The sequence below is a fragment of the Mixophyes fleayi genome, chromosome 4 (genome assembly GCF_038048845.1).
Source record: "Mixophyes fleayi isolate aMixFle1 chromosome 4, aMixFle1.hap1, whole genome shotgun sequence".
Classification (NCBI taxonomy): Eukaryota; Metazoa; Chordata; class Amphibia; order Anura; family Limnodynastidae; genus Mixophyes; species Mixophyes fleayi.
Genome location: NC_134405.1, coordinates 165,115,367 through 165,259,545, shown reverse-complemented (window position 1 = coordinate 165,259,545; position 144,179 = coordinate 165,115,367). Strand labels below are relative to the sequence as shown.

The window sequence follows — 144,179 nt, the reverse complement described above, 5'->3', positions numbered from 1 at the left end:
TTGTTGCAATGAAGGTAGTAAAAAGTGCTCAACACTACACGGAAACTGCTTTGGATGAAATAAAGCTGCTCAGATGTGTAAGTGAAATAAATCACAAAATTAATGGCTGTGAAATATATTATCTTAGGAAACAAATCACTCTATTTCTCATGATCTCCATCATTATAGCTTGCAGAGCTTCATTTGACTAAAGTTAACTTAAAGTGTAAATGGTTAAGGCAACCTATTGCTTCTCTGTATGATTCTAGTGGAGTGGGGTTGTTTTTGTAATTTAATCTTTTATACTAATGGCAACCCCTACTTATGATATTGGCATTTTAGCCAGTAGAAGACAAAACACAAAGTGGTTGTTTGTTACTTTAGTTGAGTTGAGTGGATAAAACCTAAAAAAATGATTGCATTAGTTTGAATGATGGTCCACACACACAATTGCATTTAAGTTGTTCAGCCTCTTTGCATAGTCATTTCCAGCTTTACATACATCAGTCCAAATACGTAGTATATTGGAATGCATTAATATGGACCTGTAGCCACGTGTTTTCCCCAAAAACACCAACTTCACCTAATTTATTGCATAGGCTGCTTAGACACCACTGCAGCAAATCAATCCTACCAACTAGTAAACTGCAAATAGAAATGTTACACATTTGCATGCTTCAAGCTTTAGTAAGGAAACATAGTGAGTTGTTTATTTTATACAGACTTTTTTTTTCTTTTTAATTGAAAATTTGGTAAAACAAAAACCCAATTTGAGTGCAAGTAATTAAACTTGCAATATATATAATCAATGCTAATGGCATAAGAAACTGGGAATATGAAGGAAAGCAGTTCATCCTATTGTGTGAAGACAAAAAAAGAAAGCTATAAAAAAATATATATATTCCTTCTGGCACTTGATAGAGATCGCTGATTGCAAGTGGTCTGCAATCCTCAAAGGTAAATAGTATTAAACAAAAAATATGCAATAATGAATCTATAACCACAAAAACAAGTGTGTACTATTGATCAATTTTCAAAATATTTATTTAAACCTTAAAAATTTCACATATGCTGTAATTTGTTGGCATGAGATGCCTAATCAAATAAGAGATTCCCGTTTCAATTCTCCAGCAGATCCAATTAGCTGGACTGTTAATTTAGATGTGCTAACGGATCCAAATCCACAAACCCAGCCACACAAATCCTTCACTGGGTAAATCGATAAAGTTATTGTGTTGTTACTTGGGCTGTTCAACTTATTTCCACTCACAAATACAGATTTTTTTTAGAATACCAGAATCCTCACAAGTTAAACCGCTATGACAGTATATAAATTGCTGGTAATTTACCAGATGCCTGGATAATTCTCCGTATGAAATTCCTCTGTGTGGCTGTGGAGCCGCACTAGCCGACCTTCCGTGTAACAGGTGGTGCAGCGCTCAACTGGCTCCCATCTGCATATAATTCCACAGGAGAAAAGATCCTACTCCTCTTAAGGTGTTTGTCTGTCTGAGTGATACCAGCCAGCCAAATTAATCAAAAATTGATCAATGTGATCATAATACCAGCTGTTTTGTCTCCAAAGGGTGATATAGTAATCTCCACACAGAATAAAATCTGACTGATGCGTTTAGTTGCCCAAAGTGACTTTTTCAAAGACCTTTTTAATACATTGATGTGAATTGCATGTGATGTTTTTAAGGTTTAAATAAATGATTTAAAAATTGATCCATAGTACACACTTGTTTTTGTGGTTATAGACTCATTATTGCATATTTTTTGTTTAAAAAAAGAAAAATGTATAATCAGTCAAGGGATCTAAACAGAAAATTTATCAGCTATGTTGCTATAGAATATTTGACATAAAAGCACACCGTTTTTTTTCTGCAGCTTTATCCTAGCAGAATCATGCCTTTCACACCTAATATTCATATTTCTATTTTAGCACTGTTTTTTTTCCATCAAATAGATGTGTTCTTTATTTATTTTTACTTTAGTATGAATGTTTTACAGTTTATTTGAACTGTCTGTTTAGCAGACTTCTAACCTCACCCTCAAAAAGTGTTTTTTTTGTTTTTGTTTTTCAGGTGCGTGAAAGTGATCCTGGAGATCCCAATAAAGACATGGTGGTGCAGTTAATTGATGATTTCAAAATCTCTGGAATGAACGGCATACGTATCCTTTGCCTAGTAGGCATATGGACTGTTTATGAAATATAGGAGATCAGAGGAGCAAAGTAGACAAGTGAATGTACTGATGACTTTTGTAATCCTGCGTGCCTACAAACCCTTAATGTTTGGCGAAAGTGAACATCTGGGAGGGACTTTACCTTTTTATAGCTTTTATTTTTTTTACGTGAGCTGACTGATTTACACCCCTTTCGCACGAAGTCAGCCCATGTGTTAGAACTTAATTTGTTGGTGAAACTTTCTTGATGCAGGTAGTTTTCTACAAAAGCCGATCCCTGCCAAATTGAGCTTGGGCAATCTCGCCAACCTTAAAATGATTAGGCTTGAAACAGATTCTACAGATTGGATCTGTTTGATCTAAAATTGAATCTATATGATCTCTGTATGAAAATCAGGAATACAATTTAGCTCTTCAAAAAGTGTGAAAATATAAACTGACATGCTGGGGGATAAAATCAAGCACTTCTCCGATTCAACATATTGGTTCTGCCATAATTTATAATGATGCATGAAGCTCACTTTTCTTTCTTGCCCTTCAATTGTATGTGCATTTTGTCTTTGTGTGTCCAATGTGGGGGCGGGGGCGTATTAACAGTTAAACATTTTACATTTTTTGCTTAGATGTAAGGCAAAATAACAAGATATGTCAAATGCATTGGGTCTGAACCATGGACGTGCAATACATTGTACAGTGGGTACCCTAACATTCCACTGCAGCTCTCATGAAAAGTAAGTTTACCTCCACACTCCATTAGTCAGCTGAAGCCCTTCCCACATGTTTAGTACATTGTAATGATGGGATCTGATTATGCAGGCATTTGAGTTACTGTGACATCGCTGGACCTGCCCCTGTTTATGAATCATCCAGTCCACACAGTGAATTTTTCCAAGGCAGGTCTCCAAACCTGTCACTTAAGCTCTGTCTGCTTAGTTAGAGAAGAACCTCTCTTTCAACATGGCAACCTGCTGCAGAGGAGGGAAAGAGAACATGATGGACTTATTTAGTGAAGTATAAACATTGTTGATATTTCATGTATATAATATTCAACCCCATAATGCACATACTCTGCTGTATATTAATTTCAAATAGTGGCTTTTACTCCATGTATCTTTCTACATAGGTAGAAAATGATTGATAAGATTTCTCTGTGTTTTGAATATCCTGAGATTTGTTTTTGTGTAATTTGGATTATCCCTTTGACCTTAATTTAATACCAGATGTCTGTATGGTGTTTGAAGTTCTTGGCCATCATCTATTAAAATGGATCATCAAGTCAAACTATCAGGGTCTTCCTATTCATTGTGTTAAAAGTATTATCTGCCAGGTAAGTTTTTTTTTTTTTTTTTTTGTTTTGTTTTGTTTTTTTCATATCTACAAGGAATTTCAAACGTGTCATACTATACGATTTTATCAATTTTTATAAAGAACATTGGGAGTAAGTCCTATGGCTGTTGTCTGCTGCCTCCTTTTAATAGTCTTGTTTTACTTGTGAAGTGATGCAGAGTATGCTGGAACTGTATGAATAAATGTTCATTTTAAGGCCCTCATATCTCCTCATTTTGTTGCTCTAAAAACTGTTATATACCCCTTCGGACAAAGGTATTTAGCTTGCTCTTAGAGGAGGGGATAACATTTTCCTGGTCTGTCTTCAGTCGAAGAGCATTTATAGGTGAGGGAGCATTGAGTTAAAAAGGTTTCAGTCATGATAGAGCGCAGTAGTAGTAAAGATGCAGAAAGGAGGCAACTGTGAAAAAAATAGAGAATATTGCTGGTTTTATGTCTAGAAATTAGTGAAGAAATATATGGAGAAGGAGAGGAATGGGGAGCTTTTTATTAAATAAATAACAAGTTAAGTACCGTTTTTAAGCATGCATTTTTCTAGCTATACTACAAATTGGCATAATCTTTTCAAAAGCTCTCTGGAAAAAAAAATGGCTGATAGGCATGTCATGTGATGGCAGAGGGGCAGCATGGTGGCTTATTTCGGGTCATGATTTCGATTCTTGACCATGGCCTTATCTGTGTCGAGTTGTGTATGTTCCCTTCGTGTTTGTGTGGGTTTCCTCCGCCTGCTCCGGTTTCCCCCACACTCCAAAAACATACTAGTAGGTTAAGTGGCTGATATTAAATTAACCTTAGTCTCTATCGGTCTGTGTGTGTGTCTGTGTGTATGTTGGGGAGTTTAGATTATAGCCTCCAATGGCACAGGGACTGATGTTATTTCTCTGTACAGCGCTGCAGAATTAGTGGGGCTATATGTGCCAGAGCTTTCGGAAATCATCTCATCATGCTTGCCGCTGTACGGTCAAATCACGATATTAATTTATTCCAGGTCACTAGGTCTGTATATTGTCATGAACATGGAGAGCTTGCAGTTATTTATAAGGGATAATTCATAACTGCAGTGTAAATAGGTTGTATCAATGAATCCATTGATAAGTTAAAGTGTAGAATTTAAAGACCGAGAATCTGATGTAACTGTGTTTGATGGCTTTGTACATCCCAGTGTGAGAAGATAAGCCTGCCACCTTTAGCAGCTTCCAGGATCTCTCAGTTAGCTTTAGACACTTGAATAGACTTTGGGGGGCCGATCACAGCTGGAGATCCTGGTAGGCAGCATGTGAAAGCCTATACAGACAGGTATATAGAAATATGACCTTCAAAGGACAATGTTGTCATAGTTCATATTTTGGGAAATCTGGGTGGTATTCCATACCGAGGAGCAGAAAACACACCAGGGTTGTGAATGACAGCTAAAATCACATATCTTTGGAAAAGCAATGTGACATTGTCATAATTCCGTCAAGTTTGGTATATAAATGTGCGGGAGATTATGACCAGTTTATTGAACGGGGAATTATTTCTCGGGGATAGATCTGTGAAGAATTACCCAAAAGTCAAGACTTTGGGAATATTTGTGAGCAAAGTATAGTGACACCCAGGGGACATCCCTGCCCCCTATTAGCATTAAACACTGCCCCTGTGAAGACCATCCCATGTCTTGTTGCTTAAAAACCTGTGTTCTGAAAGAACAAACTGTCAGACTTTTTGGAAAATCAATTCACATTGATAAGCTGTCCATCTTCTTCCAAGCCACATTTCCTTTGGTCAGAATGCAGTTCATGTAAGTGCAAATCTGAATGTAACCCCTTTTTATTTTAAACTGCTTTACTTGTTCTCAGTCTATTAATTGTTTATTCATTATTTTTCTTTATATCGGAATGCCCTGTATTTTTGTATATTAAATCTATAATTTAATAAGTTGCGTCCTTGATACTCTAACGAATCCATTAGCCTATTAGAAGAGATTGCTCGACCAAGTTAACCCTTGGAATGCCAGTGTGTGATCTGTTGATACATTTGATTAACAAGCTGTGTGTGCTTGCATTTACATTTGTGTAACAGTCTGGAGGTGTGAAGTTAACCCTGTGTGTGCTGGTGTGGGTCTTGTTAGTTTGTGGATAACTAGAAGCGTGTGGGACAGTGTATTGGGGTCCTATTGCCCGTACTCAATAGGTGGTGGCAAAACCTGAAGTGTCTGGGGGTGTGAGAGCGCTGTGTTTAGGGGTGATTCCGTAGGTCTATAACCTGTGTGATAGGTAGAGAGAGACTGCGGGCTGAAATCGTGTGTGACTTCATGCAACGAACACCCCAAAGTCACGGGAGCTGGGAGCGTGTTCGTGACTTATATTTATTTGTTTATTTTCATGAAGACACAAGAACTACTTAAAATGGGTCACCTAGTCTGGTAATGGTTGCTAAATGCAGATGTCTGGAAATAACTTCACTTAGAGTTTAAATATAGAATCTTTCCATATAGGCTGTTGATTGATTTCCTTCCTTTTGTAGGTCCTTCAGGGTTTGGATTATCTACATAGCAAATGTAAAATCATCCATACTGATATAAAGCCAGAAAATATCCTAATGTGTGTTGATGATGCCTATGTCCGTAGAATGGCTGCAGAAGCTACAGAATGGCAGAAGGCTGGTGCACCACCTCCATCTGGCTCCGCAGGTAATGAGTATGTGGTTTTCATTATACAAGTATAAAAAACTGAATTAAATGATGTCCAGAATGCCCTGCACTTAGGAAACAAATCTGGTATATAACAGCCATGGAAGATATTGCCTATTATCTCCATGACAGGGGCCACATATTCATTCAAGTATGGGCCCTCTGGCTCTTTGCAGAGAGCAGATCTCAACGCTTCCCACCTTCTGTCCTCACCTCTCGAAACATGCGCAGTGTGACTGCCCTTTTCACACATATCCTCCCTCTCCATCATTTACCTTCCAGTGCACACTCTTTATACCTTCACTAAAAAAACCAGTGTATATTATTTACTAGTCCTGTACCCCCCACCCAACCTTCCTTCTCCTACTCCTAAAATAATTGTTGTTTTATTGTTTTTGCATACTATTTATTTTGAAAATTATATTGGTCTGTAATTATTATTTCTCTTATCTCCACCTGGAAACCCTGCTTACCATGGGGTTGTATGAGGGAACACGGAGTAGGCACTCGAATAGCTAACTTTTTGCCGACAGGCTATATCCCCTCTCCAACCCCATGCAAACCTCAGTGTGTTTTCAGTGCCAGAAGAGTAGGACCTCTGATGTGCTGCTCTGCAGCTGCTCCTCTTGCAAGGAGTAGTTTATTTTTTCGTTTAAGAAGCTGAACAAACAGGTTTACCTTTAGTGGATGTTTGTGAATGCAGCACATACACAGAGTGTGTCTGGGCTGGCAGGATTCCCCGGAGCGCAGATAACAGCATCGGGCATGATGGAAAAGAAAGGCCTGGATCATACTAGGTTACAGCCGCTTAGCGAAGTCGGTGGTTATCCATGGCCCACCCCATCCTGAGTCCGGCGCTGCTTCAGACAGAGAGCGCCGCGTCTCAGCATATTTGGTGCCATTTTGGAATATACCAAGTCCTCTCCTAAATGGAGGGGAGGACTTGGAGGCAGCAGAGATAAGAGAAAAAAAAGCACCAGCAGATCGACGGCTTATTCGAGAGAAACCTGCATTCGGTCAGCATTCTCAGGCTGCCAAGGAGGAAAGAAGCAGTCTGGGGGAGAGAAAAAATAAATAAAAAAATCTTCCTGCTTTTCTGCAGCAGTTGGTGTGTTCCCAGGACGGAAATACAATCAAGGCAGCCAAGGTTGTAATTCAAACAGGACATTGCTGCACATGCTCCTCTCCAAATGGTATTGAGCTGATCCTTGACCATCTAGACGGGCTAAGTACCTTTTTCTATCATTATTTACACAGATATCCATGCTTCAGAGGTCTCCCTTTGAACCAACGGGTTCAACAGAGTTCAGAATCCTTTTCTTCAAGGTGGTATTTCTCCTGGCCATTGCTTTTGCATGGCGGGTGTCGGAGCTTGGGCTTGGGGTCCTTTCCTGTTGGTCCCCCTATCTCATCTTTTACCATGACAGGGTTGTGTTGAGAACAGTTCCATCCTTTCAGCCAAAGGTGAACCAGGAGATTGTGGTCCCAGTTTTACAGGAGGAGGCTGCCTCTGCAGACCCTTGCTCCTCGGTTTATTTGGATGTTGGTCGTGCCCTCCACATTCATGTGAAACTGACACCTTCACTAGGTTTTATCATTGTAAAGTTGTGCGTCCCTGGACGCCAGTTTTGGCCGTACGTTGTTGCAGGCCAGACTGTCAAAACAGTCCCTCCCTTAGGGAGGTAAGAGAAAAGAGGATTTTATACTCGCGTTAAGTCCATTTCTCTGAGTCCATCTGGGGAACACTACGTTCCCTCGTTTCTGGTCTTCTGCTGTTGTTCTTCTAAAAAAAATAAAAAAAAAAATAGCAATTTGTATATGAACTAGTCACTTAAAGCATTATGCCTTTTTGGTTAGGTTATTTGTGTGCCTTTAGCAAGCAAGCCTTAGGGGTAGATTTACTGAAAATCGTGTTTGCTGGTGTTTTTAAACCATCGCTGATGGTTTAGTGCTCCAAACAGCCGCATTTACTAGAGAGCGGTTTGAAACAGAGGTGTATAAGGTTTGAAACAGGTGTATACTGTCTGCCGATGTGTGTCAGATTGAAAACTGTTACACAGTTATATTATGAGGAAGTATGTAGTGACATGTGCATCATAAATAATTATGTCCCCCTTTAGCAATCATATAGTATTGCCCAGTTAATATAACTATATATATTCATATTTTCCGCCATAATTTATAGGCCGTTGATGCCGCCTCCTTATGTACAACATGCAGTTTGAGCTATCTAGCTTCACAACCACCTGTTTTCTTGCAGTTTTCCTGGTGGTTTGTCAAACAGCTTAGTAAATCTGGCTGTTACCGATTTTGATAATGTTAAAAATTGGGATGGCGATTTGTAAAGTGATGCTTTGAAACTGTTTTTTTTAGCTGTTTTATTGGCGTTTTGTAAATCCGGCATTATTGAAACCGCCGGGGGGAAACGCAGACAACCGCGCCGTTAGTAACTTTAGCCCTTAGAGTTTTAATCTGTCATTACTAACTTAATGCTTTACATTTTTCACCTCCATAATACGTTTTATTGTTGTAGTGTTCTCCCCAGAAATTTTTGGCAGCCTGGTGGCATAAAGTAGTAGCTGGGTGGGGGCAGTTGTAATACTTTGTAATATTAATTGAAAAATGTTGGAGGTTATTGCCCACACCTGCCAGGACTGTTTAGACTGATGGTCAGTGGTCTAACGCACACTGCTGGCTATAGTGCTCGCGTGCCTGTTCTAATAGTAGAAACAATGGTTTATTCTATTATAATACAAAACTGTTGGGCTTCAAGAGCCATGTGGTAAGTAAAAACAGCCGGAAAATAGGTGCTGGGGAGAATACTGCTGTTGTGATTAGGTTCTGGGCATCTGTTTTATCAAGCACACTGTGGTATGTAATCTGTCATGTAATTCCCTTGTGAAATGTCCCAAACACCTTTCTTTTCTTTTTCCAGCCTTGCTTTATGACTTTGGATTACAAGGCCCTAGATAAACCATCGTACTTTCAAGATCGTTCATTCAAACCTTCTAACCTATTGAAAGATGCTAGCATAAATAAAATTGTACACAATAATGGGATGAAATTATACACAGTGTACAAAATAGATTGTTGTATTTCAATGCATTTTAAAAGCTATATGTTTTCTTTCTATTTTATTAATTGTTGTTTTTCATTCTTTTCATTTCAGTGAGTACTGCTCCTCAACAGAAGCCAGTAAGTGTACTGGTAAATACCATTTTTATAGTGAATGTTTTACTAGTACAATGTATCAGATTGCAGAAAATAAAGATTGTTTTTGTGACCTATTTGTATATCGGCATCATTAATTTAAGTCTTGCTGTTACCGGCAAGCAGTCATAGAATTCCAATAGAATGATTTTATGACAGATTTTCAAAGAAATATTTAGTAATCACGTGCTATAATATTTGCCTGCATATAAAAAAGAGGTTGAAACCTTGGTAGCTGTCATGATAGAGATATAGTTTACTAAACTGAGGAAATCATATTTAGAAATGAGTGCAACCAGTTGCAATTGTTGTAGTTTGGATGGACAATTTCTTTCATGGACTCTGCCACTGAAGCTAAGAAGATATATGTAATATGCAACTTGACTTACAGAACCAACCACCAATTGATCTTATGGTCCATTCCTTTTTATGTGTATTTTGCTTATATTAATAAATATATTATTATGTAATGTCCCTTTAAACTTTAATCTGGATTATTATGCTAATTTGGTTTTCTTACTGTGTCTGATTATGTCAAAAGCTCTTGTAAATTCTTAGTTGCCACATTGTGTTTTGTTACTTCTACATTTAGCAATCTATTTCCTGCCACACAAGTCGCTGAAGAGAGTACAATAGGTCTCAAAAGTCAAAGGTGTATCACAAGAATACAATGTAAATGTTAGGCTATTCCATAGACATGAGTAATGTCAAAGTATTGAAAAATGATTTTTAATCACAGGTTAGTAGGGTTAGCAACCAATTACACCATTTTCTTTGGTGTGTGTGTGTTTTGCATACTGGAGATTTTGAAAAGAATATATTTTTGTTACTAAGAAAAATTACTAGCATGCAAGGAAATGCCTTGTGTTCTTTTTCTCAGAGCAGGGTATCAAGCTGCAGTGCACTGCTGTATAAAAGCATAACTTCCTGCTGTAGTAAAGTTTTGCACTCTCCCTTATATATATCCACCTCAAGACTAGAAGTATATTGTCAGGGGTTGTGAGTAAATGTCAGGATGCAATCCTATATTGTATTAACAGTTTGATGTGAGGTTCTAGTTTTACTAAATATATACCTCAACAAGTTATGTGCTCCTGGGTTTTGTCCAGTCTTGGTTTGGTGGATAGATTTATCAAAAGTATTCTAAGATGTATTGCAGGTATTGAATACTGTTTGACCAATTCTAATGTGTAATATGTGAAAGTTAAATATTTGTGTTGAATGAGATATTTATTTAAAACCTAAGCACAAATTTCTTCTTTTAGTGTTGTTGTTTAACAGAAAACAATAACAATACACAATTAAAGCAGCAATCCCATGAAAAAATTGATGTATGTTATGTTTTTTTTCTTTGTTTTTTACCGTAACGCACTGTGGCAGGCTATAAGAAGAATCTTGGTAATTACCATTTTCTTTGGTCTGTGTGTGTGTGTGTTTTGCATACTGGATGCCCATCCAGAGAGATTTTGAAAAGAATATATTTTTGTTGCTAAGAAAAATGACTATAGCATGCATGCTTAAAAGGTTCTTAACTTGCTATTTAACGAAGAAAAACACCTATGTGGGATTGCTGTTTTAAGATATAAGAGATTTTATTCAGTGTGTTTAAGGCGAATTGCCCTCTTGCTTTAAAAATATGCTTTTACTAACATCTCTGGCATCCAGTTGGGAGACCCCGCAACATTGGGATATATTTATTGCAGCCAAGAGCAAGGGCAATTTAAATCTTAGCATTTAAACCATAGCTCTTCCCTGTCCCCATCCATACCCATGCCTGCTGGAACACAGATCAGATTTTAAACTTCTCTTCAGTGCCCGGGGTCATGCTAAAAAAAAAGCAGTGTTTTTTTTATATTTTTTTATTAATCTGTTTTGGCCGCGTAGGCAGCTGTGGATTGCACTGCTGCTGTGGTTTTGAATGACAGCACATCGTACAGCACAGATGGCTGTGCGATGCTAGAGTGGGGAGTGGAGGTGCAAAGTCATTGCAACAATGCCACTCCTCTCCCAGCGTTGGATGGCTCTGGTAAACCAGTAATTGCTGTCATGGGTAGTGCCCACAGGTCCTGTGCAGTTACTGCAGGAAGGCAGTCGCTGCACGACTGCGAAGCAGAGAGAGGTCTAAGGTAGGTACAATCTCTCCCAGCATTGTGCTGGGAGGGAGATTTTCATTAAAGCCACGGTGAGGCTCCAGGGCTAGACACTTTTTGGTTTTGGGTTTTTTTTTTTTTTTTAGGGGGGGGGAGTTGAAGGAATAGTCTTTAGTTAGTCTAAAGCCAGGTGATACGCCTTTCCCAATGGGTTGGTCTCTTGTTCCTTTGGTGGCTGAGGGGTAACCTCTCTAAAGGTAGCCTGTTCGTCATTTGGTAATAGAATCTGGTGACTACGGACACCAGCTTTCAGGGTTGGGGGGCTGTCCTTCTTTAAGACATCTTTTAGGGTCTTCAGACTCCGGAGGAGTCACAGCTCTCAATGAACGTATTAGAATTGCGAGCAGTGAACTCTATTCAGCGCAGAACATTTGTTACAGAGAGCATCTATGAAGACAGTCGGCCAATGCCATGGCTGTGGCATACACTCAACCACCAAGAAGGAACGAGAAGTCATCGCGTCATGCGGGTGACCAGCAAGATTTTGCATTGGGCAGAACGGGAGCGTTCAGGCTATTGTGGCAGTCTTCATCCCCAGTGGTAGACAACTGGGAGACAGACTGTCTGAGCAGGCAGATGGTTCACCAAGGGGAATGATCTCTTCATCCAGAGGTCTTTCCCCAGATTGTGAACAGGTGAGGTCCTACGTTGATATGACGGCGTCTTGGTTCAACCAGAAAGTGGACCTGCTTTCTTCAAGGGCAAGACAGTCTTGGTAGACGCCATGTTGGTCCTATTTAGGTCAATGGTCGTTTCTGCACCAAGGCTTACAGCATTTCGCTTTACCGCATGGCTGCTGAAGCCTTGATTCTGAGAGTGAAGTTTTTAGCCGACTGTGTACTCAAACAATGCTTAGAACGAGGAAGGCAATTTCAGCTTATAATTACCACATTGTGCAGGAATTATATTGGCTGGTGCCAATTGACTGCCAAATAAAATAAGATTTTATAGTTATATTAAATCATTTTCAATTAATCTATTGGGGTACAATGGATGCCTACACCTCTACACTTTTGGTTCCCGTGTCCTTATTTTTGTTTGTCCTACTTGTCCTTATTTTTGTTTGTCCTACTTGTCCTGTGGGGCTTTGTTAAAAAGTATTTATAGATTCAACATTTCCTTTTGGGGCACAAATTATAAAGAATGTTTGGGGCAATTATGGGAGCACTGTTTATCAAGCAAATTTGGGGGCACTTAACTACACTTACACTTGCACCAATGTGTACACTGGCACCAATGTGTACACTGGCACTTGTGGTTCTACACTCAATATAATGTTGTGCAAAGTGGCACATGGCTAAGTAGGGTGAGCCCATGATAGCCACAGAAGGATTTTAGTGGAAGAGATGCACTTGAGGACATCTTCCCAATATAGTGGTTTTCATTGTGTCAACTTAGTATGATGTGGAGGGCTACAGATGTATTTATTTTAGTTTTTAAGGACACCTATTCAAAGGCATTGACAGTTGAAGTGTCGAGAGTAGCGACCATGAGCTTTCCTTAGCATATATGGCTACACCACTGCTTCTGATTGCATCATTCGCTCTAAATAACAGATAGTTGGATATATTGACCTCTTTGTCTCGAGTGGGTGTGTGAAGCCAGGATTTAAAAATGGCGAGTACATACAGCTCTGTATCTCTAGTAAGTGAGTTTCTTTAAAAGACTAATTATTATGCATAAAGCTAAAACCTTTTAGACTTTGACGTTGATTTGTGAAGAAATTGCTTGTGTAGGACCAAGGTTAAGTTTAAATTTTTTGGAGCATAGCAAAATGAGGAGTACAACTTTTCTCAAAGCAACACATGGTCATTTTAAGGAACTAAACCATCTTTGGCTAGTAGAAGTACTAATGTAGGAATGCAGGGGTCTATTCTATGTACTGTTCGGTTCTAATGATACATATGCTAAGATCCTTGCAATATTACACCAGTATATACAGATACAGGGTGAGCAAGTAAAAATCCTTGGGTAGATAACAAGATTATTATTCTTATAATGCTTTATTTATAAAGCACTGACATTTCAAGGGATCATGACACAAACAAATTACATACAGTGACCTACAAAGTAGCTCTACCCAAATGAGCTTTACAATCTATGAGGTGTGGGGAACACTTGATATATAAGGTAGCAGAATAACCATCATAGCTGTTGGGTGTACAAAGTGTGTGTGGCTACTGTAAGGCCATAAGCATTAACAGCTACCAGTATTGAAGCAGCCAATGGCGACTGGCATTTCTGTGCTTCCAGTGGTGTGGTACAGTTGGAGTGAGGAAAGTTGGTGGAGGCATGAAAGATTTTGGCACTGTAGAAATCTTAAGACGGTCAGCTGGTGGTAACCATCAATGTCCATCACCATTTATCATAACTGAACCTCCTTCCTTTTCTGGTTCTGGAGAAGGCTTTTTCTTTCATGCTGCACGGACAGTCTTGTGGTTATTGCCCAGCTCGGAATAGCTGTGTGCCCAGTGCCTTTCTTTAGCATTATGTTCGCTGCTGGATTCGGAGCCAGAACACTTGATCCCCATGTTTGGCAGAAAGTTCTCCCACCAAAGAGGCAGTGGATATCACCCAAGTAGGATCAGAAATGGCAGCAGAAATGACAGTTGAACACAGTGACTGTTATACTCGCTGGATCCAGTAGCTGAATGGAAATTGTATTTGGAAAACCTATCTTTGGTGTAATGACATGCTTTGGCACACCCATGTAATGTCCCACTGTCTTTGCAACTTTTAACCTGTTTTATATTGGTGGCAAGATGATTATGTGAAAGGTAGAGCGCAGTCATCTGTGCATGCTCAGAGATGTTGGTGACTGTCCAATAAAAAGACACAGCTGGGAGTAGATACAACAATTTGGTGACCTAGCATGAGTGGTATAGAGACTCCATAAAAAGACATTCTTGTGATATGAGATACGAGTCCTCTTTCTGGTGAAATCCATCTGGCATGTACCATCATAAGGATAGGGTGCTTATGCAATAAATAGGTAAAGCCAGACCAGAGCCCTTTTAGCAGTTTATAGGCAGGAGCTGATAGTACATCTGCAGCACAGTGCAGGGTCCATGCATGTGAATGCAGGAGAACTGCATAACTTGATTGTAACCACTGACCATATACTTTGATTACATGACACATACAATGGAAGTATCCAATGTCTCCCTGTGTTCCCTGTCTTGCACAATTTTAAGTAACAGTATGAATGTAAACCTCAAATAAACATCTAGATTTCATATAAATTGATGATAATTATGATAAGTACAGATATTCTCCTCTCAAGGTTAAATAAAAATCCAGTAATTACCTAATCATCAGGGCTGGAAATATATTTTTTTTAAAAAAAAACTATGATCTTTTGAACAAACTTATCCAAGTGGAGATATCCTATATGGAAAATACTGAATTTTACATTTGGCATACATATCAATCTTTGTCGGCTCTGGTGGTAAATCGAGCCTACTAAACATCCCAAGAGTTTATGCTTCTGATGACAAATCCCACACCTTTCTGGTTCCAACCTTCATCCCATAACTTCAGTGTATCTTCAATTGCCTCCTATTCTTAGAGTACCCAACAATTTTAGCAATGCATATTTCTTCAAAATTGTGGACTTCTCTAAAGAGTTTGTAAAACTCACGATATTGTTTCTGTAATTGTATCCAGTACAAATTCGTATTGAAAAGCATATGATCCAGAGAGTGGTGGGAATAACCGTTTAATCTTTAAAACATCCCCATACTACACTTTTTTTTTTTTTTTTTAATGTCATTCTTCAAGATAGCCTTCTGGTTTCAAATCCTTCTGGTATGTCAGTATCCTATCAGACCAGCAAAGGACCACATGGGCATTGGAAATTACTGATCCATTAAGTTATTATGGGTGCTTTTTTACAATGATTCCAGAGCAGGTGTGGTCATTTTAGACCATTACTAGTCTCCTTTCGTGGTTCTAGATGTCTTCCTCAATACCTTGTTTTTTTTCTTGTTTTTTTTCTTTTTTTTCTCCCGTATTTTTGCTTTGGACATTTAGGGGTAAATGTATCATACCCCGATTTGTGTAACGCGCCGATTTCCGGCGAGTTGTACTAATCGGGGTATGATACATTTACCCCTTAGTTGAAATTAATTTCAACTCATGTTTTGCATATGTGGGCATACACTTTACTAGCTCTAGCATCTGTTTATATAGGTCGAACTTGACAAGGTGGTCATCTAGCAAAATGGTTTGAATTGCTAAATATGAACATCCTCCCAAGATTATGGTATATGCTTATTTGATATACCAGACCGAGAATTAACATTCATGTACGAATGGTTTCCAAACACATACATTTTGTGGTTATAAGGTATAGACCAAACGTGTTATGCAGTACAATCCCAGTGCACTTTGTAAATGATGTCAACAATCAAACTATAAATCCAGTGCCTGGATCCTGCTCGTTTTGCAGCTTTATATGTTTCTATGTGAGACAATGGCAGTACAATCCAGCCTCATTGACCACACAGTGTAATATTTGTCAGGACATCTGTGTTGTCGATACAAATTTTTGTACGGTTGGAGCTTTTCAACTTGGCCATCTCCTGGCAATGGATTTCTGGGCATAAAATATGGACAACATTCTGTATGGGTTTGATAAAATTCAAACAGGAGAGTCTTCCAAGAACATAAAGTTTGGGGTTGTAAGACACAACACTGGAGTACCCCATTATCGTTGTAATATGCTGCCACAAGACCAGCTGGTAAAGTACCAGGAAATCTGTGACATCTAGGGCATAGGTTGATTTAGGTTTGAAATGTTAATCTCTGTACCTAGGTATATAATCGGTCATCTGTTGCAGAGGCTGCTGTTGACGTTTTAGGGCAAATCACTAAGAGTATGGACTCAAAGAATCCAGCATCAATCAATGATGCTCTGGACTGGTGGTCGGCCAACTACTGTAATCTTCCAAAGTTTAGTATGTGTTGCCAACATAATAGTGTGGTGAGATGATCCATTTTCTCTGCCTAAGAGTAAGTAGCCTACTGAGCACTAGACTGGATCTGTCAGTGTATGGGCAGCTTAAGGCTAAATATTTATGCAAACTTAATGAAAAGCAGGCGCATCAACTGAACTTCATGCATAGGACAGGGTGGATTAGGTAAAGAATTAACTTTTTTTTTTTGTTAACATATTTCTTTGTATATGTACAAAAGACTGCTTTTTACCTTTTCTAGCTTGCATGTAGTTTATCTATTTTATTTGCTTGTTATGTGATTGAACATTATTATAATAGGTTTTTTGTGAAATATTATATATTTCATATTTTTTTTTCCACCTTTTGAACATCAACATGGTTTTACAATTTTTGTTTGTCTTTCATGAATAGATTGGCAAAATTTCCAAAAACAAGAAGAAAAAACTTAAAAAAAAGCAAAAGCGGCAAGCAGAGCTACTTGAAAAGCGCCTTCAAGAAATTGAAGAGTTAGAGCGAGAGGCAGAGAAGAAAAATACAGAAGGAACCGAAAATGAGCAGGATGTTGAGAGCCAGCCAGAGGCCAAGTTAAAAACCGTGTGCTTGGAGGATGTGACTGATGAGGAGCCGGTCAATGAATATGGTGGGTACAACCACATTTGTTACGAGTAAATAAAGCATTGTTTTTTCTCTTCTTTAACTAATATTCTTGCCTTGTTGAGGAAAAATGTTATTGAACAAGTAATTCTGTTGTGCATTTAACATATGTAGTGATGGACTTAAAGGGGCACATTCAATTGCTGCGATATTCTTCAGAAGATCGCAGGCACGCCTCATTACAGTTACTACGGTAAAAAGCAACACAGTTTTTTGCTTGCACCTCTATGGGGCGCGAGCAGAAATCGGCATTACTTCTGTCAGAAAATATCCGTGTGAGATGTCTCGCGGCTGTTCCGGAGGCGCCTCATGCGGATAATTTCTGAATTGAATCTGCCACATAATCTACTAAAACACAAAGATAATGACTCAACCTGGCATTACCTGCACATATTACAAGGCACAGTGGTACCCAATTTTTTTCTCTTTGTGACACATCTGTGTTGACATAGTGATAAAATTGGAAGCATTTATAACTTTCAATTAACATATTTTAATTATCACACCTCCATCCTAGCACTGTGCCACTGAGATATTTACTGGCCCTGGTATGTCATCTAGTCCCCTGTGTCCACCACATACCTCCGCAGTTGGTGTTGTGCACCCTGAATTATCATCGTTTGGTAGTAGTGGCAGGACTAAAATCTCTGAAGGTTTAGGGTTTATACATGAATACAATATATATGGTCAGGGATCGTTTTCTGAGTTAAATTGCAGTGAAATGTGTAGCTTATTTATGTTAAAAAAAAAAAATGAAACATCTGTTTGCTTATCTTTGTGGTTTTAGCAGGTAATGTTTCCTCAGAAGGGGAAGATCACGATGAGAAGGAAGATACAGAAAAAGAAAATGTTGAGAAAGATGATGATGATGATGTTGAGCCAGAACTGGTTAACACAGATCAAACGTGGATTGAGTCTCCTAAAACAAACGGCCATTTGGAAAATGGTCCATTTTCACTGGAACAGCCATTAGATGATGAAGATGAAGATGATGAAGATTGCCCCAATGCAGATGACTTTAACTTAGATGAGTCAAATGCAGAAAGTGATTACACATACAGTAGCTCTTATGAACAGTTTAACAGTGAATTGCCAAATGGACAACATAAGAATACTGAATTACAGTTCTCTGAGTTTTCGGCTGCAATGTTTTCCGGGCCTTTGGAGTGTGTAGAATCAGGTTTGGCAGTTTCTGAGGATACTGTGATAGAGAGAGATGAAAGTAGCTCTTGCCAAGATAGGAGCAGGACCGTTTCTGCATCAAGTACCGGTGATATGCCAAAAAGTAAGTTGTTTTTTTTGCTATGCAAAATACCTTTAATTTTATTTTATGCATTATTTTTTTTTATCAATATTTTACTCTGTCACCGCCTCAAGGTAGTAAATCTATGGTGACGTCCTGTTATTTGTTCTAACCATTAAATGACTGTATTTGTGCCATTTGGACCACATGAATGGACACCGATAAAGACATTCTGCAATCTGGTTGAGCATGCAGATCTGTCTGTCTGGCATATGCAACAAAATTGTAAAAAGGCTGCCTCTTCCCCCAGTAATGCCCAATTTATTTTCAGTTCCATTAACGGGTGTTTTGGCCTAAGCCTCTCTTTCAGACCACTTACATTGTTTGTTTATTTGAATATTTGTTTTTAATTCTTTATTTGTCAATAAACAAATGTGTGCAACAACCATATAAGATGGTAAACAGACAATTCGTATCCCTTTTGGCTTTTGTAAATTTTTAAGGATATGGGGAAGGGAGGAGGGGAGGAAGGGCAGCTACAGGACTAGGGAAAACCAAAGCCAACGCAAGAATAACAATACAAAATCACGGATAGCGGCTGCTGTCATGGATGAACACATCAGAAGGTTCAAAAGCAACATTGTATGTAATATAAATAGAGGTTGAGTTATAACTTTCTGATAAGGAGGAGAGTTCCAACGTGGAGGACTCAGAGGCGGCTTGCCATGCGTCCAACCGAGGTGTCGCTCTAACATTTATTTTAATTTTTTAGCATCTTTTTTGCATCAACATGCTGATTTTACTTAAATGTGTAAGAAGGTAAATGTGAATTTTTAAAATTGTAAATTGTGTATTTTAACGTAAATTCATGGGCTGCATATGTGAATACATATATTAATTAAAATAAGAATATTCACATCAGCATTCCTGAATTTGCAGGTTATGTTATGAAATAATCATTGTTTATTTATAAGGCGACACAGATTCAGTAGCACATGACATTCTTTATACAATATTTATAAAAAAGCAAATAGCGTCATTTTGTCGCGGGGGGCGGGGCTAAAATGGCGTGATTCACCGCAAATCATGTCATTCTGCCCACTTCACTATGAATGTGTGGTGTACATGTGTCATTAGGTGAGTTTCTTTTTGTTTGTTTGTTTTTTGTTGATAAATAGCCGAATTGTATTTGCTGTGTTTTCTCAATTGAAGAGCCACCATGGATATGAACAAAGGGAAGAAGTGTAAATGTGTGCCATAATCTTCAGGGTTTAATAAAGAAAAACCTAATTTCTGGAGAAATAAATAAAATATTTGTAGTGTGATAAATACTTTCTATTTGTTGCCTACAGGGGATTATTATATACCCCAAACTTAAAAATTTCACATTGGGAACATATATCCCCCTCCCCACTGATGATTCAATTTTACTTAACAAGATATAATAATATTTTATGTGTTAATCATCTTTAGTTTATGCTTTGCTTCATGCACAATCTCAATACATTTGAGGCTTTGCTTAACTGATTAAACTATTCACTTAACTAGAAACAAAGAGCACATCAATTTAAAATGACAGTGAGATGTTTAATTCTCCTGTACATACTGGTGTGAATCACAAAGCAATCCATTTCTACGTTATTTCAGTTCACTGTTTTCTTTTCTTGATTTTGTTGTAAGGCACACATCCAGAGCCTTTGCAGTAATGTAAAAAAAAAACTGACAGCTATAAAATCTGATCTAACTAATTTTCATTTGTTTCACATTCTTACTATGAATTCATTTAGTGGGTTTAGTTCCCTCTTTGTTTCCATGGAAGCATTTTAATGAAAATACTTGTTTTTAACAGCTGGATATTTTCCATAGTTCTGAGGAGATAAATGGCTTTGTACACATCTAATAAAATTGAGATGGTGTCTCTGGGTCTTTTTTCGAAACCCTGTAAGGTAACCAAACTCAGAGAACCAAATGACACTTTCCATGCTCAGTCTGTTCCTGTTGAGATATTTAACATAGGTCTAGATTGTTTCATCAGGTTTGTAGACATTACTTTTAATTACAATATAGACACTATAGAATCTGTTGCAATGCTCCTCTAACAGGCAGTTACTCTGAGCTAGTTACTAAAGGACAAGTGTGTGTCCTCTGAGAGATTATAAAAGGTTGATTGTGGTGGTTCCTGGGGCCCAGATACAGTGGTGCAAGTGCTTCAGAAAGGGATAAAAGTGAACCTGGGGAGTGCTGTATATTCCATTGACCTTTGGAAGATGTACTTCATGGTCATTGGAAAATACCTGGAATATGTGATATGCTATATTTTTACATGCTTGGGGGGAGGAGCCTGCCACATGTCCAAAGGAAAATGTAACCTCAAAGCTTAAACTCAACTTTAAGATGCATTATTGCTCCTGACTGGTGGTGGTGGTCAATTCTAAGAAGACCTGGGACAACATACCTGGGTAGAGACCTGCTGGAAGACATAGTGTACCAGTGCTTTGAAGAAATTATGTAGCAGTCAGCATAATTTTTAAGAGCATAGTGCTAACTGAGTTAAAAAAAAAAAGAATACTGCCATTTATACTAAAATATATAAACTATGATAGTTTTGACCAAGACTAAATTGTTATGTAGGTACTACAATAACATGATTAGAAGATCATGTCAAAAGAAATCATACAATTTCAGTATCAAGCAAAACGGCTTAGGCTCAACATGTGTGAATGCAGTAAGTATGTACCTCCCTATCCCCACACTATACTTTTAAAATCGCACTTCAGGGATTTTATGGTCTATGAATAGGTCTGGGATGGTGACTATTCATTCTGCTTTTAAGTGTGGAGAGGTGAGTGACATTTTCAAAACTTATGCTAAAGATTCGCCTCGTTCTTCATTTAGCTACAAAAATGTATGTGTTTCGCCAGGTCGAACTTTGCTTTAAGTTTTTTCAGTGCTACCTCATCCACAACAAATAATACAATGAAATGACTATTGTCCCAGCTCTTGATTTGATTATTGTTTCTCTGGAATTTTGTATACTTGCAAAACAATCTGTTCCACAGCGAACCTTTTGTTTTGTGTAAATTATCCGACAACTTTGGTCATCTCTAGTGGTGTGATTGAGGTGGCAGTGGGAATACTTAAGGCCAAATTCTGTCTGGCAAAACATTTTGCAACGAAATGCAGCATGAGAATAATATTTTGCAGAATAAGGTTCAAAGTTTTGCACATCACTACTGTTCAGAAATAAGGAGATATTGTTCAGATAATGGGCCCAGAATGCATAAGCAGCTTATTTTACAATTACAGTAAAGTATATTGGCGCAATAACAACTTTTATACACACACATTGCTTGGGTTGTGATCGAGTAATGTGAAATTTGTTTTTACCTTTTTGATACATAGAGGTAGAACAATTTTATTGATAAAATATTGCTAAAGCACCTCGTTGAATAACAAGCAGTTTGGCGTAATATTTTTCTTATGTTTTTCCACTACAAATTATCCAGCTACTTTTCCAGTAGTCTGGACCTTCATTATTGAACTTTTACTTAACTCTGTGGAGTGACTGTGGAAATGCTTCACGTAAGGTATGTACTTAATAGATGAACCACTGAGGTGATGAAATAGTAGCTCATAATTCTGTCGGTAAGAAAATATAGTCACTACAAACTTGACTGTGGTTCAGCCAAGTACACTTCACAGTAAACACAACTTGAACAAACCTGAAATTTTTTAAATCATTGATCTCTATGGGAAGTGCGCTGTCGGTACACAGACATTCGTTTTGTACCTTGTCCTTGTCTGAACGCTTCTATTAGTATTTGGTCAAGCCAGTGCTTGACATAAATGTTGTGCACGGACAGAGTGCTTCCCATAGAGAACAAAGACCTCTAGCAGAAGCCTCATTCAAGTAGCAGTCACTGTGCACTAAGTGCCCTCTCCACTGTACCACATGGGAGATGCGCTCAGGTTTGTAGTGAATTTATAAAGGTATTTTTGAGAGGCACCTAAAAGTAGTGTGAGTGTAGGTATGTACCACAAAACGCTCACCCTGTCTATTTTCAAATGATATAATTGATTTGCTTTGTATGGCAGATTAGGCTTCTGGAGATGTTTTGACCTGTTTAAATTGCCAAAATCAACATGGAATAATATTTCTTTTGTATTTTAAATATTTGGCTTTTAAACCAGGTACAGTGTTGTTGTGATTTATATAGTGTGTAATAATAAATTAATTATTTTCTATTAATCTTTTGTTGCAGATAAAGCACGTGCTGCAGATCTACTGGTGAACCCACTAGACCCAAGAAATGCTGACAATATCAGAGTTAAAATTGCAGACCTTGGAAATGCTTGTTGGGTGGTATGTAATGTTTCCTGAATATAAATGTGCTTCCCCTACTAATAGATACCTCTTATTCATAAACAAATGTTTTCTTTGTGCAGCACAAACACTTCACTGAAGATATCCAAACCAGACAATACCGCTCCATAGAAGTACTCATAGGTGCTGGCTATAGTACCCCTGCTGATATCTGGAGCACAGCTTGTATGGTGAGAGCTGTCCTTGTGTTGTTGTATGCAACTGTTTTATGATTTCCCATAGGCAACATATGAATTCCACAAATACTTAGTGATTGCAGAGTAGAGCATTGAAATTAGGCTTTACTGCTAGGAGCATAGCCTGTTTGGCGGCTGACAGGATTGTAACTAACCCCTCACTTATCACTACGCCACAATTCAAAACGCCCTTTTACTCCACTTTCAACTTCCTGTCCATTACATCTACTGTATCCTGCTGAATGCATTTGCTGACCCACTTAAAAAGGGATACTAAAGGAGTTTCCTCTTTATACTCCATGACAGCCCTTTGTTAATGGGTTAGCTCTTATTCAGCGGAGTAGAGTCAGGAACAAGTTATATCAACCCCCTTCTTTGAAACTTTATAATGTGACTTCTCCTTCCATAGCTTGCCTTTTCCTGTCTCTTCATAGCTGAGTAGGGAGTGTTTATTTATTTTCTCTGTGGCAGGCTTACCGATGCTTTTCCAGTCAAGCCAGATCCGGTGTTGCACCATGGTTTGGCAGGACCACCCAGACATGGGGTGGCTCCTTGTACCACAATCTCGCCAAATGTAGAGTGGAAGTGGTAGATGGGTTCCAAGAACAAAAGTGCAGTGCTGCATCATCCAATGGCAGCAAGTCCCAAGTGGCTGACATCCCTTCCTGGGTCACTGGTCTTAGTAATGGCAGCAGTAGTGTTTGTGGAACTTCTTCAGTCCACTGATTCCTGGAAGCACAGAATCTCTGAGACAGTATACAGTCTGCAGCATGGATCTGGAATCCATTCCAAAGAAGTCTAAAGACACCCCTTCTAGGTAAGCCCCTCCTTACAGGTGTTTTCGGGTTGGTATCTACTGCACAAGAAGGCACCAGCTTCTACTCCCAAAATATTTTTTATCGAGAAACATTCAAGAGGCTTTTGAAGAGGGCTAGACTTAATGCTCAGTCACTTTGTAGAACCAAAACATTTTTGCATTGAGTCAGTCGACTAGATTACAATTACTATAAAAAAAAAAAAAAGGGGGACTTTCAATAGACCTACAAGATGCATATCTGCACATCCCTGTGGCTCAACATAATCATTGCTTCCTCACGTTCTTCTGCTTGGTACACCATTTCAAGTTACAGGCTAAACGTAGGCATATCAACAATTTCTAGGACCTTCACCAAGGTGTTTGTAGTATTGATAGTGTATCTCAGATAACAGGATTGCAGTATTCCCATATCTAGATGATATCTTGGTGGTAGGGATGTCAGAACACAGAACCCAAGTCAGCACAGATCTCCCTGTTACAGAAGCATGGATGGATAATAAACTGGGACAAAAGTCAATTGGTACCCGCGCAACAGTTAAAATTCTTTGGGGACAGGATCTCCGTATCAAAGGACAGACTCCACAAACTACAGTTGTGGACTTTTCAAATTCAGCAGCAACAGTCATCAATAAAAATTTGTCTTTCACTATTAGGGATGTTTTCATCAGCCATAAGTGTCCTGCCATGGACAAGATTGCACATGAGATATCTCCAGCTAGAAGTGCTCAACCAATGGGAATGACAATCCAAAATACCTGGATCAATTGATAAGAATAGCACACAAGACCAGTTTATCTCTTGGTGGTTAAGCCACTTAAAAACAAGGGAATTCCACATTCAGTACCTGAATGATAGTGATGACAGATTCAAGCTCCAGAGGAAGTTGAGCTCATCTACAAGCAGACGTGACGTAGTACATAAAGAAAAGAGGGTATATGCAAATCTCTTGGAAGCAAGAGCAGTATGTTGCAAACAATCCATCCGAAGCTGTGGAGCAAATATTAATGATGGAAGTGGTAGCAATAATTTCCTAATGGCAGTGGTTCACACAGACATGGGAAATGTGACTCTACACTTGTCCTCTGCCTCAATGTTCAGATCTTCTAAATCAAGGACCCAACTGTCATCCAAACCCAAATAGTTTAAGCTCAAGGTCTTCTTTTTGGTAGCAATTACATCTGCCAGAAAGTGGGAGAACTTCAAACCTTGTGATGTATTGTGGAACCATTCTTCAAAATATACAGTGACAAGGTAATGACAGAGACGTATAGGAAAACAGATCATCTGTTTGTAATCCTGCAAGGACACAGGCAAGGTCAAAAACCATCAAAAGAAGCATTAGCACAGTGGATCCGTCAACTGATTGTACAGATTATAAGAGGAAAGAGGTGGTGCTAAAGATATTGAGGACTTATTCAACAAGTGCATTGGAGACCTCATGGGTACATAGAGTTCAGACTTCGGTAAATGATTTGTGCAGAGCTGCAGGCTGGGCTTCGCTATTTAGTTTTTCCAGACATTATATCCTGGACGTGATGGCAATAGCACACACACACAATTTGGAGGATGGAGTCTCGAAGTTGTTGAACAATGAGTACTTTTATATGTAGGATTTCAATTGTTGGGACTGATTTATTCATTTTAGAACCTACCCCAGGGTATTGCTTTGTTACATCCCATCAGTAAACGCTGCCATGGAATATGAAGAGGAAATGAGCAATTTATAATCGCTTATAATTTAATTTCCTTGAAATACTCCATGGCAGCCCCTTCTCCATGTTGTTAATGGTTATGTTCTTTTGCAGGAGTGATATGCTATGGAAGGAGGGGTCACATACCTTCCAGGGTTTCAACTTTCTTTTTCCTGTTTCTTCTAAGTTGAATAAGGGATAACCCAGTAAGGGTCGTCATGAATTATTTCAGGGAAATTAAAATATCTGTGAATATAATTCAATTATCTTTCATTCAAATATATGTTTATAGGAAACCGTAACATGATGGACATTATAACTCCTTTATCGGGGTTAATCTATTTAAAAAAAAATAAAAAAATGGCAACCTAATAATGTCAGTGACTGATGATCAGTTTCCCCTGTTTGTTGGGAGCGCATGTCGAGATTACTCCCCAGTTTGAAATTTACTGTATAGTTGTGGAACAGTGAAGAGACAAACAGGGAATACTTAAAGGATGTACTGAGGCAGCTCCCTGTGAGGAGATGGATAGCTGAGAAGCTTCTCTGAACCTGACTGCCACAGAGTGCTCACCTTGGAATAAATGTATCATACTGCGCTTTTTACAAGTCGCCGGAAATCGGCGAGATGACAGCTTAAATTTAAAACGGCGCTGCCTTGTAAAGGGAAGTTTCTCTTGATTTACATAGGAAGAGCTAGTGCATCGAAAATGAATAGCCTAGCAATGCTGCTACATTTTTTAGGCTTTAACAAATGGCATTCCATCTAAAATACACAAGAATCACCAGTAACAGATCTCAAAATTAATTTGATTAGGTAGAAAGCCTGCAAAGGAGGGGTGGCCTGGGAATACCTCACTTAAAGCTGTACTCGATAGCAATTCATCTTGCACAGTGTGTTCTTTGTCACTCCCCCATATTACCCTATTATGGGACCAGTGGAAATTGCTATTCACATATAGCCCAGTCATCGCACTGACCATAGCTTTCTCACTGAGAATATGGAACATGAGCGCTGGAATATTTAAACTGTACTCCTTAGAACTGCCGCTACTCCCAGATTGGAACCCAGTTCTTTCTCGCCCTGGATAAAACAGGATCTGAAATTTTTCGTTGACCTGCACCTCTACATAGCTTTTCCTTTTTCTTAGATATCAAAGACAGATTTTGCAGTCTAGACTCTGGTTTATATTATTACTTACAACTAAAACATATATCACGTTCCATAAAGATTTTGCGTTCCTCCGGCTGACTGCATTAGAATCGGTTTGCCTGCACAGTTCAACTGCAATATCCACTATTTACCACCATTTTTTCTTTTTATGTATTCTTTACTTAAATTTGTTACAAACAGAATTAAGAACTGACAAAGAACCATTTACAGATCTATTATTTAGCCGGTACTATAAACACAAACACAACATTATGCTTGTGAGACAAAGGGGAGGGGGAAGAGAGGAAGGTGAGTGTGGCACAAAGATACAAGACAATATTCTTGAGTGGGAAAGGCATATATATTATGAATTTACCACCAAAGTTTGCCCAAAATTAAGTTGTGGGGCTACAATTAATTTACCCAACTCAGTGACTTACTCACTCCTGCCCTGCCCCATTCCCAGTACTAAACTTGCACCAAAATGAATGTGGCATTTCAGCATCTTCACCATTTATTTATATAGCGCCACTATTTCCGCAGCGCTGTACAGAGAACATTGGGGCTTACAGTCTAAATTTCCTGACACACACACACACACACACAGAGAGACTAAGGTCAATTTGATAGCAGCCAATTAACCTACTAGTATGTTTTTGGAGTGTGGGAGGAAACCGGAGCACCTGGAGGAAACCCATGCAAACACGGGGAGAACATACAAACTCCACATAGAAAAGGCCATGGTTGGGAATTGAACTCATGACCCCAGTGTTGTAAGACAGAAATGCTAACCACGCATATCCTCAGTGATGTGAAATGGCAGATGGCATCCTGCTGAAAGAATCCTGAGCCACCTTCATTTTCATTCTTTATAAGCAGAATCTGCCGGGTCCATCATCATCATCATCATCACCATTTACCATAAGATGTAGAACATTTCCTGTAATATTAACACTCCTAGTAGATTTACTGCAATTTGGATGCAACACTATAGAACCTCCCCCCCCCCCCCCCCCCACACTTAAATTTAACTCATTACACTTAACATCTCCTAGAGAAGATGTTTCTCCTTCCTTGGAGTGCCTGATGTGTTATTTTCAAAAAACCCTCTTCTATAAGCCACTAAGTACATTACCTGTACTACACTGAAACAACTGTATAACTGTAGTGTAAGTGTATGATTATGTTGCGCCCGTCCCACACCCTCGCCCTACATACCCTCAATTTTTTCTTTTACACCCTGATCCCACCTAACCTTTATGCAATATTTTAATAAAAAATATATTTAAACAAACAAATGTATTTTGTAGTTGCCACATAGAGAATTGGCCTAAATACCATGAGGCATGCAAGGAGATCAGTGGTGGTCCAATTTTTACTTTGCGGTAGATCCAGAATAATATGTTGTTTTTTTGTTGTTTTTTGTTTTGTTTTTTTTAAATAAATAATTACTAAATCTCTTAAACTGAGAGATGTGAATTATAACAGAAATGGGCAGAAAATTAAGTATTAAAAAATATAATCAACAGAAACAGGAATGACCGTTTTTATATGTATAAAAGCTGCTTCTCTTATTTTATGACAAATTATGAAGTGGAGAGGTTTTTATTTCAATTATGAGTGGTGGGATAGAACACATTTTTAAATATGACAAAAGCTCAGTTATTTTGTTACTTGTTGGTTTTGCATGAAGCATATCAAATTTTACTGAATGTATTGGCTTGAAGCTAATGGATTTTGACACTTATTTTGAACACTTAAGTATAAGACTACATGGAGAATCACAGCAATTTTGAAGGAAAACCGCTAGTTGCTGCCCTGGGGATGCACCAGTTTGGCATATCAGGCAATATTTTTATATCCTCATTTCTTATTTATTTTTCCCATCCAGGCATTTGAATTAGCAACTGGTGACTACTTGTTTGAACCACATTCTGGGGAGGACTATTCCAGAGATGAAGGTGCGTACTTCACTTACGGGCAAGAAATGATTAGGAATTCCCCGCATACAACTTTATCTGCATTGGTGATGGGAATTCTTGGTCTTTTAATAAAACTGAACTGTCAGTAATCTTGTTTTACTCTACGAAACTTGGAGCCACAGTCCTGATTTCAGTAATTGTAGAGTATGGCTGTTATGTGTGAGACGTTAGTCCATTTTTACAAACCTATGTTAAAGGCTCTTGATGTGAGCATTGACATTTTTTTAATGCATTTTACATGGAGGGATAGACTTCATAGGTGACAAAATAGCTGCCCGCAGGCTTCTTCACTTACCTGCAATACCTGCAGGTTCTCTTTAATGATAATTGTGATATGCAGTGGTGTTAATCTGCTGTTGTCTACCGATCAGATTACTAGTCACCTTTGTAGCCTAAACTTCTTTATATTTTACCAGTTACATATTATGCTATGCACAGTTTACAGGATCTCTTACTGACTAGAGCAGTTTTCAGCCGATTATTGAATTTAAGGTAGTTGGCACATATTGTCAGATCAGTGCTGCTCCTTTTGATATTTCTACTGCATTTTCAAAAATCGGAAGAATCTGAAGCATAAAAAGAAATATTCTATACATTGTTACACTGTAGTTTTCCTCTAGAAATTATCAAAATAATTCCTGTATGACCTGCATTACAAATAAATAAATAAGAAAAAATAAAAATAAAGTGATGAAGAGAAAAGGTTGCACTATGTACACATTGCAGGTTTTTCACAACACCGTCAGTATTTCACACCACATTTGATGCCGTCATGCTCTGATACTATACTAAATAGTTCACATTTAAACGTATTGCTGATGTGCAGAAAATGTTAGGAAGAAAAGCTACACGTTTTGAATGTTTAAATGTAATGTCAATGTGTTTTATTTCTTCTCGTGATCAAGAGTGAAGTGGATGGAAATTGTTCAGCAAGCTCATTTTATTTCATAATGTCACTCAGACGACATTAAACCCTTGTAAGACATGCATTTGTTTGAAAGGTGCTGCCTGAAGTACAGTAGTGTGTAGTTACAATAAAGCATTAAGTAGCTTGTTTCTAGGTGTGATTTGTCATTAGGTGCAATTTGCCTATTAGGGCTCGTCGCTCTGTCAGTCTATATAGCACTATTAACCGAATTCACAAAAGTGGTCTAAATATTTGTCTAAATAATGTCTAAATGTTTTCCTGACATCTTTCACAAATAGCATATTGGCAAAAACTACTTTATAGCAATTACTATTAACAATAGGGAGTGTTTTCTATGTACATCATAGATCTTAAATTATTGCTATTGGTTTCAAATAAGTGTCTGTACATGTTATGGTTTAAATGACTCTCTAAAATAGCTTTTAAGAATACAGTTACAAAAAAACATCATTTTCATTCTGTTAACCCACTTTTTGAGCAATAGCAAAAACTTTTATTAAGCTTTATTGATTGGTTTTTTTATTAGAAATTTTGTAGAAAAAAACCCAGTAACTTGATAGTGATATTTTGGTAATGTCCCTTTTGTGATTTCGGGTAAATATATCTCTGTGGTCCAAAATGGTGATTGTTTGGTGCGTCTAGCATTGCAAACCAGAATATTCCCATTAATGGTTAAAGAAGAAAGTCTGCTCTATTGACTCTTCAGCGGCTCTTCTGAAATGTCTACTGGTAGCATAAGCTAGATTAAATTTAATATAAAAATTAAATGAAACATTGCGAATGTGTGTGTGAAAAAATGAGTCTATCCAGACTAATTTTAAATAAAAAATTGGGAACAGATGGGCACAAATATAATAAAGGTCTGTTATTTAGAATATAATTGGTCTATATGTATTATGATTGGTGTGGAGGTGTTATGGCAGTTAAGAGTAAGGTGACAAGAATGAAACAATATTCTAGAATATGCAAATCACGCCTATATATGAGGTTCACCTCATGCTATTAATTTTATTTACCTGACAGCATTTATAAACAGAGCTTTAAGGCTGGGTTGTTAACGAATGTATTGAAGGACTAATTTTCCCTAACTGGCATACCAAGGCTTTTCTGTTTTCTGTCTGTGAACCTATTCATTCCCATGCTTTATTGCTTGGTTGATTTATTCTGCAACATAAGCCCTGGTCATGAACTTTACTAATGGAGTCACTGTTGTGCTGAGCCTCTTCTGCATGGGTTTGCCCCATAATTGGTTTTAAGTTTTTTTTTTTTGTAATTAATTCTATTTCCCTCCCTTTCTTTTCTTATCCCATTCTGTTCTTATTTCTCACTCCTTCACTCCTCTTTTTCTCTCCTTCATAGACCATATAGCACACATCATTGAGCTTCTAGGCAATATCCCAAGACACTTTGCTCTGTCTGGAAAATATTCTCGGGAATTCTTCAATCGCAGAGGTAGTACCTCTTCCTTACAAAGGTGTTGTGATGCAGACAGAATGAAAAACTTGGCTGCTGTTTTATTTGGCTTTGATTTTCTACAGTCTAGATTTGACACAAATTTAAGAAGCTTAATTGAAATTGTTTCAGATAACCATATACCTTTGTGGGACTGCAGACATTGTACTCACTGCATTCACACTACAATGTCATTGGGTTTTATTCCCTGTGCCTGATATATTGCTACTTCAAATCCATCTCCCTCAAAGCTTGTGGTATGACAGCATGCTGATTGGTTCTGTCTGTGCCGGGCCTGATACCTAAACATGTAAAATGTACTGATTAAGCTGTATGTTTCTGTTTTGCTGGCAATGTTCTTCAAACACAGATCACATAGCATTGATCACTGAACTGCTGGGAAAAATCCCTCGAAAATTTGCTATGTTGGGAAAATATTCCAAGGATTTTTTCACCAAAAAAGGTAACTGTGTTTTTTGCACCACTGAACAATGCTTATTTAAATGTATCCAGAGTCAAATGGTAATGCACTTTAAGATGTTTTAACGTTTTTGTTTAGATTTTAATTGAGATCTCATTTACAAGTTTATGTGCAGTAACATGGTGCATATATGTCCTTTGCTAGTGAGATGTTGTTGTATATAACATATATGTCATATCATCAGTGTGTATAATTGAATGGAAAAACACAAGACACATTACAAAAAAAATTCAAAATGTTGTAGTGCCCAACAAATCCAGTGGTCATCAACATCATTTGGAGTAGAGCTATTTCATAATTTTGGTTTTAACTATAGTGGTACTTTTAAGTAAACCAATACTAAATACATAAGCGGTACCATTATGGAGACACACTTATCTAAGTGGTTGAGCTACTTGCTGTACTTTTTCAGGCACTCTAACCTCATTTTGAGGACACTAATTTGTTATATTGATGATTAGACAGTGCATACACTGAATTTAGGCTGGTTATCCACTGGCACATATCGCAATCACTTTTGACATGCGGTGGTAACCAGCTCTCGTGGTCAGAAAAAGGGAAGTCAATGGAAGAATTCCATTGACTTCAGAAAAAAGATACTGATGTTGCTCCCAACCGCAAGAGCAAGTGGGTGCTGGGTTATTTAAACCAATAAGTACTATCCACATATCTGCTTGCCAGCATTAAGTACACTAGTAAAAGAAGGATTTGGATGCCAGTGTATTTCTGTGTTAATCTCACCTTGTCTGCTCTTTATCTTCTTTTTTTTTTTTTTTTTTTTTTTTTCAAAACCCCTAGTCTTGGCCAAAATGATGTCCTACCAAATAAATAAATATATTTTTAAAACCATAGCAAACACTATTAGAATAAAGAGTGTATGTTTCCATTTTATTAATAATTTCAGACTGGGATCCGCTGCGCATACTACTTACATCATGAACATTTAAATGGTTGGAAATAATAATAACCACAAAACTATCACATTTGCTGTTGTCTTTTTTGACACTGAAGTATTCAACATCACATTTGCTTTTAACAAGTTTGCTTTATTGAATGTTCAGCAACATTTCTCTAGTGAATGTAATGGTATGAATAAGCTACTTTAAGATAACATAACCCCAATGTTTTGTATGCTTTTTGTTTGTTTTTTCCACATTTACATACTAAGGGCATTATTTATCAAGCATGTTTTTTATAAAGTCAACGATTTTTGGCCCCACACTTTGCCTTTTAATAAAATTGTCCTGTTAAATCATGACGGCAAAATCGCTCTAAAAAGCAGCCATTGTTTATAGACAAAACAAGTCATTTTCAAGCCTGTTCTTACATTACATTTCTGAAGGATACAGAGCCCTAAGACTCTAAATTGCAAGTGTGTTCTTTTTCTATATTATCTTCTCAATTACCTTTTAGATTGTATCAAGATTGTTTTCATGTCAAGCAACTGTTTAACTTCATGCTAGTTTACTTCAACTTGACATTACCATTCTCAGTTTCTGATTTAAACTGTACATCAGAAAACACATCATGTTAGCCATTTAAAAAATCCCACCCCAATACCAGAGACACATGAAGAGAAAGAGACCATCTCAGAAGGTACTTAGGCCTAATACTCACTGGTGTCAAATTATATGCATTTACGATCACTTTGTAAGGCTAGTAGTAGAACACCTTTAAATGGGTCTGATATGTTTCCAATCCTCCCACACACATTGCTACTAGCATCTAGTTGTTGTTTTTTTTTGAATGCTGCTTGCCTAATTCGCTTGTGGTAGCCGCAAGTAAACGCATTGTAGAAACCTATGTGACCTTCACTGACTCTCAAAACACTAGTATAAAAAAAATACAATCTGTTGCATGTATGCTCACTTCGGACTGTTTACTGCAAATAAACACCAGTCGGTATAAAGCACTAAGGGGGGGTATTCAATTGTTAGCGAGTTTTTTTTTTTTTTTTTCCCGTTGTGTAAAAGAAAAAAAATCTTACGTGGGTTTTTGACGCCAATAGCGACCATTTTGAGTTGGCGCAGCGGGAAAACTCATGCAATTCAATTGAAAAAGAGAGAACGCTGCCCCCGCGCGTTAAAAATTGTGTTTGCAAAATTTTAGAGGAGTGAAGGGGAGTTTTAACGTGGTCATGTATAACGCAAAAAAAGGTTTTTCATACATTTCCATACAATAGATTGCATTGCACATTGATAATATCTACATTACAGTACTTTCTTTAGCATATTTTGTAATTGAACTATTTTTTACCATACAATCATCTATACCAGGTCAAAACACATTACTACATTCATATTTGTACCACAAAAAATAAATAAAAATAAAATCACTAATTCATTATATTTATGTATGTTTATTTATTTCATTATTTTTTCACAAGAAAATCAACTTACACAAGTTAAACTTATGTTTATCACTAATGCCTAACTTTTTTTTTTTCCCCACATTTTTACATGATTTCAACTACTTTTCAGAGGTTTTTTTATTTTTAACACACCCCAAGGAGGTGTGAGATAAAACCAGCATATGGTCAAAAAAAAAAAAATAATACTCGCTGACAATTGAATTCCCCCCTAAATATGCTAAGCCACTATGGCTTTATTTTATTTTTATTTTTTTTTTATTTTTTTTAGATACATGAAAAAAAAAGTGGCTGAATTTACAAAGTCACCAATGGTCCATTTGTTAGGTGAAGCGAAGCACTAAAAGAAGATTAACTGAGCATTGAATCAGCATATGTATAAATCTTATGAAAGTGTTTTGAATTTCTTGTCTCAAAATATTTCTATCCCATTTAAATATGATCTCAAACTGATATTATATCAATCTTAAATTCACTGCATGTAAAACAACATGGACTCCCAATGCATCTTTTATCTATTTATTAAGATTGTTTTCTCCATATAGGAGAGCTTCGACACATCACTAAACTAAAGCCTTGGAGTCTGTTTGACGTTCTGGTGGAGAAGTATGGTTGGCCTCATGAGGATGCTGCCCAGTTTACAGATTTTCTCACTCCCATGCTGGAAATGGTTCCAGAGAAACGTGCATCTGCTGGCGAGTGCCTGAGACATCCCTGGTTAAGTTCTTAGAAAATGTTTTGGTCTCGAGTTTGCCTCATTCCTCTGGACCTAAACGCTGACTCTCACAATATCTGTAACAGGATTATGAGTGATCTGGCTTCAGCCTCAGACTTTTCTTTTTGAAGTACTGTACTTTGTTTCTGTTTTGTTTTCCTTTGCTTGGTGTGCGCTGTGGTCATTGGAAAGGTTAGCCTTTGTGTCTTCAGCTTTAAGCTTTATTGACCCACCTTTTTTCTGGGGATGGGGACAGTGGGAAGAAAAAAGGAAAAATGTATAAAAAAAAAAAAAAAAAAGCTTAATCCGATCTTGTTTTTCATGTTACGTGGCATTCAGATGTCCAATTTTTGAACAAGGAGTACATTTTTTTCCATGTGTCTGCCAGATTTTGTAACTATTTATGAAGATAAGTTTTAGCAGATGTTGGGTAAATATAAGTTTTTGAAATTAAATAACAGGCCTAATACATGGGCACTGTAACAATTTTTACCTTACCCGAGGGATAATCATTCTTGTACTATAGTGTATGTATATTCACTTTGTAAATGTTTATTTTCATTAACACCCTAGTGCTGGAGAGGGCTGCAGTATGTTTACCCATCCAGCACTGAAGAGGTTACTTACAGGAAAGGGGATTTAATTTCCAAAGCAGATCTATCTCCTCACTTAATTTTAATTTTGAACTTTCTGCATGTACTAAACTTCAACTGTTTTCAGGGGGTGTTGTAAACATTTTCTGAGTTTCGGTAAATTAAGCTGCTTGACTTTTTTTAAGCAATTACCCCAAATGGCACTTTAGGGGAAGTTGAATTCATTATAGTTAAAGCCAATGTATGCACATAACAAAACACAACTATAAAACAGCTTCAGTGACATTTCATTTTTGCAGGTGAGGCCGAGCCCACATACATTCAGCTACCTCTTGTCTGCACACTCACAACAGACCAATCGCATTGTATGTCTTATGAACTTCGCCCCCTTCTGTTTCTCTAGAATAAAGCACAGGAGTTTATAAGGAAGAGAGGCTTTTATTAAATTAAACTCTGATCAGAGTACCATTGTTTTATATGTGAAATCCTATTTCAGATGTAATGTATTGCATGTAATTTTGTTGAGGAGAGTTGTCGAAAAATTATTAATATTTTTTTTTGTTGACTTGTACTACTTCAGAGGTCTGCAAAAATAAATGGCTGTCAGGCTAAAGAGTTGGTGGAAGAGGCTAAAGAGTTGGTGAAAGTAGTACAGTATTTAGAATAATAAAATGTTGTACAACAGAACATTTGGCTGGAATCTATTAACCTGGAACATAAATGCCTAAATAAGGTTTCAGACACAATTTATCACCGTTATTGTGACAAATGTATACAATAGTTAGTATCCTTCTAAAAGCATATTAATGTTGTATGTTGCATTAGATATGAAAATTGCCACTGGGGATTTGTATATATGTGCAAGGTAACATTTATTATATTTTTGCACATATGCAAAATAACTTATAAATAAAGATTTTAAAACCAACATAATGCTTCAGTATGTAGTACAGTGGGCTTAGTAGCTCTCCTGTGGTGTAATACTCTGAACGTTAAATAGCCCGTTTTCACAATTGCTTAGTTGTACATATAATTCAGCATTATTTTTTTAAAAGAAATGCACTGGTTACATGTATTTTGGATAAACTAACTACTAGCAATTCATTTTCCTCTTCAACATTCAGTTTGTTCAACTGCTCCCTTTATAATGCAGAATAGAAATAAAATGTTACAGGTGATGCAGATTTTAGAATGTAAGCAGAGATATGTTTAGCCTATCTATTTTTTTTTTTTTTTAAGTCCCTTGATTTGATGGAATGTAAATTTATTTCTGGTTTTACAAATTATGGTGCCACTTGTTTTCTCAACTTATCCATTGCGGTTTAATCACAAGCCTTTGCAATAACTAGATGTGAAAATACCCCGTGTTGTAACAGTAACCAATTGTGAATTAAGGTGCTTGCAGTTGTCCAATAAAATGTATGTTTTTTTTCACTTGTGTTTTTTTTGTTTTTGTATTATATCAGTGTAACAATAGTGTTCCGAAGCTATGTTGGGGATGTCTGAGATGTTGCCCTTCATAGACTTGGTTGTGTGGCAATTTATCAGTCTTCCTATTTAGTAGAAAATTGATTGCTTGTTAGTGATGCAGTATAGGCGAAAGGTATAAACATGAAAGAAGCGGCAAGTAGTGGTAAATTCTTCTTCTCCATATTCTATAAACATACCACCACTTTTACACCTAGTTTACACCATCATAGTTTAAAACTGGAGAGAAAATGAGTCTTTTATTTTACATTGCATTAATTTTCCACCGTTTGTAGTTTCCTTACAGAATTCTACCTATGTGATGCAGTGAGGCTGCCTATATTACACTAGGCCTTCTCTATGCTCCCTGTCACTGTGCTGATTCCTGTGATAACAGTACTGATTTCATGTCATTGATTTATACAGTGATATCTACAATATTCTGGTTTAATTCATCACTTACCAATTCCAAGTTATAGAATATAATAATGAAAAGTACAACATCCAATAATTAATGAAGTTACTACCATTTAGGATAAAAGTCTAAAGATGGTAAACAAAACATTGTTATCAGGTAAATGGGTGTCTGAAGGCATCATCATCACCAGCTATTTATATAACGCCACTAATTCCGCAGCACTGTACAGAGAACTCATCGCACATTAGTCCCTGCCCCTTTGTGTATGTTAGGGGATTAAGACTAAACTACACACAGACAGACTAGGGTCAATTTGAAAGCAGCCAATTAACCTACTAGTATGTTTTTGGTGTGAGGGAGGAAACCGGAGCACCCAGAGGAAACACACGAGGAAAACATACAAACTCCTGAGAGGCAGAAGTGCTAACTGCCAAGCCACCGCGCTGCCCATATCCAGCAGGTGGGTATGTCCCAATGGGATTATACTGACAAACCAAAATAGAACATCTGGGAAAGTTACATAAAAAAAAAAGTTATTAAACAGCAACTAGGACGTAATTTTTTCCATTGTCCACCTCGCCCTAAGCTAGCAGCAATTCTCTGATTTGCAGTGGTCTCCAGCATAGAACAGAACCCAGTCATCTGTGCATTGTTTCCTATTTCAACACTGAACCAAGGAGCTGTCCATATTCAGTCTGTGCTATGTCTGTTTCCAATACAACCACTGATGTGGCGCTATCCAGTCAGCACTGATGGAACATCCCATTCTCTTGGTTGACGGGCTAGCTTTAACAGCTACCCCTGCCCCCACCATAGTCTGCCATTCATTTTTATAAATATATATATATATATATATATATATATATATATATAATATATATATATATATATATATATATATATATTGTTTTATTAACAATGAAAGAATTTCATTGTTAATAAAAAAAAGGACTTGGAGATTTTATTACGGACAGCACTGGGGTCATGTGTTCGATTCCCGACCATGGCCTTATCTGTGTGGAGTTTGTATGTTCTCCCTGTGTTTGCGTGGGTTTCCTCCGGGTGCTCCAGTTTCCTCCCACACTCCAAAAACATACAGGTAGGTTAATTGGCTGCTATCAAATTTTGACCCTAGTGTCTCCCTCTCTGAGTGTGTGTCTCCCTCTCTGAGTGTGTGTGTCTATGTTAGGGAATTTAGACTGTAAGCCTCAATGGGGCAGGGACTGATGTGAATGAGTTCTCTGTACAGCGCTGTGGAATTAGTGGCGCTATATAAATAGATGATGAGTAGCATGCGGGCGGCAGTTGGAGAAGGCTGCTTGTTAGATCAGCTCTGTGTCTTTCCTCCCACACAATTATCTGTCCACAATTATAAAACATCTAAAAACTTGTGAAGACAGTGGGAAATTATTGTGAGCTACAAAGGAGTGTCATCATCACTCCAAGAACAAGGCCATACCATCTATCCCTGGCTTATCTGCATCAACTGACCTACTGTGTACCGACCCGGCTTGTCAGTTGGCCCTTCTCCTGCTGAATCCCTGGCTTATCTGCATCAAGTGATCTACTGTGTACCGACCCGGCTTGTCAATTAACCCTTCTGCTGATTCCCTGGCTTATCTACATCAACTGATCTACTGTGTACCGACCCGGCTTGTCAATTAACACTTCTCCTGCTGAGTCCCTGGCTTATCTGCATCAACTGATCTACTGTGTACCGACCAAGCTTGTCAGTTAACCCTTCTCCTGCTGAATCCCTGGCTTATCTGCACCAACTGATCTACTGTGTACCGACCCGGCTTGTCAATTAACCCTTCTCCTGCTGAATCCCTGGCTTATCTGCATCAACTGATCTACTGTGTACCGACCCGGCTTGTCAATTAACCCTTCTCCTGCTGAATCCCTGGCTTAACTGCATCAACTGCATATAAAACATTATTTTATATGCCATTATTTTGTTTTTCCTGATTGTACATTTACAAGTAACTACTTTTTACCTGTTATTATTCTACTATTTATATGCCTTTATCTTGTTTTTCCTGATTTTATATTTACCAGCAACTACTTTTACCTATTATTCTTGCCTATTTCCATTGTCCTTATTACCTCTCCTTCTATTATTCCTTGCCTTCCACGCCCTAATTGGTTATTGTCCTCCATCTTGCTATTGTCTCCCTGCTTATTCTTACCTGTTATCCGCTGTCCTTATTATCTTACTGTTCTGCTATCATTCTTACCTGTTTTCATTGTCCTTATTATCACTGTACTGTTGTTCCATGCCCTCCACGCCCTAATTCGTTATTATCTTCCACCTTTTCATTGTCTTCCTGCCATTGTTCTTACCTGTTTTTCACTGTCCCCACTATCTCACTGTTCTGTTAATCTCTCTCCCTACTATGCCTCCCCGCTCTCACTCCATACCCATACTCTCCCCCCGCCCTACCTCTCCCGTTCCTCCCCGCCATCCCCCGCGCGCTGCTCATCTTGCTAACCTCATCCCAATTTCCCCCCTCTCCTCTCCTCCTTTCTTCTGTGCCCTCTGGAATGCCAGATCCGTCCGCAACAAGCTGACTGCTATCCACGACCTCTTTCTATCCAACTCCTTTAACCTTCTTGCTGTTACTGAAACCTGGCTCTCCGATTCTGATACTACTTCCCCCGCTGCCCTCTCCTATGGTGGCCTCTCCTTCACCCACTCCGCCAGGCCTGGTGCCCACCCAGGCGGTGGAGTTGGCCTCCTCCTCTCCTCCACCTGTACTTTTCGTGTCATTCCGCCTGAACCCTCCCTCTCCTCCTCTTTTGAAGCTCACTCCATCCGCCTCTTCTACCCCATCCACCTCCGCGTCACTGTCATCTACCGCCCCCCTGGCCCCACCTCCCTCTTCCTTGACAACTTTGCTAGCTAGCTTCCTCACTACCTCTCCTCCGATCTCCCCTCGATCATTCTCGGTGACTTTAACATCCCCATCGACAACCCCACCTACCCTGCTTCCAGCAAACTGCTCACCCTCTCCTCCTCCCTTGGTCTCACCCAATGGACCTCCTCCTCTACCCACTGCCTTGGTCACTCCCTTGATCTTGTCTTCTCCTACCTATGTAATCTCTCCAACTTCTCCATCTCTCCCTTTCCTCTATCCGACCACCATCTCCTCTCCTTCTCTCTCTCCTCTTCTGCTCCCCTCCCCCTGCCCAAACCTACTCTGTCCATACGCAACCTCGACGCTCTTGACCCTGCCTCTCTGTCCTCCTCTCTCGATACCCTCCTTTCTCCCCTTTCCTCCCAGGCCTGCCCCAACCAGGCGGTCTCCCTCTACAATCACACCCTCACCTCCGCTCTGGACACGGTCGCCCCTGCCCACTCCGTCCACCCCCGCTGCTCCAAACCCCAACCCTGGCACTCCAAACTTACCCGCTTCCTCCAAAAATGCTCCCGTTCCGCCGAACGTCACTGGAGAAAATCCCGCTCCCTGGCTGACTTCCTCCACTTTAAATTCATCCTTTCATCCTACAGCTCTGCCCTCTCACTCGCTAAACAATCTTTCTTTAAATCCCTCATCTCTTCCCAGTCCTCTAACCCCCGCCACCTCTTTGCCACCTTCAGCACTCTCCTAGCCCCCTCCCCTCCCTCCTCCCTGACTGCCTCCGATTTCGCCTCCTTCTCCTCTAAAATCGAGGCTATCCGACTTGAAATCTCCACTCTCTCTTCCACCCCTCCCACTCTTCTGTCCTCCCCCCCCCCCAACCACCTTCCCCTCCACTCCTTCCGTCCCACCACCGGCAAGAAAGTCCACTCTCTCATTTCATCCCCCCCCCCACTACCTGTCCCCTGGATCCCATCCCCTCCCACCTTCTTCGCTCCCTTTCCCCCACCACCTGCTCCCACCTCGCTCACCTATTTAATCTCTCCCTCTCCACTGGCATCTTCCCCTCCTCCTTCAAACATGCTCTCGTATCCCCCATTCTTAAGAAACCTAATCTCGACCCCACTTCTCTCTCGAACTATCGCCCCATAGCTCTTCTCCCTTTTGCCTCCAAAATTCTCGAGAGGCTGCAGCCATCTCACCTCCTACCTTTCTGAATACTCCCTCCTTGATCCTCTCCAGTCTGGTTTCCGCCCCCTCCACTCCACTGAAACTGCCCTGGCTAAAGTCACCAATGACCTCCTCTCTGCTAAAGCCAGGAGCCACTTCTCCCTTCGCATCCACCTTGACCTCTCTGCAGCCTTTGACACCGTTGACCACCCCCTCCTCCTTCACACCCTCCAGTCTTTCGGCCTCTCCGGCCCAGACCTGTCCTGGTTCACCTCTTACCTTACTTACCGATCCTTCTCTGTCACCACCTCTGGGTCTCTCTCCCCCCCATCCACCCTTCCAGTCGGGGTCCCTCAGGGCTCTGTTCTGAGACCCTTACTCTTCTCTCTATACACCTCCTCCCTGGGTGAACTCATCAGCTCCTTCGGCTTCAGCTACCACCTTTACGCTGACGACACTCAACTATACCTCTCCTCTCCTGATCTCTCTCCCTCCCTCCTCTCTAGGGTGCCCACCTGCCTCTCTGCCATCTCCTCCTGGATGTCCTTTCGATTCCTCAAACTTAACCTTGCCAAAACTGAGCTCATAGTTTTTCCTCCCTCTCATACCCCATCCCCTTCTGACCTCTCCATCACTGTCGACAACACCTCTATCTCCCCTGTCCCCCAATTTCGCTGCCTTGGTGTCATCCTCGACTCCTCTCTCTCCTTTGGCCCCCACATCCTCTCCCTTGCTAAATCCTGCCGCTTCCAGCTGCGCAACATTGCTCGCATCCGGCCCTTCCTCTCTCAAGATGCCACCAAATGCCTTATCCACTCTCTGATCATCTCCAGCCTGGACTACTGCAACCTCCTCCTCACTGGCCTCCCCCACTCTCATCTCGATCCCCTTCGATCCGTCAACGCTGCAGCTAGGCTTATTTTCCTCTCTCGCCGCTCCTCTTTTGTCTCCCCCCTCTACCTAGCCCTTCACTGGCTCCCATTCCCCTTCAGAATCCTCTTTAAGCTCCTCACACTCACCTACAAGGCCCTCGCCAACTCCACTGCGCCCTACATCTCCACCCTCCTCTCTATTCATGCTCCATCCCGCCCTCTCCGTTCTGCCTCTGACCGTCGCCTCTCTTCCCCCCTTATAACATCCTCCCACGCGCGTATCCAAGACTTCGCCCGCGCTGCCCCCCTCCACTGGAACAAGCTCCCTCCCTCCATCAGAACTTCCCCTAATCTGTCCAGTTTCAAACGGGCCCTAAAAACCCACCTTTTTCTTAAAGCCTTTCTATCTCCCACTTAACTTCCTACCTTATCTTCTGCCTCTGTCCCCTTACTCTCCCTCTCTCCCCTGCGTCTCTCTGTCTGTCCACCCCTCCCCTTAGATTGTACGCTCCTCTGAGCAGGGCCATCTCTCCTCCTGTTTCCACCACTTCTAACTCTGCTCTCCAGCTACTTAGCCCTCCTCCTTGAGGGTCCTCCACCCCACGTCCACTCTCGCTCCCTCCTCCCCCCTGGGGGTCTCCCTGTCTTCCGCGCCCTCCTTCTTGGGCCCCGTCGTTTGCGGATCCTCCCTCCCCCTCCCTCTCTCCCCCTTCCCCGCCCTCTCTAGCTGTGCATTGAGCTAACTGAGTTGCTGTGTTTACTGTACTGTGCTGTCTCCCATTGTATTGTAATTTTGTTTGTCTCTGTACGGCGCTGCGGACGCCTTGTGGCGCCTTATAAATTAATAATAATGATATTACACAAAGGTAAACCTATATAAAAGAAAGGTATTGTGCTTGGTCTTATATTAATCCACACTTCACCAGCAAGAATCCAGCATCATCGGATAAGCGATCACACATTGTGCTCGCTAGTTATGATTAGTATAATCAAATTTAATCAAGTTAATGCTCAAATATGCTGTTAATGGGTTAGTTTAAACCAGACTTTCAGTGGTTCCCTGAAGCAAGACACGTACACAGCTGTTGGAGTGAGTTGCCCCACCTTGGGAAAAGCATTGTTTGAATTGTCCTAGGACTTCCATTGTACTGGACTGTCATAAGCCCTGAACCAATGAAAAACTATCTTTGTTATCATTGTATACATCGTGACTTCATCAGTTTTTTGGGGTTTTTTTCAACCCAAACTGTATAAAAAGCCACAATAGCAGACTCTCTCACACCACAGACTTCAGGCTTGATATGCTGTTACTGGATCCAGTGTGCAGCGTTTGACAGTTATACTTTTATATTTTGCTTTTAAATCTCTGATCTCATCAGACAATCTTTATTGGCGACATTACGTAAGGGACATATAGTCTTAAAGAGTAGAGTTGAAAAGAGAAGGCACTTCAGTCCAAAAAGTTACCTATATCTTTTAAAAGACCCTTTTATTGATGATTAAAAAAAATAATAAACATTCACATGTCCACATCCACTAGCTCTATAGTGATAATATAGAGTATTAAGAGAGCGAAAACAGAAAGATATAAGGTGCTCTGTTAAAATTAAATGGAACCCTTGGGTGGGGCCAGAACGTGAAGTCTGGTAAATTTTGGACCTAGCTGGGAGAAGAAAAATAAAAACCGGAGCATTCTTTGAGTCATTAGTTGGACATCCATGGGCCTCTGGTGCACTTGTTAATGCAAAGATGATTTTTAGGAGAGGGGGGTTGTAGCCTCCTCCAAAGGGAGGGGGGGGGGGGGGACGGTAGTTATGATTAATGCACTCTCCAAATCCACTAAAAGGGGATCAGGAGTTTTAATTATTTTTGAGTGTTCTTTCATTGTGTGTCCTCTGCAAATAAAATATTCAAAATAGAGAATGTTTATTTTCTAAGCGTTTAATTACAGCATTTATCCTTATTTTGGGTAAGCTCTATTAACTCATTTAGTTTGAGTATTGTGTTTTTAGATTTTTTTTGCATGTTATATGGTAGAAAAAAGTTTTGGTTTTTTTTCCTCCGGCGTGTGTTATACACAGATTTCCTTTGATGTTGCGAATCGCATAGTAAAAGATTGATAGGTTTCACTTAAAATTAATAATTATATTTGGTGGAAAAATGCATTACATTTTTGTGCACAATGTGCAATATATTTTCTGTATTTTTGTTTGTGGTCCCACACTGAGAATGTGTAACTAATAACTTAGCAGTTACAGGAAAATAATTTTTTTGCACTCATCTTCCCTTGTGTTAACACTTGTTTTGATTTTCCCAGTGGGTTTTATCTGTTCTGGAAAATTCTTCCACAGAAGCTGGAGCTGATCAAGCTCAACAGCACATGGTTTAGTGGCGCCTAGGTGCTCCTCCTCTCCATTAACAGACCAAACAATACAACAGATGCATACTATCAAATTTGACTTGAGCATGGAGATGCACTCCTATGTACATGAATTAAAAATGTAAGTCACTGAATTCTTTGACCATCCTAACCATAGCAATAATAAATCGGAGTTGGTCTCCTCGCACAATGACCTTATCACAGCCCATGAGGTCCTCCAAACCAAACTTAGACCTCAAAGATATCTAGATCAAGATTCAAGTCTTAGCTTTATTTTGAAAATTACCAGCTACAGCAAATGATCAATAAGTTATTATAAACCACAGACTACCCAAACAGAATTAAGTCTCTGAAGTCACCTCTGCAACCATGTTAAGGATGTACTTTTTCATTAACAAGGATAAAATCCTACAGGCTGCATAGAATGTGTGCTGATTCCTGGAAAGGCTTTGACAAAGTACAAGAATACCCTGACCTTTCTCCAGGTATATGCATCTCATCAAAGAGTGAGCCTATTGCTAAAGATTATATTTGTCAAATTGTATTTTATGTTTGCTATCTCCATGGTATAACACAAATTACTCATCTTGGGCAGTGGGTGTTGGCCCATTTCCTCACGTTTACTATTTTGCCACATAAATTTGAATGACAAAAGCACTAGCTCTTTAGGACTATTTCAGTTTCCTCTTCCTATATTCCACCCCCCCCAAAAAGATACCAAAATAACCTAACTTTACTTTCCAATTTTGTCAGTCGAGTAGAGGCTGATACCAACAGTTTCCACAAACAAATTCCTCCTCATAGTCTCCCACTTAGTTCAAGCATAGCAGCGTCTCACTCTTGACACACAGAGAATGGGTGTTTCAAACAAAATGGAATTTCTATATTTAAGAAGTACGCATTTACCCTAGAATATCAAGATGAACTTAAACTTTTTATACTTAGTTATTGGATCTCCAATTTGTCTATTGTTAGTAACCATTTAAAACACCCTACTCTGGACATCTTTAACAAGCTATCGGAGGACCCCCAGCGATGTAGGCAAGGTAACTACTTTGGTGTATGGGCAGATGAAGATTTGACCTGGTTGGAAGCCAGCTCATACTACTACACAAAGACCGGAAGTACATGTAGGCACAGAAACAGAGGGATTATACTCTCCTAGCAGTGTGTAGCACCTAGATTAGTGCGTGCTGAGTAAAGGGTTATATAAACCTTCACCCAGCTTTAATCAGTCTCTTTGACCATTGCACTTGGAATGTTCAGGACACCTCAAACATATTTTCCTGGCTAATCTGCAATCTTCCACTGCCATGTATCTCTTCATTTTTTATATCATCTATACCTTCCAATATAATACACTATAACTACATTTTAAATATTATATAGAGATATAGAGATTATATATATATATATACATATATATATACATATACATACACACACACACACACACACACACACACGATCACCTATGACCGGTAGTATTACATAGCTTAAGTAGTCACACTACATTGAACCTCATTGTTAATATAGCACCAGAGCCGTAACTTAGAATTCTAGCGCCCTGGGCGAGAAAGACAAATGCCGCCCCCCCTAGCCATCAATTTTAACCAAATTAACTTAAAATATTCCTAAATTGTGCCCCCCTTCAGCGTTGCCCTGGGCGGTTGCCCCTGTCGCACAGCCCTAGTTATGGCCCTGTATAGCACTATGGTCAGGACCCACACCTGCTAGGGGTCATGTCTTAATTTAAACAATTGATGCAATGATGAATTTTGTGCAATTAACCTGTCTCCACAGGACACATAAGTACAATGTTATTGACAATAGACACAAGTGGTCCATTGTGGATCAGGCGGGCCTTTGGCGGTATTATGCAGCTGCTCTGGTGCCTGGAGAATGGAGCATTGCCACCACACCTGTCTGCCTATAAGTGTAATGTTACTAGTGTGAACTAGGACATGGCTGGACTAGTTAAATGAATTGGGGATTGAATTACCTACTTCCACTCTGTATAAACAGTAGGAAAACAAAGCTGTTTATCATCACTTTTAGTGGTGTGTAACCACTCTTAACAGCTCAATTCCCACATTAGCTGACATCATGTGACCTACAGAGAGGCGCTACAACTCTAATCCACTCCCTGCTTGTCCAGTGTTGAAACCAGTGTCCTATGTCAGGGTTTTGATCCAGAGTAAATGGTCAGGTGGATCCAGACACTCTCCATCAAAAGAAGAAAAAAAAAAAGTGATCACACACACACACACACACACACAAGCAAGTGGTTCCAGATGATAGTGGAGGAATACAGTAGTGATAGTGACTAAAGTACTCTTACAACAGGTAGCACAGTGGTGAGTTTGGTGACCTGGTAACATCAATAATAGTAAGCGGCAGGTCACTGACAGCAAGGTAACCCCCAAAACAAATCTGTAAAACTCCTCTGTCCAGACAAGGAGGCAAAGTAGCTCATCATGTAACAGATTTAACTAGTGCCAAGTGGTCAGACACCATGTTCTCCTTTCCGGAGTAACTCCAAAAAGTCACAAGTAGCACAGGGGAATGCACAGAGTGCTCTATGACACAAAGAAGGAGCAAATCAAGGCCAAATGCAGGGTACACATTAATATCTCCACTTGAGCATTCCCCATGATCAGCTACCTCCTGGCCAAGATATCCACTTGGACAAAATTGCACATGTCTATGACAGGTAGAGTTAATCTTTTCTTACGCATTGGTCAAGACGACAAGAGAGGTGCTAAGGAAATGGGCGAAACATAACATGTCCAAGGCGGAAGTTTGGAACAGGGACCAAAGTAACACCCAAGGGAAACCTACCTGACCCCTATCAGCTCCTTCTCACAGCAGCAGTTCTCATCCCAGATGAAGGTAGAAGCACCTTCTCCACATCTCCTTAAAGATGGCCAGGCCACTGTGCTAAGAGTTTAGGTGGAAGCCTTAGGATATGATAAATTGGCAGAGGGAAAGAGGTTTGTTCTTCAAACCAGAAGTGTGGAGGTAACAACATGCTGCGCCCAGGGAACATGATAGTTGCAGTACCTAGATTGATAAGACATTGATAGACATTTGCAGGCAACCTGCTACTCCATGATTTGCTTGAGGGGGAATAGGTAATATATTTGGTCCCTACATCGGAGGCCTATTGTCTAGCGGCCCCAGAGAACTGTGTGATCTATTAACTAGTCAAAGGGGCCACATAAAACACTATGCTATTACCCCAGAAACCTATAGACGTTTTGAGACTAAACCAAGAGCAGCCACATCTCCGAGGAATTGACAAATCAGCTGCAGCAGTTTGTGGTAAAGTTGGGTGGTTGTATCCACCACCCAAAACTGGGATGAGGTCCAAATTTGCAGAGAACAGTTTTAATACCAAGGCACAGCAAATGTGAACCTGAAGCCTGATACATTGGCAGCAGCTGCCTGGGTGGCAGACCAATATGTGGTAGTTTGGCTACACTGGCATAAGTACCAGTCCAACAGCCAGCACAAAGGACTCTTCTGCTCACCATAACCCCCCAAATACCCACACACTCCAGTGCTTCTAGCCAGCCACTGCTATACCCTAGAAGCAATCAGATACCAACAGAACACAGGATGGAGAGAAGCTATTATGGTTGCAGGAAGAAAGCCAACCTAAGAATGGAATGCTTGGGCTGCAGGACAGTCCTGGAGCCAAGCTTGCTGGACAAGTAGAGGTGAATATACAGGGACTGTTCCCACTCCAGTCAGCCCAAAGGCATGTGGAAAGGAAGTGACTTAGTTTAGAGGGTCCTTTGTATGGCAAAAAGGATATGTGGAAGCATGTGCAGCTGGTTGAAGTGGAACCCCTGCAAAGAGGACTAAATCATCATCATCAGCTATTTATATAGTGCCATTAATTCCATAGCGCTGTACAGAGAACTCACTCACATCAGTCCCTGCCCCTATTGAAGCTTAGTCTAAATTCCCTAACAAACACACATACCTAGAGAGACTATGGTCAATTTGATAGCAGCCAAATAACCTACTAGTATGTTTTTGGAGTGGCGGCGGAAACCCACGCAAACATATGGATAATATACAAACTCCACACAGATAAGTCCATGGTCGGGAACTGAACTCATGACCCCAGTGCCATTTCTTTGATTCGGTCTGGGGGACACTGCTTACCATGGGTTGTGGAGGGAGCTTGGGGCGTTGGCACCTAACTAGTTAACTTTTAGTACTGCCGACAGACCCCTCCCCTCTACAATCCCCCTGCCCTCTCTTGTTCAGTTAATCAAAAAGCCCAAGGAGAAAAGGCCAGTCAAACAAGAGCACACAGAAGAAAAGCAGAAGGGAGGGATCGCAGTGTCCCCCCCAGACGGAATCAGAGAAACGGATTTAACGTAAGTACATAAATCCTCTTTTCTCTGTCATCCAATCTGGGGGACACTGCTTACCATGGGGACGTTCTAAAGCAGCCCCCTAAGGGTGGGACTACTCTGAAAATCCCACTCGTAAAGCATTACAAGCGAAATTTGCATCCGCAAGATGCAAATACATTAAACTGGTAAAATTTTGTAAAGATGTGGACAGAGGATCAAGTGGCTGCCCTGCAAAGCTGGTCTGCAGAAGCCCCCAGTTCTCGCTGCCCACGACGCCCCTACCGCTCTGGTGGAATGGGTCGTAAGTCTCTCCGGCACAGGACGGTTAGCCTTTATGTAAGCTTGCTTAATAGTTGCCGTAATCCATCTTGCAATGGACTGTTTTGAGGCTGGCCAGTCTCTCTTATTAGCATCATAAAGGACATACAGGGAATCCGTACGTCTAATCTGAGAAGTTCTTTTGACATAAATGCGGAGAGCCCTAACCACATCTAACTTTTCCATAGACTGATGATCCGACTGGGAAGTAGATGAAAAAACCGGAACTACAATTTCCTGGTTAAGATGGAAAGCCGAAACTACTTTTGGAATGAAAGAAGGGAGGGTTCTTAACACCGCTCTGTCCTCGTGGAAAACCAAATATGGTTCCCGACAAGACAAAGCTCCCAATTCTGAAACTCTTCGAGCAGATGCGATAGCCAAAAGAAAAAGGACCTTCCAGGTCAACCACTTTAATTCTGCCACACGTAAAGGCTCAAAGGGAGGCCCCTTAAGCATATCCAGTACCAGGTTGAGATCCCATGGTGCTGTAGGCGGAACATAGGGAGGCTGAATATGCAAGATTCCCTGGAGTAAAGTCCTAATATCTGGCAAATCTGCTAATTTCATATGAAAAAATACTGAAAATGCAGATACCTGGGACTTTTAGGGAACCTATCCTAAGACCTGCTTCCAGGCCATCCTGAAGGAAAGCGAACAAGCGAGGGAGGCGAAAGGAGGACGAGTGGCATGTCCTATTTTCGCACCATCTAATGTAGGCTCTCCAAATCCGGTGATAGATGCGAGCTGAAACTGGCTTCCTAGCTCACATCATAGTGTTTGCCACGCTGGAGGAAAAACCTCTAGCCCTCCAGAGGCTGGCTTCAACAGCCATGCCGTTAAACTGAGCTGAGGTAAATTCTGGTGACGGAAGGGACCCTGCAGAAGAAGGTCGTCTCGAAACGGAAGACGGAAGCCCGGTCCTTCCGCCATAGAGATTATGTCTGCGTGCCAGACTCGGCGCGGCCATGAGGGAGCTATTAGAATTACTGGCAGACCACCCTGCCTTACTCGTCTGAGAACGCGAGGAAGCATGGGAATCGGAGGAAACAAGTATCCCATCCTGAACTCCCATGACATCGTCATGACATCCACTGCCACCGCTAAGGGGTCTCTTGCCCTTGCGCAAAACCTGAGAACCTTCCTGTTGTGTCTGGAGGCCATGAGATCTATGTCTGGAAGACCCCACTTCTGAACCAGAGACTGAAAGACTTCCGGATGGAGTGACCATTCCCCCGGCATCATCTGGTTTCGACTTAGATAGTCAGCCTCCCAATTCTTTATTCCTGGAATGAATACTGCCGATATTGCTGGAACATATTGTTCTGCCCAAATCAAGATCTGAGCTGCAATTTTCATTGCAGCTGCACTCCTGGTTCTTCCCTGTCTGTTGATATATGCCACAGCCGTGGCATTGTCGGACTGAACCCTGACAGGGTGGCCCTGGCCTCCCCTGAGGGCCAAAAGAATAGCCTTCAATTCCAGCACGTTTATAGATAGGGCCGATTCCTGAACCGACCAAAGGCCCTGGAGCCGGAGGTGTAGGATTACCGCCCCCCAACCCTTCAGGCTGGCGTCTGTCGTGGCTATGATCCATGACCATGGAGAAGGATCTGCCTACGGTCATGTGATCCTTAATCAGCCACCACTGGAGTGATTCTCTCGTCCTCGGGGATAGAGAGATCCTCTGGAGATCTAAGCGTAGATCATCGAGAATGAGCTCGACCAAAGGGAATGGTCTCGAAGGAGGCCACCATCTTTCCCAGCAGCCGCATGCACAAGTAGATTGAGGGGCTGGGAGAAGACAAGACCTGGGCTGTTATGCTTTGAATTGAAGCGACCTTCTCGACAGGCAGGAACACCTTTTGCTGGCTGGTGTCCATGATGAGGCCTAGGAAAACCATGCGTTGACACAGAACCATCTGGGATTTTTTTAAGTTGATCAGCCATCCGTGGCCTTTGAGAACCGCCAAGGTGAGGGACAAGTGATGACGTAAGCAATTCTCGGAGGATTTGATGAGCAGGTCGTCCAGATAAGGCACGACCTGAACTCCTAGAAGGTGAAGACGTGCTGCCATCACTGACATGATCTTCGTGAAAACCCTCGGCGCAGTGAAGAGGCCGAAGGGGAGGGCCCGATAATTGATAACTGATAATGGGAGGATCCCACTGTGAATCTGAGGAGGGACTGATGGGTCGCTCCAAATGGGAACGTGGAGGTATGCATCTTTTATGTCTATGGACGCCATAAATTGATCTTTCTCCAAACCGTTTATCACCGACCTCAGGGATTCCATCCGAAATCTGTCGACCCTTAAGTGTACATTGAGGCCCTTTAGGTTTAAGATGGGTCGGAAGGAGCCGTCCGGCTTCTTGACAAAGAACAGGTTTGAATAAAACCCGTCCCTTTTGGTAGTCTGGGACCCTGCAGATAACTCTCTGCGTAAGAAGAGGTTTGACACAATCCTGTATTGCCTGTCTTCTTGTTGGATCTCGGGGTAGAGGGGTTACGAAGAAACGATGAGGTATGGGGCCCAGCAGGTCTATCCTGTACCCCCTTGATATAATGCCCTGAATCCAAGAGTCTTGGGAGGACGCTGCCCACTGTTCCTGAAACAAAGACAGATGACCCCCCACTGGCGCCCCCTCCAGGAGAACCGAGTGGTCGTCAGGACGCAGGCTTCTCCTGGTTCTTGGAGGCCTGGCGCCTAGCCGTAAACGAGGATCTCCCCCTAGAAGAGGAGCCTCGAGCATTAGGCTGTGTACCTCTAGATGACTGTCCTCTAGACAAGGCGGTCCCCCGAAAGGGCTTACGAAAGGAGCTGACCCGAGGGTTCCGGCTCCTGCTAGGGAATACCGGCAAGGAAGTGCTTTTGCCCCCCGTTGCCTGGGAGATCAAGGTATCTAATTCCGGACCGAACAAACCTGCTGCTGAAAAAGAAATGGTTTCAACTGACTTTTTTGATTCCGCATCTCCTTCCCAGGATTTCAGCCATAGCGTCCTTCTAGCTGAAATAGATGCCGCCTGAATAGAAGAGGAAACGGCCGCTGAGTTCTGGGCCGCCTCATAAAGGTACCCCGATGCCTCCTTCAAATGCAAAGCCAGGGGGAGTAAATCAGAGTCCTGTAAGGCCTCTGCCAGCTGGTCTGCTTCCATGGCTCTAGCAACCCAAGCTGAAGCAAATGTGGGTCTAAAGGAAGAACCCGCAGCCGCGAAAATAGATTTCAGCTGGGATTCAACTTTTCGGTCATTGGCATCCTGAAGGGACGCTGAATCAGGACCTGGAAGTAAGGTGTGTTTTGCCAATCGGGCTATGGGAATACTCTCCCAGCGAACCACATCTTTCTCCTGCAAGGGATACAGGGAAGAGAACCTTCTGGGAACAGAAAACCTTTTTTCAGGTTGTTTCCATGCTCCTTCTGCAATGTCTTTAAGTTCTACAGAAGGGGGAAAACGGATAGCCTTCCTTTTGACCTTCTTAAAGAGACTTCTGTCTCTAAGGGTAGGATCCTCCGGTTCTGGGAGGTCCAACGCCTGTCTGTCTAACCGCTAAAACCAAATCATTAATAAATTGGCTTTTGGGATTTATCCTGTTCCAAAGATTGAACCTGGTCAGGATCGGAATAATTTGCCCCCTCATCCTCAGAACACTCCTCAGAGTCTGAAAGGACCATAAGGGGATTTTCAGATCTAGGCCTCTTTCTTTTAGTAGGCGGGATGTTTGGGGAATCAAGCAACTGCTTAAGTTTATCCAAACCCCTTATAAATGCTGTAGACCATGCCGGTTCTGTGGGAACAGGGGCTTGGTCTGTATGAGAAGAGGAAGGTCCTGGTATAGACGTTCCAATAGAACCTGTGGTAACAGGGAGGCCCAACTGAGTACTAGTATTAGCCACCGAAGTAGCCACAGTAGATAGCAATTGATTAGATTGAAAAACCATCTGTGCTAAAGAGGATAGCCCATAGGCCACAAAGGGGAGAAGTCCAACAGCTGTGTCCTGTGGCTGCTCCCTCCGCTCTGTTCACTCTTTCCAGCTTCTCTTGGCGCCAGAAGGCTGGGATAGACCATCTCTCTCTGGAAGGAGGGGGGGAACTCTATGCTTTAGCTCCCCCCCCTTCAGTAATGCTGTCTCTGCAGCAGATCCACTTGTGAAAAAAAAAAGAGGAACTTCTTGCAAGTGTGGCAGAGTAGTGGAGACCTCTAGGACAGAGGTCTCCGCAGCGAAAGATACCCGATGCCCCCCTCCTATGTATGAGGGGGATCTTGGTATAGCCCCCTTCCTCCTCTCTCCGTAGCGCCGACTGACCCGATCCAAAATGGCGGCCGGCATCTTAAGTATCTGATAACCGGCGCTCTATGCCTGTAATGGCAGCGCCGGTTATCGGGGAAGCTGGAGGAGTGACAGCGGTCCGTGAGACCGCTTGTCACTCCTAAATCAGGCACTCATCTTCTTCCTTCTCCTGTCCCTGCCAGTGAGAGCCGCTGGCTCTCATCTGACAGGGGAATGCCTGCGCTGCACAGCTGTGAGCGTGTTCTCTATAGTAGAACATACTCCAGCGCTGCCACCTGTAATAAAAAATAAAAATCCAATAAAAGAAATAAAAGTTTTTAAAATTTACTCTAAGTACTAAAAAACACTGCCCAACTCCTGGGCACCTAAAAAAAAACTGAACGAGAGGGCAGGGGGATTGTAGAGGGGAGGGGTCTGTCGGCAGTACTAAAAGTTAACTAGTTAGGTGCCAACTCCCCAAGCTCCCTCCACAACCCATGGTAAGCAGTGTCCCCCAGACTGGATGAAAGAGAAAGTACCAGAGAACCATTACTTCACGGTACTCCCTAGACTGTTTTTGCTGTATAGTGTATAATAATAATTTATGATGTATATCAAAGCTAAATATGTTAAAAATGGAGAAACAAGGTTTAATGTTGTGCTTGAGGTATTGGCATATAACACTGACCCCCAGTGGTTGAAGAACTGATGGTGTTCATCACCCATTTTGTCTGTACACGTTCAAGGTCATGCTGTTTGTTGACTAGGTGCTAGAAAGTGCCCGCTTGTGGTGTTCATTCCAAACTGCTCAAGACCCCTAACAGTGCACATTTTCCAGATGACAAGGGAAATAAACAAACCACCTGTGGATATGTGCCAGTCAGTAAAGAATACACCTCTGCTAAAGCAAGGAGATATGGAAAACATGCACTGTTAGGGATCCTGAGGACCAGGTTTAAGAAACACTGATCTAGAGCAGTGTTGAAATCCAGTACTTGCACGCCTCCAAAAGTTCATGTTTTGAGGATTTCTCTCTGTGGAAACAGGCAAGTACTGATCCAGCCAAGTAGGCTAAGCTAAAGAGACCATGAGCTATTAGGGGTAGGTGTGGAATGGAGTTAAGAAACACTGTTCTACAGCATGTAAGGAAGTCTGACAAATGCCAGGTGGGGACATAAGATGCAATACCTAGAGCAGGTAGGTGTGTGTTTACTCAATAGGCCAGAACCAGAAAAGGTAGAGACAACACAAGACTGGTGAAGACCCACAACCCAGAGACAGGTACCAGCATTCTCAGGGACTGCAGGGCACTACAGACTATTTGCCCCACCCTTCTTTCCCAGTTTCTTTTTATTTCCTGTACCCATTTGCCTGGAAAAGGACAGCTGTAACTGTAACATTACTCTAACCATTATTGTGTCATACAATCAGCAAAAACCATCCTTGAACATTAAGGTGTGTGCAGAGTCGCTTTGCACTGTGAATTACAGTAGTCAAGGGTGGCACACTCTTTTTGTACCGAAACACAAAGTGGGGTGAGGTGAGGACATGGAGCAAAATGAGTGCATAGAAAACATGTCCCCTGTTAGTACTTTTAGTGGACCAGTTGCCACCAAATTGAATCTATTATACAAAGGGAAACACGTTACTTTACCATCAATTAATGGAATCTGTTCTGTGATCAGCGCTACATATATAGGATTACATTGAATAAAACTACCCCTCTGTTTGTGTTTCGATAAAATACATACCAAAACTGCAGTGTTCATGTGCTGGCATTTTCATTTCATTTTCACTGTTACAGATGGGTAAGAGTGAGGAAGTTGCAGAGGTAACTGAACTGCCCAAATTGACACCACTTCTGTAAACCTGGGAGTTCGTCAGTAATCTTGTCTGAAGAAGCAAAAATTAAAGCTAAAAGAATAACGGCCAATTTAAGTGATTATTATTAAGTCCGGTTTAGTATTGGCTTCAGTTTTAATTCAACAAAATATGAGATGGGTTTGAGAACTCTACTCAATGTGCTGCACAGTAAATTTTAAAAACAACAATACAACAGGTTATGGAATAGTCAGGAAAAAGTGCTGACAACGCATTTTAATGTACAGTTTAAGTGCTGTAATTACGCATTAACTTTCATTTTTGTAAAATGTATGAAAGGACTAACCTGATAAAACAGACATAATTGTGGTTTATTAACATGAATTAAAATGCCCAACCAGTGCTGCAATGTGACAGTATATTACCAAAAAATAAATTGTCATATACTGTACTACTTCAACAAGGATCATACAATTAAAAAAAAAAAACAACCTATGTACAATGTTTTATCAAATGAGGTGGAAGCTTTAAGCAATAAACAAGCAAATACAGTATTTACAAAACTTCTAAAGAAGTTGTTAAACAGAACTATACATTAAATTACATTTGTGTAAATAAGGATGAGCAATGTAACATTAAAACTGGCTTTGTGTTATCTATATGTGCACAAGGCACAGAAATAAAACGTGTTAGTGCTCTTGCCTGTATGTTTTAATCACATGTATAAAACATATTGAACTTGGACAAGTGACTTACATGTTATGCAGTTTTTAACTACACTGCATTAAAACAGAACTGGAATGTTTATAAAACTAAGAGACTCATACTGGCTTAAAAGCACAGCAGATTTAAAATAATATGAAAGCGCACCGGTAACTGAATTTTTACAAATTTTCATATACAGGCTTTAAAAAGTACCTTTAGAAGGTACATATAAAATGTACAGTTTATTTTACACATTTTAAAAATGTTTATGCACAGCAAAACCAAATCTAATGCCAGCCTGAGCCATGGTAATTGTTTTGGAAAGTTGGTGGCACCTGCGGTCTATGAATATTTATCTGGCCAGGCACTGTTGAAGCCTGCTGTGGTCCTTGCACCCCATGGGGGAGACTTACAGACCCAGGATGGGGACAGAACCCTGCAGGTGATGCAATACTGTTTGGTCCTTGCGGCTGAATATGAGGCCCCTGATTAGGAAGCGGGTGGTGTGGTCCTGGTGCAGAAGACTGGTGTTGTGATACAGGTCCCACTGTGTTATGAACAGGAGCTTGGGTCGAGTATGACGCTACACTTGGATGAGCCCCTGAAGGAAAAATTGCAGGTCCTTGGTGAGTCTGTAAGTGCAAGCCTTGTGCTGATGCCGAGTGATGTCCAGTACCACCCAAAACATTAGTAGACTGAGGTGGAGGTGGTGGAGGAGGAGGTGGCGGAGGAGCAGTATTTAAAACATGCTGGTGTTGCACCTGCAGGGCCTGATGTCCTGCTGTAACGTGTTGCATGTGTGAGTGATGCGGACCTGGGCCTGGTGGCGGAGGGGGAGGTGGTGGTAAATGGTGTCCTGTTGTCTGAGAATGAATAAGTGTGCCATTAGCAACTGCATGAACTGGACCTGCCACATGTGGTTGATGACATCCTGGTGGTGGTGGAGGTGGTGGTGGCGGTGGCGGCACACCTGAAGGTGTACTCTGGATGTGGACAGCAGCGTTCTGAGAAGGCAAATAATGTCCTTGAATTGCTGGTTGCCCTGTGGTTGCTTGATGGCCCTGATTTGGACAGGATGTAAACACAGTTTGCTGGGGAATACTTCCTTTTATTTGACTATAATTCTGAAAAGGTGCAGATGGTTGCTGGTTTTGATAAAAGTTTGCTGTTGGTGGAGGAGGTGGGGGAGGTGGAGCAGAACTGTTTACATTCTGTTGATTAAATGAACTATAAACTGTTGAACACTGTCCTGTCTGTGCCTGGGAAAACAGCTGTCCACTTGCTGGCTGTGGATTAGAAGGTTGAAGGTTTTGAGAAACAGGATAAAAGTTTACATGGTTTTCTCTTTGTGGGGTTCCCACCTGGTGTGGTGGAGGATGATGAGGTCTATATGGAGAACCTAGCTGTTGTGAATGAGGCTTTGGTGAAAGATAACCATGCTGAATGGGTGTGTGGGGGGTAGAGGACTTTGGAGATTGTTCCAGATGAGGGGATGACGGACAATGCAACTTTAAAGGTGTAGAAGGCAACTTCTGTGAATGAGGTTGAACAATATGGGTCTTTGAAAGTGACAGCTGTTTCTGTTGCAGATCCGATTTAAAGGGGCTTGAAGTTTCTGTCACAGATGTATTTATGATGGTTTCTTGGGGAGGATCTGTTGTTGAGGAAGTTCTAGCTCCTGAAGAACAGGCCTGTAGAAAATAATGAAGAGGATTATGAAAGAATTGTTAGTGTAGTATAAATGCATTTTTAGATCAATCAAAAACATGAAGAAAAAAACAAAAGAAAAAAAACTACATGTTAAACTACAGCAATGCGTGGATAATGCACAATGATGAAACCGCCCTGAGCTTAGAGTGTTCGCAGAGCTTTTTTTTCCCCCCACATTCACTGAGGTGTATGTGATCAGCAATTACTTTTAATGGCACTTTTGTATGATAGAAAACAAATATATGCACACAAACGCCTATGTAATAAAAAAATAAACTAACACATGAAATCAAGGCGGCCCTTAGGTTCCAACTTTTGAAACCTATTCTGAACACAGATGAGGCACAAATGACCAGCATTTCAGAAAATGGAAAAGTTAAAGTTAAGGGGGTGTGATGTAAAAGCAACAAGGCAGAACACTGAGGTTTTTACTTGTGCTAGTAGTGTGCAGACTCCTATGACTGCAAGTTCTTGAGCAAAGTGTCTAAAGAGATGCCCTTCAAATGGTGGCATAGTGATGAGGACTTGTGTATGTAGGTGCCATTTATAGGAATCGTACCAAGTTTTGTTGTTTGCAAGGACTCCTACAATTCTTCTGGCATGTATCTGGAGACTGGCTTTCTTTTACATTTACACATTCTCCATTTTCTGGATCTCCATCTAAGGGGGGAAAACAATCAATTAGACTGAAAATGACAAAACTTTCTTTGGAGTTTAGGTAAATGCTAGTCACATTTAAGTGACAATTTGCAAGCATCATGATTCTGCCATTACTGTATATGTTGTGCATCTCAAACATTTGGATTAACAGGCTTATTCCATATTCCTCTGTATAGCCATTCCCATAAGAGATGGTGAGTTGCTAAATTATTAAGGCTCAAATTGACAAATTTATAGCACAAAAAATAACAGGCACAAAATAAGGGGCAAATTATTTCGGCATTGTGTCGGTTGTAGAATAGTGACCATTTACATTATTCCATTATGTGTGAGAGCACATATGTATACATCTATGCTTATGGACAGCAGGCTGCTATTGGTAGTGTCAGGCCAGTGCATAACATGTTCAAAGGTTTCATATATAGGATTTCACAAATACTTTGAACAAAAAATAATTAAATGTGGCATTTTGGGGGGAAGGGGAGGATCAGAATTCCACCCTTGGAAAATGTATTACTCACTTTAATCTGCTCTTATCAGAGCAATACAAAAGTGGAGTTTCAGAAAAAAACTTTAATCATACTAATACATGCTGTGTTGCAGCTGTTTTGCAATTTGAGAATAATGAAAACCACTACGGGGCTGCAAATAAATAATTTTAGTAGCTATGTGCTGAAGTATGATGCCATCTTGGCTGTACCCACAGCTGCCTTTAAGTGAAAATAGTATCCAGAATCAATGTAGCACGTCAGTATGTCTACTACATTAACATGGATCCTTTCTGCGTCACTTTTTAGCAGATTGTATTTTGCAGACAGTACCCCATTACACAATGGCCTCAACACCAACCAGCACCTTCCCTTCTCAGTATACATAGAGACAGCCATGTGGCAGATGCTATAACTCTGCAGGTTCCCTGGTTGTCCAATCAAGGTCTTAATCTAGGACTGTTTCTGTTCTGAAGGATCAAATCTGACATTGACACATACATGATATCACCAGTTTGCTGTAGAGGCATTTATTCTGAATTGGACAAGCGATAACTTACCACCATCTTTATCCTTCCGGTGGTCACTTAATAACAAGGCTCTGTGATAGCTCCTCTCTCTGACTTGTTCCACTGAGGTTGAAGAAGTCCTGAGATAAACATCAAATAATACATTTTAAAAAATGTTGAGACAAGAGTGGGGGGGGGGGGGGGGGGGGGAAAGAAAAAAAATATTTTTCCTCTTTTTCTTCATGTGGATCATCATTCAAGACACACTGGATAAGCCAGAGATCAGGTATCATTGGGAAGAAGTGGATAAAAGTCATTTAGTATGTCAAAATCTACAAAAAATAATCTGAGCTATAACATACAAAAAGGAATTATGGGCTGTGGCACATATACAATATATAGCCAGTGTAATAGTAATGAGCAATTCCAAAACATGCCTGCAAGATTCTACAGCTGCTAAGATGGTCAAGTCCTGGCAAGGACATATAGGGAATCAACAAAATGTGATTGTTTCGAATACATTGAAAGACGACAATCATTTGTAAAGACTGTTCACTTGGCAAAAAGCAAATGCAATCTTCAGTAAAAAGCCAAGAGGAACGACTGCAGCATAGCAAGTCAGTGTATGGCACACACAAGTTACCAATGGAATCGGAGTTGGTTTTAATGAATTTACAGGCATCCCTAACACCTTTCAAGACATTGGCTTTCCAATAGGTTAATCTGAAATATCATTATATGCTCAAGACTGTAAAACATTAGCAACTGTGCAGGACTTTGGTGGAGGCACTCACACTTTAAAAGAGCACCGCACCCCTCTTTATGTTAGCTGGCTTTAACTGTCTGTTTTGCATTCTTCCATAGTAGGAGATCCATGGCATGATTACCTATTGACACTAATAAGCAGGCATTTCTACCATATAAATATTGTGCTATATGAGACTATCTGAAGTAGGTGAAGCAATGGTAATGAAGCATGAGATTCATACATTGTATGAGCAAATCCACAGAATGTGTAGTAATACCTCTGACTTGAATCATAGATGACAATGCTATTTGAGGTATCCGAACTAATACATATACAATCTGAGAACTCCACAGAAGTAGTAGCAGCAGTTGCCATGTTATGCTATTTACATATTGAAAAAGAAACCCTAAAATATTGGGGGAATTTCACTCACTGGCAACAGCAGTAGCAATGGTTTGTGCACTCTGTTCATGTTTCTGACTAATTACAAGAAATTAAGTGTAGAAGAAATCCCCATAAGTAGAAATTTCCCCCATCTGCTTGCTATTTTATGCAAGTTACCAGAGATTATTGGAGACAGTTAATAAAAAGCTTTAGTACGAGCTAGCCAGGGGCTGCCAGTTCCATAATACAGAACTTACTAACTTTAGAGGAGCTAAAAAAAAACCAAAAAGTAAAAAAAAAAAAAACAACAAAGACATATACACTGCACACTATATACAGCTAGGGTGTATCTGCATATTTTAGAGATAGTACAGTGTCAGTGTAATATGCAAAATGCATTCATGTTATCAAACCTAACAGTCAGGAGGATAACATTTTTATGAAAAATAACCCCAGGTATGCTGGAAATTACAGCAATGCAAGTTTAAACACTTCACTAATGCTAGTGATATGAATAAGCTTGAGTCTACATTTAGGATTGGAATTTATTATTTCAGTTCAACGCCTGTTGGTCAATTCACATGTGTACAATGCGTCACTCATTACAAGACCATATCCAAATGTGGCATCAACTGGAGTTTCATTTAAATGAAACAGTAGTAATAGCATTTCTCTGTTAGCCCAAAACACAAGCGATTGTAGAAATGAAAATATATCAGTGTGACTTTCTGTTCACATTCCTTTACACCTCTAACACATAAGCGTTTAATAGCACAGGAAAAAAAAAATCAGCACTAGATAACCTGTCTGACGATACATTAGACAGAAAAATGGTCCAACAGAACTGAATGAGCACCAACACCGTTTTTAAGACAATAAGAGAAGATATATGACAATAAAGCCAATAGTAGCTACAACTAACTTATCAAGTGCATGCTCGTGAAGGTTTTTTTTGCCCCCCTTGTTCTAAAAGTGGTGGTTGGTATTGCAATAGTATTCAAATGCCATCATGTAAGATCAATTTATATTTCTGCAAATGATGCAAGTATGGATGATAAAACAAATATTAGTGGACATTGCTTAACACAAATATTCAAACAAACAAAAAAAAAATTAAAACGAACATCACACAACAAAAACCATTTACCATTGAGCCTCTGGATCATTTTTTTCACTTGAGGCGGCATCAGTAACTGGAGAACTTTGGTCTGCCTCCTCTGAGGAAGTATTCTGGACTTCAGTTGACAGCGGTACAGTCAGATTAGCCACAAACTCATTGGGTTCCATATTCTCCACATTGTTACTACAGTTTTCAGTAGCACAGTTCCCAACTACATTTCCATTGTCAGGATGTGGGGAAAGTGTGACCAGAGATAAACTTTCAGGCTTAGAGCCACTCTTTCTTGCTTCACGCTGTCTTTTACGGTATTCTAGCAATGATACCTACACAAAATTGTAAGAAACGAAATTGAAGGGTGCAGAAATTTGTAACAACACTTAGTGTCATTGTATTTATAACAGAGAACTTTCATCCCAATTTAAAAGGGCAACAGATTTCTGTCTATTACATGTACACACTATATGAGTGAACCTACAAGTTAAAGACACATCTTCGTGACTGGAAATCACAACACTAAAATCAGAATTGTAAGTTTACTGCATTGTGCTTTATCATGTGTTAACATTGTGGCATAGGTCTCCAGGGCCAGCCTGTACAAACATGGTGGGCACAGGCATGTTAACATAGCCTCAGTGTCAATATTACGCCTGCCCCACTCATCATGTTACCTTTGGCATATGCTTCTTTACTATTTGGTCTGCTTTTCCTAGTTGCTTAAAAGATTTTATAAAGAAAATGCAGCAACATTTACTTAAATGATAAAAAATGGTAACATTCCCCTGCATTTAACTCTTGTATACCCCATCTCCACTCCTTAAAGACTGATGACATACAGCAGAAACATAAAAACCCAGATGTTTAAAAAAAAGGAAAAAAAAATAAATACACTAATTATTTTTCTGTCACAACAAAATATTAATGTGCAAAGAGCTTGGTGTATTTATTAATAAATTGCCCACTTCTTAAATTTACAATAACAACTAACTATCCACTCACCTTTTTCTTTTGTGGAGGATTTAGTTGTGATACATTTCCATCCAAAACACCATCACTACAAAGTGCTCTTCCAAATCCAGTCATAAGTCCTTCATCTGAAGAGCAGAAAATGGAACCATCCATGAACATGCTACGAGCATCCTCTTGAATCAGGCACTTGGAGTCATTCATTCTGAATCCACCACCAACTTCCAACTGGTGTGAAGGGGTCAGGTCTCGTAAATTAGAATTAACTGCAGAGAAGTTCACCCCTGTCCTTTCTGGGCTTTTGATCCAAGACGAGTATACAGGACCCTGTCCACAGTGAGCAGTTTCCTGCTGGCTGTTTGAATCAGTCCTATCTAGAGACAAGGGTTCCATATTGTTTTGCAGTGCATTATGCGCCTTCAATTCAAGTCCCAAGGGAAGGTCTGGCGCAGATTCACTTTCTGCTGTGCACTGTCTGGTTATATCTGTCCTGCTCCGAGGGCTAGAATAGCCAATAGGCTTTATTTCTTGCATTCCCATTTCAGTCAGATTACAATTTCTGAATGAATTCAATGTCAGAGATGTTGCTGCTCGGTCAGTACTCTGTTAATAAACAAAGCAAATTTACTGGCAAAATACAGTTTTCGAAGTAACACAAGTACAGTCATGTATGAGAGGTACTCGGATAAGGTTTAAATCACTGGTAAGGGCAAGAAAGTCTTACTATTTTTCAAGATATATATAAAAAAGCAGACGTGGGAATATACAGACAAACACTTCTGTCTAAAACTTTACCAAGGCACCAAACAGATTGTTGTGAATTCAGGTATAAAGTCTACCTATTTTCAACCATATACCAAGCATTGCAATTTTGACCAAATTCTCCTGACAGATGTGTAAACGCCGCCAAACAACATTCCTGTCCAATAAAAATCCACATGGGTACTGACTGGCCAAACAAAAGTATTTTAGGCAAAGATTGCTAAGCAAGGGTTGTGAAAAAGGAGAAGTATAAATACATATAAGGACAATTGTCAAAGATATCCTCATATATATGATCATGACATCACTAGTGTAATTGAATAATAAATAGTTTCTCTGCTTTGTTCCGGTTACTTTATTAATTAGTTAACCAGCCAGACATTAAAAGACAAAGTGTAACCTCCGAAACCTGCCGCAACCAAGTACACCTTCATACAGGAGCTGTATTTTACCAATGTAAAAACGGTCTCATAGACCTTTAATGTTGGTGCTAAAATATGGTCTGTGCAACTTATCTGTATAGGGCTCGAGACTAAGGGCTGCTTTGGAACTCTCATTCTAAGTCCTGCATGGGAACAGAATACAGGCTCTAAGTAGACAATAGTGCGGGAAAATAAGTCTCCTTCACCAAAAGGGTAATAAAGTCAATGGAAGTGGTATCAGAAGGCAGCAAACCGGTAGGAGCTGCGGACAACTGCCTATGGAATATGTTAAGGAGCTACCACACTCCTGAAACCCATGTTAGCACTGACATATACACTGATGCGGCTTCCAATACCTTTATATATTTACATTTCAAAATAAACAATATTTTGTGTCATGTGTTACGTGCTGTATCCATTGGGTTTTATTTGTGAAATAATAAAAGCATTTGCAGTACAGTAGATCAAAGACTTACTTCCTGGTCAAAGGATATTCTATTTAACTCTGGGGAACTCTCTGGCGAAGAAATGCTCTGAAAATAATTTGGGAAAAGGTTAATTATAACAACTGGTCTTATATAAAATAAAAAAAGGAGAAAAGAAAGTCTGTGGAAGTCTACCGTCTATCACTTTCAGGACTACTGTTGTTCAACTTACAGGACGCCAATAGTTTTTCCTGCACACTTATGTTTCATTTGGAAAGGGCTTGCTTATTGACAGACAGCATAAGAAGGGGCTTACTGTATGACAGACATCAGTGTTACATAGCAACCTGTTGCACAACCACACTTCTCACAGTTGAAATTCTAATTCTTTTTTAGTGAGCTGCGCACACATATATTATTGGGTAGCTAACAAGTTTAGTTAAAGGGCAGTTACTCACCTCGAAATGCAAGTGATTTCCACGGACACAAGGAGTTATTGGCGTAACTGGTGAATAGGTCTGCTTGCAGCTACTACGACAAGTTTCATCTTCTATCTTTACCCTGGGAGGGGTAGTAAATAGCAAACCATCTGTGGAAGGTATATCCGCATGCGTTGGTGTAGCATAAGGAGAAGCAGTAGGTGTAGAGTTTTCTGAATAGGTATAATCCAATAATGGATACAATCTCCGTTTTTTCAATGGAGTTGTTAAATCTATATGTAAAAAGGAAAAAAAAGCAATATTAGCATTGATCCACACCAATCCTATCTAAACTGTGATGGGCATTTAAAATATATATTATATATATATATATTATATATATATATATATATATATATATATATATATATATATACACACACACACATACACACACACATATGTACACGAGATTTGACTAGTTTTGGTAGTGTTCCATTACAATAAAACAGTTTAAAAGCAGTGAGGGGCAACATGAAGTAGCTAAGTGGCCCTCCAGCCATCACAGTGGCCACACAGAGGAAGGAGGGATAGCACAGTGCACACCCTCTTTCAGGCATGCTGCGAGACCTCTCTGCATTGTGCAGAGGAGGTAAAATTACTGCAGAGTCAGCTGTCTACATTCTAATAGGATCGGAAGCATCAGGTTGGGGGGACCACAAGAGAAGGCTCGATGCTGGCCATATGTTGCCCACCACTGGTTTAAAGCAAAGAATGTTTCTGTACAAAAATTAGATTACACTTGTTTGTGCATTTCCTTAAGTAGTAAGTGTTAGCATGAGCCAAAACTGGACAACCCCAGCTCACCAGAGCTATTAACAACTGAGACTATACTTGGGTTTAATACTGTATTAGTACATGGCTGATAAAATCAACTGTTTACTAGGTGACCAATATGCCAACAGTCACATGATCAGTTTGTAGCTTAGCGGCCTAAATCACACGTTTTCGCTTCTCTAAAATAAAGAGGGTGATGATGAAAGGGAGCGATATCATGATAACTACAACATTACAGTCAATGTTCTGATTTTGCCATCAGGAAAAGCATCTAAGGAACACACTGGGCTTGTCTCCCTATGCATTGGATGTTTACACTCATTAATAAAAACAAACAAAAAAAAAAAAGATGATTCCTATCACAGGACATCATACAGAGATGAAATAGGCGAGTTCCAAGCAAACTATACAGTTTTAACAGTTGATTAAAAACATGTTTTGTATTTAAACATAATTAACATATCAATGTCGACTTTTTTTATTTATTTTTTTACTCTATCTTTCTAGTAAAGTATCAAGCAGAGGCTGCTGGAGAAAAACAAACTTATTTTTATTTATTTAATTTTTTTTAACCAGGGTCATGCTTGCATGCAGTACTCTTTACAAAAATGCCATTTAGGCATATTAAGCAAAATGTATTAAGAAAAGGAAATTTCCTTTAACAAGTTGGACAAGTATGCGAATATCTATTAACTGTTGGGTTATACTATATTTAGCTTATATTTGATATGTAGCACAGATTATATAACAATACATTCACATTTCAAACATATTAAACAGGATGGTCTTCTCTCACCTGCTAAAGGACAGCTGCCATTCATGACTAAATGGCACTTATTTTCAGCAAATGTAACAGGACTTTGAGACCGATCTTGAGCAGGAGAATCAAAAGGATTCAGTGGTGCAGAATGTTCCTCTTCCAAAGCTTGTTTTAGCCAGCGCTAATAAATATATATAAAAAATAAATAAATGCAGTAGCAATTTAGCAAGAGATTCGTTAACACCTTCAGAGCAGATTACTATAGAATGCAGACAGGTTTGTTACGCTGTAGGCAAATCACATTATTCTGTTGTGGTTTACGATTTGTAAAGATTTTTTCAGGACACAGATGACCAAGTTTACTTAAATCCCCATAAACTTACATATGAATTGGCTCAATAACAAGAAATAAATTGTCCATAGTTAGGCTATCGGCACGAAGTGCACCCTCCTATTTTTCCTAGAACAAAACGCTTACACCCTGTATTTTCCTGCACATAACAGTCAATGTTCCTAGCACAGTAATGCTGAAAAGTTCTATGAACATGGCAGGCAGCATTTAAAGTGTTTTAACGCTAATGTGTTGGGAACGTAATGCTTACATACACAAACCAGACGTACATAAAATGTATAACTGACTCATCTCAGATTTTTTCCCTCTTATTTACATCTGAAGCTTTATATATCACTGCTCCAACATACCTCTCTGCTTTTTGGTATTCAGAACAGCTGCTTTTTCTACCCAACTGGGTTTTGACAGTTGACTGTATTGCAATGAGCCGTGCTACAGAGATTGTGGGGGTAGGCAAGTCAAATGAACACTGCAATTCAAACACAAGTAATCTCACATGTGAGCTCTAGCCTATCTTTCCTCTGCCTCTCAATATTAGATCCTCTTCATGTCTTTAAATGTATGATTAAAAGAGAGTATGAAGAAAAATAAAAATAAAAATACACTTTTGGGGGGTGTTGGGAATATTGAACGGATCTCACCAACTGATCAGTTCCCATTTCTAAAATGAAGACAACTAAAAATAAAACGCTCAGCCTGTGACAGGGCCGTTTTCAAATAGAGCTATGCAATACTTCAACAACCTCAAATCTATAGCTTTTCTAAATATATGGATACTTTAAATACAAGCTGAAAATTAAAATACAGGTGTAACTCATAAATCTTTAGAGACGGTTTGTCGCCACCTCCAGGTGAGGTACAGAATTGTGTATAATTCCACCCCTCCATTGAATATTTGCATTACTATCCTGATGGTCACTTAACGCAACTCGCTGGCAATCTGTAGTCTCTGCTTCTCCTGTCCAGCACATTACACTCGACCTCTCATGCAGGGTGTCTGGGAAAAATGTGGGACCAATAGGCAATTTGAACTAGAGAGAGGACCTTGACGTTGTCACTGGGGTTGCCCCGACACACATCTTTTAGGTCTCATATAAATGCTTTATTCCTTTAGATCAGTCAAAACTAGTTTGTGAATAAAATTGTGCCTTATAAACAGATGACATACCTACAGAGGCTACCTTGACAAGTTTCATAAAATGTGGCAGCACTGACTGGACAAGCGGTTTAAGATCAATCCACCTCCTCAACTGGTGACAGTCTTCCTGTCCCCAACCCCAGATTCCTTTTAGTTTTGTATAAATAAGGGTTTACAAATCTTAATTTTAAGAATTTTATAAATGTGTGCATTTAAAATCTGTGGTCAGCTGGTTCAGAATAACTCTTTACATGATGATTGGTCATATCTCAGCCATCATTTATGCTCACTGGCATATGACCAAAAAGGAGCAGACTAACTGCAGCACTTGGTTTGTGTTTTCGTAAATTATATATATATATATATATATATATATATATATATATATATATATATATATATATATATTTTTATATAAGAGACTTAACATAGCTATTAGTTAAGAATACCTTTTTGCAACAACTGGAAACGTTCTCCTCATCTTTCTTCTTCTTTTTCTCTGAAAGGAATGGCGAGGTAAACCGAATATAGTGCTTTGGAGTGGTATACATATGTGGACTGTAGATGAGACCTGGTAGGGAGTTCAACTGTGTTGCGAGTACTTCAGGATCTGTGGTTATACGCAGAGGTCTTTCCAAAAATGTCTCTCCGTGTTTACTAGGCTTCTCATGCTTTTCACTTAACCATTCATTAACCAAGTGCTAGAACAACAAAAAATATAGCTCATTTTATAGTCCCCCTGCACAGAGGTATAAGCATTTTCCCAGAGTTTTCAGACTAGACACGCTACACTGTGCAACAATGTGACACAAATGCAAGACAGACATAACCAACTGGCAGACAACTTTTCATCTTTCATATGCAATGTGTTTGGGAAAAAAAAGAGTGCATATTGCTTAAAATAATGCGGTTATACAATTTTGTCTCTGTGTGGTTATAGTTTTTTTGATACTCTTGCATAAGCCACATTGCTCAAGAGACCCCAACTCAACAAAGCACAATAATTTAAAACAAACCGATTTGTCATTAACAATGTTGTGACATTCATAAAACTCAATGTGCTACATAGAACTGACCAATAAAGTTACAGGCTATAAAAGGTTCAAAGCACAGAATGAGGTCCCTAAAAATAGTACAAATTAGTATAGTGTCAGGAAAAAAAAAATGCAAAGACTGAATATTACCCTGAATATTTCTAGTCAGATCTAAAGTTTTACTGCACTTAGGATAGTCCGATTGATGCAAAGACAACATTTCTGAACATTGGACAAAATGTTTTCATACAAAGATATTGTTATTCTATATCAAATTGAAATAGTTTCATTGCTGGGACAAAGAAAACAATAGTTTTGTACAGAATTCTACTTTCAGATAATTCAGTCAAAGCACACCCTCCCTTTCAGTCAGAGCACAGCACATGCTATGACATAAATAATGTTTTTGTTTTTAATAATCCATGGCAAGATGCAGTCATTACTGAACAGAGCTTAATAAATATCTATTTTCACTTTTAGTGTGCTTGAAAGTTGAAGATGTGTTATTTAATGTGAATCCTATACACGTTAAATAATAGGACTATTCAGTAACAGTATTGTTTAACATTTCCAATGCGAGGGTGGTTCCCACTTATATCCAAGTGATTGTGGGCCAGATCTATGAACATTGTAATCTAAGAAATTCTATTAAAGATCCCAGGAACACTGAGGACCAGAAAATATATTTGGGGTGAAGACATGACAACTGATGTTTACCATTCAAAATAAAGAATTCAATCCTTTCAACAAGTTTCACTGTTTTGCAAAGCCATAGAAAACATTGCTCAAAATTATGCCAATCTGCAGGAATACGTAATTAGCTGAAGAAAACTTTTATACTATTCTACACTTCCATTAATGTTGCCATTTTATATTGTACTAAACATTTTAGGGCACAGATTAAAATACTTGTGTGGAAAAAAATTCACAAAACTGCCTTTGATACATACTGTAAAAAGAGTGTCCTTCCATTTTTGAAGTGCCACACAAGTGCTTACGCAAGACTGCAAACAGAATGGCAATGTATGCATTATTCATAAGACACACGCTTAAACGTGAAACAAGTAGTAAGAGGCATGCCATCAGTAACATTTTCATAAAAACATCTGTCAGTTTGCAGGTCATCATAGTGCAAAAAGTAAAAAAATGTCCTGGTCTTTAAAAAGAAACTAAAAGACAAAAATAAAAAAAAACACACCCCTAAACAATATATACTAGAGTTATGCAAGCACTTGAAAACATTTTTTACATAAAACGCACTTGCATAAAAAGTGTTTGTATTCATTGTTGTAAATATAAATCTAAATAGTTTGTCGTCCTATTAGGAAAAAATACAATTTTTCAGGTAAACTGGTTACTCTAACACAAATAAGTTTATTGTTTTAATTTGTCCCCTATTTTTTTAAGCCTAATGGAGAAATTGCCTAACCCTCAGGTAATTCCCATGTTACAAAATGTAGAAATAGAAAACTTTAACTGACCGGGACTTTCCAGATGAATTTCTTACCAGGAAAACATACCTACCTTTTTAGTTTTGGGGTATTTTGACGAACATTTGTTTTGTGCAAACGATTCAGTATCTGTAACCTCATCAGTATCAGTGGTAGCAGCCACTGTGGCCACAGCAGTGTTCTCATTGGCAGTCTCTTCTGCAAGTGCATTAGTCTCTGGTTCCACCTGCTGTGGTGGAATCTCTACATCTGGGGAAGAAGGCTGGATGTCTGAGCAGGTGCTTATAGTTCTGTGCCGGCGACGCTGTTGCCCAATATGAGTTCTACTTCTAGTAAAACTTTTTCTTTGCTTGGTACGATTAATTTTGGCAGGAGTAGGCTTGCTGACAGGTTCCTCTTTCACTGGTTCCTAGCAGAGGTAACAAGAAAACTAGCAGCTTTAGAATTATTTAATTTTGAAAAATTATTTGCTTTTATGCTTTCACAGGAAAAAGCCAAACTTATGTAAATTATACAAACATTTTTTGTAGCTTTAAAATTGAGATTATTTACCATACTGTTCTATGGTGGATTTTACAAATTGCATTTTGATTTCTGAACACATCCATGTAGTTTGTAACACAATAAAAAAAAGCATATATAAAATAAGGGCACAAGAAAAATGTACATGCACTCTAACAATATTTTTTAATATTTATTTACTGAAACCAATCCAGTATATTAAGCCATTAGTCTTTCTATTTTATTTGAAAACTGCATCTCCTACCAGATAGCAGACAGAGTAAGGGCACTATGGCTCACTTCTAACCTCGATCACAGTCTAACATTATTAGTAATGTACTAGCCTGAGTTTACTGATCCCGTCATAGTTTTGTACAAAATTATATGATCACTATTTTGACAAATGCTGAAGATGTTTTCACATCCCAGTGAAAGCATTAGTAGGTTCAACAAAGACCAACCAGTAGACTGCATGCTTCACAGCTATTGGTAACAGCAGTCACTGTACTCGGAAAGTAATACGCTATAGTAAATCCAGCAACGTATGCCCAAGGCAAAACAAGGCCACAAAAAAAAAAAAAAAAAGGAGAGGGAAATGAAGGATAAAAGCAGGAATGTACTATTCTAGCTCCAATTCACCTTGCGTGTGACTTTCTGGCTTTACTATAGCAAAGCTGTACAAGATATTGAAGTGTCAGGCTGTGTCTGAATACCTGAAACACTTTTTTTACTCTGCAAACTAAACACCTTTTGTGTTTGTAACATTGCAAAAGCTGTATAACTATTTTAGGCTTTGTCTAGCAGCACTTTTACATACTTTCCTATGCGACATCTTCCTACTAAAATCTGTGTTGTCATTAATATTTCTTTCTTCTTAAAAATAAAGACCATATGCAGTCTTTCTGAGATGCAATATATTAAGAGTAGTCACTTTTTCTGACCATTATTAGAAATGTTCCTTTCATTGTGTTTGCAGACATTTTCATGCTGAAAAAAATTACAAAAAATTAAGTTTCAGGAAATATAGCAAATATGACGGATTCACTAAAAAATTACCTGAATAAGTTCACATTCACTAAGGACCTGGAGTTCCTTGGTTTCTGATTTAACATCAGTTTTAGATGTACTAATTCTCTCTAAAGCCTGTTCTCTCCTTTTCTCTCGCTTCTCTAGTCTGGCAAATGCTTGAAGAATAGCCTCCATTTTCCTTTCTTCTCTTGTCTAAGAAAACAAAAAAAAAAATTATATATAAATTAGGAATGTATTCATATTGTCACTCAAAGGACAACTAAAGTACATTGTGTCAGAAATCAACTCGTAATGGCACAAATTCTGAAACGTTGCAACATCCCAGTTTTTCCAGTGAGGCTTAGCTGGACAAGTAAAAAGTTAAATCTGATGCAAATATAATTTCATTTAAAAGAATAGTTTTCACATGTATCCGCAAGTCATATAACACACGGTTATTTTGCAGTAGCTTATAAGCTTTATTTAGCTACAGAAAACTAAAATATACATAGGGCAGAATGGTGGCCAAGTGGTTAGCACTTTTGCCTCACAGCGCTGGGGTCATAAGTTCAATTCCCGACCATGGCCTTATCTGTGTGGAGTTTGTATGTTCTCCCCGTGTTTGCGTGGGTTTCCTCCCACACTCCAAACACATACTAGTAGGTTAACTGGCTGTTATTAAAACTGACCCTAGTGTCTCTCTTTCTGTCTGTTTATATTAGGGAATTTAGACTGTAAGCTCCAATGGTGCAGGGACTGATGTGAATGAGTTCTCTGTACAGCGCTGCGGAATCAGTGGCGCTATATAAATAAATGGTGATGATGAATATTTACCCCTCCTCCCCCCCCAAAAGTAAATCCATCCAATGATATGCTAGGTCAGTGTTGCCTAACCTGTGACTCTCCAGGTGTTGTGAAACTACAAGTCCCAGCATGCCTTGCCAATATATAGCAACTTTTTGCTGGAAGGGTATGTTGCGACTTGTAGTTTCACAGGTTAGCCAACACTGTGAAAGGTGCAGTATTGGTTACGTAAAAATGCCACATTTTTTCCTGTTTCAAACTTTTGAGTCCTAGGGGGAAACTGAAAAGTCCACAAAGGACCCATCTGCTCAGAAAAATGTCCCCTACTTTGTCTTCTTTCTCAAGATTTAAATGTCAGAGTAAGCAGTGTATTCACATGATCTAAGAAACAGATTAGTCGAAGATTGGATGGCAAGAGTAGGCCAGGAAAGCAAAAGTGTTGCGCAGTGTTATTTCCTGGCATATCTTGAAAGGAACAAGCATGATCATGAGCATTAAGTTTGATGGCGAGGGGCTGCACTGTTGGGCTGTGTTGGGAGTAAAGGAGGCATTTAGGATTGGTGGACAAAAAAAAAAAGTGAAATAGGATTGTTGGGTGAGGGAAAGGAGAGTCAAGTTAAATATTTGTAGTGTAAGAAACAGTTGTACAGTACTCCCTCTAACAGCAGATCTACAGCTTTACTAAAGGCAGTGTATGACTAGTGTATACGCTTATAGGTGGCAGGATAGTCTTGGGCAAAAAAGTTTTTGGTTATAATGTGAAGTGGTCATGCTGGAACACAAGAGAAAATAGGAGTTTTACAGTGTCCGAAAATATTTGCAGATCAGTGGAATTTTGGTTTCACTGCCATCAAGATGACTTTGCTGAAGACAGAAACAAAAGGAGAGACTGAATGTCAATGGACAGTGCAGGGGGAAAAGGGAAACAAGAGTTGAAGTGAGATTATATTATTGTGGGTTTATATAGCGCCAATCATATTATGTAGCACTGTACAGAGAAAATGTAGCCACACACCATTGTATCTTACAGTCTAAATTCACTACAACACATACACAATCTTCAGAAGTCAAAATACCAGGATGTGTTTGGACTGTGGGAGGAAACCGGAGCACCCTGAGGAAACCCTCGGAAGTACGGGAAACATACAAACTTTGCACAGATAGGGCCATGGTCAGAATGGAACCCATGACTCCAGTGCTGGTGCAGCAATGCTAACTACTGCCCCACCATCCTGCTCAAGGTTCGAAACAGAAGAGCAAACAAATTATACTAAATATATATATATTATATATATATATAAAATAATTAGTCCACTAGGAGGGGCCCATGTTAAATAAGGAAACTAAAAAGAGCAGTAAAATAGTTCATATAATGGATGTCAGAATCTCACTGTACGAGTGAGATTAATCCAGGATAAGCACTGTAACTGTAGAATAAGAGGAAGCATGGTTCTCTATAATTTTACAGTTACGGAACAAACCTACTTCGAGTGAGTTGCACAAAATGATGCTAATAGAATCTGCACTAACTACATGCAATCCAAAACTGAGGATTTAGTTGTCCAATGTTCTGGCATTTACAAACTCAAATTATCATAGGTTTAAACGTGAATACAAACCTCATGTTAAAATATAACCATACTGTATTCATATAGGTAAAGAAAAAATTAATGAATCTATCAATATAATACTCAATCCAGTGCCAATTTGATCTTTGGTTATTTATGTTGAAAAGACCTAAAAAGGCAATTGGACGTAAGTGAATTTGCACTAAAGAGAGAGAAATGCTGTTTAAAAAAAATATACAAGCCTGACCGTCTTGTGAAGTGTTTGCCTTAAAGGCACTAATGTTACATTGGTTGAGGATTTTTTTGGTGTGTGAATAAAGAAGGCAGAACACATGTAGTTGTCTGCAATCTCGGAAGGTGAATATACAAATAATCATAGCTAGGTGTAACTTGCATTCTTTGCTCAAGCACATTCAATTGAAATGTAAATGTCTGGAATCACCATATTTATTAGCATACAGCAGTGATCTATGAACACTTTTTGTTTGATTGTAACCCAAAAACAATCACTGTCAGCTTTGTAACGTGCCCTTCTTGAAAGTGGCATGTAGCCACCATAACTAACATTAAGCAAAGATTACCCAATAACATGAATGATTCCATCCATACTATCTATAGGTAAAATTCCACAGAAGTAAAGGGTTATGCAAACACAGACATTTCAATGAAACATATCTTGAATAATCAGTATAAAATGTAATCCTCAGGCCTTACACAAACTGGCAGTAGAACACATGTACTAAATGGGGATGGCCACGACTCATTGTTACCAATCTCACCATACTCACTTGTGTCTGTACTTGCCTTCAGAGGCATTGCATCTGCATAGTGTTTTTTGGACGCTGGATGCTTTATTGACACATTGATAATTGCTTGTTAAAAAAACTCATGTCAAAACACATTCATGTTTGCGCATTCAAACGCCTGTGACATTGTATGTCACTGTTCAAACGACAGTGAGTACCTGACCTTAGTCTAGGATTTATTTTTTTGCAGTCCATTCGCTGCCATGCACATATGTATACATTTATAACAGCGTGTCCTATTTTCTGAGCAGCTAGTACGCTCATGCCATACATGGAATGTTCACACGTAATATTTTTTAAAAAGTATTTGATACTTGCCAAAAATACGGTTCCACACTTTAAGAACAATTGTTTGCAAAGGAATAAGAAGCCCTTTTTTAAGCAGAATTACAAAAAGCAAGACCAGCACCACTTTATAGCACGGATACACAAAGGAGCAGAAGGAAGCCATAAAAGCAATACAAATATCCAAAATCTTTTAAAATTACAACTCAACAGTTTTACCAAATCAAATTTAAAGAGCCAAGTGAAATGATTGCACCAAGCAAGCTGTTTATTAGAGAATAATGCACAAAGGAAACAATTATTAAATAATTTTGATCTAAAGCCTAAAGAGGAAGCAACAGTCTGCATGGGAAGAGCAGTGGTCACTCAGGCCAAGTGACGTTAACTAGCCACTATCTTCCCGACTTACCATCTTCCTGTTTGTTTCTGCAATCTGCTCGTCAGATTCCATTTCTACTTCATTGCTAATAGGAGTTTTTTCTTCTATATCATCAATAAAATCTGGCTCCTGAAAGATGGAAATGACTGCTTTATAGAAGCTCTACTGCACTACTTTTTCAAGGGATACTAAAACTACAATAGCTAGATAAGTTTTTGTTCAAGTCATCCAATCGAATAATTTTAACTGCTTCAGTGCCAATTTCATGTGAACTGGTATTTAAGAGGCCACGTGCCTGTCAGTCAGATTGGGGCTTGCCAGCTAGTATTGCAAGAGGTTATTTATGTGAGAACACGAGAAATAATGCTAGTGTTCCCTACAACTAAATACATTTCGTTTTTAACCAAGAAAATTATCGTTCTTGTTGTGAAAAAGTAATTTCCTAACCAAACCAATAATTGTGCTTTTCCTAAATTAGTTTCTTCATCTAAGCAGACTACTACTCACCTCAATATTGTAGGTTTATTTTTGCTAAATATGTACCGACACATACCTTTCCCAGTAGCCAGCTACAAACAGATGACAGCCTATCACTAAGTTTGATTCCCTCTTAGTTACGGATAGGATGGATCTGGAATCTTGCATTTACACAAGCTGTCTGAATCTCTATTACTCATTAATCCATGTTCTATATATAATAGCACAGTATAGCAAATATGGCATTACCACAAATAAGGCAGAGGGGTCCAGACAGCTTACTGTCTGCAGGCTCATCCAATATGTAACTAAGGTGAATGAGACATGAGCTAGAAGCAGCTTTTTTATTCCCTTTTTTTTTAACTTCTGCTTATCAAGAAAAACAAACTCACGCCATTAACAGTAATCAATTTTATAAATGCAGAAAATAATCTACAAAAAAGGCACAGGACAAATGGGGTAAAACTTTCTCAAACAAGTGCCTAGGAGGGAACAGCAAATTCACCCAGTATGTCAAGGCTACTAAAAATAGATGGGAAAACCCCAATTTAGTATTGCTATGGTATAAAATACTAGGCAAACATTTACAGCATATTCACTTTCTGAAGCTACAGATTCTGATCAATTTAGAAAACCACAACCAAAACGCAGTTATAGACTACGGTTTCGTCTTCACCAAGCGCAATTCAGAACAATTCAAAAAGAGAACAAAATGGATTGATTACTTGATTAGAATTCGAACCCTTATATTCAAATACAAACAAATGTTATTCAGAAAAAAACTTCATTGGTGTATGAATCGGCATGAAGGGAATATTAAGACACTAAGACAAGAAATATATTCTAGTAAATTAGAATGACAATTATATTTAGTTTTCATATTTACAAAATGCACTGTCAAATTTGTTCTGCGAAAGGCATGAAGTTGGAAAATTTGGCATCACCACCTTAAAGTGATTGTGTCTACACATTTTTGTTACCCCTTTTACTTTAAATGCTGTAGTGCAGTCAAACCACCTAAAAGTTGCAAACCATATATTTAATAAAGAAAAAATTGCATTTGAACGCATAAATGCTGTAATTTATGTGATTTCGCAAACAAAGATAATATTACCTGGTTATTAGAAATTGACAGTCGAAGAGGGGACAGCTTCCGTTTGTTATCTGCTGTTTTCAGTTTGTTGATTGCTCCATCAGTGTCTACTAGGAGGTTCTGATTTTGAGACTCTTTTTCTTTAGATATATCCTTTTCCTTACGACCCTTTTTTCTTCTAGTATCATAACCAATGTTCAAATTTTCGGTTGGTTCAGAACTACATCGTAGTACTGGGCACTCTGGATTGTCTTTGAGGCAAGCACAATCCACTTTGTATTTGCTGGAATGACAGTAAGAGAAAACAAAAAAAAAAAAAAAATGTATAAAAAAAAAAAAAAAAAAACTCCTCAAATTGTCCAGCTCATCAATCACATCAAATGTGATGCCCACCTGCTTCCGCTAGCCAGGAGACACATGATTTTATTTCTCAACATACAGATTACAGTAGTTTCTATTCAGTTCCTGGAGAATTGGGTGGGGTACGCGTCTTAGGTGCGGAATATTCCGACACCGAGAACTCCTACAATTAAAAGACGAATCTGTATGTCAAGATAAGCATACTTGCCTGTATACCGAAGTTGCAGCTGTCCTATTGGCACAGGATGCTGACCACAAGTGAGTCTGACTACTGAAGTGTCCGTCAGGAGCCTTTAACGTCAGAGTGTCTTCTATTCCTTTTAATTTAAAATCGGCAATGTCAAACTCTGCAGGTTAAGTGTGGAAACACTTAATAAAACATTGCTGCTTTAAATTAAAAGGAATAGAACTCACACTGACGTTAAAGGCTCCTGATGGACAATTCAGTAGTCGAACCCACTTGTGGTCAGCATCCTGCACCAATCGGACAGCTGCAACTTCAGTATACAGGCAAGTATGCTTATCTTGACATCATTTTTTTTACAAATTCGTCTTTTAGTTTTAGGAGTTCACGGTGTCATTATGGTGGTAATCGTAAAAACAATTACCAAAGTAGGTGGCAACTTTATACTCCTATCAGTACCCAGTGCTCCTTACTCGTCTGAAAAGCAGACATATAAAGGGGTCCTAGCAGTTGAGAAATAAAGAGCATCTGTCATTTGATTACTAGGCATGCTATTTTTTGTGGGTCCTCAGACAAAATGTAAGGCACCAGGTAAAAAAAAAGTAATGTATCTCATCTTTTATAGCAAAAAAAAAAAAAAAGTCACACCCACTTAAAACATGGTATGTGGTACTTTATAGACTAATTAAATTAAACGTGGTATAATGCACATGAAATTACATATTTTACTCACCAGTTTGCATAATCAAAATCAAAAGCAATAGTAACTTCTGCTCCTTTTGGAATGTTTGAAATTGAATAAATATATAGATGAATAGTTCCTTCTTCAATAATATGTCGCACCTGCAAAATTTGAAACCAGTAAAAACCTTTAATAATTGCAAAATTCCATAGCTTATCATTTAGTTATTGTAACTAGATTGAAACAGATTTTGCATTATGTTTTATATAAACATACCTCAGCATTAGGACTACAAGATCGTCTGATGAATCTAGCTTCATTACCAAATGTCCTTGCATCAACACACATTTCTAATCCATGAAATTTAGAATAAAACAAAACAAAAGGGTATGGCCTATAGAGGGGAAAAAAAAATACATATCGTTAATAAATTAAAATATTTGTTAAAGAAGCTGAAAAGATTTTATATGCTTATAATTTTAATGCAATATAATCCCAAAACAGATAGTTATACATGGATAGCTATACTATGTATGCACTGTTGTGGCATTCATTAGCAAAGCGATATACATAAACCAATGGGTGGGATCATTCAATTACTATTGCTATATGTGCTGTGTAATATTAAAAAATATTGGGAATGTATCAAATTAAAAAATTCATTATTTTATTATTTCGTTTTTTTTGGCCTAGGACTGTAAACTATTGTGCAAGTGAAGACTCCACAGCATTCTGAACACAACAAACAAAAGCAGTGTATTTGTATACGTGCCCAATTATGCCTCTATTTAATGGAGGTCTATAATAACAAGGCAATATATATTTCCATAAATGGGCTAGAATACAAAAATGTCTTAGACAATTACTCAATAAGTGAATCCGAAATCACTCACTCTTAGAAGCCCATTCTCTGCATTTCTAGCAGAACCTTATATCTCAATAAACAATACTGCAAGGCCAAGCAAAATCACTAGAGCAGCCTCAAAGAAACATAATAGTTTATCATATCACCAAGTTAAAATGTATATTTTTCATGCAGGCTAAATTTCAAGGACTAGATTTTAGCTCTGACAATAAGGGCCCTTTCTCTACCCGATGTCCAATGTCTGTCTACCTTGTATGACCCTGATGCCATGTTTTATGCTGAATCCTCTGCTGCTTGTTCACTCACACACAGATTTTTTACCTGTACTTGTGCTAGTTGCGATTGCTAGATCATGACAATCTATGTATGTGTTACTATGCCTCTCTGAATTATACATCTTTGATATTATGATTATTGTTTTCATTTTACTTTGGTTATTGTATTGATGCCATTTTGTTTTCCATATTTATGGATGCCTTATATGTAAGGCATCCATATTTATGGATGCCTTATATGTAAGGCTGTCTGTCCAATGCTACAGAATCTGCAGCACCCTATAAAATAATTATAGACTGCTGGAGAGCAGACTGAGCATTTCCAAGTGTGTAATAAAAGCTACATGAAATTAGTAGTTGAACTCTCAAGTGGGCATGTCCAGCAAGGAAAGTAAATGGTGAAGTCCAGTTACTCCAACATATTTTATTCAAAAACAGCTAATTGTTTAGACATTTTTGTATTACAAGAAAATTACAAGTCAATTAACTTTCTATGACTCACTTGAATTATTTAGGATTCTCTCTTCCACTCTGCTTATCTCATTCCCCTTCCTTGATGTTAATGTTACTTACCTTAACATTAAAGCTAAAAATATCGTTTACAATATTACTAAAACTAAAAAAAGTTAAAACCCTTCCGAGTTCCTTCAAAAACGGTGTGCAAGTGTACCTAGAAGAATTGATGCTGGTTTGAAGGTAGAGGGTGGTCACACCAAATACTGATTTGATTTAGATTTTTCTTCTGCTCATCTACTTTACAGTTTGCTAATTGATAAAAACAAACACCACTTCTATTTTTAAAAGCATTCTTACCTTGCAGCATTTTTTTCCCCACCTGCCTAAAACTTTTGTACAGTATTGTATATCGGCTTGTGCATACAGTTTTATACCATTGTTCTGTTACACGATTGTATGTACCTTTACATTTGACAATGCAAAATAAAGAACTGGAAAGAGGATTGCTTGATACAGCCAAGCCAATAAAATAATTATAGTGATTATTTTTGGGTACAGGGGCCAAAGTTGATTTTAAGTCCATGGCTAACATTTAATTGCACCTTGGGAAGCATACATACCGCTTAAAAAAATATCCATTAGCCTCAAACTGCTCCCGTAGCATGAATTTTCCTCTATATTCAATAATTAAAGTTTCAGGAAGCAGGTCTTTTGCAGCTTTTAATATTTTTTTGTTCTTCTGCAGATAGCTCTATTGGAGAAAGTCAGAATAAATATACATTTTATAAAATGTATAAAAAGAAAAACAAAAAAAAACCTAGTTCTCGATGGGATTATGTTTGGGTATTGTAAAACTTAATAAAATGTTAAAATAAGATGTTTTTAAATATTTACAGCTTCAATTCAATCATTTTATAAAGGGTATGAAAAACAATAGACTGGCACAGTCCATAAAGGAAGAATCCTCACAAACACGTACGAGTGTTTAGATAGTAAAACAAAACTAAAAACCCTGCAACAATACTTAACTGTTAAACGAACACAATTGATAAGATGGAATAGGCAATGTGTGGGACATTACAGAAATTGCTTCTTGTCTAATCTTATTAGAGACCTGCTCGTCTCTTTTTATCCAGATCTATTTCTGGTTTAATGGTGTTTGCATGTTTTGGGCAAAATATAGTATGAATATTATGCTATGTAGACACAAATTTGCACTAGTTAGAATAATCACTGACATCAACATTGTTTTTTGGGTTTTTTTCAGAGCACTTACATTGCTAAGGAGTTGCCACACTTAAAAATACAGGCGAGGAGACGCCCCAGATTTTGCTTCATACCATTTTAGCTGCTTGAAATGTGACTTTTATGTATGAGTTAAAGCCTTTTCTCATAGCTCATTGGGGTATACTGGAGATTTTGTGGTAAAGAGGCTTAATCAGGAGTGAACTCCTCACCACCCTTCATACCCCTCTGCAGGAAGGAAGCTAGCTCTTTTACTAACCAAGCTCCACAAGCAAATCAGAGGGAACAAAAAGAAGCAAAAGAAAGTCAGGACCAACGTCTCCAATACATTCCAGCAAAATGAACAGAGGTCTGTCTGTGAGTGAACAGAGACTTTACTACTCCCTGTGAATAAAATCTTGTACTATGGCAAGAACACCCTATGGCAGGTGACGAGCAGCATCCCCAGGAAAGGCAAAGAAGTCCACTTCCTGAGGAAGCGGACTCCAGTGCCTGAAGGAAGGTTGGGGACCATGCCATGCTGACCTGCGGTGGTAGTGACCGGCTCCCCCGATGGCCATGTCTTGTTGGAAGCAGGGGGCAGAGGCGGCAATGGTACCTCCTCACCCAGCTTCATTCACATCACAGCCATCTATGCTTTGCTGATGCCACAGCTGCAATATGCTAAAAAGAAAAAGTAAAATGAACGAATAATACTGCCATAAGCAGCAGTGTAGAAAAAAAGAAAAGTCACCAACTACTGGAATAGGGGAGGAGTTCAAGCCTTAGCCCACACCCTTAACTACTCCATAGCACAAGATCTCCAGTGCACTCAACTTGGATGAAAGGGGAGGGGTGCTCCCCCCAAAAATAGGATTTTTGTACCCACCAAAAAATTCCTCTCTCTTAGTCCATTGGGGGACACTGCGAAACATAGGAGTATAAGCTGGTGGTCCCGGGAGTCAGGCACTTAAACAGTAGAATCTGCGAGTAGCTCCACCCCTGCCACCCCCTCCCCCACAGGAAGAGAACTCAATTTAGTTTTAGTGCCCTTAGGAGTTGGGTATGCTTTTAGGGCTTCTGCCCTGGATTTAGATATATATTTTTTTTTATTATTATTCATTTTATTTACAAGTTTATTTTAGCAGGGGGGGGCTAGGGTGTGCTTCACAAGGGATGGATAGACTGAGGTCTTCCTCCATCCTTGGTCCCCTAGCTGGGGTGAGTGACCTTTAAAAAAAAAAAAGACGACATGATAGGAATGAGCTTACTCAGTTTCCTTTTAATCTCAAAGAAACTTGATTTACAAGTCTCAATATATAAACTCACCAATCCACATGTAAAATATCAGGACAGCTGCACTGCCATCTGGGAAAAGTACCTAGATATACATTGCCACACAAGTAATTTGCGGTCCCCTTATGCCTGAAGATTAAGATAATATCTTAACACGGAACTAGAGGAGCCTTGTTGTTTACTAAAGTAATTTATGCCACTTTAAACTGTAAGTGCATTTAATAAACATGCTCAATATGGAGTTTTATGCTTTTATGTTTCACACTACTACTACCACCTACCAACCATAACTAAAAAACAAAAAAAAAAAAAAACTGTCAACTTTTATTGCAACTTATATTCCTGTTCACAACGAAGGAAGAGGCGATTTTAACTTAATTCTAGGGTTAGTAATACTATAGATGTAATTAGATGAATGAAGATACTTGACAGTGGATTACAAGCAGGTACGTTTAAGCTTAACTGTAAAATTAACACCTCACATTTTCTTTGTGCCATTTACAACAGAGAGGGCTTTTCCTTTTTTATACAGCAAATATCACTGCTTTAACTTTTTCAAGGGATATAGCCCTATAAAAAGGTTACCAATAGTTTAAGCAGATTCATTGAAAGAGACTCGCCTCTACGGGTGGCTTAAACATGAGATTGCTGGTACTGAAGTTGGTCTTTCCAATCTGCTCGTTTTTGTCACTGTCGTAACCAAGTCTTAGAGCTATCCTTTGTGCCTCTCTTTGAACTCCTTCACTGTACTGGTTGTTACTTGCTTCTTCATAGTGGTCCATCCAAGCTTTGATTTTACTCTCCCATCCATATGTGGTATTGTCAGAAGGATCAATTTCTGGAGCAGTACCCTAAAATTAATGGAAAGATTCAGAAAACAATGTTATACGCAGGCTTTCATAAATATAGGACACATTTATACCATTTTTGAATGATCATTGTGGATACACTAACAGTTTGGATAATCTGTTTTACCAAAAGGTTTCTGGTTCATTGTAATGGTTTGCGACGGTTAACAAAAAGTGTGTCCCCAAACAGTTTTATTACTGTTTAAATCACACATAATTATTGTTACACAATTGGACACAATGTATTCTACAAAGGAATATGCAAACATAAAAAGTGCTATTAATGTTTTTGAGGGGGGTTTTTTCACAGTAATTAATGAACTGCTAAGTTTTTAACACTAATAAATGTTCAACTTACAAATCAAATTGTGTAAAGCAGAAATTTTTAAATTTACCCTATTAAGTCGGCCAAGTGTAGTACACTAGTTACTAAATAGTTTTCTGCCAATTTTGATTTGAATAAATGTTATGCTCAATATAAAAACAAACAGCACTGAAAACTGTGTGGGAAATCTCTCGCTCAACTATCACTCAGCAGACAAGACTATGCATTAGAAACATTTTATAAATATAAACAAATGTACACAACAACAACAACAAGTAAAACTGTATACAAAACAAACAAATTGTTACATACACTTGCGCTCTCTTTTCCAACTCAAAAGGTTCTCTTGAATGGCCCCTTGTACAATAGTGGGCTTTCTTATTCAGTGTATTCAATCTTCAATATCGTTCACATGTCATAAAAAACATACAACACAATATAGTGTAATTTGTTAACATCACAGGGAAAAATATTCCACCACCACTATAAATATGGATAGTGAAACTGATGTTCCTTCAGGGAAATATAACCCCTTTCGGGTGTAAGCTTACAGAAAAGCAGTGTATCATGCGCCTTATCACGATCTTTACATCCTGTAAGTCTCCTTCCCTTAGGTATCAGACATCCTGAATGTTCATCTCAGCACATGCAGTGAAATAAAATCAAGGAAGAAATCCTCGTGTATTACATTTAAAAATTTATTGCAACAAAAGATAAAACAGCACTATTCTCCCACATGGAGCTGTGCTTACAAATAAAACTCGTACCAGAGATACATCTTTAACGTGCACATAGTAAGATCTTTGTATGATGTTAAACACAAACAATCACGCCATATGTCACCTGGGATGATCTTCCGGTAATCTCGACTTAGCCAACGCGTTTCAACCCTTAAAACGAGGGTCTTTATCAAGGATAAAGACCCTCGTTTTAAGGGTTGAAACGCGTGATTGTTTGTGTTTAACATCATACAAAGATCTTACTATGTGCACGTTAAAGATGTATCTCTGGTACGAGTTTTATTTGTAAGCACAGCTCCATGTGGGAGAATAGTGCTGTTTTATCTTTTGTTGCAATTAATTTTTAAATGTAATACACGAGGATTTCTTCCTAGATTTTATTTCACTGCATGTGCTGAGATGAACATTCAGGATGTCTGATACCTAAGGGAAGGAGACTTACAGGATGTAAAGATCGTGATAAGGCGCATGATACACTGCTTTTCTGTAAGCTTACACCCGAAAGGGGTTATATTTCCCTGAAGGAACATCACTGTTGTGGATCCCTGTTTAGACATCAGTTTCACTATCTATATTTATAGTGGTGGTGGAATATTTTTCCCTGTGATGTTAACAAATTACACTATATTGTGTTGTGTGTTTTTTATGACATGTGAACAATATTGAAGATTGAATACACTGAATAAGAAAGCCCACTATTGTACAAGGGGCTATTCATGAGAACCTTTTGAGTTGGAAAAGAGAGCGCAAGTGTATGTAACAATTTGTTTGTTTTGTAAACTGTTATATGTGAATACCTGTGGAGTTCACAGTTACATATCCAGCTGCATATCTGAGTGGAGCGCCCAGTAGATTCTATATCCTGTAACTACACAAGTAAAACTGTGACTACTTTACCTTAACTCGAGAAGATTTTCTAGATCCTTCTCGGAAGGCCTGCACATAAAATAAAAAAAAAATAAAAAATAAAAAAAAAGTCATCATTTCACTGTCTGTTTGAGAAATTAGGAGCACCTGTCACCTTCATGTAAAACTACACTTGTATCTTTAAAAAAGGCCAATAAACCAAACACACAAGTTGATCAAAAAGGAAAATATCATGTAACATTCATAAATGTTCTAAACTCTCCGATATTGTAACAGAACTTGAGATGAGACTCAATTTACACTCAATATGAAATTAAGTGAAAAAGTTAATCTAACGGCACGTTTAAAATCGTATGCTCTGATAAGTTAATTTTTGCAACTAGATTTGCAATATTTAGTGATCATTATATAAATATGTAATTTTAGATTACGGTGTGCGTGTACTTGCATTCCTATGCTTGTGGAGACATTGACCTATTTACACACCAACACTGTGGGAACCTTAGTCATAGCTGGGTCAAAAAAATTAGGTCCCCACAAAACTTCCCAAGGCTAAATCAATGCAGGGGACATTCATGATACGCACTACATAAAAATCTGGCATGTCCTCGCAAGTCACTTTTGTCGGATCAAAAGTGTGCGTGTGTCTGATGTGGAGGGGAGTGTGTGTGCGCGCACACGCACGTGCCGCCTCAAGAGGTCATACATATGTAGGCACACACATTGTTCCTGCACTTTGTACACTTGACGGGGATAAAGACACGGTCGAAATTGGTCTGCTGCTAAAAGTTAAGAGGGGAGAGTGGAGCATGATAGAGCCCACCAGGAGACTCAGAATATAGCCAGGAGAGCAGTGGAGATGTGGATACCCCTTACACTTCTGAGTGCCCTTGAGAGGAGTGCAGTTCAATCACCAGCGGTAATGCCCAATTGCCCACCAGTGGAGCAAAGTGCAGGTACCCAGAGATGTGTTCTATGCACGACCATTTTCGACCTGCTGGCAGCGGTGTTTAAACACAGAGGGTCAGAGAGACGAAGCGTTGTCTGTCCAAGCGCTATCCAGAAACTTTAATGGCTCTACTGCCTGTACTTTGAAAAGCCCCTCTCAAATAGCCTGGTATATGGAGCATGTTCTCTGCAATGAGACTGAAGTAGCCTGGGCCATGAAACTCCCCAAGCACTTGAAAGAAAGGTGCATGCAATTGGCACATCTTCGCAATCAGCTCAATTTTGCACACAATGGTGAGGCAATGAGGACAAAACATGGTATTCTGGTCCTATGCAAACTTCCAGACAAAGAGATGGATGACGAAGGCTTCATGCACTGTGCAGCCTGCCAAGGCTTGTTTGTAAAATACAGTGCATCCAGAAAGTATTCACAGTGCTTCACTTTTTCCACATCTTGTTATGTTACAGCCTTATTTCAAAATGGAATAAATTCCCTTTTCACCTCAAAATTTTACACACAACACCCCATAATGACAACGTGAAGTTTTTGAGATTTTTGCAAATTTATTAAAAATAAAAAACTAAGAAATCACATGTACAAAAAATATTCACAGCCTTTGCTCAATACTTTGTTGATGCACCCTTGACAGCAATTACAGCCTCAAGTCTTTTTGAATATGATACCACAAGCTTGGCACACCTATCTTTGGGCAATTTCGCCCATTCCTCTTTGCAGCACCTCTCAAGCTCCGTCAGGTTGGATGAGAAGCGTCGGTGCACAGCCATTTTCAGATCTTTCCAGAGATGTTCAATTGGATTCAAGTCTGGGCTCTGGCTGGGCCACTCAAGGACATTCACAGAGTTGTCCTGAAGCCACTCCTTTGATATCTTGGCTGTGTGCTTAGGGTCGTTGTCCGGCTAAAAGATGAACTGTCGCCCCAGTCTGAGGTCAAGAGCGCTCTGGAGCAGGTTTTCATCCAGGATGTCTCTGTACATTGCTGCATTCATCTTTCCCTCTATCCTGACTAGTCTCCCAGTTCCTGCCGCTGTAAAAACATCCCCACAGCATGATGCTGCCACCATCATGCTTCACTGTAGGGATGGCATTCGCCTGGTGATGAGCGATGCCTGGTTTCCTCAAAACATGACGCCTGGCATTCACACCAGAGTTCAATCTGCCTCATCAGACCAGAGAATTTTGTTTCTCATGGTCCGAGTCTCCTTCAGGCGGCTTGCCATGTGCTTTTTACTAAGGAGTGACTTCCATCTGGCCAATCTACCATACAGGCCTGATTAGTGGATTGCTACAGAGATGGTTGTCCTTCTGGAAGGTTTTCCTCTCTCAGCAGAAGAATGCTGTAGCTCTGACAGAGTGACCATTGGGTTCTTGGTCACCGCCCCGATTAGGGCCCTTCTCCCCCGATCGCTCAGTTTAGACAGCCGGACAAGCTCTAGGAAGAGTCCTGGTGGTTCCGAACTTCTTCCATTTACGGATGATGGAGGCCACTGTGCTCATTGGGACCTTCAAAGAAGCAGATATTTTTCTATACCCTTCCCCAGATTTGTGCCTCGAGACAATCCTGTCTCGGAGGTCTACAGACAATTCCTTGACTTCATGCTTGGTTTTTGCTCTGACATGCACTGTCAAGTGTGGGACTTTATATAGACAGGTGTGTGCCTTTGCAAATCCTATCCAATCAACTGAATTTATCAAGGTGGCCTCCAATCAAGCTGTAGGAACACCTCAAGGATGATCAGTGGAAACAGGATGCACCCGAGCTCAATTTTGAGCTTCATGGCAAAGACTATGAATACTTATGTACATGAGATTTCTTAGTTTTTTATTTTTAATAAATTCACGAAAATCTCAAAAAAAAACAAAAACTTTTCACGTTGTCATTATGGAGTATTGTGTGTAGAATTTTGTGGGGGAAAAGGAATTTATTCCATTTTGGAATAAGGCTGTAGCATAAGAAAATGTGGAAAAAGTGAAGCGCTGTGAATACTTTCCGGATGCACTGTATTTGTGGTGACACATGAAGAGATGTACGCTAAACTAAAGAGGCAACAAGCCCACACCTGGCAAAAACAGCTTAACATCCCCACACGCTGTCTTCCACGAAGCTTCGAAAACATGTTGCCACTCTCTAATGTCCTCAACCTAAACGACACAGAATTGGATCAACTACAGACTTCCTTGGGCAGGACATCAGGGTGCACCGGCAGTATTACCACCACCCAGAAAGTACCCTTTAACTCCCAAAGATCAACAAACTGTTAATGGCTCTCGAGAGTGGAAGACTGGCTGAATTCAAAGCCAAGAATTTTGAGGAGATGCACATTGATGTTGATGGTAAGTAGAAAATCTTGTGTCTGATATATGTTTTTGACTTTTACCTCGGTCATTTACCAATCTGTTTCTTTTCAGAACCGGTCCAGCTACAGAACAACAGATTAGATGATTAACAAATCGCTTGTGACAGTGGGAAAAGTGTTCAAGCGTTCGGTCGACACCTCCACGTCAGTAGAGAAGCGGTGTTAGGGACCTGACAACACGGGACCAGTGCCCAGCCAAAGCTTCCACAGGTCAGTGTAGCACACAGTTTTGTTAGGCAAAAGGACTTTGCCTTCTCTGTATTTCGCAGAGCTGTAATGAACTGCTCTACTTCCTTTCAGGTTGTAAAGAAATTCAGAGAAAAAAAACTGGGAGGGACAGATAGGAGATCCAAGCTATGGAGAAGCACATAATCAAGTTTATCCAAACATGCCGGGTACCTGGGTGTGACTGCCGCATGCCTCATGGCTGAACCCTCCATACTGAAAGATCAGAACTGGTTGGTGGTGAAAATATACATAAAAGAACCACATAACAGCTTTAAAAAAAAGGATCAAACTTGCTGAAATGACACAGTGGTTGAACAGGGCTGTAACCTTCATGACCAGGTGCCTGTGTGTGCGAATGTTCTCAGACGGACAAAATAAATGAAGCTTAACCCACCATTATTATTATTACTATTTATTTATGTATACAGGAATGTGGATGTCCTCCGACGGTCAAAATACATAAAACGTTCCCCACCATGCAGTCTGTGTCAGTACTTTAAGCAATGTCAAAGCGGTAACTCTTGTGTCAAACAGCTCCTACACATACCCATATGACTGTTCTGTTGACGGGGCATTAGGAAAGTGGTGTCCCTACGCGCCATGTTCCAGACATGTGCCCTTACGATGCAATAAAAACAAGTGTGTCACTCTCCTAAATACATCTGTCATAGCTATATATAGATTTATGATTGTTAAAATAAGTTAATTCATTAAAAGGAACATGTATTTTCACACATGCCCATTCAAGTTTAAGTATACAAACAAATTTGCGCCAGTGTGTTGCAATCGTACGGATGTGAATTAAATCTAGTTTTATATAAAATGACCTTAACTTGTCACAAAACAGACTCGAAGTGTCTCCATAACCAAGGGATGAGCCAAACCCAACGTACACGATTCATTAGCAAAGAAAGGTTTTATTAAATAAAGTTTTATAAAAATAAATGCATTGACTAGGTATTTATATATTATAGTACAACATGTTTGTGATAACAGACTCTGTAACAAAAAGGCACTTTACAGACTTTTTAAAGGAGCGAAGAAATAGAACTATGCTTAGTCCACTAAAAACTATAGGAGCAGGATCATGCTAAATCTGACAAATTCATGGGCATGACATTCTAGTGCATTGTGAGCAACCATATTTGCATTTAGTTTGTAATGCACTTTTATGACCTTGATAATGATCTCAGCAGGGATTGAAATATCAAATTTAAGACCGCTTGATTTCATCATTTGTTTGGAGAGTCAAGTTAGATATAAATCTCTATCTTTCTCTATTTCAATATATGTTGTACCTTATATATAGTGATTTGTTAAAAGCTCTGTATGTAAACTCAATTATATTAGTTCATCTTGCCTTTTTAGATTTTGCTGTATTTTGTTCCTTTTCTCCACTTTTCTTCCTCTTCTTGTCATTCACCTTTGTTACTCTGGTGGCAGTGAGAGTAAGTGTTGTAGGAGTGTGCTGGAAGGCAGTATAGAGCTCCATAGGAACTTCATCACAACTCTCAGTTGCACTGGTATCACCATCTTTAAAATTAGATAGACATATCAAAAAATTTTAAATGAAACTTAGTGGATAAACCATTTGCTACATATACATGTCATATACAATTTGTGCACTTTAGAACACAATAAAGTGGAAAAAATAGGCCATATTTAAAGGGTTTAAAGTTTTGTATTGTAGCAGAGCAGCATGGTCCTTGAAAAGGTTAAAAGCCTTTGTAAAGAACAAAAGTAAAAAAAAAGCTACCAACTTCTCACATTAAAAATCAATGCCCACTTTTCTACTATTTGGTGAGAGGCACCTGTTTTTTTGTTGTTTTTTTACAGTATTGTTGGAGGTGAAAATAAGGCTAAAATAAATAGGCTATAATTGGATATGCATTAAACAAGCAAAACTAAAAACAGGTGCCTCTCTTAGGTAGAACCAAGAATTCCTGTAGTGCTACATTCTAAGGAGTTTAAAGTACAGAATTTGTGATAGATTATGTATCAGCAATAATGTACACAAAACAAAAAGGATAAAACAATATATTATTTGCTCCCTATTTTGCTCTCCTCTTCAGCTTATATCACCACATTATTTTAGAATCTAATTGTTTTAATTAATGCAATGCAGTAATACGGTTTAAAGTAAAAGTTAACAAAAACTCCATCTGACATTTTTTATGCAATAATAAACCATAAATGAATTTTGAAAGAGAAATAGGGGAAACATGCACTATGTGGGATTACACAAACTAGATACATTTGAAATATAGTATACCTGTAACATTTATAGATATACCCAGTACATGTACTTTATTGCACATTTCACTAGCAACGAGTGTGATCATAAATGTTTTATATACAATGGGCTGTGTGTGTTGGGGGTCCCTTCTACTTTTTCCACTTCACTTTTATAACATCTGTTTACATGCAAAAAAAAAAAAAACATAGCTTAGATAGCAGTGACAAATGGGTCTCACACACTCACATATATACTCATATGTGATTGTGCCTGACACCATCTAATTAGTGTATTTGCCCATTTCAGCAACACCCATTGCTAACAGGGGCATACAATCTTCATAGTCAGACATTCGCATTTGAGTGGGTAGTACTGAAGAGCTCAGTGACTTTCAACGTGGCTCTGTCATAGAATGCCATCTTTCCAACAGATAGGTTTGTTAACTTTATCCAGCTTGAGCTACCCCAGTCAACTTCAAGTGCTGTTATTATGAAGTGGAAGCGTCTAGGAGCAACAAGTGCGAGGGCTGTCTATGTCGAGCATATGGCAAATTAAATATAATACTTTGGGGCATATTCAATTGTTGGTGTTACTGCCTAAAGTAACGTGGCGCAAGCACTATTACCGTCATTGCAAATACAGTTATTACGGTACATTTCACGCTGGATTTCAGCTCGCGGCTCAGGGAGCTGCGAGTTGAAATCCGGCTTAGTATTACTGCAATAAACGGTAATACTTTTTCCGTGGCGAAAAACACCAACAATTGAATATGCCCCTTTGGGTTAGATTTACCAAACCTTCTAAAAACGAAAAACAGAGGTCTTGCCAATAGAAACCATACAGATGCTAGCAATCATTTATCTAGTACATTCTAAAATATGATAGAATCGGATTGGTTGCTCTGGGCAACACCTCCACTTTCCCTTTTTAGGTTTGGTAATTCTATTGCTTTGACTATTGCTATCAAGTTGTTTCAAGTACTAATTAGGCACAATAATAAGAGTAGGACTTTATTATATATCACTTAAGCATAAAAACTAAAGGCCACTTATCCTACAAGAAAGGCAAAAGAGGCATACAGAATAAATTGAAACACACAGCAATACATTACTAAATTGGAAAATCAGCCAAAAAGGAATCTTGAGAAATTTAGAAGGAAAGGAAACTCAGTTTGTTGAAAAGAAGAATTGTGAGTAATTAAGGAGTGGGGGGTGTCACACTTGAAATGGTACCTACCAGATAAAAGGCTTCCGTTGTTGCCTCTACCATTGTAGCACGTTTGAAGATCATCTGCATTAGAGTCACAAAAGTTATAGCCCAAAAGGTATGTGGCACTCAATAAATAACATCAGTGCACTAAAACTCTTTGCCTCTGAGCATGACCAGATTGATCTGTTCACCTAATGGCAAAGAAAGTATTGCCTCCTTAATAGGCTTCACCATTGTCCCAACTATGAAGATGATCTATGTAACTGCATCTAAAATAGCAATGCTCAAAAATTAAGATCATAAAAATAAAATAAGCATATATTAGTGGCTAATAAAGTTATTTCCAATGAATGGGTTTTGATTTTTATCACTGGCCATTTTGGGCATTGTTTACGATTCAAAGTGATGTACAAAGTTAACTTTGTTCTAAACAGTATGGGCAAAAATGAAATACATCATTGTCAGAGCTCATTTCAGAAGTGTTTTCTCTCATGATAATAGAAATAAAAATATAATCTTAAGCCATTTAAAAACTTGAATAATGTGAAAATGTGTTAAGCAACAAAAAGTCAAAATTTCATGTTAACAAAATTTGACACAATCAATTACAATAGCTTACATTAGAGCTGTGTCCATAGCTAATCAAATCATGACTCAATAATCTATGCAGCTTTCTGGATGCTATCTCATACACCATAGAGCATTCATATGTTCAGGAACCCAATATCAACTTTTATTATATAGGGTAGTTAAATACAGCGATTAAAACCACTGAATGCATTTTGCTTCAAAACAGGGACATTATGAAATGTCTGGCACATGCCTTAGGTAAAAATATATTAAGCCATCAGACAATCACAAAAATTCTCAGCCTTCCCGCCACATAAACAGTTAATTCATACAAATGAGGAAAAAACAAAAAACGTTCATTAAGTGAACATTAAAGGGGATCTGGAGAAGTTATTGTTAACATTGCTTTTTAAATTGAAGTTAAAGAAACTAAGCAGTGATGTCAGAATTTAAGAATCGTTTTGAAGCTGTACTTAGTGACATCAGTATACTGCTATAATTCATGTATTTTAAGACAGACTGTATATCCCTAAAGTAAACAAGAGACGTGTGTAACTTTATAATGTATGTGTCTCTTTACATTCGTAGAATGAACAGGGAACAAATTGGACCCTATAAATTATCCCAGAGGACATTTTCCCATTAATAAAAAGTCATTCAACTTGTTTAGGAATTGGTGGTTATGGAAGATTGACACTAGGATACTTAGATATGCCATACATGTTTGCATTTTACTTTGAGGCAATGGGGGAACACCAATTTGCCACCAAGCGTTTCCAGAACGCCCATGAGAAAGTTCACAGCAGAGATTTGACAATCGCTGCTCATTTTTACCTGACACCTCTAAAAATGAACATACATTTCTACCGTAATTGCAGGCAATGCGGAAATTGAATTCCCCCCCTAGAATTAAAATTCACAAGTGTTATGCAAACCTACTTCACACCTACCTGACAAATGCTCTCTTTTTCTTTGTTGAAGCAATATTGCTCGTTCTCTGTCCAGAGCCCTGTCAGAAAAGTAAAAAAGTTTAGTCAATCAAAACTAGCATGGCAAAATGTACATGAAGAATAAGTTGAATGCTGTAAAAATTAACAAATTGTAACTACAAAGAATGAATTCCTATAACAGCTTAATGGTGGTTTGCAGAGTTCTGTGCTTAAACAACCAGCATTTTATTATTAATAAACATTTTGGTTAATGATGAATTATGCACAAGTAGGGTGGATGGAGTTAGTAGGATAATCCAAACAGAGTAACTTTACAGAAATAAGTACATTTTCATATAGATATATACATTTATGCAAAAGCAACGTGAAACCACTTACCGAGGCTGACAGCGCTCACATAAGTAGATATCTGGAATATTTTGTCTATCGATACCCATGCAATCTATATGTTGCCAGACACTGAAAAATTAAATAAAAAAAAACATTGCAGATAGGCTTGGTATAAATGTGAAGAGACCATCTATCTATTAGACATCAATCATTCCCAGTCCCTTTTATTCAGGTCTCAGTGGAAAAAGGTCAATAAGAATGTTTCAAACCATATACTGTACATTACATATGTAGAAAATGTACAGCAATTACAGGAATGAACACATTTTCAGCAAACAGATATTTCACATATTTACTGAAACTTACTCTCATACCTGCATTTGTCACAACAAATCATGTACCCGTCATCATGGGTAAAGCCGCAGATACATCGAGTGACATCTGTTCCATAGCTTCCATCTTCTGAAGTGCTGATGGTTGTAGCACTAGATGTCTCATCAAAATGAGGAGTTGTAAATATGTTCACTTCATTCTTAATAAGAACAGGGGGCGGAGATGCCGGTGGTGTTGGTGGAGGGCGAGCACCATAGTTGTGATCCTATGTTTCCACATAAAAAAAAATCCAAAAAAGAGAAAATTAAACAAATGAGCCAAATTACTGCATCAATACTTACAACTGGATGAACAATTTTATATAAAAGCACTGGCATATTAATTATTGCAAAAATATGTTTCAGTTTCATTTTAAAATTGACTGACAACTAAATATGCAAGAAATAAAATTCAATATGAAAAATGTGTCTTGGAAATTTCTCACATACTGCATATAATACATAACTGTTATTACAATTGTGTATGAATCAACCAATCAAGTTCAGACAAAAACTGGGGCTGTATGATGCATTGACCAATAGGAAACGGAGGTTGTGGCTTCCTATTTGCCTATGCATCCACACCCCATTTAAAGTGCTATTTTAGAATGGAAAATTAGCAGCACTCCCAGAGCTAACCAGGATCACAGTCTAAGATTATAAACCAAAGTCTGTATAACTGGTAGGTTTATACTTAACTAAGAATGTGTTGGATTCCATTTTGGGTAGATTCAGTTAACAGGAGAGTTAGAAAACTGCTAATGTACAAAAAAAAAAAAAAAAAAAATGCACTATATTGGTCGATTCACATATAATCTCCTGTCCAGATAAATCGGAGCAAGTTTACAGAGAAAGAAAAATGGTACACAACTTTTTGTCACTGTCTAAAAATTGTTGGATGTGTCTTCTGTGGTAGGGGAGAGCAGACTTTTAAACAAAGAGTGGACAGTCAGGGCAAGAATGAAATGTGCACTTTAATGTTATGTCTAATATATTAATATTAAAGTGCATAGGTTTAGCAGTCTTATCAGGCAACTTGCATAACAGTGAGTTTGGTGTAAGTAAATAAAAGCATATCTCCCAAGAGAATCATTCTTTTGGTAAAAATGGTCAGCATTGTTGTTTAACTGAAATGTTGATTAAAGTGGTTGTACAGTTTCAGATCACTTTATTAATAGACAAAATGGTTTAAGAGAAACAGATTTTACAGCGAGTACAAAAACCCTCTTATCTCTTGCACAGCCATTTGGGGGGACACTACTAACAATGGGAGCATTCTAAAGCTGCCCTTATGAGTGAATACACGCAGAACGTGCTGCGCGCAAAACTTTTCGGCCAAAACTGGCGTCTTTGGAGAGAGTCATTGAAGCACGGAGGACCAGTTAGCTACCAGACACAATTGCAAGACCTATATGCTCCATTTCTTCCCGCACAGGAGGCACTGACCAACCGGGTGGAGTGAGCCATAATATCCTCTAGGAAAAAAGGGGAACCTGCTAAGAGATAAGCTTGCCGAATAGTAGTTTTAATCCATCTGGCAACTGTCTGTTACGTTGTCGTACGATCCATATCGATCCGCAAAGCCCAAACCAAATCAAACAGAAGGAGCGAATCCAGTGAACCGGACTGCAAATTCGGAAGTCCCGATCTCGAAGATGATATGGCAAGTAAAAAGGAGACCTTCCAGGTCAGAATTTTTAAGGGAACGGATTCTAAAGGTTCAAACTACGACTGTTGCAAAGCTGAAGAGGTGGTTGAACGTGAAGTACCCCCTGAAGAAAGGTGTGGACCTCCGTCAACAGCTAGTTGTCTTTGGAAAAAGACAGACAAGGCCGAGACCTGAACCTTAAGAGAAGCCAAATGCAGGCCCTTGTCCAGGCCATCCAGGAGGAAAGACAAGAACAAAATTAAGAAGTGGGTGCACCTCACTGTTCACACCAACCTATAAAGGACTTCCAAATCTGGTGAAAATTCTTAGAAGACAACGGTTTTCTGGCCCTTAGTCATCGTCTGGATGACTGTCAGAGAAACCTTTTCTGTGGAGAATCAGGGCCTCAGCCGCCAGACTGTTAAAGCCAGCCATGGTTCTATCGCCATGATCGGTGTACCAGGATCTTCTTGGCCAGTCTGGTGCCAGCAGAATTACCTGCACTTCTTCCCTCTTGGCCTTCTTTAGCACCTGAAGTAACATAGGAATCAAAGGAAAGATACACATCAGCCAATAATTTCAGGGAACATACATGGCATCCACTAGGGATGCCTACGGATCCTTAGTCCTGGCAAAATAACGGGCCACTTTGTGCTTCAGCCAAGAGGCCAACATGCCGACCTCTGACTAACCACACCTGTACGCAATCTGCCCGAACACCTAAGGATGGAGGGACTATTCCGCTTTATAATGGCATGTAGACTTTAGTAGCCAGCTTCACAATTGTCCACCCCTGGGTTAATTGCTGATATGGCCAGAACATGATGTTCCACTCAACACCTGATTCTGCTTGCCTCCTTTATGCCAAGGGAACTTCTGCGTGCGCCCCCCCCCCCCCCCACGTTTAATGTATGGCAACGCTGTGTCATTATTGGACGGACCTCGAATAGGTCCGTTTCTCAGAAAGAACCGTGTGTACAGAGTGTTGAAAACTGCCTACAGCTCGAGAACACTGAAGGCCAGTCTTGCCTCAACCTGAGACCAAAGCCCCTGAAGACGGAGGTTCAGTGGCACCGCAAACAAGCCATGTAGGCTGGCGTCTGTAGTTACTATGGTCCAGTCCCACACAAAGAGATGTGCCTGTCAGAATCCTCATCTTCAGCCACCACAAGATAGATTGACAGGTCAGTGACGACAGACAGAACTGTGTTGCCAATTGAGGATTGGACTTCTATTCACGGCCCTTCTAAAACAAGATACTAGCTGCAAAAAAAGAAACCATACGTTCCATAACCTTTATGCACTGAACAATGGAAAATGCTCGATGCATGGTTTCCACCCATTTTTGAAAGGCCAGAATCTGTACGCGCATTTTCCCGTCTGTGCTCCACAATGGATGTAGCCAGTTTCTTAGCTTAGCTGGACTCCACCACGCCAGGTTCGTACCCTCAAGATGAAAGCAGATAAAGATTCTTAGACTCACAAGCCACACATGGGTATCCAGGTCTGACCGTCCAATGGGTAACGTCTCTTGACACCTAGAGCATGTGGAAGTACACCACTGAGCTGAGTCCGCAACCTTGGAAGTGCAACTCAAGCCTTTTTCTGACAATGCAAAAACACAGAAAGAAAAATAGGAACAGAGAAACACAGTTGAAAACAATTAGAGTATTCTTGCACTTTACCCATCTATAAACTAAACTAGGTATAGGCAGGAGCCTATACCAAAAAGTCCTCACTCCTAAGGCACTTAAAAAAAACCTGAGGTATCCACAGGAGAGGAGGGGCATAGTAGGGGAGGAGAGTAGAGATCAAAGAAGTTGATAAGTGCCTAAACTCCACACCCACTACTATACCCCAATGTCTCACAGTGTCCCCTAATGGCAGGAGAGAGAAACATGTATTCTATAAGTCAGTCGTCAATACAGAAGAGTGTAAAATAATCTAAAATGGGAAAGGTTCAGTACTCAATTAACCCAAGAGAGTACAGAGACAAGTGAGAAAAGGTACTCAAACAGTAATGGAAAGAGTATAGTAATAATAACAACAACGACACATAGGTTAAAACAGTCACAATACCACACAGCCAGATATAAAAATTTCCTTCCCAGGTAAAGAAGTTACCAGACACTGCAAAGACAAGGGAGCAGGCTAAACTGGTGGGGTTTTCCTCACAAAAAAAAAAATCTGACAAGAGAAGAGGTGCCACCCATCAGGAAGAAGCACCTCCTCCTCTCTGCCACTTTAAACATGGCAGCTCCAGCTGAGCTTTAACAGAACCTGGTGGGAGGTGAACAAGCTACAGCTTCCTGCCTTCTCTCCCCTGCTATCTTCAAGATCCATTGCTGCCAGCCTCCTCAGTAGCCGGGGGGTGGAGATCGCCAACAGCCACTTCTCAAACACACCTGTTTGAGACTGGGGCTGCATGCCGCAGTCCTCGCTGCCCTGGTGCAACTTCAGGGTCCCTGTGCACTGTGACCTTTTGATGGGAGCCCATAGGTTGAGAGCAGGGGACGGCAAGAGAGGACAGACAGCGTCATCCTTGTTCTCGTCGGCGGTGTTCAATCCTTGAACACTGCTATCTGTCAAAACTAAAATAAAAATAAAATTAAAAAAACTAATTTAAAAACGTGCCATACTTCATAGGCACTTGTTAAAAACTGATGGTCCTCCCATCCAGGGGTCATAGAGGAGTGGGAGCAGGCCAGACAAGTTAGTAAAAATCAGTGCCTTTCTGTCAGCACAGCTCCCTCTGTAGCCATGGTCAGCAGTGTGCCCCAAATGGCTGTACAAGAGAAAAAACTTTTTTTTCTTCTGTGTTTTTCTGTCTAGAAGTCAGTAAGTTATTTAAAGTTATTGTCCATGTATAAGGATGAGTAAGGCACCTGCACAGCAGTGATAAACAACACTGTCGGGAGCAATCATCATCATTTATTTATATAGTGCCATTGATTCCGCAGCACTGTACAGAGAACTCATTCACATCAGTCCCTGCCCCATTGGAGCTTACAGTCTAAATTCCCTAACAAACACAGAGAGAGAGAGAGACCAGGGTCAATTTTGAGAGCAGCCAATTAACCTACTAGTATGTTTTTTGGAGTGTGGGAGGAAACTGGAGCACCCGGAGGAAACCCACGCAAACACAGGGAGAACATACAAACTCCACACAGATAAGGCCAAGGTCGGGAATTGAACTTATGACCCCAGCGCTGTGAGGCAAAAGTGCTAACCACTTAGCCACCGTGCTGCCCGCAATGTTTATATATTTTGGTACATGGTTACCTTCAGCTATCCTTATTCTGAAAGACCATTATTTTTAATATTCATCATAAAAGTTGTTTCTTTTTTTGTCTATGGTGTTAATGCCAATATAACCATAGCAAAAAAAACAAAACAAAAACCATCTCACTGCATACAAATATCTACACCCAACACTTACCGCATAAGGCAAGCCGATATAACTGTGCGAGTGATGAGAGCTGCTGGTATATAACTGGTGGGGATAACTGTTTGACTTTTCAACTACAACTGGGCTTGCTTCTACGGATTCTGGTCTACATGAAGAGAAGGAAAAGTGCTCTTTAGAAAAAAAAACAGAACCAGAGTGAATCCCAAGTTAACAGATGTCTATAGCATTTCTAATTTCCATTTTGACGTGTGTGCGATATAGAATATATATATATATATATATATATATATATATATATATATATATATATATATATATATATATATATACACACACACACACACACACACACACATATATACACACACATATATACACACACACACACATACATACACATGATAAATACACACACATATAAATACACCACTTCTGATTGAGTGCAAGTGCTACTAGAAGGAGAAGCGGATGTTGTGAGTGGGTTTAGGTGGCCACAACATGGGTGTACTGATTAAGATGCTTTTCTCCAAGTGCAGAGGGCACAAAAATCACATTTGTGCTATACTGACAACATACAGTATGTTAGCTCTGTTTGCCAACTATGAATTTATAAAACAGTGATCAGGTCAGGTGAAAACTTGTAACCAGTGCTAGAATCAATGACAGTGCATGTTGCTTGTTATATACTTCTATTATATGTAAGGCTCCTGTGTAAATATACAATGCAATTAAATATAAAACATTTAAGCTGTAATGGGAGCATACACAATAGAGTAGTTAAGATGTATCATCACAACATTTAAAGATACCAAACCTAAAACAGCAAAATGGATCAAACTGTTACTATTCACAAATGTATATGTAATTCAGAAAAATATAATTGTTATACTTCAAGTTATATGAACCATTGTTATGTACCTCACAAGAAGCTATTTTTCGGTTAATAACTCAATTTTTCAAGACCAAAAAAAAGATGTTTTGTAGGGGAGAAGAGGACAAAAAACAAAAGGATTATAAAGACATGGGGACAACTAAAACATGCTGAAACCAATCCCAAACATAAAACCCACAAACCAATATTCAATATTCACTGCAAGGTGAGGACCAAGTGCATACCAACCAACTACTATCTATCTACTCCCATTTAAAGCTAAAAATGCATCATTTAAATTAATTAACTGAAATTTATTTTGTTCCGATAAATTTCTGAAATAATTGTGTGACTGTTATAGTTGACTTCTTGACAACGTTGAATTTTAAAAAGAAACCCAGATATCTGGATCTACTCTGTGTAAAGTAGTACAGACTTACAAATCAAACCTATAAATAGAGGGCAACTAAAAAATGAAAGTTGAAAATATGTACATAACTAAAAACCAGGATTTCATGCTAAGAGCTGTATTTCTCATTCTTATTTTTGTAAATAGTTAAGGACAGATGCATGACCAGTGTACTGCCAGACTTTCAAAAACACTCAAATCAATAGTCTGATTATACAGGGCGTTTCAAAAGTCGCAGTACACCCTTTTATTTCAAAAACTCTACAGGAAATTGGGAAACCTGAATACTCCAGTAAGGTATGGGTGACGTGGTCTATCTTTTACGGTATGTACCAAACATGGGCGCCATCTTGAAATCGGCCAATTGACCCAATTCCTGTAGAGTTTTTGAAATGAAAGGGTGTACTGCGACTTTTGAATCATCCTGTACTTTGTAGATACACAGCTACATACTCAATTAACAGGGGACCAGAAAGATTTCACTAAAATGGCAAATGTGAACCAGTCTTGCATCTAAATATTTTTTTTTTTCCATTATTTTGTTTTAAAATAACAGTAAGACGACTAACCATATTTTTATTCTTTATATTTGTTAAAAGGTAAATATTGATACAGGTCTAAAAATATTCTTATGGGACTTTATATGGCTTCCAAGATAGTAACAGAAAGTATTCTATTAGAACTAACCATTCAGTGCAGTTGCTATTGTTTATTTCATCTACCCATAATGCCTTTATTCCCACCAAACGGCTCTTTAAAATTGAGATAATCCTCTCCTAATAAAAATGACATTGGGTTGTGGCCTTGCAGAAGGAGATAAGTGCGATATAATTGAAGGTGCATTGTGACCACATATGATGCTTGGTCACGTTTGGCAAGCTCCCAAACTATGACAAGGAGCAGATAAAGAAACAGTAAACAACTCCATGAGTTTGCTCATTCCTTGTACAGGGGGATAACAAAATTATGTCTAGCTTATGCATAGTCTGTTGCTAGGCTAATACTAAGAAAAGAAAATTAATAAGGGATGGGGTGGGTCGGTGAGGTGCTTTGGCCAAAGTAATGAAGCTCACATGCCACAACAAGGGTCCTGATTTTATGAGTCAAAAGAATATCCATGCATTTGTGAAGCTGAAGTGCAGTTCAACTCCTGATTAAGTAATGCAAAAGGTTATATTTTTAAATCCAACATAAAGATTTTACTTACTCTGAGCCTGCAGCCATTTCTAAATATGGAGTTTCTGCTGTCTCAACCCGCAAAGGGACCACTATGCTCATGACGTTCGCTTCTGATAAACTCGATTACTATGGTGTCCGCTGCATCGGGATCCAAAACACTGGGGCATGCCAGCCACAGTGCTCATTGCAAACATCTAAGTGCATCCACAAACTCTATAGTGAGAAAGGAAGACGAAGGAAAACATAAGCAGAAGTTCCTTTATTCTTTAAGAAAGCAGCAAACATTAGCAGCATAAACCTCCAATACCTGTAAATATTACAAACATTTTGGAGATGCAACTCTTCCTCCTTCAACCATCTATCTTTTCACAGTCTCAAATCGTAAGACACAAAATTAGGCTGTTCTGCAAAACCAGTTTTGGAAAATCCAAAAATCAATAGTATAAAGACTCAGTAAGATAGTAATTGCAAGTACAAATTATTACCACACACACCATTTGTCACAAAATAAGTTATTAAACTGGTAATCCTTCTTTGGTACTTCCTACAATAAAGTCTTTTTCAAAGCTTGTCCGAAAAGTAGGAAGCTTCATGCAGGTTGCGGACATCACAGAAATTATCTCCAGAGCATAGATATAGATATATATAGCTTTTTTATATATTATACACATATACATACACACATATATATCTTTTTATGTTATATGCTCATATATAAGTTTAATAGTATATTTACAGGAGTGTCTGTTCCAGTGGTCAGAATAGAACTCAGGGCCCCAGCATTATGAGACATTACTGCAAACCACTGTAACGCCCATTAATATGTAGCTGTCTTTATGTGCCAAGGCTGCTTTAAGAAAACTGCTTACACCTTGTTCTGATCCTTAACTAATCTCAGTTCTGATAAGGATTTATGAAAGATGCACTCCAAAGCAGCTGAAATTAGGAGAGGTCAGGAACGAGACAACCTATTAAATCATAACAGCATTTCGTTTAACAATACGCGCTAGTATTGGTATAAACCTTGTGTTATTTCACCAGACATGGAGTACACCAATCCCCTGCTTCATACTGAGAAGTTACTGGACAGAGATGTAGAGTCTGCCCAATCAAGATTTAAAAATATCTAAAAAAAACACAAAAAATATACAACACAGGTGCTAATGATACTACTTTTCAGACATTCAAATGTATCAGAATCGGAATATTAACAAGCTGAATAAAATATGAAAAATAACATTATACTCAACTTAACTATTTTCTACATATGAAATAAGAACTGTTCAAAGTATATCTTAAGCTTGAATCTTCTCTATACACTCAAATAAAATATTATATATATTTTAAAATACCTTATGCTATGTTTTGAAGCAGCAATAGGCAATAGTATAAGCTGCACACTTCCATATTAGACAATTTATGGATTTTTTTTTTCTGTACAGTCCAATATAACCACATTTTGACAGGTTACAATTCTGACACAACACACTAAGTAAAAAAATAGCTTTTTTTCTAATGCCATGATATATCGTTATACTAACAATGTTTTGCAATACTTTATTTGCTACATGGCTAACTTGAGCTTGCTCTTTTAATAAAGTAAACTGATATTCTAAAACAGTCACTGAAAACGGGTATAAACAGGAGAACCAATAAAAAGCTGTAAATTGCAACCTTGCGGTTACTTATTGGTCTGAACAGCAACACCACCCCCCCCAATTAGTGGGATGACTGCAAGTACATCTAGAAAAAGTCACAGCTTGATCTTAAATTTCGGAAATGAATCAGATTCAAATATATACACTCACATTTAAATATTTCCAGTTTACGTTTATAAGCCAACCTGTATTTTATTTGTAATGGCCCTTTAAAACATATTTAACCCTTTCCAGACCCACCTATGTTTCTCCACTACCAGAAAGCTGCATTTATAAATATGGTCTCTCTCAGAATGCACTGCTAATCACATCAGTGATTAACAACGTTAGTGAGTCGGGAGGAAGCCAGCTCATATACCAAAAGCTATCAGGTGTCCTAGACACCCAATCGCTTCCTGAGAACAAAGACAGATCTGAAACACTGGTGATGTTAGTGACATCATCACCCATGTTTCCCCACAGGAAGAAGAGACTCTCGATCACATAAAACTCATAAGCAGCACACAGCGCCCCTACTGTTAGAGCATGTGCTCCTGACATCCAAAGCCATTTTGTAGTGTTTTAAAACATGCTATTGTAAAATAGGACAATAATAAAGCTTCACAAAGTAAACCACACACAGAAAAACACCTATACTTCTCTTATTAACAAGCATATTCTGTGACCCAAATTAATTGTGTAGACGTTGCTATGGGAAGAATTGTGGAAGATTTATGTTTTTCACCTGTTTTTACTATACACACACATATGTACAAAAAACAAACAAATATATATATATATATATATATATATATATATATATATATATATATATATATCCGAAAAAATATATTCATCCCCAAGAAAACCTATAGAAAATCAAAGACTAAGTAGAGGAAATCAACCTGAAGGAGCACCTCATTACAAACCTTTGCTGCAGTGTGTTATTAGTTTATTTTAAACATCATACTACGATATGAATGTGGGAGGTGGTTATTATGAAAAGGTTTACAATGAATACCTATTGTATAGTCAATACAAAGTAATGTTCATTACATGTAATCCTCATATTTAGTTTTCTTTAACAGACCTATACATTCCATTTTAGAATAAACTCAATGTAAACAATAGGACATCTGGGCATGGCCTATGTGTTGACTATCTAGCTTGACAGATCTGTGAGACACAGTAGGTAGGTCATTGCTTTTTCCCCCAAAGAGTCATATTTTGTTGGGTGTCATACATGAGCAAGCTCAAAATAAAAATTCAGCTGTAGAGCCAAATCTATGAGCAGCACTTGTGTAGTCTTTATTAAGTGACAACATACTTTTATTAAATCCAGCTCACAAGCAGATGACACCTGCTATACCAAACTTGAGCAGCAAAAATATTATAAAACTTTAGATAGAGAATGGGAACCAGGACAAAGCAGCCAATAACCCATGATAGGGATTATATTGCAAAAATAGATTTTATTTTGCGCACACAAGCAACAAAAAGAAAAAGGCTACAAAAAAAAAAGTGGACCTACCCTTTCTGAAGGATATTCATTCTGAAGTGCAGGCATGAGATAGTTAAAGCTCATAACCTTCTTTCATGGAACATTCATTTAATCTCCTGCTTTATAGTCACAATAAAGGGGAAGGAGGATAACAATAATATCTCTCGCTCTCTCATTATATTATAAACATCTTCACAATAATAACCTGGTTGTGGTACCTCCTTGGAATAGCCAGGATGTTGGATGTATGCTTTTTTTTTTTTTTACTCCCGCATGACAACAGGTGTTTTGTACCCGCACAATGATGCCACAATCCATAGTATTGTTATGAGTGACATTTATAAAACCAGTGCAACTGAAGAAATAGCGTTTTGGGGGGCAAATGAAAACACCAGTCACATTGCAAATAAAGCATTGTTTATGCAACACACATTTATCTCTGGGGTTAAGGCTGATAAAAAAATGTAATTGAAATTAAAATGATTGTGGTTTATGTGTATGTATTTAGGTTGCAACCTGCACCCTGAGACACCATACTGATGTGCAGTTATTAAACTGCACCTCAGCACAAGGACCACCAGCAGCAAGTTAGCTCCCCACAGAAAGTGGAGCACTACACCCCAGAAATATTGATTCCTTAACAACCAACAGAAGTCTGGTAAGCAGTGTTAGTACAGTTTCAAAGTTTATTTATACGGACATGGAGTACCTAGCAAGTGCTAGCATTTATCTTACTGGAACCAACACCACGAGTAAACTTTTATTGTGTCACTCGTAAGCCTGTGTTTTGTTTTTTTCTCCCGATCATTCTATAAGTAACGTGAAAAGAAGATTTTGCTTGAGGCCAAGCAATTAATGATATCTTTACTTATCTCGACAGTCATGTGTATATAGTTATCAAGTTTCATAGTTATTCAAGTCACTCACAAAAGCACCAGCACAGCCATTTTGTAGCTTTTTTATCGTTTTCTCATACAGTGGGTCATTTACTAACATTGCTGCTCAAAAAAACAAACAAAAAACAGGTGAACCAGATTTTTCTTCTTAGGCATACTTAATATTTATGGAAACATGAAATTGTAGAAGCCAGCTCTTTTTTGCAGACAGATTTTCAACAGTTATTTCTACCAAAATATTACACTATTTTCAAAACAGAGGCATATTCAATAACTGATCGAAACAGGCAAAGTTTTGTGCCACTGTAGTTGCAAAGTATTTCAGTATATGACATCAATTGGGCCAGTGGATAATTCCTGCTGCCCAATGAATGAATATATCTACGTGTGGTCAGAAAACATTGTACCACTGAACTGCTAAGCTCACCTGCCGAAAGACTGGATTGGTGAAAGCTGACCATCCAGGAGTAGCCGCCAAATTGGCCACTGCTTTTATCACATGTTGTTTGTGGATAATATGATAAGAGAATTTGCTGATTAAACCTCTGCCTTATTTGACTGTTGACAAAGATATACTTTATTACAATGTGAAAATCTAGAACTGCAATGTTTACCTTGTGTAATATAAAGAATTAATGTATATTAACATAGTGTTCTATCCACCATAGCATACCAGCATTTAATAAACAAACCATCCCACTTGTAGAAGCACACAATTTGGTTTCAATCAAATTTTTATAAATAGCAAATATTTAGTTAGTCCCATTTATTTAGTGTATAATAAACAGATTAATAGACTTTTTGCCTCTGACCTAGGACTATGCAAGGTTATTCATGATGGCCGTTTGCCTACAAACAGTTAATCATATGTACTTTCAGGGCCTTGAAAAGTTAAGTAGTCAGACTGCCCTATGCTTGCTCAGGGGCACCTTTCTGTAATGCTCTATGGGAAAGAAGGGAGAGACATAATGGTCTCCCTCAACCCTTATAACCAATTACTGACCAAATCTTGGTTTTCTCATCTGTGCAACCTACCTAAAAACATACTTCCTAAATGTGATGAGTGATCAATTTGACTATAGCAATTTCCCCTCTAGACTGCCTGACCTTGATCCAACACTGAAAGAGTACAATATATTCAGAAGCATTCTGTTTTTGCGTCTGTCTGTGGCAAATAGTAGTTTCGGGGTTTAAAGTAAGGAATATGAAGCTCAGCTGTTTATTAGATCTCCATTCCCAAAAAATAAAAAAAATGGATGCAATACAAAGCAGCACACAAAATGGTTCAGTGCAGAGGTGTAGCAAAATCACGCAATATGTTTTTTTAGCAGACGCACTAAATTATGACCACAAATCCAACCTCCTTGATATAGTTACTGACTAATCTGATGAATAAATAGGAGTGCAAATCACTACTTTGTTGAGGCAGAGACATTCTAAACCAAGTCATGTGGTACATAACAAAAAGGATAACAAGAACACAAAGAGGGGTATTCAATTGTTAGGGGGGTATTCAATTGTTAGCGTTAACGGAAAAAAACGAGCGCTCCAAAAAAATCTTCAATACGGTAATTACTCGAGTAAACTACCGTATTAACGCTTTTCTCGCGCAATATTACCGTATAAACAGTAATATTTTTTGAGCGCTCGTTTTTTTCCATTAACGCTAACAATTGAATACCCCCCTTAGCGTTAACGAAAAAAAACGAGCGCTCAAAAAATATTACCGTTTATACAGTAATATTGCGCACGAAAAGCGTTAATATGGTAGTTTACTCGCGAAATTTCAGCTCGCCGCTGAGCGGCGAGCTGAAATTCCGCGAGTAATTACCGTATTAACGCTAAGATTTTTTGAGCGCTCGTTTTTTTTCATTAACGCTAACAATTCAATACCCCCCAAAGATTAATAAAAAAAAACCAAAAAAAAAAACCACACAACTATAAATACTGAGCTACAGAACCAAAATTAGATCTAAGTCCCACACACAAATTTATTTAATTTATTACAGAAAACGATTTCCCTTTTTAAAAGAAAGTAACACTTCGTTCCTAGTCCAGACCTGGACAAGTTTATCCAAAATTTAGGAGCCAGCAGTATAAATTACAAATTTACAAGCTGTGCAGAAAATATTTTGTAATATATGTAAAAATATACTGTAAACAAATTCATAACAAGTGAGCAATTTCAGCAGAAGCAGCAATTCCAGTGCTGACCACCATCTCTGCAAGATCTAAATGCTGGGGCGCAATCCTAATGTGACCTGGCAGGTGTACTGGAGATTGAACCGTTGTAGATATCCCGTCAACTTCTTATCCTAGCATACTGGGAGAATGGTAAGTAACTAATGCAGATACAAGTTCATACTATCTGGCATTACCGACACCCATATATCCACACTTCAATCCATCCTAAATGTTACTGCAAGACTGATCTTCCTCTCTCACTGCTCCACATCTGCTGCACCACATTGCAAATCCCTACACTGGCTCCCTGTGTCCCCCAGAATCTAATTCAAATTACTCATACTTACCTACAAAGCTCTCAACACCACCACACCTTCATTCATCTCAAAATATTCTCCCTGCCACCCTCTTAGATCAACCTCTGCACCTTGCCTCGACTCTGGTAACCAACTCTTACACCTACAAGACGTCTTCCATGCTGCTCCCCACTTAGGGAATTCCATATCACACTCAGGTCTTTCCCACAACCTTCAAGTCTTTAGATGTTATCTAAATCCCCCCCCCCTTTTTTTTTTTTTAAAGCTTACCTTGTCCCTGATGATACTATTTACATTAATACATCCTCCCAGCTGTCCCAATCTCTACCCCAAGTCAAACTCGCTCCTCTTTCAATTATGTGCTCTTCCACTTAGAATATAAGCTCTCTAATGAGCAGAGTCCTATACCCTTTGTTTTCATGTCTGCATTGTTTAATGTATATCCTTGTTTAATGTATGTCCTATTTTAACTACTGTACGGCGCTGCAGAGCACTGTGCCGTCTTACAAATCTACTATAATACTCAGCTACACAATGACTGATATTTATGAAAACAGTTCCAGAAGGGAAGACTGAAAATACTTTACTTTATAATGAATGTGACCTAGAGACAGTTCTTGGTAAGCCTCAAATATATATATATATATATATATATATATATATATATATATATATATATATATATATATATATATATATATATATATATATATATATATTTTAGGATTCCTGGTCCTTTACTGTGACATAATACAAATCTGCCTATTTGTAAAAATAAATGAAAACAACTGTACTTATCGACAAAGCTAACTACACACATATCCAGCAGTGGTCATCTGCCACTGGATTTTCCAACATACCATGCATAATCAACTGGTTTATACAGCAAATACACCAATGTCTTCAGCATAATCATTCACAGGAAGCAAACGCAGATGCGAAAACAGAAGTAAAACAGTGTCAGTTGTGCTAGTTAAACATAGAATAACTATGTTTCACCGAATTTTTGCAAACAACCTTCACCCAGACAATTACGCCGATGCAGATGGTGATGTAGCCACGTGAACAGTACAACTCCTCCTCACTCAAACATACTCATAAAGAAATTGCCACAGCTGTCTTAAGAAAAAATAAAAAGGATTTCTGCAGAGGAGCTGGTCAGCAAGCCACAGAACTCGACATAGCTCATCATGAGGTGCTGGTCAGTTAAGCCCTCCTGCACAAGAGAGTTCAGGAGCAGTGTCACTGAACAAACAGGAGGGGTCCCGAGTGAAAAAGTCTCGCTGATGTCTGGGTCTGTGGCGGTGCTCATCATTTCTATAGCTGAGACTCCAAGTGTTAGCGTACCACTCTTCTGAGACTATAAAAGAAGTGGTCCTCCAATCAAATGCATTGTACCTGACAATCAAGGGCCTGGAAAAAACAGATCCACCTCTGGTTGGAGGGAAAGGAAGGTTATGCAAATCTGCCTTCCCAATAAGGAAAATGCTTTTCAGCAATGATTCTCCATTTCTTTATTGTCTAGTGCTAGGACCACCTATGTATTTTTATAGTTTAGGCCAGTGGTTCCCAAACTTTCTCAGCTCGGGACACCCTTCGGGTCACCATAATTTTTCCAAGGCACCCCTAAGCAAAAATAATTACCGGGTGGTCCCGTTTTTTAAGTAGTTGGGTCAAAATGACGTAAGATGTATTGAGACCCCTTCACCATTACATTGTGCCCCTTTATCATATCACTCCGTATCCCCTTAGCCGTCTCACATCCTGTGTCCCCCTCTTCGCCGCCTCACACCCTCTGTCCGCCCTCCTTCAGCCCCCCTCTCTCTCTCTGTCCCCCTCCTTCAGCCCCCCTCTCTCTCTCTGTCCCCCTCCTTCAGCCCCCCTCTCTCTCTCTCCCCCTCCTTCAGCCCCTCTCTGTCCCCCTCCTTCAGCCCCTCTCTGTGTCCCCCTTCAGCCCCTCTCTGTGTCCCCCTTCAGCCCCTCTCTGTGTCCCCCTTCAGCCCCTCTCTGTGTCCCCCTTCACTTACCTTCTTCCCGGACGTCTTCTCTGCTGCTGCTCCTCACTGAGGCTGCCGGACATGATGACGTCACGCACGGCAGTCAGTGAGGAGGAGGATCCGACGCTGGATACGTTTTTTTCTTCTTTTTCTAGGGCGATTGCGGCACCCCTGTGACAGGGAGCCGCGGCGCAGTTTGGGAACCGCCGGTTTAGGCTACAAGGACTGTGGATTGTAACACAGACCTGATGTGACAAACGGGAAAAAAAATAATTCTGAAAATATTCATATAGTATTTTCAGCAGAAGTTTGTTTGTTTTTTAAGTTTAATCATAAACTGTTCTGTAATAACAATACACAACATTTACACTTTTCACAAACATACACTAAGAATTGGTATGGTCTTAGGTTTGTCCACCATTGCAATTTCCTTCATCTTGATGTTTGTCTGTAAAATGACATTATCTTAATATTCGTGTTCTAAACCAAAGCACTTTTGAGGTGAATGGTTATTTTAAACACATTTATTCTTAATTGTGAAATTAGCAATGTTATTGGACTCAGAACTCAATTTGAGTAGGATAACAAAACACCTACAGTTAAGCACATACACACTCATACAGAACTGTTCCCTTGACGTATTATACAGCTCAGAACTCAATCTGGGAAGCTTAGCGAGTATCTTCATTTGGTCATTTCTATAATCGGATACTGCAGTACAGAACATAAACAAGGCTTCAGTTTGTGCACCATACAATATTGTACAGAATCTTAAAGATGTCTACTTATTATGCCCCCCTCCCCCAATTCTCTAGATGCTGATAATCGCGATTGGTAAATTATCTTGGGCAACACGATGGTTTCATGGTAAGCACTTCTGCCTAACAGCACTGGGGTCATGAGTTCAATTCCCGACCATGGCCTTATCTGTGAGGAGTTTGTATGTTCTCCCCGTGTTTACGTGGGTTTCCTCCGGTTTCCCTCCACACTCCAAAAACATACTGGTAGGTTAATTGGCTGCTAACAAATTGACCCTAGTCTGTGTGCGTTAGGGAATTTAGACTGTAAGCCCCAATGGGGCAGGGACTGATGTGAGCGAGTTCTCTGTACAGCGCTGCGGAATTAGTGGCGCTATATAAATAAATGGTGGTGATGATGATGATCTTAAGTGTTGGTTGTCTTATAGTTGAGCAGTATCAGCTTCTCTGCAGCACTCATTTCTTTCCTAGTCTGTATCATTACATCTGGAAGTAAATAGGGAAAGGAGGCTAGATGTGAAAGAATCAAGAGTAATCAGTTCAATTTCACTTTAAGGAAGTAGGCAGAATTTTTTAGCAGACATATGTTATTGTCATCTTGACATTAACATGGTATGGATGCTAAAAAACATATTTGCACATAACCAGCATCTCTTTGGGGATATGAATGAAAACAATTGTGTGGTTTGGTTAAAATAGGGGAGGCACATTGGTAAGTTGCCTCACAGCGCTGGATCCATGGGTTCGATAACAACCAGTACATTATATGCATAAAGTTTGTGCGGTTGGTATGGAAATGCATATCCTACGCAAAAGAAATTGGCATTCGCCCAACTCTAAATGAGAGCCATTGTATACTACTAAACCAGGTACACTGCTCCTGCATACACCATCACTTACCAGCCTCTTTATTAACTCCACCATTGCCATAATGCCAGTTTTGACCTGAGTTTTAAACTGATGGTACAGAAAAGGGAGAAGTGTAAACAAGTCACTAGACCTTTGATGCAATCATGCATGTTGTGCATCACACACACTCATCTATATCCCCCTTGCATTCTTAAATCCATGCTCAAGGTGGTCGACAGCAGGGCTGGAAGCATATTTCTGGTCAATCTTGCTACATGGAATGGAATAATAAATATAAATCAACTTGGATGTTGTAACACAATGGATCCCAAACTTTCTCAGTTCGAGGCACCCTTAGGGTCTCTATCATTTTTTCAAGGCACCCATAAGCCAAAATAATTACTAAATAGTCCCCCGCCTTGCTTACCAAAAGCCCTGTCTGTGGCACCCCTGTGAGATTGCTGAGGCACCCCAGGGAGCCACGGCACACAGTTTGGGAACCACTGTTGTAGCAAATAACGCCCTCTATCACCAATGTTTGCCTTATCTCGATTGTTTTTATCCTTTTGTTAGGTCCTATAATCCATTTCTATGCAGGTGTGGCACCTGCACAAGTGTTGCATAAAAAATAAAACAAACTCCAACAATATCAAGGGTCAAATGGGAGGAGTATCCAGACGGTTACGCTTCTGTGCATTTGTGACTGGACTTCCCAATAATGGTAATTACAAAGTATATCTATAACTAAATTCACTGAGCCAATAACTATCCTGTATGGCCTTATGTGAAAATTGCTTGAGAGATTCTTGTTTGAGAGACTCTGGAACCAGGGGAAGGGGGAAGGGGGGGGAGAACTCCAAACAGAGAAAAAGAATGGGGCCTGGACACTCTGTATTGTGTAACTCAACCCTTTATTATATCAAATTATTTTTTATTTATAAATCACAAACATTACAACAGCAACATCTTTACAGTTACATAACATGGTGCTCAAATTAAAAGCCAAACCCCAAAACAATTCAAAATGGAAGAGGTACGGTATATCCAATAAAATCTTAAAGGATCAGAATTGCCAGCATACACATATACCATGAAGACAGATCTTCAAAGACAGTAAGGTTATTTATTAACATTTTAGAAAGGTAAAAAGCTACAGTAACATCATAGCAACCAACCAGCAATGAACTTTTATGTACAAAGTACTAGCAAAACAATAAAAGCAAATCTCAGTAAATAACACTCGCTGTTTTTAAACATACTGCCATGGTGTCTTTTTTTCAACTTTCCCAAAAGAGTCCCATTATTGTATTTTTATTCTTTTTTTTTTTTTCTTTTATTTGGAACCTACCAGAAGAAATATATTTAACATATGTGTAGCGCCTTAGGCGTAACACTTGGACAGAGCTAGATTGCTCAGACAAAATCATAAGGCAAAATTACATAAGTAGCAAGGCTGAAAAAAAAAAAAAGACAAATGTTCAACAAGTTCAATCAGCTCTTACCTGTTTTAAAACTAAATACTGTTACCTCTTTTTTAGTTTTCTATTTTTGTAAAATTGATTTTAGAACAACAGCTTTTTTGAGAAGCTATACAAACAGGGACTCAAATGTTGCAAACACAGAAATTAGATCTGCCATTGTTTAGTTTATGGCCCAACTGCACATTATATAACATTAATTTATTAAATATTTGCTGATGTAGACATGGCCAGCTTCTAAAATGTTTACCTGATCTGATATTGCAGCATCTGTGGTCTCAAAACGACTGAGGTGTCATATTGATTCAATCAAAATTAATAGTAACTGCGGTCAGAAGATTGCCATTATCGGCCTTTGTGTGCAGTCATCGCACAATCAGGCAGCCATAAGGATGGAAGTAATAAGGTCACTGGACCCTTACGGATTTACAGCCAGATCTCCATCAAATACATTGGTCAAGCTGAACAATGATATGGAGGCTTAAGTTGAGGGGCCTAGAGGTAAGATTTGATAAAACAAAACAACAAAAACAAAAACGTCTCAAGTCACTTTATTACGGCCTCAAAAGCAACCTAAACCTGTAAGGAGCTTTCAAGTACACGAACAGCTGGCAAAATGTTCTAAAAAAAATTACCAGACTTTTTTGATAACCAGTAGATTCAAGAATGGTTGGAAATTAGAACCCTCACTCATGTTAAACCAGTAAAATTGAAAAATTCTATTTGAACAGACCAATTCGGATACAAAACCAATAATGCCATACCTTGACACTAACCAAAATATTATTTATATCGGTAATTACAATCTGTAAACAATAGTTATATGTACATTTAAAACACAGTATCTATCCCAAGAGGTATGAATCAAATTATACTGCAGTGTGATGCAGCTCCATCAGGATAATAACGGGTTAAACTACACCAGGAAGACAATATACAGAAAAGAATACACTCCATTCTAGCTGGCCCCTGCATCCACAGCAAAAGGCACCTAGGCTTTGCTGCCTTCATTTTCAAGTTGAAATAGCTTGTTCATGGACTTGACCAGTTCCTCCCAGAAAATAAATAAACAGTGAGGTGTGTTTATCCTTTTCAGTGTTAGTCTCACTTTATTGCTTTACATTATAACAGCTCAATGTGATACAATTAATTTATTAAAGTGATTATTTAAATAAAACAATGTTTGCCTTGTACCGCATGTGTGCTGCAGACATATGTACTGCATGGGGTGTGGAGAACCCGAGCTGATTAGATTACAACATCAGCCGGGGGCCGCCATTTTTAGTCTCTTCAAAGGACAAAAAGGGAAATACAAGCAACAACTGCACATGATTAACAAGTAAAACCCTTGTTTTTAACAACAAAGTTTAGAGAAAAGGGGGTGGTGGACATAATATCAAGCAAGTCATATCACTGCACCAGTCCACAGAGACGACTACATATTACGCTTCACTTTAAAGGTTATGCGATAGAATGTATTCTGAAACACAAAAGGAGGGGCATACACGCCATAATATGTACACATAGTCCAAACAATTTATAGAATGATGGGGAGGTATGCGACTGATTATTTACTTAATGGGGGGTTTGACTGAAGCATGGTGCTCCCTTTCTTTGTGTGCTGGTGTTGTGTCTGAGCTGGCCTGCTTACACACACACACAGGATTGCTTGTTCCTCCCCCATCCATGTCTGCAGCCTGAGAGCAGAAAGCCCTGGAAAGACCTACAGCTTTGCAGAGGGTGTGTGTATGTATGTATGTATGTGTGTGTGTGAGAGAGAGAGGATGTACACACACCAGACCTCCCAAGCATCATATCCATGTTTTCCATTTACATACACATCAGAAAAGTACATAAAAAATATTTGCCAAAATCAATATAGAATAAGAAAATGCTTTCTTTTTGAAGGTACATTAAAATATTAGCCACATTCATTGCATATACCCTATATTGGTAATGCATATATAAAATATTTTAAGAAAACAGATTCTTATGCACTCTACGTACACCAGCCCCAGCATTACCTAAAAATACCCTGCTATTATAAACAGTCACAGAAACAGCCTTTTATTAACACATGCAGATATACTTTGGAGGAAGGGGAATACATTTGTGTAGGGCATTTACAGTATTAACTTAAACAGTTTGCAAAGAATGTTCCTTTGTCTATACCATCACACCAACAATTTATCAAGTACAGCATTAAATGCACAAAAGTTGGTTTAAACATTTGTAGCTGAAGTAGTCTATGAGTTTCCAATCGTGAAACAAGGCTTAAACAGAAAAGGCCTGAAAAGGAAATGCTTTATTTGACAAACAAAAAGGTACCAGTCTGGGTACATATTGGATTAGTGTGCAATAAGGGACAAGATCAGTATATCCGTTTACAGGCAAATGTAAACTAAAAAGGGGGGCATACAGCACATAGAGGAATAATCCAATGTGCCTACCCACCCCCTTCCAACACTGCCAAATACAGCTATGTTGACCATAAACCCCGCCATATTTATCGTATACGGACCCTTCTCTACAAGGCTGAAACACTCAAAAGAGCATATATGGCACTGCACATACACATAGGTCTGTGCACACAAAATACAAGAATAGTTACATGTTTAGAACAACCAAACTATTTACACATATAGAGCAAAACACTTTAAATAAGCTCTCGTTACTGCACACAAGTGCCCTGTGGAGAGAATACTTTCAGATTATAATAAATGACATGCAAACTTACCTAAAATGTGCAAACGCCAGGAAACAAGACACCGTTGAAGCAAACCGCAGACACACACCCCTAAAAGGTGATCTTGTGATCAGCTGCTGTGAAGTATTGAATAATATTACTCCCAGCAGCTTGTGGGGTGACAGGAAAAGCGTCGTCAGGAACAACCCGGGACCGTTAGGCAGATCTACAGAACTGACACTAAAATATCAAAAGACACCAACACTAACCTTACTAGGAGGGAAAGAAATGATAGTCGGTGACACAAATATAAAGGGTGTTTGCAGTGCTTTTGCAGACTGCAGCCCCAATGTGTACAAACCCCGCTCCTCCCGTGTCTCAGCCTACGCTGGCTCTATGTCACTGCCTCTCTCTGGAAAATGGCGTCGGCTGCTTGTACGGGGATTCCTCACCCGGCTACCAGGGGCTCAGTACTGAGACTGCTGCGGGTGTGGGGAGCCAGCCGCTGGAGCCTTTGCCCACAAGCAAAATGCCGATGTCAGTAACACAAGATACGCCATTTTGCTTGTGGGCACAAGCATGACCTATCAAAACTGCACACCCTCCTCACATCAAAAATATATCGGTAGGTGTTGTCTATGCCAATTTACTTAATGGCGAAGCCTTTCAATGCTGAACTGATGTCTGTGGAAGCCTTAAAGAAATGTCCCTGCAACCTGGGTGGAGTGAAAGAAGGGTGTAGACATTATTTAATGATGTAAATAGGCGTATATACCATATCGAGAGTATCTAAACATTCTTCAGCTATGCAGGGGGGATATATAGCGAGCCGCCATGTTGTCATATACATTACTAAGCGGAGAACTTTTCTAACCATATATAATCTATTAAAGGGCATACAAGACATCATCGACGATACCCTTAGTATACATTTAGAAACTACATTCTGCGCAGTAACAAATATACGATATATTTACATTATACACATAGCACAATTCACTCGCAGAGCCTATCGCTATACAAGAGCATCTGTACATAGATTCTGCAGTCTACAACATAGCATTTGGTGAGCTTTTATCTGGCTGTTGCATCGTTGGTCAGGAGCTGTCATATCTACATGTATGTGACAGTCACACCAATGTAGTGTAGTATGTTCGCCTTTAAACATGAGTGTGACATCCCAGGGCTCGGCGCCGCTGTCCCCAGTGACCATTGCAGGAGGTGGGTGTGTGAGACAGCCTCGACAGGAGTCCCTCTGGAAAATGGGTGGGTAATTCAATAGTCTCTAGATAGCCCGATGCTTGCTCTAATTGGGGAAGATGGAGGCGGTTCCTCACCCAGCTCTGCGCTTATCACCATGGTGTTTCTAGCTAAGAGAGCTGGTGTTGGGGTCTCCCGTGCAGCAGTTGCAGGGGCCGCTGACAATAGTGCGCAAACTCGAGGCGTATGATTAAAGCTTGCAGACTACTGCTCTGTCTCCATGGAGAGAGAAGGGAACGGATGGGACTGAAGAATATATTGCAGCAGCTTCGTCGTGTACTATTACCAACATCATCACCATCCTGCCATCTATGTCTACCAAGTGACAAAAAGAAACAGATGGTGAATGGACATTTGCCGCACCAAGTATTGTATTTGTTGAGTGGTTATTAAACTGTGTCCCTGTATAAGCGTTCAGTTCTGTGTTATCATAATTCTTAGGTTGTCCTTGTAGATGGCTTACAATGGCGCCGTGTTACCTTGTTGTCATTTTACTGTTGTTTGTTGGGGGGCGAGGCCAGCTGTAAGCAGCCAATACGCGCTGTAGTGGTGCTTATTCGACGGCCTGTGATTGGCTACTCGTGACATCATGCTGCAGCAGGTGGGAGGAGAAAGAGCTTCTGGGGGATGCGGGTGCAGAAGGAGAGCTCGGCGCCATTACATAACAACGCAACATCGAGTTTGAGTACATTGCATTGCCGCATGCTGTGTTTTAGTGCCTAACCCATACTGATCCGTGTCTTCTTTTCCACAGAGAACATTATTCGCGTATCTGTGGTCTTTTCCATCCAGTGCAACTTAATGTGACGGGGACAGTGAATTCTGAGTGCGTCACGCTAATATGGTGCTCTGGGAGATGTGCTGGGGACGCACGTCCTGTGCTGGTCACGTGTTCGGGTTGCCTGGTAATAGGGCTTGGCCAGGAATCAAGTGGTTAGAGACGGATGTGGGGGAGGAAGAAGTTATTTCTGCTGGGGGTGGGGGCATTCAGTTTGGACTACAGTTCACCATTTTCTAGATTAGTGAACGCCACTCTGCTTGTACATAGGCTCTGAGACTGTATTAACTCCCCAGGTGCTGGGCCGTGTGATGCAGCAGTGCCTTTACAGCAACCTTCCTTTTACCAAAATAAAAAAAGCATCTGTCTCAGGGAACGTTAATGGAATGTTTTACTCTGTAAATTTTGTATATTAATTCCAGATTATGTTTGTGATTTCGTATCAATTGTAGCCGGACAACACAATCTATCATATTTGCACTTTGTGCACAATCTTATCATAAGAATTTTTGTTTTTCATTATGATGTGTATGTAGGGGAAACCTACTTGCATAGCGTTCATCTTTCACCCATCCTAGCTCTAATAATTACTAATGTTTATGCATGTCCACAGGCAAGTGTCTGTTAGATTTCCATTCCCATAAAAGAAACAAACAGGAGGCACGGAAATAAAAACAGACGTGTGCTCATAGCTAAACAGTTTGGGTCTGAGAATGGAGGAAGGCAGATTAGATTTGTAAAATGAGCAGAGATAATCAAAGAGCTTCCACCCAAATGTCTGTTTCTTGTAGATTCTGACTGAGAATTCTGAACTAGTTTTGCTGCTTAAATTGCCTTTTAATATACATGGAACATTTCTCAAATTAGCATAACATTTTGAAAACAAAACCGCAAATTAGCTATATAAAACAAATGCTGAAAATTGCTACTAACCATAGCAAACATCTATAGCGCTCTGCAGCTTCTAGGCTACATGGGGTGCAGGCAGTCATTTTTGTCAGGTTTTTTTTTTTTTTAACACCATGGTTATGTTATGAAAAAACAGCAATCTAAGCTCTGCCCACATTTTCAGTCCCTAGGTGTACAAGGCTTGCAAAATGTAAATGCTACTAAAAAGTATGGGTTTAAAAATATCCTATGATTTTGTATTTTATTTCTTTCTACTGATTTCATCAATGTAGCTCTGACATGTATTCATCATATTCTACTGACTTTTATTAAAATAATCTTTCCTAGTTGATTTTTTTCAGCCATTGTTTGAGTATACATTGCATTTTAACTTTTTGTTTTTAAAACAAATCTTTTAATTTACTGGAAGTTTTAGGGCTTGTGCCTACTGCTATGTAAGATCAAGTGATGTGCACTGTATGGTGAACAGATGGAAAAAGTAGGGATCGTTTGAGCTCTGGTAGATTTATCCTCTGGACATGGACATAAAAAGACACTGTTCACGGAGATGGATGGTCAACTTTGAGGCCCCAAGGTGGCTTTTCAATCCTTTCAGAGTCCTTGAACGCTACTTGTTTGTTTTGTCATTCATGAGAAAATTATATTGGGGTGTATTGAGGGTGTTTTTACCATAGGGATCAGTGATCTATTTTCAGCTAGAGCTTTGTTTAAGTGTAGCCTAACCAACATACAGTAAAGGACATTGTGCACATGACTAAACACTGTATACAAACTGTTTATTTTGTTATGAATACATTTTTGGCAGAGGTTAAATGCATTCATCTTGGAAGGGGGGGGGGGGCTTAGGGTTTATTTACACATTTGCCCATAGAAGGTTGATCAGGAGTAAATTTGTGTATAAATGCAGCTGCCAAAAGGATCATGATTTATTGTGACAGCCTTTCGTAACTTCTCACAAACAAGCATGTGTAAATGTACATCTTAGAAATGCTGCATGCACACAAGACAATAGGTTATCATAAAAACCAATAATCATTATGACTGATGTAGCTCTGCATAAACAACCTTGATATTCCCGTGGACATAGGAATTGATTCCTACTGCAAGGTTTTATTGTGGGATGTAACAACATATCTTCGGAACGTGCCAGACAAGACTTCAAAATGCCATTTGTTGTTACAGAATAAATGTAACCTTTAGGACTTGCCTAGGCGTGTGTGTGTGTGGTTGTATATGCATCACACAATGGATCAAAGAAGGAAGGATTCTGTATGCATCTTCCCTGTGCACATAATTTGTACAGATGCATGCTTGGGAAAAAATGACCAGAGAAAATGGTGCTGCATAGAAGTTAAGCACTGATGTTTTTTCTGTGCTTGATTTGTGCAAATCATAAAATTGCACACAAAATAAATGTCTCTGTGAACAAGCCCTAATCTCTGCTCCAGAAAATGCAAAATTGATCACCGTTTCCCTTCACTAGCAAAAGTAAGTGTTTTGAAACTTTATTTAATGTGACTGCTAGAGACATATGTATTTTATTCATTGCTCCTTTAAAAGACTCCATTATGGATTTTTAACAAACTTGTGTTTGTCACCATAAAATCTAGTTTTGACTTTGCTCTGGCTTGCAATATTTCGTTCTTTTCTGATATTGTGTATGGAGAAGCAGCCATCATGTTGACAGCTGCAAAACTATTATGTGCAGGTCATGCACCACCTGGTGGTTGTTTTGCAGTATATTTAAAGAAGTCTTCACCTTCACACATTCAGTTTATTTGCTTTTATACACACGTTAAACATTTGGCAAATTTTTATCTCTGTGTCACTCATTTTCGTACTTTTCAGAAATGCTTCTGTATTAGACAGTGTTTTATTGCCCACAACATAGAGCTGCACTATGAATACAACTTTATCAAATGCACAGACTACCATGAAATTTGGTTTGCACAGGAAATGCATGTTTCCAGATCATCTAAGCTTTAATCAGACATCTTCAGTTCAAACATATTACTTAGCTTTCAAATATATTTTTAAATGTAGCTCAACTATTTTGTACATTTTAAAAATTGTACCAGGGTGTTTATATATGTAAATGTATTAACTGATTAATGAGGTTAAAAAAACTTGCTGCATTATTGATTTTGGTAACAATATGAAGATTACATTGTCACTGTTAAGGTATGCCAACTGTGAAACTTTCCTTGCTGAAATCTTCCTTTTCTTCTAGACCTGACAATACACCCAATGAGGTCAGACCTGCTCCTGGTATCGGGCCTCGTTTCCAAGCTTGTGTGAGGGGTATCTCACATGAGAAGGCTGATGAGAGGGCTTTTTGAAGTGATGCCATGATTGCAGGACACAGATACAAACTACACCCACTACAAATTAATTAGTAAGCATTATTAGCACTAATACCACCCTGACCAACAAGTGCCCTTATATTACTCAGGACTCAGGTATTGCGGTCTCCCGTGAAGGGGGGGGAGCATGTGGTGCACATTGCACTGTACTCTTCCTTTGATCTGCACTCCCTCTTCATCCTTTGGTGTGAGGTCATGTAATGCGGAAAAGACTGCTCTGATCATGTGTCCTAGAACGTCTCCTATGTTGACAAGTCTGGCTTATTCAATGCATAACAGATTGGTTTCATAAACCTGGAAGGGGCTGCAGGTGAAACTTAATTTGACCACCTGTTGCCTACAAGTTGTATATTCCTTGCCCCAATTGTACCAAAATCTGACCTCCATAACGTGTTTGTGAATGAATGTAACTAATATTTATCTAAAATGTAAGTTATTGGGGAACAATCTTGACTAGTAATGAACAGATAACTGTTGTAAAACCTGCAAACTAATTTAATGCTTGTATTATTTTCTTTCTTTTAAATTACTAAAAAAAAATCACAGCTAGTATCTGATGCACAAATTTGAAAAAAAGGGCCGTCCCGCCATTTTCTTTCTCCTCTTATCCACCGCACGTATCTTCAGTTTTCGTCAGTTTATGGTGTATAGTAATTTCTAACATATTTTTCACTGTCGGCCTTACTTCCTATAGTCTCTGACAAAGTCCTTATGTGAACATTTCCCTTTGTGTTTATTACTGGCCCAGAATGCCATAAGGATTCTTATTCATTCATCTTCTGTTTTAGCTATGTGTTAGCTAGGTGAATTTCAGCGATATGTCTGAAAGAAGGGCAGTTGGTCTATCCTGCAACTTTGAGATTTTAGACATATTTTGGTGCTAAATTTTTAAAAAATTGTAAAGAACTCAAAAAGTATTCAAGTTTAGAAAATCCTTCTCACAAGATTAGACTGCAGGATTATGTCTATTTTGATTTTTTTTCCAGTTTCTTGCCAAAATCTATTTTTTTTACTCTGTAGTGTAATGATTTTACATGGTAAAATATATTTCACAAATAATAAGGTGCGCATCCCATAAAAAAAAAATCACCTTTATGACATAAATAGATATAGGAACCGAACACAATTAGGTCTAGAAGTCCCCACTAGTGTCCTTCTATCGAAAAACACAAATAAATCTTTCAGGTCTTGCGTTAGAAAGTAGCCCGCTCGTTTCAGGGTTAGAATGATCTAAAAATAGAACACAAAAAACGGGCGTCCAAATGTGCAATGAAATATCTGAAGATCTTTGTACCAGATAATGAACAGAGCTTATGGTTTATGCTAATCACATCAGATTACCACCAATTATTATTATTATTATTATTATTATTATTATCCTTTATTTGTTAGGCGCCACAAGGTTTCCGCAGCGCCGTACACAGTACAAACAGTACAAAACCATAAACAAAAATACCAATACTTCAGAAAATCCAGGCAGGCTAATGCAGTAAACACGGAGCAGAAAAACAGGTAGGGAGACAGGAGGGAAGAGGGCCCCGCTCATGTGAGCTTACGTCCTAAGGAAGGGAAAACAGAACAGGCACAAGGGGAGCCAGATGAGGCAAGGGGGAGAGCGAGTGTAGGAGATGAAGGGGTTATGTGGATGGTTGGTAGGCTTTAAGGAAAAGGTGGGTATTCAGCGCACGTTTGAAGGAGCACAGAGAAGGAGAGGCGGATGGAACGAGGGAGACTGCAGGATAAATCCTACTTACCCTGCTGTGGATCATTCAGAATTATGACATGAATGCCAGGCCAAACCCCCTACACATTTTGTCATGTAGGAATTCATCAAGGAGATGTCCTGGACTCAGGAGTTCCATTATTTATATAATAGTATATCTGACAATTGGCCATTAAAAAAAAAAAAAACATTTGGTAAAAAAAATAACGATATAATTCACTGAATGACAACCAAAAAGAAATACACTGTTCTCTCCATTTAGGATGAACTAATTCCAATTAAACAGCATGAATCTCTGGGTCAATTTTACTCCCTGAAAAATGGTACCCAGATGAAGTGTAAACATGTTTATCTTTCATCCAATCTGTGGGACACTGCTACCATGGGGAGGGGGTTGTATGATGGCACATGGAGTTGGCAATTTAATAGTTAATTAAACTGTTAATGTAACTTGACAGAAGCTCCTCCCCTCTGCAACCCCTGTAGCTCATTAGTGTTATTTAAGTGTCCAAGAAGTTGGGCTGTTTTTAGTACTGCTCTGCTGTACTTGCTGTCAGATTAGATTTTCTTTTATTTATTGTTTATTTTTACTTAGGACAGGGTAAGTGCTGTAAGCAGCACTTGCACCCATAGGACTAAACGGAGCATTGCTCCGAACATTTCAGTTAAATTAGAAGGTTTCTTCAGTTAGAGGCAGTGACAACCACGTGTTGATGAGGCTGTCACTAATTTCTCCTGACAGGTCCGTGCTGCCTCCTGCATAGAGCATTGTGCCCGGACCGGTGAGCAAACGTTACCGGGAGATACCAAGTCCTCCCGCTGAGGCGGAGGGAGGAACTTTGATCTCGCTGGCCAGAAAAGTGAGAGAGCAAACAGTGCTGGGAATGAGAGCAGAGAGGCTCCCCCCACAACTTGGTATTCCCCAGAGCGGGATTTTTTTGCACCTAAATGACAGACGTACTGTTTACTGCTCACCTCACAGAAGACGGGGGACATCAGCTATTAAATTACAGCGGCTCGCTCCGTTCCTCTTCATCCTCATTCAGGCTTTGGGTCCTCGGCAGTTAAGTACCCCACTGGGGAATAACTAATTAAGGAGACTCAGGACCAGGCAACACAGTGGCAGGAGACTCAGGACCAGGCAGCACAGTGGCAGGAGACTCTGAGCTGGAAGCATATGATAACACCTCAGAGCTGAAGGCAGAGGCTGGGACCTCGGAACAGGAGGCAGAGGCTGGGACCTCGGGACAGGCGGCAGAGGCTGGGACCTCGGGACAGGCGGCAGAGTCTGGGACCTCGGGACAGGCGGCAGAGGCTGGGACCTCGGGACAGGCGGCAGAGGCTGGGACCTCGGGACAGGCGGCTGGAGCTGGCGTCTTGGGACAGGCGGCTGGAGCTGGCGCCTCGGAACTGGTAACTGGGGTTTGCAGATTGGGCCTCATCCCGGGGAGCATAACAGGTGAAGAGTAAACTAATCCGGAATGCGAAGAGGAAACAACAGAAGATGGTTCAGTAGGCTGTCGTGGTCTGCGGAGAGGACAGTTTTGTAAGAAGTGTTCATTACTGGCATGGTAGAGACACAATTTGTTAGTTATTATGCGCCGCCGCTCCTCTTCAGTCAGATGGGGACGTGGACCACCGGTGAACCGGGAATTTATTACACCATAGTTCTTAGTAAGCTGCAAATTTGTAGAAGCACAAATAAGGGGTGCTGTTTGCACAGATTCAGCAGCAGAGAAGGTAGGTTGAGACACATCAGCAGCTTCTGAATTAGGAGAGACAGAATCTGACAGTCTCCTGAGTGGGTCCATAAGTAAGGCAGTAAATTTAGCAAGCTGAGAAAGTAGCAGGATTATGTCCATTTGTAAACTCTGTAGCTGTGGCAATTCAAAGGTTTGTTAAACAGACATTTTGAAAAAACAAATGAAAATGAATTGCAGAAAAAGGTCGCAGAATAAAAATCTTTCACACGGCTCCTAAGCTGTTTTTTTTTTGTGGGCTGGTTCTACTGTCACGGTTCAATGCAGGAATACAGCTAAGGAGTCACGAATATGAAGAAAAACACTCAATGTTTATTGCTGAAGAGTACAAAACAGAAGGAGTAATAATGAGCTTGCAGTAAATACCAGGTACACAGCTGATGCAGGTAAGCAGGAGGTATTGAGAGATCCCATGCAGCAAGAAAACCAACAGCAACTTCCGGTGGGCGGGGCATCTGGAATGGCCGCTTTTTAGACCAGCTCCGTCAAACTGTTTGATATCCATAGCAATCAGTGGACTGCTTCACTCCAAAAAATAACATAATTTGGTTTATTTCAAACCTAGGAGTGCGAGGATCTGCTCAAGGGCTATATAAAGTTACGGAGTCAATTTATTTACTTCACCGGAGCCTGGCAGTGAGAACCACACCACTTTTCCCGCCACTCGGCGGAGAACCCTCAGAGAGGAAATGAAACTCCCGAAAAGTACCAATTGAAGAAGAAGATTACCACCTCTTAAAAATAAATCGAAGAGGAAGCCGAACTTACCTCCTTAATTCCCCTGGTGGAGAGCGAGGGTGATCCGACAGAGAGACGACACAGGTCCAGGAGCGCCGGTGGCCACTTGGCAACCTGTCGGAGGGACCTGTTTGTGTGAAGGAGGGCAGGCGTTGGAACCCTAGGAGAGTGGGGAGAGCTGGAAGCGGAACCGCTCAGACCAGAGGAAGTGAATGGAGACTGGCGGTGCCCTAAACTGAGATTTACCCGGCAACAAAAGCAAACCGGAGTATCCGCTTTAATGCGGATGGTCGCGGGAGGCTGAGACCAGCAGAGACCTGACAGGCGATAATCGGAGATCGGGCCAGGAGAGAGAGCGAGATGGGAGGCGTCATCGCATACCTAGCAGCTGTGCTGGAGGAGCTGAACCTGGTGGCAGAGATCGGGCGGCAGGCGTGAGGGGCGAGATCCCAGAAGCAGACCTGAGGAGTAGCGGAAATTGACCAGCAGTGAGACAGCAGCAGACAGGCTTTTGGGGTAAGCGCAATAATCATTGCGGAGGTGCACCCCATTACCGGCTGCATAAAGGAGATGCTTCGTGGCAGCAAAAAGTAGCTACATATCCGCTGCAAATAACCTGTCTCGTTATTTAATATCACCTGGTGCATTTGTTCCCCAAGGAAGGGATTGGGCAGCATGGGCTGAAGATGTTGGACATTTCTGCATTCTCTGGTCGTGTACTGGCTTGCCAGATCTGGGTCCATCTTGCACAACTGACTGTATATGCCTTCTCAAAAAGTCTATGAGGTAGTCGTGAGGTAGAAGGTTGCCAACTTTAAATATATTCGGAGACTTTGCTTCTCTCTTGTTTATTATTTTCTTGATACAGCCAGTATAAAGTCGAATATTGGATCTTAGAGAATTAACACCCTGCTTAATGGTCAAAACTATCTTTATCAGTGCTAGTTTCTGTATATGATAGAACGAGTTTTGAAAAGATTGCCATATTAACACTGTGTGATTTTGCTGACACCTAGTGGTGGTGGAGACGTAAAAATTAACAGCTGTATATTTACTGTCTAGAAGCTGAAAAGATCTTGGCTAAAATACTCATACCAAAGCAATATATCCACACTGTTATATTCTCTTTATTTGCTTATGGTGGCTACTGTATTACGACATACTTAGAATAACCAAAAGATCACTTAACGTATCATTGAATCAAACGGGGTAACTCAACTAAGTGACTTACTTACTCAAATAAACAATGTAAATGTAATCTCTCAAGGAGAGAGGTAAATGTAAACTTTATTCTAAAAACTGACAACCTAGGCACACCACCTTAACGGGGTTTCCCTTTTCCAGTTATCTTGTTCATTCCATGGAAAAATACCTACATAAACAGAAAACAGAAACAAGTGCACCCAAAGTTTCTCTCTCTACAATGGGAAAGCCAAAATCACAAACTAACAAGTCTGTTCCCTCACCACCGCCCCCCCCCCATTGTCAGACACTGTTCAATCAAACAACCCTGACCCTATAGCGGCCTTATCACAGAGTGCCTCTCCTTCCATCTCGGCAATGGAATTCTCGGCCATATTCATGCCTCAGATTGATAAACAATTTCAGACTTTGCATAATACGGTTGAGAGTGTCCTGTCTACTATTGCGGCTAATACAACCCGCATTGCCGAGTTGGAACAACGTACTAGTGATGTAGAAGATAAAAACCAATCGCTAGAGGGGAAGGTCGATAGTCACTCCCAAACTTTACAACAACTAATAGATAGGATTGATGACCAGGAGAACAGGAAACGGAGAAATAATCTCCGATTCATAGGTATTCCAGAGACAATAAAGGGTCAACAACTTACTCATTACTTAAGTGTTCTGATTCCCCTGGCGTTAGAACTCGAGGAAACAATGGAGAAACCCCAAATTGAAAGGGCGCATAGAATTGGTCAAGAAAGAGAAGGAGACAGGCTCAGACCCCGCCTAGTCATAGCCCGGTTTCTGGACTACAGAGCAAAAGAATCAATACTTGGGGCGTATAGAAAACAGGGGACATTGATTATCGAAGGAACAAAAATTTTAATATTCCAAGATTTCTCAGTCATAGTGTCACAAAAACGCAAGGAGTTCTCAGCTGTATGTAAACACTTGATAGACAACAAAAAACGTTTTGCTTTACTCTTCCCGGCCAAACTTAGAGTAGTAGAAAATGGAAAGACCCTGTTCTTTGAGGACCCAGCAGAGGCTACTAGATACTTCTTACGTAAGTCACCATCACAGGGGATTCCAACTGGAGACAGAGTGTCCCCTCACCGCTGAGACATTATATACACAGTTAGTACTCTAGACTTTTGGCCATTCTAATTAATATAGTGCCTCTTCTATGTTAATAGGTTGTGTTATGTTTTACACTAATATAATAGTTACATTTCTTCTCGTTTTGATTATGAATAAGAAAGTTATTGAAATGTTCACGTCCTCAAGGATGAGTCCCGACTACATGTCTGGGATTCACCCTAGCTTGTTATTGGAAAATAGGAAAAATAGAAAATGGTGGATGAAGATTGTTCAGGCAATAATGCTTTTATTTTTTTTTAACATGTACAGGGATTTTAAATTCGCAAATGCATGGGGGGTGCGGAGGAGACCAGAATCTTTTTGAGGGGGCTGGAGACACGCCTGCTTCCCGTTATCTTAAAAACACACCAAGAAAGACTGCAGTTCGTAAGTAACCAATCCCCGGGGGGGGGGGGGGGGCGAGCTGACCATGCCGTTTACACATTCTGACATAGATTCATCTCCCCGTCCTCCCCCACCCTTGAAGGTAATTTCATGGAATGTAGACGGTTTAAATACCCCTATAAAGAGAAAAAAAGTTATAACACACCTTAAGCGTCATAAGCCTGATATCATCTTCTTGCAGGAAACGCATTGGAAAGCGGGGGATGACTCTAGCCTTAAAGATACTTAGATTGCTGAATGCATATCAGCCCCATACAAAAATAAGTCCAGGGGAGTGGCCGTGTTGTTCGGGAGGAATGTGTCCTATACCATTTCAGACAAGATAATTGATCCAAATGGCAGATATATACTACTTGATGTCCAAATCCATGATTATAAATACACGCTCTTAAACATATACGCCCCCAATGTAAATCAAAAATAATTTTTCCATTTTATATCTCAATTGCTCTCCTCAAGAGAAACGCCAAATTTAATAATAGGAGGTGATTTCAATGTGGTAGATGATCCAACAGTGGATAAAAATCCTGTTCCCCAAAACCTCATCAGAAATATGGAACCAAATTTCTGCTCTAAAAGTGGCACATAATCTCACAGACCCGTGGAGACTACTAAATCCCTCAGATAGATCTTTCACATTTCACACAGGAGTGCATCATTTTTTTTTCCAGGCTTGATTACATACTATTAGCTGATTCCTTAGTAACATTGTTGGGGGAACGACTCAATGTATTCTACCTGGGCAGGGCAAACCTCCTGAAGATGATATAGTTTCCAAGATTACTATATCCACTACAAACATTACCACTCCTCCTAACACAAAAAGACGCTCCAAAAATTAATTATCTCTTCCGTAATTTTATTTGGAAAAAGAAGCGCCCCAGGATTAGCCTTATTAAACTTCAACAACCCAAGTCTAATGGAGGCATAAATTTCCCGGACATAGTACAATATAGTCATGCAGCCCATCTGCGATACCTGAAGGATTGGTTATTGGATCAGAGCACCTTTACCAATTTAGCGGTAGAAAAACAATTTCTTTCGGAAATTCATTTAAAGGCTTTTCTTCACCTACATGACCAGGAGTTGCCCCCACATACTCTTGAAAACCCTCTTATTATTTCGGTTAGGAAAATTTGGCTTATTCTGAGACATAAACTTCATCTTAATCCCTATAAATCTATACATTTACCGTTTATCAAAAACCCCTCATTTCAGAACGGCATGGCGGCTCGCCCCTTTACCATGTGGGAGAGGGAGGGGGTGCAGACAGTGGGACAGTTGTTGAGCAGGACTGGGAGAAAACCACTCCGCCACGTGGAGGCACTGGAATCGTTCCCATTTTTGGGTCCATGTGGTCTTTCCTTCATTCAGGCTCAGCATTATGTCCGAGAGGTGATATCGTTCTTCTCATCAGTGGATTGGGATAACCCTCTTGATACTTTATTATTAGCTGTTTCCTCCAAGAGGGGAGCGATCTCATCCAACTATGCTTTTCTGAGAAATATAATAGATCACACTAAAATAAATTTGGGCCTGAGTGGATGGTTGCGCCATTTCCCCCAATTAGTAGAACAGGTGTTGTTGAAAGGATTGGCCACTTCGATAAAGCTTTTCCCAGCTTCTATATACGCAGAGATGTTTCTTAACATATTCCACAGAGGTTACCTCTCACCACATCGTCAAAACATTATTGGTCTTTCAGCTGACTCCAGATGTCCTAAATGTGGTGAAACCCAAGCAGATCTATATCATTGTTTATGGGCATGTCCTATAATCAGGGCCTTCTGGACCCGGGTATGGAGGTTTGCAACCGCAGATTTAGTTACTTATTTGCCACTCACTCCTGAATGGGCAATACTGGGTATTTTGCCTCCTGATGCACGAACCTCTGTAGGAGGAAGAAGGTTACTTATGGCAATATCTGCAGCGGCTAGGAAATCGATATGTGGATCCAGAACGCCCCTCCAACACTCGATTTATTTAAAGAAAAGATGTACTTTCTCCTGAGAATGGACTGGCTGGAGGCTTCTCTCCAGAAAAGTACCCTAACTCGCAATTTTTTTGAGACTTGGGAAAGTTACATTGATATCGAACCCAACTCTATGAATGCTTTCACCAGACATTCTGGTATGAAATAAGGGTGCTTCTCCGAGATCCTCCAATTTTTGTATGAGAGGATGGGGCAGGTCTGTCCTCTTCCTCTGGTCCCTCCGCACCATGATGATAGGTTGGGGGAGGGGTAATTGTAATGTTGTGAACACTTCTCTCATTGAGGGAGGGTGATATATTTGTTCTCATCACAAGTGTTATTATATTGTATTGTTCTGCTCCATGTTACAGTCCTATAATGTATTAATATCAGATATATACCGTATATCCTGGAATATATATAGCGAGGTGTTGTCAAACCTCCTCAAGTTGAATCCATAAAAAATGTAACAATATCTATGTACATGTATATTGATTGTATCTACAATTGAACGCTTCTCTTTCTTTATGAAACAAAACTTTAATGTATGATTTATGTCTGGACATCTTCAATAAAAATGTTTAAAAAAAAAAAAAGAAAACCAACAGCACAGCAGAAGGAAGCAACAACAATAACCAGCAATGTATGTTGGGAGTGACAGGTATACATAGGGAAACACCCAAGTGCAATGGATAATTAGTGTAGCAAGATTAACCCCTAGTGCAAACAAGGAGCACAATAGCAGCATCTCTGGTGAATAGAGGTACTGCCACAATATATATATAACACAATTATAAAGTCCAAAAAGCAAGAGCTGCCAGGCAAAGCAGCATGCAATGCAAGGCTTGCAGGCAGATCCTGACATGTATATTAACATAAAATTGTGTGGGGAATTACAACTCTGGGTTTAGCCCTGTAGAGTTAGGAAATATGTATGTGTATTTATGTAAACACATAACTATATATAGCAATGTATATGCATTTACATATATATATATATATATATATATATATATATATAAAAAAATAAAAATGTGTAGGTTAACTGCGACTTGATATAGAGAGACAAAACATGTCTGACAAAGGTAAAACAAACAAGGTGGAATATTTTACCACTGCAAAATGTAAAACGAAACTACCCAGTGGATGGTAGGATCCTGGGTCAGTTTGTGTGGACTGTGATGCAGATGCCTAGGGCGAGTGTGCATGAGGGCACCCCCTCAGATGGGGATCCAGCATTGGCGACTGCATTGAGACAGCAGGTGGTGGCGCTATTTCAGTTTCTTTCCCATCCTGAAGAGATACCCGCAGTGGATGGGATTATCACTCTGGCTCAAAATGTATCGGTGCATCCTTCTAAGACTGCTGCCCTTACAGAATCTTCAAAGGTTGCAGGGGAGGGTTCTTCTATCCTCCCAGCTCTTCTTGATTCCCAGGATCAAATCCAGGTGGCAGTTTCTTGGTCTACTTCATTGGTAAAATTTAAATACATTTCTTAAATCCACGAGAACTTGGACTTCCCATACAAGCCATAAATCTGCTCATTCTTTCTTAGTGGTCTCTGATTCAGAGGCCCAGTGGGAAAGAGGCAGAAGGCGTGTGTAGTCTGCTTCCCTCCTGAAAAGCTGACGAGTTTCATGGAAACAGCCAGACAGAAAATAGCACTGATCGTAAAATGGAAAGTTCTGTGAAGACCATGTTTTCTTCAACTTCGGTGGCTAGAGAGATAGAGACTTGGGTAGATCAGCTTGCTGATGGTCTACAGGATTCTGATTTGCTTCCTCTGGCATTACATATCAAAGAAGCCTCAGGATATCTATATGAGGCAGCTCGGAATGCAGCCTCAGTGTCTTCCATCTCGCATCAGATGTTACAGATCGAAGAATTTTGTGGTTGCGTTCATGGAACGCAGATAACAAATCCCAAAAATCCTTGAAATCTTTTTCTTATGCCAGCTCTGTTCTTTTAAGTGCAGAGCTATACAATATCATTAGTCAGGTTACAGGAGGATAAAGTTTCTTCTTCCCTGTTAATGTCCAGAAACTTCAAAGACCTTGTTTTGGTTCCTTTCGTCTACCCTCTCAGGGTGACTCTTTAAACTGTGGGCAGTCTTACAGAGGTAAGCCTATCACGTCCAGGGACCAGTCAAGAGGGGCTTTCTGTCCTATTCCACCAGGTGTCTAGGGTTTAAAAACGCTAAATAAAAGCTGCAACCTGAAGGGATTTCTCTCCACCTCGTGGCCGTTGTGGGTGGATGTCTCTTGCTGTTCCTGGACCAATGGGCGGCTTCCACTCAGGACCGGTGGATTACGGGAATCGTGCAACGTGACTACATGGTAGACCGGTAAAGTCTGTCACCTCACCGTTTCTTTTCCACTACTCTGCGAGACAAAGTAAAGAAATTGGCTATGAGATAGTTGATGACTTTACTTCTTACTGCAGTAATCATCTGCCAGGTCCCGGAGGGTCAAAGGGGCAGAAGTTTCTATTCAAACCTCTTCCTGGTTCACAGGCCAAATGGCTCCTTTTATTCCACAGCAGATTGCAGTAGGGATCTCCCACTTTCAATTCCATTAGGCCTTTCCAAGGCTTCTTAAGTGCCTTGTAAAGACAATAAGTCTTTACAAATATCATGGTGGTCATGGCAGCACAATTGTGTATCCTGACAGTCTGCATCTAATTTGCTAGTAAAGGCGAACTCTGATCAGACGCTCTGGCTCCATCTTTCACTGTCCAAACAAGTGCTGGAACCAATATTTACAAAAATCCCAATTGGTCCCCTGTCGGAGGATGTTTTCCTTCGCCTTATACTGGACACCAGACTGTCAAAGTTTTTTCTACCAATCAACAAGGTGCATTGTCTTCAGGTCTACATCCTACTATCTATGAAATTAATAGGTGAGATGGTCTCCACATTCGAAACGTTTCCGTATGGTTCCACTCTCGCATAGTTCAGTAAGACCTCCTGTTCAACTCGTCGGGATCCCACCTTCAGCTGGCCTCTCAGACACTGCAGTTGTCTTCCCAGATGTGCCTTTCCCTCGGTTGGTGGCGGGTCACTTGACGGAGGGCAGGTCGTTTGTTCCATGGTCCTGGATAATAGTCACAGGAGTGTTGGAGTCGGATGAAGGAGATGTCCCAGATATTGTTCTGGATGGAAATTTATGTCCCGGCAAATTCTGTGATATTCATCCTGGGTGTAGAAAATTCAGAGGTTGACTACCTAAGCAGACACCGTGTTGCCAGGGGAGTGGTCTCTACTCTTGGAGGTGTTTCAATGGTTGGTTTAGAAGTGGGAACCTTCGGATGTGGCCCTCGTGCCATCTTGCCAAAACCGCTATGTGCCCAGGATCTGCTCCAGAACCAGAGACCCTTGGCGTGCACAGTGGATGTCATGAACATGACATGAAATGACATGACATTAGACATCACAGAAATCCTGATTGCACCCGAGTGGTCATGTTGAGCCTGATATGTGGACGTACTTATTACGGCTGACAGGGAACTTCATGAACTTGTAGAACAGGCAAGAGAGGTCTTCACATATAGCAGCCGCTTTTCCCGTAGAGCTGGATGCGCTCACAGATACTCGGATGCCCCCAGATCTTAAACTCAGAGTAGTACAAGATTATGATGTCACTGCAGCACTGGCGGGGGCCAGACAGAAGGTAGTAACGGAGTCCAGTAAACAGGCCGAGGTCAGAGGGCAATAGCAGGCAGCAAGGTGAAGTCCAGGCAAAGGTCAGGGGCCGGCAGAAGGCAATCATTTCCAGAGAACAGGCTAAGGTCAGGGTCACAGGCAATCCACCATGGTCCAGAAGCAAGCCAGGGGTCATACACGGAAAATCAACAGAGAACTCAGAGCAGGAAAGGGAACTGTCACGATCGTCTGAATTTCTTGATCCGATTCGGGACCCTTGGGACTAGCTGGAGCAGGAGTGAAACAGAACTTAGCAGCCTGGATGATCTTCTTGCTCATGTTCTTGCTGATTGTAGAATATAGCAGGGGAATGAGCAGTCTGGAAATGTAGACAGGAACAGTGCACTAGTAATGCGGACAGGAACACTGCACTTGTAATGCAGTCAGGAACACTGCACTTGTAATGCAGTCAGGAACACTGCATTTGTAATGCAGTCAGGAAAACTGCACTTGTAATGCAGTCAGGAACACTGCACTTGTAATGCAGTCAGGAACACTGGAGCCAAGAACTATCCTCTGGAGAGAAGTGTGTTGTTCTGGCAATGAACAGATCACAGCAGCAGGTTTAAATAGGGTGTCCCAAAAAACTATTGGCTGATCAGTTCATGTGATCACAGCTGCAGAATCTGGTTGGTCTGGAATGATCACCTGACTGCATCCAAGATGACCGCGCCCATGCAGCAGAACAAACAGTATGTGTTTGTTTACAAACGGAGGTGTGGAAGATGGGAATGCTGCAGACGACCAGAAGGGACCCAGGTAGCCGTGATATGACAGCGGCGGATGAGGTAAGTGCGGCTAAGATCCCGATTTGTGACAGTACCCCCTCCCTTACGAGTGGCCACTGGACACTTAGATTGGGGTTTAGTTGGAAACTTGCGGTGAAATTTTTTGATGAGAGATGGAGCATAGACATCAGAAGCTTTGATCCAGGCTCTCTCTTCTGGACCATAGCCCTTCCAGTCGACTAGATATTGTAAGGTCTTATGTCGAAACCGAGAGTCCAAGATCTCTTTAATTTCATATTCATCACCATGTTCAGTCTGCACTTCAGGAGAAACCAGTTTGGGTGTATAAAACCAATTTAGCACCAGTGGTTTTAAGAGAGAAATATGGAAGGAGTTGGGTACCTTGAGGTAAGATGGTAAATGTAATTTGTAGGACACTGGATTGATGACCCGGGAGATGTTAAACGGTCCAATAAAGCGGGGAGCGAATTTCATAGATGGAACTCTGAGGCGTAGATTGCGAGTAGACAGCCATACTCTGTCTCCCGGTTTCAAGCTTGGAATGGCTCATCGCTTTTGTCGGCCTGAATTTTGTAGCGTTGGGACGCTTTAAGTAGAGATTCCCGTACCTGGCGCCAGTGGCCTGCAAAATTCTTTAGGAAAACTTCAGAGGCAGGTACTGAGGCTGTAGGAAGTGGAGTAAACAAGGGTACCCTGGGGTGTAGGCCATAGACCGTATGAAATGGAGTGGAAGCAGAAGATTCGTGATAATGATTATTATGAGCAAATTCTGCCCAAAGAAACAGATCTACCCAGTCGTCTTGAGAAGAAGATATGTACAAACGGAGAAATGTTTCTAGGTCCTGATTGACTCTTTCCGTTTGCCCGTTGGTTTGTGGATGATAGGCCGAAGAGAAGTTTAGTTTGATCTGTAGTGCTTGGCATAAGGATCTCCAGAATTTAGCCACAAACTGAACTCCTCTATCTGAGACGATTTCTTCAGGACACCCATGCAAACGGAAGATCTCCTTTATAAATTGCTGAGCCAGTATAGGTGCTGATGGGAGGCCACGGAGAGGAACAAAATGCGCCATTTTAGAGAATCGGTCAACGATGACCCAGATGGTATTGAAATTATTAGAATTTGGCAAATCTGAAACAAAGTCCATAGAAATATGGGTCCAGAGTTTGGTGGGAATAGGCAGAGGCAAAAGTTGACCAGCTGAAGATTGTCTTGAACTTTTTATGTTGGGCACAGCTGCCACATGCAGAAACAAATTGCTGAACATCCTGATGACGAGTAGGCCACCAGTAGCTTCTCGATATGAAAGATTGAGTTTTGCGGATGCCCGCATGACCGGCAAATCTGGAACAATGTGCCCATTGGAGCAATTTTTTACGCAGATTCTCAGGAACAAAAGTTTTTCCCTGGGGAGGTGTATTGTCGGGTCTACTGACTGCGATGCTGAGTGGGCTGATAATAGGACGTGGATCCACAGTGATGGAATCTTCCTCTTTCACCATAGAACGTGACAGAGCATCGGCCTTGCGATTTTTGGAACCGGGACGGAAAGTGACATGGATATCAAATCGAGAAAAGAATAGTGCCCATCGGGCCTGTCGTGGATTCATGCACTGTGCAGTTTTAAGGTAGAGCAGATTCTTGTGATCCGTGTATATTGTGACAGGATAACGAGCTCCCTCAAGTAAATGCCTCCACTCTTCAAGCACCAATTTGATGGCAAGCAGTTCTTTGTCCCCTATGGCATAATTTCGTTCAGCTGGTAAAAATTTCCTGGAGAAGAACCCGCAGGGATGCCATTGCTCATCAGCTGGTTTTTGGGAAAGAACTGCCCCTACTCCGACAGATGAGGCATCAACTTCCAAGTAGAATGGACAGGTTAAATCTGGTTGTCTGAGTATGGGAGCAGAAATAAATGCTTGTTTCAGAAGTTGAAAAGCTGTTTGGGCTTCTTCAGACCACTTGGCAGGATTAGCTCCTTTTCTGGTGAGGGCAGTGAGTGGTGCTACCACAGTAGAGTAGCCACGAATACATTTTCGATAATAGTTCGCGAATCCCAGAAATCAATGTACTGCCTTTAGTGTAGGTGGTTGAGGCCAGTTAAGAATAGCTTGCACCTTCTCTGGGTCCATACGGAGACCAGTACCTGAGATGATATACCCCAAGAATGGGATGGATTTAACTTCGAAGGTGCATTTTTCAAGCTTGCAATACAGTTTATCCCTTCTGAGACGGCTGAGGACCTCTTTAACATGTCTGCGATGGGACTGGATGTCAGAGGAGAAAACGAGGATATCGTCCAAATATACCACAATAGTATGGTACAGTAAGTCCCGAAAGATTTCATTTATGAAATTCTGAAAAACTGCTGGGGCATTGCTCAGACCGAATGGCATGACTAGATATTCGTAGTGCCCATCCCTGGTGTTAAAGGCGGTTTTCCATTCGTCGCCACGCCTAATGCGAATCAAATTGTAGGCCCCACGGAGATCCAACTTTGTGAATATTTGGGCACCTTTGACTCTGTGAAATAACTCTGTGATGAGGGGCAGAGGATACCGGTTCTTGATGGTAATGTCATTGAGACCTCGTTAATCGATGCAGGGACGTAATCCACCATCCTTTTTCTTTACAAAAAAGAACCCGGCTCCTGCTGGTGAAGAGGATGGACGAATGAAGCCCCTTTCCAAGTTCTCTTTTATATATTCAGACATAGATTTTGTCTCAGGGATAGAAAGAGGGTAGACTCTGCCACGCGGTGGGGTTTTACCTGGAACAAGATCAATGGGACAGTCCCAATCCCGATGAGGTGGTAGAGTTTCAGCAGCCTGCTTACTGAAAACGTCTGTGAACTCTTGGTAGGCAGAAGGAACTGTCAAAACTTCTTTATCAGAGGTGGAGCAATGTGGAAGAACACGTTGTAAACAGGACCCGAAACAAGTTGGAGCCCACACCAAGATTTGTGGAGTCGACCAGTCGATATGGGGGTTATGCAATTGAAGCCATGGAAACCCGAGAACCACAGGACTAGTGGCTTCTGGGATGACCAAAAAGGTAAGAGATTCAGAATGCAGAACTCCTATTTGGAGCGTCACTGGAGAAGTCTGATGCGTAATGGTACCCCCTGGAATACGGCTACCATCAACCGCAGAGAGAAAGATGGTCACTGGAATTTTCACTAGTGGAATGGCTAGTTCAGCAGCTAATTTGGCAGACATGAAATTCCCAGCTGCTCCTGAATCCAGCAGGGCTGAAATGTATTGGGAGCCTTGAGCGTGTTTCAGGGTGACTGGGATAATACAGTCCTTGCCTTGTGGGGAGCGAAGGGCCACTCCTAGGCTCACCTCCTCATAGTCAGCTAGGAGGGTATATTTACCCGGTTTGCGAGGACAATAATGTAGCAGATGTCCGGAACTGGCACAGTATAAGCAAAGTTTCTCTCTAACGCGCCGTTGTCGCTCGGTGGGTGAAAGACATGCTTTGCCTAGTTGCATGGGTCCTTCAGGGAAAGGAGACAATGCACGCACCCGTTGAATAGGGAACAACTTGGGGTGTTTCAGCCTCCTCTTTTCTAGAGCTCTCTCTCTGAACCGAAGATCAACACGATTGCAGATGGTAATCAATTGGTCTAGCGTTGTAGGTAAATCCCGAGACGCTAATACATCTTTAATGTGGTCAGACAGGCCCTGCCAGAAGACCGCAACAAGAGCATCGTTATTCCAAGACAGCTCAGAGGAAAGTGTTTGAAATTGAACGGCATACTGGCCCATGGTCTGCTGCCCTTGCTGAAGCCGCAGAATATCTAAAGCGGCTGACGCTGTTCTTCCAGGCTCGTCTAATATTCTGCGGAAGGTAGACAGGAAGCTATCAATATCAGATAAAATTGGGTCAGATTTTTCCCAGAGCGGTGATGCCCATGCCAGAGCTTGCCCTGATAGTAGCGAAACAATATAAGCAGTTTTGGTACGTGCAGTAGGGAAATTCCCGGTTGTAATTCAAAGTGTATACTACACTGGTTGAGAAACCCGCGTCAATTCTTCGGATCGCCATTGTATTTAGCTGGCGTGGGAAGATGGAGTCCGGATGAAGTAGGTAGTGAAGCAGGTATTACTGGCTCAGACAGAGTATGGGATGGTTGACTGCGGAATAACTGCAAGGTATACATACGTGTAGAAACATCCTGCAGCAATCTCAAAATTTGCCCCTGGTTAGTTTCTTGTCTCTCAATGCGTTCAACTAATATTTGGACAGAGTCCTCCCTCGGGGTATGTTCCCCTAGCGGATCCATTGAGCCAGAACAAACTGTCACAATCGTCTGAATTTCTTGATCTGATTCGGGACCCTTGGGACTAGCTGGAGCAGGAGTGAAACAGAACTTAGCAGCCTGGATGATCTTCTTGCTCATGTTCTTGCTGATTGTAGAATATAGCAGGGGAATGAGCAGTCTGGAAATGTAGACAGGAACAGTGCACTAGTAATGCAGACAGGAACACTGCACCTGTAATGCAGTCAGGAACACTGCACTTGTAATGCAGTCAGGAACACTGCACTTGTAATGCAGTCAGGAACACTGCACTTGTAATGCAGTCAGGAACACTGCACTTGTAATGCAGTCAGGAACACTGCACTTGTAATGCAGTCAGGAACACTGCACTTAGGAGTGCAGACAGGATTACTGCACTTGTAATGCAGTCAGGAACACTGCACTTAGGAATGCAGACAGGAACACTGGAGCCAAGAACTATCCTCTGGAGAGAAGTGTGTTGTTCTGGCAATGAACAGATCACAGCAGCAGGTTTAAATAGGGTGTCCCAAACAACTATTGGCTGATCAGTTCATGTGATCACAGCTACAGAATCTGGTTGGTCTGGAATGATCACCTGACTGCATCCAAGATGGCCGCGCCCATGCAGCAGAACAAACAGTATGTGTTTGTTTACAAACGGAGGTGTGGAGGATGGGAATGCTGCAGACAACCAGAAGGGACCCAGGTAGCCGTGATATGACAGCGGCAGATGAGGTAAGTGCGGCTAAGATCCCGATTTGTGACAGGAACAGGGAGCCAAGCAAAACCGAAAGCTATAACTGACAGTGAGGCTCAGTCCTCACTGCCTTAAATAATGAGGGGAACCAATGATCAGCAGAGTGCCAGTGAGCTTTCTCCCTAATTAGCATATAGTTGCACTACATACCCCTGTGCTCGCACGCCCGGCTGTTAGACAGCTGGCCGGGCGCGGCGGCAGGGGAAACTAAGCGTCCAGGTTGTTGCCTAGGCAATCGGGAAGTAGAGGGTGGAAGTGACGTTCCGGTCGTCATGGTGAAGGCCGGGACGCCAGAGACACCAGGAAGCGAGCCGCGGCGGTCCACAGTGGAGCCGCCGCGGCTCGTAACAGTACTGCGCATGACAGTCTGTAAAGGGTGGCGACTTCTACATCGAGACAATCATCATCATCATCATCATCATTTATTTATATAGCGCCAACATATTCCGTAGCGCTTTACATCGAGACAATCTACTGCTTCAGTGGACATTTCAGCGCCCTGAACTCTAAGGTTGTTGATGCCATGTTGAAGGCAAATAAACCGGTCTCTGCCCTAAATTATCAGTGTGGCACACTTATGTCAGTTGGTGAGAATGCAGGACTTGTAATACAGCAGCCTTTCGACTCTTCTAGTACTTAGCTTTTTCGTAGGATTGCTTGGATGCTGACTTTCACCTTAGTTCCCTGAAGGTGCAGGTATCAGCACTTTCAATATGTTTTGAGAAAAGGCTAGCAGTTATACCGGAGGTGCATACTTTCCTCCAAGTGGTTCTACACATCCAGCCTCCTTATGTACCACCTAAGGCACCTTTTGGACTTGAAGTTGGTTCTTAGGGATCTTTAATCATTCCCCTTTGAACCATTGGAGTTGACTGAACTCAAGTTCCTAATACTCTCTTTAGGACAAAGTAAGAGGTCCTCGTTCAGACTTGCCTCACCCGTTTGCACTGAGTCTCTCTGGACTATGATAAAACTGCCGACTGATCCTTCTGATTGCTTCCGCATCGGATTTCTTCACCCGTGGCTGTCTATCTGGCCTGGTGCTGATCGCCCCGCCAAGCCGTGTCCGTCCCTAAGTCTGACTGGGTCAGTGAGGCTTTCGCAGTAGTTCTGCTCCTCGTTACCACCCGAGGTATTTTCCAGCGTCCATACATTGACGCGTATAGAAGCGTCTTATCCCTAACGTTGAGTGCTTTTCTAATGAGGAATCAGATCATCTGAGAACAACAGACTGATCTTGGTACTACATAAGAAACCTCATTTGAACATATAACCTCGCAACGGCATAAAAGTTTTATTTATACACTGTAAGAGATTTTAGTACTTGATATAATCACTCTGCATTCTTTTTCCCGCCATTGTCTTCCCGGTATAATATCACTAGTCGCCATCTTGGACCTCGGTCCTTCAAATTGTGAAACCCGGGCTTTTGCTTCAAATAAATGGCACAATATTGCCACAACTGTACAAAATAAATTCCTATATTAACCAGTAAAGTTACCAAAAGCTGAAAGCTCCATTTCCTCCTTTATAATAGAAGTTTGTTAAATCTGCCAATCTATCAGTATACCATGTAAAAATTTTCCTGTTCATTATTATTGAATTTGTGGCCCCTTACTGAATACTACAAAGCTCGAGTGTTTGCCATCTTCCTTTTCTATATTCTGAATCTTGAGTGCCATCTCTATTAAATTAGAGCATTTCCTTGTGGTAATACACTGCCACCTAATGATTAAATGTGATATTGCGCTCAATAACTCTTAACTCCTCTGGTTTATTAATTTTCATCTACATATTTTCAGAAAAAGGAATAATCTACTTCTTATTCAAGTTGTTTACAACCAAACTATTCATTGTTCCCTGAGGAGTTGCTCTTTTAATCTCTGGACTACATTTGTTGGTCACTATTTAGTACCCAACATGTAACCTTATATGGAAATGTAACTTTGCACCACAACTGAACCTGAGGGTCAACTCACTGGACTCTGATTTTTTTTTTCCCTTTCTGTTATGTTGACTCATTATTTTTGTTCCTCTTGACTAAGTCAGCCATTTGAAATGTCTCATAGGCAGAGAAGGACAATTCAGCCCGCGATGTTTTCACATAATGACAAACCCAATTCGGACACTTCTACATCAATGTCCTCACGCTCTCCAGTTTCTGATCCAGAGGATTCTCAACACACTGCCCTTATTTGTTCCACCCCAGATCTGATGAAGCTGATTCAAACCTCTATTCAAACAGAAATGAGGGCTATAATCCAAGATATTAAATCTGAGGTTGCATCCTTAGGCACGCGCACAGATTCCTTAGAACACAAAGTAGACAAAATCTGCACCTATCAAGAATCTGTCGAGACACAACTCAGAGTTACGTCAAACCATGGCGGACATGCAAGATTATATTGAAGATGTTGAGAATTACTCAAGACGTAACAATGTACAATTTAAAAACATACCTGCTCATATTTGGAGCCTGCTGTCCGGTTGCCGGGTCGTCACATTATATGTTTGATTTTTAATAGCTTTGCCTCTGGGTATCCACAGCCCCTTCAATGTTGTGTTTTGTTTTGTTTGTTTTGTTTGTTTTTTTTAACTTACTTGCATACATGTCTTCTTGATATTTTACTTGTACTGGTGTATTATCTAGTTGTAAACATTACTCTCAATAGAGTCTCTAATGTTCAAAATTAAGAATCTTAAATCTTTCTATTAGACAATTTTTTATGAGTGGTGATTCAGTTGGTAGAGATGCCCATGATTCTTGGATCTTTTCAATAAGTTTGTTAATACTCTCCCACAAGGAAGGTCCTTGTTATGGGGTTTTTCCTGGCTGCCGTATAACTGAATTGATTCCCTTTCATCCCCAGTGAACCCTCCCCCCCTCATGGTTCTACATTTCCCTCACATTTCCAGTTATGTGCTTTCACTACCTTCCTATACTACTATTGTGGCTGTTAGTCACTGCCTCCACCACCCTCCTGACACACAGGATGTGTCCAATCACCTGTTATGAACTGGTAGTTGATTATTCGGCGCCTGCTCTTCATCTCATTTATCTACCCTTCCTCATACTAACTTCCCCTCTTCTCATTTTCATAATCTACTCAATCTATGTTCTCAGACTCCGCTTTCACAGTTTACAACATCATCATCCTACATGACTATTAAGATAATCTCTCTGAATGTGAATGGGCTTAATGCTCCACAGAAACAAAATATGGTGCTTCAACAGTTGAATCGTCTGAAAGCTCATATTGTTTTACTGCAGGAAACACATTTTGCCCATTCTCACCCAGGCCTCGCAAATAGAGCCTTTCCCTATGCCTTTTATTCCACATCTTCTCGCAAGACTTGCAGCACTTCTAGTTCATCATTCAATACCACTTACTCTATATACCACAATATTAGACAACCAAGGAAGATACACGATTTTAGTTGAATTTATTTCTCAGACCCCTATAACTATAGCTACCCTTTATGCTCCAAACTTGGGACAGGGTCCCTTCACTGCCTTTTTTGCTAAACTCCTTCAGTCAGCTAAGGGTCATATTATTCTAGGAGGATACTTTAATACCACGTTAGATGCAAAGTTTGATCTTTCGCCATCCTCTCCTTCCTCCCTGCGCTCCTCTAGAGATTCTCGTCAACTGAATTCCTTGATTAAATTATACAATTTTTACGATGCCTGGCGAATGTTGAACTCATCTACACGTGCTTACACGCACTACTCTGTCCCCCACAACATACACACCCGTATAGCCATGATCCTCACTGATAGATTGACCACTTCCCTAATACATTCCTCAGATGTTCTTCCCATTTCCTGGACTGACCACTCAGCAGTCTCCCTTCACTTAGACATTTATCCTTCTGTTCATCCCTGCCTCTCTTGGCGTCTTCGTGATAATCTCATCTCCAAAAAAGTAGATAAACAAAAGATTATGCGGGCTATTGCGGAGTTCAGGGAACTCAATTCATCTCCAGAGATCTCTCATTCTGTCATATGGAAAGCCCATAAAGCCACAATCCGATGTTTATTCATTAGTATGTCCTGTGCCTTGAAAAAACCCCAAATATTCAGAATACATGACCTTGAATCTGAGATATCAACCCTTACTGAGAAACGTAAAATTTATCAAAAATTTCTAGCTTTCAAAGCCCAATTGCAGCAAATTTTGTCAACTAAAGCTGATATTATTTTAAAATGGTTATGTCAAAGATATTACGAAAAAGGTAATAAGGCGGATTCCATTCTAGCTCATAACTTACGCGCTAAAAGAACACGCAACATAACTATTTCTAACAAACTCTATGATCCACAAAAAATAGCTGATCGCTTCCAAGATTTTTTACTTCAAATTGTATAATTTGCATGCAGAAACCCTCCCGC

At 39.9% G+C, this 144,179-nt stretch overlaps 2 protein-coding genes and 1 long non-coding RNA gene across 17 annotated transcripts in view; 2 read left to right on the top strand and 1 right to left on the bottom strand.

Annotated features, from left to right (window-relative positions):
- The window catches only part of SRPK2 (SRSF protein kinase 2), a 134,896-nt gene extending 98,323 nt beyond the window's left edge, over window positions 1-36,573 (top strand). For 2 of the 9 annotated variants that reach the window (XM_075208772.1, XM_075208780.1), the window contains exons 5-16: window positions 1-77; window positions 2,067-2,154; window positions 3,387-3,493; window positions 6,019-6,184; window positions 9,354-9,391; window positions 16,914-17,142; window positions 17,944-18,441; window positions 22,662-22,762; window positions 22,846-22,953; window positions 28,512-28,581; window positions 30,890-30,982; window positions 34,377-36,573. The exon at window positions 1-77 is cut by the window's left edge and continues 11 nt beyond it. In XM_075208772.1, coding sequence (XP_075064873.1) covers window positions 1-77; window positions 2,067-2,154; window positions 3,387-3,493; window positions 6,019-6,184; window positions 9,354-9,391; window positions 16,914-17,142; window positions 17,944-18,441; window positions 22,662-22,762; window positions 22,846-22,953; window positions 28,512-28,581; window positions 30,890-30,982; window positions 34,377-34,561 — 1,760 coding nt within the window. In that variant the 3' untranslated portion in view covers window positions 34,562-36,573. Of the gene's footprint in view, window positions 78-2,066; window positions 2,155-3,386; window positions 3,494-6,018; window positions 6,185-9,353; window positions 9,392-16,913; window positions 17,143-17,943; window positions 18,442-22,661; window positions 22,763-22,845; window positions 22,954-28,511; window positions 28,582-30,889; window positions 30,983-31,352; window positions 31,446-34,376 lie in introns of all 9 variants that reach the window. The other 7 variants (XM_075208781.1, XM_075208778.1, XM_075208774.1 and 4 more) reach the window with 7 other exon arrangements.
- An 18,757-nt stretch (window positions 36,574-55,330) lies between these two features.
- KMT2E (lysine methyltransferase 2E (inactive)) lies at window positions 55,331-116,713 on the bottom strand. Of its 7 annotated transcripts, none has more exons than XM_075208764.1 (27): window positions 116,110-116,713; window positions 101,784-101,968; window positions 99,327-99,441; window positions 94,243-94,466; window positions 93,917-93,997; window positions 93,539-93,597; window positions 92,046-92,099; window positions 89,934-90,106; window positions 85,052-85,090; window positions 82,862-83,092; window positions 80,342-80,472; window positions 78,402-78,519; window positions 78,177-78,286; window positions 76,921-77,182; window positions 75,360-75,458; window positions 71,536-71,700; window positions 70,052-70,387; window positions 69,478-69,531; window positions 67,943-68,194; window positions 66,040-66,184; window positions 64,446-64,699; window positions 64,039-64,095; window positions 62,412-62,981; window positions 61,443-61,738; window positions 59,215-59,303; window positions 58,066-58,166; window positions 55,331-57,487 (listed from the first exon to the last, which is right to left on the bottom strand). In XM_075208764.1, the coding sequence occupies exons 2-27, from the start codon at window positions 101,852-101,854 to the stop codon at window positions 56,084-56,086; spliced, it is 5,490 nt and encodes a 1,829-aa protein (XP_075064865.1). In that variant the 5' UTR covers window positions 101,855-101,968; window positions 116,110-116,713; the 3' UTR covers window positions 55,331-56,083. The 7 variants fall into 7 exon arrangements, with proteins under 7 accessions (XP_075064865.1, XP_075064866.1, XP_075064867.1 ...); XM_075208765.1 differs by having other exon boundaries at window positions 116,328-116,713; XM_075208766.1 differs by lacking the exon at window positions 116,110-116,713 and adding an exon at window positions 103,654-103,671.
- A 93-nt stretch (window positions 116,714-116,806) lies between these two features.
- LOC142152289 (uncharacterized) lies at window positions 116,807-120,212 on the top strand. The gene is made up of 2 exons (XR_012691314.1): window positions 116,807-117,660; window positions 118,073-120,212. It is a non-coding gene; the product is annotated as an uncharacterized LOC142152289 (long non-coding RNA).
- Window positions 120,213-144,179: the final 23,967 nt, after the last annotated feature.

Bases quoted from the DNA above. Each gene is read 5' to 3' on its own strand.
- KMT2E (XM_075208764.1), bottom strand. From the start codon at position 101,854: ATGAGCATAGTGGTCCCTTTGCGGGTTGAGACAGCAGAAACTCCATAT. The intron at 92,100-93,538 runs GTAGGTGTGAAG...ACTCTAATGCAG, and splicing joins AAAAAGAGAGCATTTGTCAG to ATGATCTTCAAACGTGCTAC. The intron at 85,091-89,933 runs GCAAGATGAACT...TTTTATGTGCAG, and splicing joins ATACAGCAAAATCTAAAAAG to GCCTTCCGAGAAGGATCTAG.